Raw genomic sequence first — 110,586 nt, forward strand, 5'->3', positions numbered from 1 at the left:
TCGAGGTCGTAAAAAGCGGTTCTTGGTCTTCGGTCTTATCATAAAAGATAACAAACCGCTGGCGAGTCGTAAAGGGGACGAATGTGGAAGCTGGAAAGTGGAACCCAGTTGGAAGCCGAGCCACTTGGGATCCACAAACAATGTCCGTGTGAATGGAAGGAAACTGGTTGTTGCTGCTGCCGGCGTCGCTGTTGCTGCTGCTGCTGTGTTGCTGGTGTTGCTGGTGTGTCTGTTGCTGTTGCCAGTGTGTATGCTTCCCAGCTGAATGCCTGGCCTGGCCTATTGAATGTGCATCAAAATTTATGTGGCCTTTTTTAGTCGTTTGCGTTGAGTCAGCGGAAGCGAACGTCGTCGTCGGAGCAGCAAGAGCAGCAACATCGCACCTACAGCGGCAACATTCGTCGTGTGTTGCTAGTTTCGGTTGAGAATTGCAAATACAAAGAGACAGGTTGCCAGGCGGATTAAAAGTGGCAGCCGTAATTTCGTAACAGTTAAAAAGTGTGTGTGCATAACTTAAGCCATTGCGCAAGAAGTGTTGACAAAAAAAATAATCAAACAACATTTTTGTGTGCCCCAAAAAATACGTAAATTAATTGATTTATGCCTGTGACCTTTTCAAGTGAATTGTGCACACCTGTTGCTTTCAAAACGCACACAAGGAACAAAAGCTGGATGTACGTTTTATTTATAAGGTAATTAAATAATTATGCAATCATCTCAATCTAAGCGCCCGAGTTTGATGTTGGGAATTAATCAACTCGTGGGCAGGCATAAATATGCAAATTAAATTGAGGAAGCCGGAGATTGTTACAGTTTGTTGGTCAGTCAGCTGAACAGGAGAACATGTTCTGCGGTTGTCTCTTTCCTTTTGGCCAAGCGTGAGAATATTCACTGGGCATTAATTAGTCAGGGAAATCAACATAAAACCATCGGTTGTGGGACTTCTTTGTGAGTGGCTTGCATGTGATTGCGGGCCAACTAATTGCTGGCGATCGTAAAGGAAATAAACACGCTATTTTTCGCGACTGTGGGTGAGTGTCTGTTAAAGTCTAAGAACTTTAAGAGCCCGTAGAACATAGAACCAGGTGTGTGCCTTAAAATACTCGTGAACGGCATAAATCACACCCCTGCTCGTTTTGTGCGCTGCATCCTGGCCATGTTTGCACAGCGTGCTATTAAATACAGACCCACTCCATAGACTCATTAAGGTTTTAATTTACAAGTTTAACTCGAGATTTAAACACCGAGATTTATATGCGTGCCGCGCGAGGCAATAATCAACGGCAACAACTCGCAATCACGTACGGCAACAAGCGAACCCACCAGCAACATCGCAAGAGCAACAGCAACACAGGCAATGTCCACCTACGCAAATTGCTTAAACAAACCCTCAATGAGGAGGCCCGTGTCGGAATTGTGTCGGTCGGTAATCGAATATGCAACTCATGGGGGAAAACTTTACCTTTAAGACAAAACATGACAACAGCAACAACCAGCTGCAGCAGCAACACAAACAACAGGCAACAAAGATGAAGATTTGCGCAAACAAACAGACATTAAAATCATTTAGTCGGCAAAGGAGGATGTTCGCTCTGAAGAAATATAAACCTGGATGGGAAGGAAATTCCTTCAACGAATTTTTAAATACCCTTTTGGAAAAATCTTTGTATCTAAAGTCTGATAAGCTGAATGGAAAAATCTTAGAACCTTACCAAATTCTGGATTTTTAATAATTAATTTAAATATTTACAGTGTTTTAAGAAATGGTTAAAATATTCTGATTTTGTTTTTAATATTTAAAAATTCAAAAACTTTAATTCCGAAATACTTTTAAAACCTTTTCTGAAATGACTTTACCCCAAGTAAGGGTAGCAAATAAACCAAAATTACAACGTTGATTAAGCTCGCCCCAAATGGGCTTTATCTGGAGAGCCTGACCTACACAACAGCAACATTGCAACATCGGCAGGAGCAGCAGCAGCAGCAACTGCAGCACGCACCTGCAACCTGCAACAGCCGCCAATCATTCGAGGATGCGGATGCAGCGACGACAGCAACTCTCGTCTTGACTAGAGCAACACGTGCATGTGATTTGGAAGACAAAAACCGTTCTAATTTCTCAACTGTCAGCTGAGAGAGGTCTCCACTTGTCCCCCGGCAACTAGCAACTAGCAACGAGCAACTTGCAACCCCAACTCGTTAGCCTGGCTGTTGCCATAGCAATTATGCAGCTGGGCCTCACAAAAGAAGGTCGACATTGCTGTTGCTGTTGCTGTTCCGGCTCTTTGGCTCTGGCTCATGTCTTCATTTTGGACTTTTTGCAGCAGCAGCAGCAAGTACACATGTTGCTGGCGTGCTCGAGCAGCAAAAGCAGCAGCAGCAGCAACACTTTTTGTTTGTTTGTTTGTTTGCATTGGCCAGCACTTTTGGCCTTTAGCGCTGGGATGTTAACCCTAAACCTGGCTGCCTTTATTAAGCCACCGCGACCAAGTCACTTGCACTGCACCATCGCACTACCAACCACCAACAAAACAACTGCAATCTGGGCGCTTTTTTAATAGTTTTTAGCTGCAAACACGTTTTTACTCATGGGCCCTCTGGTGTTGACGTCGCTTTGGTTTTCCATCGTTTACCTCTGCTTTTCCCCCTCCGCACCTCTAATTTGCACCGCTTTAATTTTTCCTTTTTATTTGCAACACTTGTCGTTTAAATGCAGCAGGAGCAGCGGCAAAAGCAGCAGCAGCAAAGTGTGGCCAATAAATTAAGCGAAGCCAAAAAAAGAGACACACCGAGCAGAAATATCATCAAAAGCCCAGGCTGCTGGGGGAAATTATCTATGTGTGGCTGGCTGCCAGAGGTTCTCAGTCGAAAGACTCTTGGGTCCCAGTCCCAAGATCCAGCTCCCCGGACCTCAGACTCTCGGTTCCGTGCACAATCGCAACAAATGGCATTTTTATTGATATTTCGCTCGGTTCGCTTGGCAGCCGCATGTTGAAATATGCGCGCCACCTGTTGATTTTGTTTTTCGATTGCAGGAGGAGTAGGTGAACCCAAAGCTAAAGCCATACTCTCCTCTATATATATATATCCAGTATAGTATGGTTTAGTATACTGGAAGATCGGTGGCTGGCGGGGCTGCTCGTGATTTGCGCTGCAAATTAAAAGCGAGGGCGATGCATATAAATAGCAATTTGGACAGGCGAATTAAGGTAAACGACTGCAGCAACAACAAATCTCGCAAATACCAACGAAGGAGGTGGAAAAAAAAGAACTTGGCAAACCGAGTTGTCTTGTCACATAATGGAGTGGAATTATATCAGCGGCGTGACTTTAATTTTCAACAAATTAAACAGAGGTGGGCAGGAATGCCGAGCCAACAGCAGGCAATCAAGTAACTCAAACAGAAGAATAATTTAGGATGGGTGGTTAAGTAAAAAGGGGGTAAAAAGTACATAAATATTTAACTAAAGGTACCTCAAGAAATATTTTTAAAATATTTTTGTATTTATAAAAAACCGAAATACTTATTTTTAGTTATAATAAAGTATCTAACAATTACCATTTCCCACAAAATTCTCTTTAAACTAGTCTATAAAAAGGTCCAACTTATCCCTCAACGAAATGTAAATTATTTCCCCGAATCTCCCTTTAAAATTCAAGTGAACCATCAAAGTGCGACTGCAACCCTCGAAAACTGGAAACTTTTAACTAACGAAACGAAACTCGTAACTAAGTAAATTCCAAGTTTATCAGCTGCTGCTTGCCCACTCGAAAGTAACTTTATCAGACGGCCTGCATCCAATTAAAGGTTTTTCCGAGTATTTAGTGGATTGCATTTTCGTTTGCTCTAATAAGATAAGCCAAAGGAAATGCAACGCCAGTCCCAATAAACTCGTGGCTATTGACAGAGCGATGACGACAGGCAGAGATCTAGATAAAATCGTCTGATAAGCAGCAAATTTGACAGCCATAAAGCAAATAACAACCGACTGGCGGTGGAAAACAGGTAGAAGATATAGAGCGCAGTGGGAACTTAAATTACACTGCAACGAGGGGTGAGGGGAAGGGGCTATGAAAATTAATGAAACCAGTTTGGAGCATTTTTTATTGTTCGCCTGTCGTTTAATTAAAAGACAATCAAAGTCGGGACCGCAGCTGGGTAGCTGTAGCTCGGTAGCTTGGAACAAAGGCGAAATGGAAACGAAGCGAATATCCAGCGGATGCCAAGAGTTCATCAAAATCAGGAGCAACATCAAAACCGGCAAGATACCGAACTGAATGCATCGTGATCCCAGATTCCCAGCTCTCAGCTCCCCAATCCTCACTCTTCAGTTCCCCAAAAACCAAAGAAAAAAGGGGAAAAAACCAAGACAGAACCTGCTCCGGGATTCTTTATCGACATGTTTATGCGTTTCGTTTGCCCCCGAACGAGAAGTCCGACAAATGTATAAATATTTACACGAAATATTTACGATTAGGATAGCCTGCGATGGCCTGGCAGGGGGGTAACCGCAATATCGCCGCCTCTTAATGAAATGCTAACGATATTCATTGGAAAAATCACAAGCGTAACGAGCCCGGGAGGAAAAACGAAAACCGCAGATGCCAGCCAGATCCACAGTTTACAATTTCAGAAATTCAGAGCGTTTGTGCAACAAAGGAAAATTATGTAAATGCTGGGAAATTGTTTCGGCCTCAACCCGCCAATTTTCACCGAGCATTTTCGTCAAATCAATTTCAATTGCCTGCCCATTGTCCGTAGGCGTTTTCCATTAAGGGGCGTGGCCTGCCATGGCTTATAATAATAATTGAATAAATTGAAGCTGCAATTGAATCGAGGCCATGATGGCCAACCTGGATCCCGGGCAGGTGTAAGTTGGCCAAGTGGTTTCGGTTTCCGTAATGAAAATGCCACTTTGTTGCTGGCAGCAGCCTGCGGTTATTGCCAGGCTTTGGCTATAAATGTAAGCTGGCCCCGAAATGCAATTCAGTTCAGCTTTAAGCCAAAGACCAGGAGATCTCAAGTCCAGAGTCGTATATAATTAAAGCAAATGTGTTTTATGATTGGTCCCGAATCAGGGTTAAGTACCTGAGCTCATTTGCATGCCGTGCAATTCTGCAATACGGCAATCCTGCAATTATCCCATCGCCAGTCCACATAAGCGACCACACAGCGGATCTCGGCAGCTCATCACCGGCATCATCCCATTTCGAAACCCACTCCTCCCTTCCCTTATAGACCCTCATGGCCACCGCGGTAATAACTGTAACTCTCCATCAAAATAATGTAATTATCCAAATTGTTTTCCTTGAAATTTGTTTACATCATTTCTGTAGTTCCTGCGCGAGTGGGCAAAAAAAAGAGACCAAGGCAGCAAAAACGAGTGGGAAAAATTACTTATGCCCTACAGCGAAAGAGTTAATACTCTTTTTTCCTTATTAATTTAGTGGTCCTTAATTATTGCCTTCATGCTGTCAATTAAAAATGCTTATACATATTATGTCAATTTTTATTCACATTCAGCTTTCCTTTAAGTAAAGACGATGCAAAATAATTTTTTTTGGTTTTTTCTTGGATTGTTTTGTAATATAAAAGTCAATAAAAGTATATCATTGTAAACCATTAAATTTCAAACCGATGGCATATTTTAAATTATTCATTACCAACAAAATAAAAGAATGTTATTAAAAACTCTGCTCTAAATGTAATTTATAAATATAGATACAAAAGATCAAGTTTAAGGATGATTATAAAATAGATTCCAGAAATATTGTGTAAGCTAATGATGGTCTGATATCTTATTACTCCGACTATGCACTAACTCATCGATAGGGTATTTTTCAAAAATTTCAACTGCAGCATGCAAAGCAAAGCGGTTACCGTTAAGAGCCACTTGAAGAGGGGCTAGCACACACACTGCTGAACATAAGCCAACACACATTAGAAGCTGCAGAGGAGCAGAAGCTTCTGCAACAATTTCATTATAGCGCCAGCAGCAACATTATCATCATGCAACTCCAGCCCCAACACATCATCTGCATTCAGAGGGGAAGTCCCGGCCCCCACTTTGCATTCCCCATCACGTGTGGCATAATCTTCATTATCATTAAAGCGGAGCACAGGAAAGCACTGCTAAACTGTTTAACGTTTTCCTTTCCCCTTTTCACCCATTTTTTTATCCGAAGCTTCCGCTTTTGCTTTTTATCCCTTTTCTGGGCTAAGTACTTGGCAGGATCTGAATATATGTGCATATATGTTTGCCATAATCCGCTTGGGTAGTTGCATTTTAATTGCATTCCACGCTTTGCTTTATTCCGCTCGCCCGGAATAAAAAACTTTACTTTTTTTCCAGCTTGGGTTAAACACCTCAAGCTGTCGCTGAAAAGTGGCATTTCACGCTGCGTGGAAAATTGAGCCGGAAAAACTCTTAAGTTTCGAGTGCATCTGAAGTACTTGCCGCCGTTTCGAAGAGATCCAATCGATTGAGCTCTTAGAGCCAAGCATTTTCCCATCACTTTGCGGTTTAATTGCTTTGAACGATTTTCGGACGCCACTTCGGGGAATAGCATTTCCCATTTTCCATCTTCCTCGAAGACTTTTCAATTCAGAATTTCCCCCGGCCCCTCGAAGCGCCGCTAAATTGCCCGCTGTCAGCGTCGAGCGGCATGTCAACAACAATAATAATTGTAATAACCGACCCGGCGACGAGTATGAGCCATATATACATGGCCGACTATTAAGGCCATGTTCTGCTGGCAACAGGCTGACAGGCCAAGTTAGCAGAGGGTCGCGGATCGTAAGGTGGGCCAGGTGGGGCAGGTGAGGCAATCAAGGCACAAAACTTTGCTGCCAACGATTTACTTTGCGAATCGTCGTGTGGGGCGCCGTTTGGCCGTGGACTCGTCTCGGTTTAAACTGGATATTGTCCGCCAAGAATAGAGCCCCAAAGTGGGAAGAACATTTCGGGGGCGGGGAAGTGTGGGGGTGTTATATGTACGAATTGTAGGGTCATAAAAAGCGAGCTTGGTTGCCAGACTGACGGAATATTAAACAGGGAAATTCAGTGCTAAAGTGTTTTTAGCAAAGAAAAATAAGAACTGGTTGTTAAGAAAGGTCATGCAGATTTTTAAAATGGCTAAAAGCAAATAAAAGATAAATGTTTATAAATTTATTTTAAGTACGTACTATAGGGTCATAAAATGAGAGCCTGGTTGCCAGACTGACGGAATATTAAGTGCAACTTTTTAAGATGCTGAAAAGAAGATAATTCATTAAATTAATTTATTTTAAATACTAATTAAAATTGTTTTAAGAAAAGATAAATAATACTTCACTAATTCTGTTTCAAAGTAATATCCTCTCTCAACCCTAGTTTTACTCAATGTCAAATTTCCTTTCGCTCACGAATCACTGATCCTGAAATTTGCTTCCACTTAACCCACTTAGTGCGATCAATCCTGCGAAAGCAATGTGCGCAGCGAGAATGAAAAGATATAGTACCAGGCGCAATCGACCGAAAATTGCCCGACTTGATTAGCAATTCCAATTAGAAGTTTTCTCATTTCTGACAGGCTGAGCGACAGGCATGGCATTCGTCGCCCCCTTCTCTTCAGCCCCTCAGCCCCTGGCAATCCTGGCAGCCAATCATCATTATGATGTTCATCTGGCATGCACAATAAAAATAAACAGATCATAAATAATATATGAATTCAATTCATATCTAAAAGGATTTGCGGTTAAGACGCCGCCACGCACAAATATGGCAAGGAAAACGAGTTTTCCTTGGAGAATGAAGAGGGGTGGGATGGAGGCTTAGAGAATCCAGCCCAAGAGATCGCGTAGATGCAACCAAAAAAAAAAACAAAGAAGGAAGAAAAACAAGAAAAACACGTAGAGCGTTGAGGTGAACTCACTTTTTACCCCCTTGTAACGTCTGCCGGCAATTTCCCAATGCCGGTTGTAAAATTTCTGGCCGGGCTGCGAATGTTTCATGGCCAAGTTAACAGGCGCACAGAGTCGAGAGCAGAGTCAGTCGAGCGATCTAGCCGAGCTGAAAGAAGGCAAAAAATATATATATATGGTAGACCGGAATGAAAACCATCATTAAGCTGTGTTTGCGGCAACATGCAACATGCAACTAGCCAAGCAGCCAGCAGCAGCAACCACTGAAGTTCAAGTTCAAAGCCAGCCAACAACGAGTTATTGTTCCTCGACAAGATTCTTTCCACTTATTACACAAGTCATCAGTCGTCGTCGTCATTTTCATTCCCATCCCGGTGCCCGTCATCATCTGGGCTGTCATCTTTGACATTAGCCGGGATCTGGCCATATCCCTCTTATCCCCCAGTTCTCTTAACTCTTTTCGCCCCGTCTTAACGGTCCAAATTGCAGAAGGCGTTGCCGCATCATTATCAACTGATTGTGTGCACTGATCACCGGCTACCGTATCCTGTCTCCAGTCTCGGGACCCAATTTCATCTCACCGGAAAGCAAGGCGGCATTCCAAAAAAAACAAAAAAAAAAAAATTCAGAAAGGGGAAAGAAATCCAGGGAAGACCCCCTCTTGACGGCACTAATTGTTAATTAATGGAATGCAGGCGTGCCTTGAGCCTGCCCCTGGCATTTCGGTTTTTCGACTTGCCTGAAAATTATTGCCACACTTTGTCGGGGCTGCAAGTCATGTTTGGGGTACAGATAACATAATTCCCGACTATCTGAGTCAGGAAAGGGGATACATGGAGCTTAAAGACACAGGAAAAACAGTATAGAGAAATTACTGCTCATTACAAAAAAATATTATTTGTAGAAAAAACAGTTTATGCTCTACATAAATTTTGTGATATGTTATGGCGCCCAACGTGGGGCTTTTAATCCTTGCTAAATACTTTGATAATCACACATATTTTCAAATTTCCCTTTATGTGGTTTTCATATCAAGCTTAAAAGTAGTTCAGCAAATACCCAGAACAATTTAAAAAGTCATCTGTGTAAACCTTTTCCCCCTGGCCACCGATTGATAGGCACTCCGGGCAGAGAATAAAGATTCCCGAAATGCAGTCAAACATATTTCATTTTCACAGTCAACGAGGCAAAAGTTTTTCAATCTCCCCGGGAAAGGCATCACCTTTCCTCGGCCCACCTCAGGTTACATCGTCTGTGGCAAACTGTGTCATCAGACTGGCATAACTTTTATTGAACTGTCGCCTGGGGGGGAGTTACAACTATCTTTCAGTCTCCATATATATAGTATAGTTCAGGGTGTGCGGAGAAGTCAAAGGTTGGGAAGCCCAAAGGTGACAAGTGCCGAGTCAAATGCCGCAGACATTTGTATAAATTATTACAATCGCCCCATGGCGGCGTTCAAAGCATTTCTCGATATGCATTTATGATTGCATGTGACATTTGCATGACGGTGCCACGCCCACCTTTCGCCTGTCGCCTTTCACCCGCCCTCCGCATTTCACTTGTTGAACAGCTGACTTTGGCTTAAATCGGGATTTCGTTTCCTCTGGGGTCTCTTGAGTCGGAATTGGAATTGGAATGGAAGTCGGACTTTGAGCGGAGGATGGTTTTCTCCCGTGGCTTTTTGGTATTTGCACGACACAATCATTAAATAGCCATGGCCAAGTGCTGACAACCACAAGTACGGCAAAAACAAAAACAACAAATTACAAGCTCACATTGTCAGAGTTGCACTTTAGGCGACATAAATTTTATGTACGTCGCCATGACAAGGCAAACAAAAAAATACGGCAAAAAGGCGATCGCTTTGAGAAGCACTAAGTTCTAAATACCCTTAACACTACAAAATGTACAACAATTTGAAGTCTATTAAAACTGAGTATTTGTTATACCTTTTTCATTAATTTTATTACATTGTTAATACACGATTAAAATATTATTCTATTATTATAATGCTTAAATTGTGGTATTTTTATTTTCATTATATTTTCATTCCGTCATTTCTAGGTATTTGTTTATACAAATGATTTATTTTAAATTGTTTCAGATACTTTAACAACCAGGTATACAAATGTGGCTTAAAGATTGGGTTGAAAGTTTCAAAAACAAAATCGTTTACTGCTTTAAAATATTTATTTTAAAATTTTTAGCATAGTTGAAATGACTGTAGTGAGGGTATGATAAAGAAGACTGAATTCAGTCCAAGAGCAGCAGCAACAACAACATCGGCAGCCAGGAGGTGTCAATGTACAATTGCAGCAACAACAACAATGGCATTGGGAACAAGGAGCTGGCACAACAAAGAACCCATTGTTGTTGTTGTGCTTTTTGTTGCTGTTGGTGTTGCCGTTGATGTTGCTGTTGCACATGCCAAATGCGGACAGAGACACGACGCCAAGGAGCCCGCCGCACGGGCACAAAGCTCCTCATGCTTCTAAACACTCAGAAAAATGTAGAAATTTTTAAACAAAAAATTTATAAATATTATGACAGTAAAAGAGGTGCCAATCGTCTACTCAAAATATCCACTACTTAGTAAGAAATAAATAAAATCACATAAAGTAGGTATGTCGAATTTTAGGTCTTTTAAAGTATATTCAATTAATAATATTATTGTTGAAACAATGTCTTTAAAGAAATATCATTGCCAAGCTTCCACTAGCCCAGCTTAAATTTTCATTAGTGTGCCACTAGAAAGTGACATTATTATAAAAAGAAAAAAGAAATATTACTTCCAGTGCAGCTGAAAAGTCCTCATTTCCTTTAAGCGGCTACAAAGCATTTCTCACTGTTCTATTGACACACGCAACGCTCGTCTTGGAATGTTGCCGCCGTTGTCGCTATCGCAGCGGCTTGTGTAATTACGCGAGTCGCATTAGCACAACAAATCGACCCCACAGAGCTGCATTTAATTAGTGGCTCAGCGACTTGGACAACGACAACGAAGACGATGGCAAAATGGCAAACATGTCAGGCGAAATTGTTGGCATAATTCATAATTGAACTGCATTCGTGGCTGCCACACGCTCTCTCGCATCCCCAGCCGCATCCTTGGTATCTTTGCCAATTTGGAGGCCCAACTCCGCTGGCTTTGATGGCTACATAAATTTTGTGATAGGTTGTGGCGCCCAACGTGGGGCCGTGGTTAGTGTTTGTCGTGCCTGGTATGCAATGTGCCGCACCGCCCCTTGCCTTGGCTTTCTGCTCTTTAAACTACCGATTTTATACTCTGCCAGAAGGGGGTATCTACGAACGGAAGTTGGCAGATCACTGGAGGTAGAAATTAGGTCTGATTAATAGGATTAGCGTAGAGGAACAATTAAGAATAGTTATCAAATGGATAACTACCAATTAGTTTAATAGCGAGTCCTAATGGATTAATTTAATACGAATTCTGTAAAAAATATTAATGACTTACCTCAGGAAAGAGTTAACAAGAATTCTGATGCTACTAATGAAAATTTCTTCCTACACTATTCGATTGTTCGTGTAAAACTCTCAATTTCCTTTGACATTAATCTGTAAAAGAGTATATAAAACTTCAAATCCTGCTGCCAGATTTTCCAACACTTTGTGCTCGCTGCCATTGTTAAGAGTCTTTTAAATATTGTAGCCTCCTGTGCACTGGGCGCACCTACAACATTCGGGGTTGTATAAGCGGCAGTACCGTTATTTCTCGCTCTTTGGAGTTGTTAACCAAGTATTCCATTACCACAATTCACATGTCGGCCCAAAAGACCACCCAGGTTATTGTTTCCGCGACTGTATCTGTATCTGTATCTGCGACTGTGTTTTCGCCGGGTTCAAAGACTGTTGACATTCGTGGGTTATTGTTATTGCGATTTTTGCGGCAACCACATCCGTTTTAGTTGCATGTTGCCATTGCAATGCATTGCAGGCCATTGATTGACGTAAGCGCTTTAAAGACTTTGTCAAACGGGGTCCATAAAGAACCGACCATGCCGTTGACTCGGGAGTGCAATTTGCCATAGGGATTGGGTTCTGCACCGAAAAATATGAACAAGCCAAATGGGAAACTAAGGACCGAGGAGAACAAGCCCAAGCGGCAGACATGAGACACCAACACTTCATATGACAATCAAACTTTGTCTGTGGGAAGCCAACGGGGGAAAAAACTATTCCGAACGATTTAACAATGAATTCTGCAACAAAATCTCCATGAAAATAGATAGAGACGAAGGCAGACAGACGGACGGGAGGATGAGGTAATGGTGGGAAGTAGCATATAACCATAATATCAATTTCAATAAACTAACAAGCAAATGTGCGAGATGTGAGCGGAAGCGGACTAACACAGTCCGGAGTACATAGGAACTTATGGAGCGCACAGAGGATGTGGATGCGAAGGTTGTCATATGGCAGCAGACACACGGACAGGTGCCATAAAAGTAAATTTCAATTCCCAGCGAGCGAAGGAATAACAGACTGAAGCGAGGGATATTGAAAAGATTGGGGATATGAAAACAACTTGGCAATAAGAGATGCCAAAACTGCAACCAAAAGGTGTCCAAATGTTTGCCAGATGATTGCCAAGTGGATAAAAATCACTCTGGTGTCTTTTTAAAAGGAATCGAAGGGTCAACAATCAAACATGTAAAAAAGAAGAACTACGTTTATTCAATTTTTAATTTTTTAATGAAATCTCTTAAAAATATGAACAAATTATAATTTTACCTCTATAGATGTTCTTAGCAGCCGTTCAAATTTTTAAAGCATTTAATAGTTAACTATACCTTTATATAATTTTTTAAAAATAAAAGTATAGTTATACTTGTTTATTAAATTTTTCAAAAATATGTACAGTTATCAAGGAATTAAATGGATACCTTCTTATCCATTTGTGAATAAAACTTACGAAGAGTTTAACTTTAACTTTGGTAGCTATTTTTGAGAAAAGAACATAATAAACTTCCCCTGCAGTTGTTTTTTTCCGTAATGTTCTATGCAGTTCCAGTTTCGTTGAATGGATAAAAAGCCCTTTGCTTACCGCCAACAAACAGCAATAAAATCCAAACTTTTTGGTGAAATTTATTGAGCAAAACTTTAACTTGATTCGAGACAAAGCAAGAAGCACAGAACTAAGTCGGTGTCTTTGTCTTCTTCTCAACGAAGCAAGTAACTTCCCGGTTGAAAGACGCACAAGAGCGAGCTATGCAAAATGTTGTCACTCCGCAGTTTGCAGATATTTGTAGCTTATTATCCTTGTAGCTACAACATGTGGATGCGTTTGCTGTATGACAAGTCAAATTAACATGTGCGACACAATCCGCACTCTCTTTTCACCCAGAAAGGAATCCGAGTTGCAGTTCTTGTTGTCATTCGACACTTTGCAAAACTTTGCTCGGGGTGCCGGCAAGTGTCAGCACATTTGTGACTCCTCATCCTTGGCCAAATTAATGCCCGGCCAGCATAGCGTATACTTGTTAAATGCAGAGCAGCATCGCAGAGCATCCAAGAACATCTCAACAACTGTCGACATTTTCGCCTCCAGCAGTCAGCTTTTCTTACACCACCGCCCTGTGATTTTCCACCCTTTTTTGCAGCCCCTTCGATGTTGCAAGTTCCTTTGTTGCACCATCGTCATTGTTCATTGTTTAAAAGTGGGTAAAGTGGTGCAGCACAGGCTGGAGAATAATAAAAACTGATGCAGAACGAGACCTTCGGGGCAAAGTTAAGGCCTCCTTAGGTCTATTCTTCTTCCTTTCGTTCCGATTCAACCTTAACCCACATTCCGTTTCAATTATCAGGCACACCACTGGAAAGCCGAAGGCAGAAACCAGAAAAACCACTGCCGAAAAAGCTTTAAAAATTAATATGCTGAAAATCTTGAAACAATTTGCAAACTAATAGCAAAAGGCTTAAAATCGCATTAAAACTTTCAACCAAGAACTATCGGCACAGGCCACAGGCAACCAAACACGCATATATAGTTTTATATGCTCACAGATTCAATAAGCAGCAAGTTGTGGGCACAAAGTTTGCAGTCAGAAAGGCTTAAAGCCTTTCGAAAGTGGCAGCAGCTTAAAGCGAAAACTTTTTGCCCCAGGCGAAAAATATTGCACTGCAAGAATAAGTCAAGAAATCATCAAGGATGCCATTAGCATAGCGTCCAGAAGTGACCGAAGTTCTTGCCCTTAAGAGTGGATTCTTGGAAGAAGTTTGGTTGGTTTTTTTTTGAAGGGGTTGCTAAAACTTTTAACAAGCTCTTTACATTTTTCTTGCTCTATGCTGGAAAAATAAAAACGCCAAAATGGACTAATAGATCATTTCGTTTAAATCTCTATGTGGAGAGTTTTTTGTATCAAGAAGTTTAATAGACACAAATTCTAATTTTAATACACAACTATTGGTTTGGATATATTTTTTATATGCAATTTAATTATTTACATTTACAGATGCATTGAAAATTAAAGGACTTAGAAAATCATATAGAAAACAATTCCATTATTAATGACCATGCAGGATATACGCCTACGCCTGGAACCACAGCACAGTACAGCCACGTTTATATCCTCCTCATCTGCCTCATCGTCCTCATCCCAGACAGCTGAGACCACGCTGATTGAGACAGCTGTGAATTCGCCAGCCAGGTGAGCAAAACAAGAAAAACTCCCTTAATCTTCATCTCAAAGTTTCCCTCCCCGTAATCCTCGTGCTCATTTGTTAACCGCAGTGAAGCAGCTGCTGGAGCAGTGACAACGACATCGCCGCAGCATTACTTCCATCATCATCATCCGCCGACGCATCCGCATCCGCATCCGCAGCCCCAGCCCCACCAGCAGCAACATCCGCATAGCCACTCGCATCCGCATCCGCACCTCCAGCGTCGTCCGGTGGAGCAGTTGCATCTCCTGCACAGCCACCACGATGTCCAGGAGCTGTCTGGACAGGAGCATCCACATTCACATCCGCACTCCAGCTCCGGCTCCGGCTCCCACCCACATCCGCACTCGCATCCGCACCATCTGCGCTCGCCCAGCTCCGAGGAGGATAATTCGCCCACTGAAATGAATAATTGCCGTCGTTTGGTGGATAAACCGCCGCTGGTAAGTCCTGCGAGGGTTCACTGTAAGAAATACATTTTTTTTTTGCCAAGAATATATCAAGAGGAGTGATGAGTGCTGTAATAATAATTCCTACTTTAATTTCATTTAAATACAAATTTGCATCATTAAAGGGAAGAAATAAAACAAATGATAATATTATTTGGAATAGATATTTTTTAAATTACTTGCTTATGTTTATAACCTATAAACATTTTTAATTGAGGCTTAATTCGTAATCCCAGCTTCATCTATAGTGCATTTTCCGTAATTCCTTCTATCAAAAGCTCCTTTTCTCCTCCTCTCTGCTTACCAATTCCGCTGGTTAATATTAACTATTAGCCAAGGTATTGAGGAAAAAGGCGGACGAAGCGATGGCAGTCGAGGGAGCAATCATTTTTTGCTTTGTTGCCAGCTTCCTTTGTAGCCTATTTCTCATTGCTTGCAAATTACTTTGCACAGAGCATAAATCTGCTTACGCTGATGATTTGCCAGGAAACAAGAGGGGAAACGAAGGGAATTACCTATTGGAGGAGCATCGGCCTGGGATGCACTTAATGCCAAAGAAATGCCAAGCGACAGAAGAGGAAAACTTCAAATCGAGACAACATCAACAAAATTTAAGAACTCAGGGAATTGCAAAAAATGAGTGGAAATCCTTTGGTCGGAGATTAAGTGTAATTCGGTAAAGCACTCGATGTTGCTCCTAACTCAAGGTGGCTTTTGCCATTTTGTATTTTAAATTTTCTTAAGCTTACCTTAAAACACTTGGTTAAAATTGCGCTGCTTGAATCGAATTCAAAAGCAATTGCTACTGGAGTACGTACTCCACTGGGAAAGTGTTTTCGCCACTAAACCTGCAGCCGAAAAAGAGTTCATTAAATTAATTTGCGCAAATGCAAATTTTCGAGTAACGGCACTTTGGCACGCGCCACTAGCAAAGGTGCACTAACTGCACACAACTAAAATGGAGCAAAAATGGGAGTACACTGAGAAAAATGAAGTGAATATTGTGGAAACTGAAACTACCCTAAAGGATCTCAAAGTACTCAAAATAAGATTTCTTTATAAGATTTAATTCATAAAGAATTCAATTGAGTTGCTTAAGAAATTCGATAAGGGAAGATTGAATAAATCTCTAAATTTAACCTCTGAATTTATATACAAGTTAACTTATATAAAAGTTAATATTTATCTTCTTATTTCTTAACTATCTATATATTTTTTTAATGCTACCCAAAGCATAATAAAGATATTAAATTTCATACTCTAATTAAATCCGAAACATACATATAATTAAACTTCTAAACTTTGGCATTTAAATTAACTAAAACTTCATTGCAGTCTATTAACCCTAAGTGATTACAGTTAGCTTCACAAACTAATTACATTCTTCTGTTGGCAGCAACTCAAACCAAATCCCCATTACCATTTAGCATTTATATAACTTCTTGCTACTTAAACAATTTTATGGCAGCGCGTTAAATGCTTCCCCATTTTCCTATAGTGCAGTTTGAAGTTGGGGAATAGAAAATAGGAATCCTTGGGAACAATGCAGAATGCAGGATGGCTGGCAAATGGCAAATGGCAGGCGAATGCCGTTAACTTACTGACTTTATGACACATAAATCGCAGCAACAGCGCCAAATGCATCCGACAGCCAGTTGCCGGTTGTCACGTGTTTTTAGGCCTAGGGAATAGCGAGTGGAAATGGAAATGGAATCCTTGCCAAAAGGACAATGGTACAACTTTTCTTTGGCGCCGCACGAAAGTAGGCAACGTGCAAAAGTTTTCCACAGATAACAAGGCAAGGAAAATGCGAGAAAATCAAATGGCAGAAGGAGAACCTCTGCTGTGAATGCTGCTTAGACACGTCTATTGTGCCATTGTCTGGGAAAAATACCTTGGAAAATTCCACCACCCCTCCTCCTCCTTTGCTGCATTCTTTATAGTCGGGATTTGTCTGGCAGCTGGGAGTTCGAGTCCTTCGGGCTGCATTGCATAATGCGTGGGTGGTTCCCCAGTTCGAGTTCCCTTCCGATGCCATTAGCATAATGGGGGCATTAGGTTGGCACGCTGCTCTGATTGCATACTTAACGACAGCCAAGTGCCAAATGCCGCCAATGCGCCAATTTAATTAGCTGCAATCGAATCTGTAGGCAGCCTGAATCGATCGAAGAAATCCTCAATTCAACTCGAATGCCGGCCAAGTAAATCGCCTTTCATCTCCATAAAATCAACATAATTATCGCAAATTACGAGGAAATAAGCAAGTCCAATTTACGTTTAGGCTGCTAATTACGCAACGCAATGGGAAAAGATTTAAAGCGGCAAGGAGCGGAAGACCCAAAGGCAGTATCAGCGAACGTCAGAAACTTTCAGCCATTCAGGCTCCAACTCATTTCAAAGTAATTTGCCGCAAAAGCCAGCGGCTGGCGGGTGGGCGTAGTGCGGCCAAAAGGGGGCGTGGCAAGCACTGTTTAACATTTTATTGGTAACCAAAAATTTTACACATCAATCTCGGTTGCTTTTTTGGTTGAGGGTGGGATAAAAGTGGTAAAATACCAAGTGGGTGGCTGGGAGTCGGTACGTTGTTGTGGTTCTGGCCGTGAGAGCTAAAGTGTGTTTGATGTTTGTTGGATTTTAAGGGTGGGAGGGGATGTTGGGGGCGGGGCACAAATCCCTGAACGAATGCACACCTGCCCCCGATACTGGTCAGACAACAGAAGTCCCGAATTCGCCATTATAGCAATGCAAAAACTTTGCCAAATTGGCAGACAACATGCAACATGCAAAATGTACGACTAGCCGTTTCAGCACTGAAAGATAATTAATAGGGGTTGGTGGCCCCAATCTACTAAAATAAAATAAAAAAAACAAAAAAAAACCTCTAAAATGTATAATTCAATATTTTAACATTAGTATTTGAATGTTTTAGGGTATTGAGAAAATAGTTCTATATAAATAAATAAGCAATAAAAAATGCCATTAAAATCAATCAAAATTTGTTTTACCATCCCTTCTACCTTGAGATGTAGTTTGGCGAATTTTGGTATCTTACTTAATTTATATCATTATTTAAAATATTTATAAAATATTTCTCCCTGTGCAATGCAATCCGTTCGCAGGTGAAGCGCCTGACCATGGGCATCGGCCTGCTGCGGGGAACCGAGGACAGTCGTCCCCTGGTGCACAGCACCTGCGGCTCCTCCCTGACCTCCGGTTCCGGCTGCGGATCCACTCAGACCATCTCCGACGGCTATGTGAACGAGGCCATCTGCGAGCCGGACAAGTACGTGGCCAGCAAGTTCGGCGACTCCTGCCGCCAATCACTCTCCGCTCTGGAGAGTGCCACCCAGCGGTTGCAGGTGGAGCTGCCCGCCAGCAACAAGAAGTATCTGAGGGAGACTTGCAGCGGTAAGTGGTGGCATTAGTTGCACTTGAAGAAAATGGCATTTAAATTATTTAAATTATAAATCATATATCTTTGAATTTTCTAACTTCTTCATTTAATATTTCGTTTTTCAATCTCGTATTTTTTACAGCCAACTCCAGTCCGAAATTGTTTCCCGCCCACGGTTCCCTGCGCCTGGATAATCTCAGTCTATCAGAACAGCAGGAGCTGAAGGGGGCCGCCTGGTTCCAGGCTGGGATTCCACGCGAAATCTCGCTGGAGGTCTTATCCCGACAGAGTCCAGGTGCGTTTCTAGTGCGCCAGAGCAGCACAAAGCCGGGCTGTTTCGCCCTCTCCCTTCGAGTGCCGCCCCCTTCGCCACGGGTGGCACACTATCTGATCCTGAGGACGCAAAGGGGGTACAAGATTAAGGTGAGTAATAAAGTTCTATAAAAGAGGGAAACAAATTATTACATACATTTGGCAACTTTGCAAAACGATTAGAAAAATAATGGATCAATAAAAAAAAATTAAAAATGAGTTAGAAACCACAACACAAAACTAATTTTAAGGATTTCATATTCAATTTAATTAATTTAGGTTTATTTATTTTAAGTGGGAAAATAATAAATTTAACAATTAGTGTAAATTTTTAATGACTTAAAATATTTAAAGTAAATATGGCTGACAATATATTTTATATTTTCTACTTCGATTCAAATATTTTAAGATTAAATCATCCAATTAAATATGTTTTGTGTTAAATATTCCTTTTTTTAATTAAATTTAAATATTTTATAAGAATCGTTGATATTTCCCTTGTAATAAAAATATACTAGTCTATTTTATATTTAAGGAATTTTATTTAGTTATACCTTAAGCCACTGATAAAATATAAATCCATTTGGTCTTTCTAAAAAATTTCATATTTTGATTCCACTTCCAGGGTTTCACCAAGGAGTTCAGTTCTCTAAAAGCGCTCATCACGCACCACTCGGTGATGCCGGAGCTCCTGCCCGTGCCGCTGACCCTGCCACGCCCCCCGAACACCAGATCGCAGAGGTCACAGGCCGCCTATGGGGGCGGAAGCGGAGGAGGCGGCGGAAATGGAGGAGCGGACTTCGAGATGTACGGATCGCTAAACGACTTTCGCAAAATGATGGCCGATTTGAATGTGTGACCGCTGGGCGCACTTAATTAATTAAGTAATTATGTCACGTTGATTGAATTAAGCTGCCCGGCTTGTCGCATTGTCCGGGTCGAGACAGGATAACAATCTGTTTAATTTGCGTAATTGGCTGTGCTGACGACGGTTGGTTGACGTGGCTACCGATAAATAGGGTCCATGTCCATGTGTATTCTGCCCGGCGATGGCCCCACCTGTGTGTGCGTGTGTGTGTCTACCTGTCCGTCCGCCAGGTGCTACAAAAAGTGCACAAATTTTTATTAAAATTGATAATAAAATCAGAAATGTGGGCGGGGCAGGGGCGTCGGGCGCTGTGGTTGCGGATGGGCGTGTGCATACACAAATATATGGAATATACGCTCAAATCATTTTTGCGAAACTGATTAAAAAAGTGCAAAAACATGCAATATGTATACGCAAACAGACATCAAGTGATTATTATTTTTCGCGTTTTTATCATTTTTATTCGTTTTGTATGGTTTTCGCTGAGTGGCAGGTGCATCAGACAGACATTTGAATGGGGGGGCAGTCGGATAAAATGTTAATGTTTGGGCAGGGAAATCGGGCAAATGGGAGACAGCCTGGATTTGGAGTGCTGCCGCGGGGATGGGTACAATGGATTCTTTTTGCGGTGCATTTGATGCACTCTTAATGCAGACAACTAGCTAGATAGACTTATCATGAACTAAAAAAGTAATCAATTATATTGTAACTCTATGTATTTTGTGTAATAAAATGAATGGAAAATACTGTGTAAATGTTTTTCTTTACCTATTTTATTTAAAGTGTATTAATCAACTTTAAACCTTTCCACATAAATATATTTTTAGTGATTGCTTTAGATTTTAAACTCGGGCCATTTTCTACAAACCATGTTTGAATTTTGCGCCAAATTACCGGTTTTGCTATCGGTTCGAGTACCCGCTTCAGCGGTTTGAGTCCTTGGTGATCCATCAAATAAACTTAATTAGCTGATATGTTTATCTCTAGTCTTTTTGCTATAAGTTTAGTACGCCCAATACTCCTTGTAAAAATCAAAAAACTTACGATTTTCTAATAACGAATTTCTAGTGTAAACGGTTTGGAATTGAAGGGGTATCGTTATCGGCGGGGCTGTGCCAGTGTTGTCGATAATTTTGGTACATAAAAAAAGCTAGAGTAAAAGCGGAAAGATTAATGAACAAAACTAAGAAGGCTAAAAATGTATCATTCTTATTCCAAACATCTATACTTTTTACAAAATGAAATTCACCGAATCGACACTTTGCAATCAACAGTAACCAATTCAAACAGACATTAGTAAATGCCAAATCCCGCCGTCGACTTTTTCCCGCCACTTTAGCTATAAAAGAGCCAGATTCAGACAGAAAACGCCAAGTTCGCATCACTGAAGGCCAGCTGCCGCTACTTCCCGCGCATTTTCTTCGACCCAGGTAGGTCGAGATCCGTTTCGCTTGCATTCCGTGTTTTCACTCGCCGCAAAGCCTCCGTAGCAACACCATCCAGACAACGTGGAACCTCCCGCTGATCCCAAGACCGGCATTATTTCCATTGTGAGTGCAACAAAACCATCGACGGCATCTTTCGGCGTCCCTAACCTTATATATTATATATACACACATTTTTCGGCAGTTTCGGAGACAAAAATTGTGAAAATACAAGATAAGATGCCGCGCAGAAAGGCCCTGACGAACAACAATAATGCCGGTGAGTCGGAGCCGCCGAAGGCGAAGCGCGCCAGGATCGCCTTTCATCTGGAGCTGCCGCAGCGGAGGAGCGTGCTGGGCGACGTGCTGGTCTGCGGCAACGGGGATGTGGGCCAACTGGGCCTCGGCGAGGATATCCTGGAGCGCAAGCGCCTCAGCCCGGTGGCCGGAATCCCGGATGCCGTGGACATCTCCGCCGGCGGCATGCACAACCTGGTGCTGACCAAGACGGGCGAGATCTACTCCTTCGGCTGCAACGACGAGGGCGCCCTGGGTCGCGACACCAGCGAGGATGGCAGCGAAGCCAAGCCGGGACCCATCGATCTGCCCGGCAAGGCTCTGTGCATTTCGGCGGGCGACTCGCACTCCGCCTGTCTGCTGGAGGATGGACGCGTCTTCGCCTGGGGCTCGTTCAGGGATTCGCATGGCAACATGGGCCTCACCATCGACGGCAACAAGCGTACGCCCATCGATCTGATGGAGGGCACTGTCTGCTGCAGCATCGCCTCGGGCTCCGATCACCTGATCATCCTGACCACCGCCGGCAAGGTATTCACCGTGGGCTGCGCCGAGCAGGGACAACTGGGCCGGCTCTCGGAGCGTTCCATCTCCGGAGAGGGTAGGTCTTGCTCCGCACATAACCCACAGCCTACTCATTAAACTGTACAATCTTTTATAGGTCGTCGTGGCAAGCGCGACTTGCTGCGGCCCACGCAGCTCATCATCACGCGGGCCAAACCCTTCGAGGCCATCTGGGCCACCAACTACTGCACATTCATGCGCGAATCGCAGACGCAGGTCATCTGGGCCACGGGGCTGAACAACTTCAAGCAGCTGGCCCACGAGACGAAGGGCAAGGAGTTCGCAGTGACGCCGATCAGGACGGAGCTCAAGGATGTTAAAAACATCGTGGGCGGTCAGCATCACACTGTTGTCCTCACCAAGGACCTCAAGTGCTCGGTGGTCGGTCGTCCGGAGTACGGACGCCTCGGACTGGGCGATGTCAAGGATGTGGTGGAGAAGCCCACGCTGGTGAAGAAGCTAACCGACAAGATCGTGGAAGTGGGCTGCGGCGAAGTCTGTTCCTATGCCGTTAGCGAGGATGGCAAACTGTATTCCTGGGGCTCCGGCGTCAACAATCAACTGGGCGTTGGCGATGGCGACGATGAACTCGAACCGGTGGTGGTGGTCAGCAAAAATACCCAGAACAAGCACATGCTGCTCGCATCCGGCGGTGGCCAGCACGCCATCTTCTTGGTCCAGGCGGATAAGCAGGAGGAAAAGGAGAATGTACCGGCGAAGGCTTCCGGCAGCAAGAAGGACAAGACGCCGCCGCAGGAGGAGGAGGCCGAGAAATCCGTCCCAGTTAAGCAGGAGAAGGCGTCCGGTAGCAGCAAAAAGAACAAGACGCCGCCGCAGGAAGATGCCGACGAGGAGGAGGCCGAAGAGGAGCCCGCTCCGGCGGCTCCCACTGCCAAGAAGGCCAAGAAACCGGCTGCCAAGCGAGGCGGCAAAAAGACATAAGATTAAGGATGAACACTCTGACACTTTGTTTTTGGTCGCATTAAGTTACAAACCCGTACGCTTATTCGTAAGATTCGTAAGATAGATCGGATGTTTTGCCTATTATACGTTAAGATTTACGAACTGAATCCTGTTAAGTTCTTATTAATTTGATAAATAGATGCCCGCTTATATCTTACAAGTCTTAATCAAACCAACTATATATGTTTATTAATTACACTCGTTTGAAATACGAAATACGAAACCGTAGTAAATTTGTATTTGAACGCAAAAACTAATCGAGATTTATTTACAAACTAATCAACTTGAATCCGTTATAATCGGTTATTTGTTTATATAATTTACAAAGATATATCCTACTCACAGTGTTCTATAAATTCTTGGCTTGGGCGGGAGGAATGGGAGGGAGATGACCGACAAAAGGCTACAAAAGGTTGGGCAGTAAGCATGGGATACCATTTACTTGAAACTCGAACAATATCAAGAAACACGAAATTGTTACTCTTAGCATAGATTGTGTGTATTACTTATGTATATGTTTAGGGTGGCTCGATTTGTAGTGAGGGTATGTGAAGAAATTTGGGTATAATCTGAAGGTTTGCCTTTCACCCTCTTAAGCAGAAATATCCAGACTAATAGCATTTTTGAAGGATTTAATTTAAAATACCTGGCGAGGGTCGAAATACAAGAATAAATGGCAAACAAATCGAACCACCCTGGCTTATATAGGTGTGGGTTTTGGCTTGACTACGAGTAGTAACACGGCTGACGATTGCCTCTGCCTGAGTCGACGGTGGCTAGGGAGGTGGTGATGCTGGTGGTGGTGGTGGAGTTTCCGCCATAGTTGCTGCCCAGGTAGAAGCTCACGAACAGGATGCCGCACAGCAGCGATAGCGAAAGGACGACGCGCACCAGCTTCCTTGCGAAGGCGATCAGTCCAAGAAGATGGCCGCCGGCCGCAACGCCGCCCAGCTGCCGATCGTTGATGCTTTGGCAGCTGCGGCACAGCTGCAGATGCGTCTGGATCAGCGCCTCGAGGCACTCGCCCTCAAATTGGTCCATCGCATCGGCACAATCCAGACCCAAAGCCATCAAATCAAAGGCACACGAGCAGTTCTCCAGCTCGTGATCGTTATTATTGCTTTGGCTAGCGGCATCGTTCGGCTCCTGCCTGGTCAGATTACACGGTGAAAGTAAATATTATTTGCGCTTCGCACACGAATACGCCGTCGCCTTGGGACAGTTGGAGCCATGGTGTCCCAGCTGCTGGTACATCAGGAAGCCGAAGCCCGCGAAGAGCAGCAAAAGCAGCGCCAGCGTCACGTATTGCAGGTTCTGGGTGAAGGCCAGCTGGCGCTCCATCGCCGATTGCGGATCGTGTCCCTAATAGAAGAAGATATTACTATATATTTTCTGGATTTTATAGCCAGTAAGGAAACTCACAACAGCCGACTTCTTGCAGTCCACACTGGCCTTGCTGGCCTTGGCTGCGCAATCCGGTTGCGCCTTGGCCTTGTTCTCATCGAAGCGACAGACCAGCCGATGCTGCTCCACGTCCACCGCCGAGGGGGATTTGCTACGCCACAGCTCGGCCACATCGGAGCCACCGCACTCGCCGCCCGGCGCCATCATGGCCATCACCAGGAACTTGTCCTTGCTCTCGCCACTCAGCTGGTGCTCCGACTTGAGCCATATGTTGATGGAGGCCTCCTGGTTGGGCTGGATGATGCCGCACCGGGGTCGCACACGGAACTTCTCGGGCGATGTGGTTTGGATCTGCAAGGGATTGGTATGGTTTAGTCTGGATTGTAATCTAGATCTCTAGGGGATTAACCCACCTTATACGTCACAGCCGAGGTGGCCACCGACTTGAGGTTCAGCGTGGCCTCCGCATTCTTGGAATTAAAGTTGATAAACTCCTTGGGGTTTATACTCAACATGCCTGGTCAAGGAAAGCAATATAAGCGGGCCACCGCTCGGTTTTAATAGGGTAGATTTATTTTCAATTTTGGTGGGGACCAAAAAATTTTGTTCAAGTGGAATAACGAACTAAAATGAGACGACTTGGTGCTACGATTTGTGTATATTTTATGACATAATGAGCAGGGCAGATTGATAGGGGTAGTGGGGGAAGTTTAAAAATCACATTTTAACAGTTATTTTCGGATAAGTAAAGTAAAATTTTAGGACTTTTTTAAGTACATGATTTTTTTGGTAAGAAAAATTTACAATAACAGTTATTTTCGGTCCCTGGTTTTTAGGGGTTTCGTTTCTAGATAATATTTTTCTGGAGAAGGGATGATTTCTTACCCTCTGAAGGAGTGTGCATCTCGTTGATGTTGGACTCCTTGAGAACCACGGGAGCGGTATTGGCAAAGGTGACCTGTCGATTAAAGAGAACTCGTTCAAATGACAGTCTTTTTAGGTTGTAGTTATGGGTGGGATAGCTTGGCGCCGCCCCTTCTAATCGGGGGCTGATGCGAACGTGCTTTTGTGTGTCATTTTCACAAGGGCCGCCCCACTCTATTCTTGGCACCCTTGAGCTGGCATTATTGGCGAAGGTTCCACTTGTGGTGAAGGTCGCTGGGTGAATCGGTTTGATGTGGTTTTCCGTCTGGTGTGAATCTCTTATGCATCGGAATTACGAGTTTCATCTGGGCGTTTTTATCCGCCCTTATCGCTGTCCTCCGGCTGCAATCCCATCCAACTCACGTAATTAAAACGCCCGGGCTCAGACATCGGTCACATTCGCCAGTTTCCACACAGAGATTATAGCCTTTGACTTGAGATACAAAACATATAACCGAAAGCCGGATTTTTGGACCCTTTGAGATTAGTTCTGCAATTAATTTGCAGCCACCGAAAAAGAACAGCTGGCAACCCTGAAACTGTGGATTTCCCGGCTTCGCTTTAGGGAATTCCCAAAACGCGTTAGCCCAAACTGGTTTTGAATATTATTAAACGAATAAAACTTTATTTACTTAAACAATTTAACCTTGATTTTAAAACTAGCACTAACACGAAAAACTATTTATAAAACGTTTAACTTTACCGTTATTTTATGAAATTTACATTTTTTAAAACCTTAAACTTGCCCTTTAAAGTTTAAAGTTTAAACCGAACTTATTGGTTCCTTTTTGTGGAATCGGTTCACAGCTGAAACCTCCAACGGACAGAAATTTAAAACAATAAAGTCTCTTTGCTGTTTAAACTGAACAAACAACTGTTGTCATTTTAGCACAAAGACAAATATGCAAGGTGAAATAATCACCAAGTCAATTCGATCCGTTTCGGGTTTGTTGTGCTTTTGTTTGGGGCTCCATTCCACGTAACGCACACATGATCATGATGACAGACAGTCAACTTTTCAGTATAATTAACCGGATAAAGTCGGATTGGATAGTAAATACTTGGCATTTTCAGCGGTTTATAGGTGATTTATTGATTCTTAAAGGACTGACACAGTTTTTTCTTAGGCACAATTAAAAATGAGTATGAACACTTGAACACAAAACACGTACTACTACGCACACACACACATACCCTGGGCATTTTGTTCGAAGAATGAATATCAAATTGGTACAATAACAATGCAGCCTCAGCTTCCGCCCGCCGATTTCTCTTTTCTCCGTTGTCCCGCCGCTTATTTGTTAATAACAATTAAAGATGGCAAATGTCCATGACGATTAGCACAAGTTTGTAACATAAACGAACGTATAATGAGGTTGCTGTATGGGTTTTTTTGTGACTAGTTCGCGCAAATGTAGAAATACAAATGAAATGAAAAGCACACCGAGCGAGCTTTTGGTCGATCAACTTCTTCCAGCTGTTGTTGTTGACTGCCGCAAAATGAACTGGTTCATTTTCTGTAAATGAAAGTGCCGTTGCATTAGGTGATGACGTCGTGTGGGTGTGATAAGAGAGAGTGTGGTGTGGGTGTGTTGTCGAGTGGGTGTGGGTGAAATGCTCGAGTCGCCGGATAATATTCGCTCTGGGAAATCATTTACACCAGCGGTCGGCACACACATACGATGACATTTTGTGTTATATATGTGTGGGTAAATTGCACTGGGCAGCTCATTGATGTGTGTGTACAGACTGCTGTTTTACAGTGTCCGTGAGGGGCAGCGGATGAGCAGAGCAATTCCCTATGCTCACTTAATAGGACGCTGCCGACCGCTGATTTACACACATGTAATGTACGATACAGAAACACACACATAGAACATGTTATAATCCCGGCGACAATGTGTGTTCTACTTTTTTCGGGTCAACGCTTCGGGGCCTCGAGAACTGACCGCTAGCCACTGAACTGACCCAAGCCAGAAACAGAAACCGAAAGTTTAGCAATATGTCAAATAAAAGACTATAAATAGCGCTGTAATGTTCTACCCACGGACTGCTGCGGGTAAAACGAGCAACTACACTCAGAAAAATTCGCATTACATGCAGTATGAAAATATAAAAGGAAAATATGATTCAAAGATCTACAATATTAATAGGAAACATTTCTTACAAAAACATTGTTTTATAATTTTGCATTAAAAATAGAGTAATTTTAAAATACTGATAAAAAAAGTGATAAATACATTCATTAAATATTTTCAGTTTGATATTAATGTATTGTGGTTTAAGTACTGAAATATTATATTAAACAATTTATTTAAGAATTTTAATTTAAATAATTGAAAATAAAGTGAAAAGTAGAAAAATAAGTGTTACGAGTAAACGATTTCGACATAAAAATTAATAATTTACAAATGTGACTGGGACACATAATGGAGATGGACATTATTTTTTTTTTACTAAAAAACTTGGTTTTTTAAATTCTTCTAAAGCTTTCACATCTTTCAGTGCACTGGGACAGGACCCTCGCTTAGTGGTCAAGCTTAGTGGTCAGTTGGGGACAACTCACGCAGGACACGCAAACAGCGCACCCTAAATCAATACGTCCCAAGAATGTGAATCAATTATGGAGAGAGCGCTCGCGTGAGGTTTCGAAAAAAGCAATTAGGCGACCGAGGGACCGACTCCTTCCGGGTGCAGTCATGTTACAAGGAACACGCCCCTTCTCGAGATTTCCCCCGTTTTTTGTTGGTGGTGTCCTGGCAGTGGTATCTGTATATCTGTATATCTCCCTCCCGACCCAGTAACTCACCTTCTTGTCCCCGAACTGGTCATCATCGCCGGCATTGGCAGCCACTGGCTTGGATGTAACCTGTCTGGCCTCCGGCACGAAGCTAAATTCGTAGCCATCTTCGCCACCCCAGCTGGCCAGGCATTTGTCCTTGGTTACGTATTGGTTGATGTCCTTTTTCGATATCATTTTCAAAATCTCAACCGCTTTTGGTGGCAGCAGGGCCTTGATGACCTTAAAAGCAGCTAGGAAAAGGGATAAGGAAAAGGTCATGGTCACGGTTAATGTTTCAAGTTCAATATTAAATGTAATTTGGCAAAAATCAATAATAAAGAGATTATACTAATACTAGTCTTATAATAATAAGGTATTTCTTACCATTCAGCACCCAGGCCAGCTCGTACACTAGAATGTAGTTCAGGGCATTGGGATAGTACTGCTTGAAGGTCTCCACAATGCGCTTTACAAAGTCCAGATCCATTGTGGCCAGTCCCGTGCCCGCCATGTCGAAGACTATGGTCAATTGGGTCAGGTGCTTCTCCCTCTGGGTTCTCTCCACCCAGTACACTACGATGCGGATCAGTTCATCCAGATTCTTGGACTTGCTGTGCAGTTTAACGCGGAATATCAACAGGGGCTTTCCATCCACATCGCTGCTGTGCACAAAAACCGATCCTTCGTTTAAGTACTCCTGGTTCAACTGGCTTTCGTGGAGATCATTGGCCCCATATGACTGGCGCCAAGCACAGGTCTCCCATAACTTGTTGAAGGACGCCTCCATATCGAGATCATGCATTTCCAGGAACCTCTGTAGCCAGAGATGATCGTTGCGAATGCGATCAATATCGGTGGGATGGAAGGGTGCTGGCAACGGATCATGTAAGATAATAAAACGATTATTGGAAGTCTTATCTTTATTTTGTGTACATAATAAATACCATTCGGTTTAAGTTACAATATACTTTTTCCACGAACTTATCTCCTATCTCTGCGCTTTTAAAGAACCATTTACCGTGCAATTCTATTCCTAATCTCTGTTTACTTAAGAGGTGTCAGAATTTAAATTTTGAAAAGATAAGGATCGGTTTTGATAACAACATAGAGTACAAGTGTTGGCTCGGGTGATTTTACTGCTAGCATTTCAGAACTCAAAATAAAACCTTTAATTTATTTTTATTATATTCCGTTCGGTTTGGCCTAAACTTTGGCCCCACGTACTTAACCTTCTGCCACTGATAGCCAGCAGTACGGAAGTCCATATACTATATGCCATTTCTATATATAGCTCTTCAGGTAGCTATAGCTTAGGTCTCAAGTTCAAAGCTTTCCCTGAAGTGCACTTGAGTCAGCCTAATCGTTGGGCTAGGCTAGGCAGGGCTTTTTTATGTATTCGCACACTAATTGGAGAATTTGCACTACAAATAAGCCCAGTCGAATGAATCATATAAACAAACTATTAACAGAACACTGCTATATTTCAAGTAATTATCGAAAAAACCTGTCAATGAACGGGATTATACGAGTGACCATTAAACCGAAGCTCACATAATTTATTAGACTCTCCAGCTAACACGAACGTTGCACTTTGAATCCGTCGAGTGCTTGGGATTATCTCACCTGCCGGGGGTGATGAGGCATATTTGGTGTTGAATTTTTCCCGCAGCTCCTCGATTTGCTGGGGAGTCGTCTCCTTGACCTTGATGCCCATGCTGCCAGCTACTTTTCGCACTCGTTCTCGACCAGAATTGTGGGCAGACTAACCATGGAAGTAATATTCCAATCGAAAGGGGGTGCCTATCGCTGAGCTCCTAATCAGAAATCCACTTTCACTGCGATTAGATTTGTGACGGTGTACAACAGGTGGGTTGTGCGTTGAACAAGCGGGAATTAGCGAGCTAACCAAGTGCGTTCCACGAGCGAGTGCGGCTAACTGAATAATCGGCGCTAACGGTGTCGACAGCGGCTATTCACGATCGGGGGATATGGATCGTTGGCAGTCGGCAGGCGTGCGGATCGAATGTGGAGCACCTGGTTCTCCGCGGCACTATAATGGGCCTCCCAAAAGGGCAATCCACCCCACCACCCACCTGCTGCAATGGAACGTGATCGTGTGGGAGGCAAACCACCTGCATTACAATTACCCCCACTTGCGCTTGAGTGGAAGTACTGCTAGCACGAAAGCTTTCGAAGCTTTTCGCTGGAGTGCTCAAGCAAACAGCGGATTCCATTCCGGTCAATAAATATCGTATTTTTATATTTACACTATCGTACAAAGTTTAAGGCAAGTTTAGGCAAATTTATAAACGTATTCGTCGTTGCCGCCCCAGATCTTGAGGCTGTTGTCCTTGTCCACATACTGATCGAGGTCCTTCTTGGAGGTCACTTTCAGGATCTTCAGAGCTTCGGCGGGCAGGAAGGTCTTGACAATTTTAAAGGCAGCTAAAAATGGAAAATCAATAATTATGATATTGAACTAAAAACGGAGTTCAAGAACCTACCATTCAAGAGGAAGGGCAGCTCATGCACCAGTATATAGTTAGGAACATAGGGATATTTGGTCTCGAACACTCCGATAATGCTCTTGATAAAGTCCAGGTCCAAGTTGCTGAGACCGGTGCCAGTCATGTCCATGAAGAGGGTGATCTTATCCAGTTTGCTGTCGCGCTGCAGTCGCTCAATCCAGAAGACAAGGATTCGCAGGAGATCCTCCTGATTGCGGCTCTTCGAGTGCTTGTTGATGGTGAGGATCAGCAGGGGTTTGCCGTCCTTGTCCTTGTTGTGCACAAAGACGGAGCCATCGTTCAGGTACTCCTGGTTCAGGTTCGTCTCGTTGATGTCATATACCCCGAAGCTTTGACGCCAGGCGAGATTGTCCCACAACCTGATGATGCACTTCTCCACATCAAAGTCGTAGACCTGCAAAAGTTTGGTGATCCAAAGGTCACTGTCGGTAATGCGCTTCAGGTCTTCGGGATGGAAGGGCACTGTTTTTGGGAAAATATATTTATAAATTCGATTAGATGCGATTATTTTTATGGCACTAGCTTACCTGCTGGTGGCTCCTTCTCCAGTTTCTCAAGAATGCTACTCTTGACTTGGCCAATCTGCTCGGCGCTTGGCAGCTGATCTGAAGGCATGTTGCTACTTGGATTTGGTTCCACCAACTGAAGTATCCCCTGCAGGGGGCTTTAAAATTATATCAATTTCTTATCTACCGCTTAACTATTTGGAAAGGCTTTTCGAGTTCTATTTTTTGAGGGGGGAAGTACTGGGTATTCTTAATCTGGGAGCGGGATGTCTGACCCGGGAGCGGGCTAATCAACGACTGACAGCAAACACTGAACGTTTCGCTCGCCGAGAGCGTTTTTATTTGTTCTCCAATTGTGCTCTGCTTTCCAGACGACGATCATGTAAATGACTCGATGCGGGTGGGGGACTGGCGAAGGCAAACCCAACCACACTGCCGCCCGTTCTTTAATCAATATAGAAAAAAAGACAAAAACAAATTACCCGCGGACCAATCCGGGGGGCAAAGCGAAGGGAACGCAGTCAATTGCGATAAGCGGAATAAACTCGGGAACTGGTAATGTTTATGGTTCGTGCAGGCGACTCTTCGGGAATTCGGTTTTATAGCTTCTGCTGTGGTTTTCTCTGCGATATATGACGTCTCCACTGGCTTCCTACACGTTGTAAGTGTAGCTGTACTGGATGGGGGATGTGGGAAATTCTTTGTGGCTTGCCTCGATTCGATGTAGCAATACAAGTCTACTGAGCTCATTCATTTTCCTTCAACTGGCAGCCGATGATTGCGGTGGCCGTAATGGATATCTAACTTGAGATGCCATAATTACCGTAATTTATTTTATTTTCATAACAAGATTGATTTGTCAGCTATTTTTTCTATGCACAAATGTTAATCTTATCGACCTTTTGTACTAAAATAACTACGGCTTTAAAGCAGATAATTGAATTTATTACTGTCATCGTTATAAGCTTAAAATCTCGTATTGCTCTTTTTGATTGTATCAATGAATGAAAAATAGTAAGTTTGATTTGCTGATTCATAAATGTATTTGATTTTTTTTATAAGCAGATAATTTAATTTATTATTGTCATCGTTTCGTGATTATATGAATGAATGAAAAATAGTAATTCATAAAAGAAATTTTAATTTATTATAGTCACCGCTTCTTTTTTGTACTTTTTAGGATGTGGGTTATCTTTCAACTAGTTTATGCATGTGTGAATATAATTAATTTTAATTAGACAAAACATGTATTATTACGGGAAATACAATTTATGTTTGAATTGTAACTCCTATCGATAGTTACCTGTTAAGCCATAAGAACATCGGTTCATTTCACTGTTCAAGAGAACCAATTCAAAAAGTGATCCCCAGCAAGATCCCTGTTATAAGAGCCAAAAGTAAAATTATAAAATATCAATAAATATATTCAAGTAAAACAAGCCAATACTTGCTATATTGTTTAATTGTATAGAGAGCTTAAAGGTCTATTATTGAATTTTAGCTGATGCACAGCAGTTACCTATTTACTTTTTAATGGGCGTTGCTGATTTCTGTGAAACCGGCGTAGTAATTATTTTGTTAACCAGCTGCGGTAAGTTTGATTTTTAATTTTTTATATAATACCTAGTCAACTTAACAAGCCAGCTGTATTTTTGAAAACGCTAAAAATTGATTTTTAATTAGTGTGCCAATTTATGAATTGGATAATTTAATCAAATATAATCAATTTTTGAACTGAATATGTGTTGCGCGTTTGTTATTGTTGACATTGAAAACGGATGAGAGGCGTGGAAAGAGCAGACAATAACAAAACCGAAGCCATTTACATATCGAAAGCTCGATACCTCGGATCCCTCGAAACCCCCCCGCCATTTGGACCATCCGCCATCGACATCCAAGAACTTTCGCCTGGCGTTTCTGGCCCAGTTGTGATGTCTACGTGAAAACGTGCGTTTGCAGTGCGACCACGTCCTCGCCATTTATCCGGATGCGGATGCAGTGCAGCCAGTTGTGAGATCCCCCCGAAGTTCCCGAGATGAAGTTCGCAGAGCACCTCTCGGCACACATAACGCCCGAGTGGCGCAAGCAGTACATTAACTATGAGGTGAGTGCCGCAAAATGTCTTTCCACGGTGTGGAAAAATCTGTATCCGTGTAGATACACGGACGAGTGTGCTTTTCCCGCTGTCATTCTGCCAGCTGTGACGTCACGTGCCGCGTCAGCTGTTCTGGTCCAACTGTCAAATGGCGGAGCTTTCAACGCGCATGCGCCCTGTTGAACGGCAGTCTGTGTTTTGCTCTCCTTGGACGTAAACAAATCAGGAGAGGATGGGGATGGGGTGGGGTAGGGTGGAGAAGAAGAGAAGTAGACAAAGCAAAGGCAAAGATGAGTGGGGGATATATAGATACAGTGAGCGTTAAAAGTATAGGTCCTTTGTTTAAAGGGCTTATTTTATTCAGCCTTTGAGGAAATATTAACTCTGTCATTTACCGTTACTTTTCCAATTTCATATTTATTTATGCAATTTTAATAAAAGTTGTGCATTTTCTTATACGCAGTATTATTATAATTAACATTTACAAAATGTTCCCTTTTTGTTCCAAATTTGAGCAATATTAAATTGAAAAACCTTTAAAATAGTTCCGGTAACCACTTTCTATTACTAGAATGCTACTAATGTTAAAATTTTGTCCCTTTAAATTTTTTTTTAATAAAAGTCTTAACCTAATGATCTTATTTCTATAACGGTATAGAAAATATTGTCTAAACGTTATTAAAGTTACGTAAATATCGTATTTAAACCTTAAAATTCAAAGTCAAATCGAACTCGAAATATATTTTAAAATTTTTTTGATGGTATTTAATTAAACCTATGGTGATAGATCCTTAAAATAAATATATTATATGAATAAATTTTTCAGGAGATGAAAGCCATGCTGTATGCAGCCATCGAACAGTCGCCATCGGCAGAGCTCGTGGAGCGCGAGATGGTGACCCGGTACTTTGCCAAATTCGATGAGGAGTTCTTTCACTACTGCGACAAGGAGCTGGCCAAGATCAACACATTCTACTCGGAGAAGATGGCCGAGGCGACTCGCAAGTACGGCAGTCTGCGCAGCGAACTGACCGAGGCCCTGGAGATGGGTCATCCCAAGAAACTGCCGGCGTGGAAGAGGCGCACGCCGCTGGGCAAGAAGAATGTGCCGGCGCGCAAGATACAGGATCTCAAGTTGGCATTTAGTGAATTTTACCTGGGGCTCATACTGCTCCAGAACTATCAGAACCTCAACTTCACGGGTTTCCGCAAGATACTTAAGAAGCACGACAAGCTGCTGAGCGTGGACTATGGGGCCCGTTGGCGCACGGATCACGTGGAGGCGGCTCACTTTTACACCAACAAGGACATCGATCGTCTGATCCAGGAGACGGAGCAGGCTGTCACGCAGGACATCGAGGGCGGGGATCGGCAGAGGGCGATGAAGCGTCTGCGAGTGCCGCCTTTGGGGGAGCAACAGAGTCCGTGGACCACCTTCAAAGTGGGTCTCTTCTCGGGCGCCTTTGTCGTTCTCTTCATTACCGTTGTGATCGCCGCCATGTTCTATGGATTCGGGGAGAATTGGCGGGCCGGCATGAGGATGTTCCGAGCTCCATTCCTGATCATCGAATGTCTTTTCCTCTGGGGCGTCAATGTCTACGGCTGGCGATCGTCGGGAGTGAATCACGTCCTCATTTTCGAGTTGGATCCCCGAAATCACCTCTCCGAACAGAACATCATGGAGGTGGCCTCCGTTTTTGGAGTTATCTGGGCCGTCTGCGTGCTGAGCTATATATTCTGCGATCCATTGGGCATCCCACAGTATGCAGCTCCACTCTGCCTGTACACTTTAATGGCTGCCTTTCTACTTAATCCCACAAAGACGTTCCATCACGAGGCTCGTTACTGGGCCCTTAGAGTCCTTCTCCGAGTGATCATGGCTCCGTTCTGCTTTGTTAACTTTGCCGATTTCTGGCTGGCCGATCAGCTGAATAGTATGGTGCCAGCCTTTCTGGATATTCCCTTTCTGATTTGCTTTTTCGGTAGAAGTCCTACGTGGCACAAGGCTGGAAAGGGTGAGTGTTTATATCTATAATCCTATAATCATTACTTTAAGATCTTTTAAATTAATAAACTAACGTGGAAATTTAAAGATTTTTAAAGTTTAATAGTAACTAAACCTTCTGATGTTATTAAATTATTGTGAAAAAAAGCTTTTCTATTTAGACAACTCCCCAATTCTACGTAATTAACTTTTCGCATATCAAATGAACTTGCAAATGGGAAAAGTAAGAGGCAACAATACTCGACAGCATTTAAAATGTGAAATCAGTTCCGGGAATTGTCCTGCTGAGTGATTTAATTATGGAATACAAAATGCTTAAATTAACGTCACTTTTTCCCCGTTTATGCAACAGCTGCCAGCCACTGCGTGGAGTATGTGTCGCTGCTGCATCCCATTGTGGCCATTTTGCCCGCCTACTTCCGGTTCGCCCAGTGCATCCGCAGATACCGCGACACAAAGGAGTCATTTCCGCATCTGGTCAACGCAGCGAAGTATGCAACATCCTTCTTTGTGGTGATATTTGCCCACAAATATCACACGACCACGGGTAAGTGGATTCATTATGCGGGCGTGAGTTCATTAGGGCACAGCAACGGACCAACAGACCAGCGTCACCGCAAGCACAAATATGTACATATATATTATGCGTGTTGTTTACGGTCCAGTGCCAATTAGTGGTGTCTTCATGACCCGAAATTCATGAAGATTCTATTTGGCAGCAGGGCACGTTCACGCACCCACTCTATTGTCTTGAGATTTTCAGATACCTATCCGCTGTCCAAGGAGAATCCCTGGTTCTATTGCTGGATTACGGCGGCCATCTTCTCGTCCTGCTACGCCTACACATGGGACATCAAAATGGACTGGGGTTTGTTCGACTCGAAGGCCGGCGACAATCGATTCTTGCGTGAGGAAATCGTTTATTCATCGACGGTGAGTCCGGATGGTTGGAATGTTTTTGTGTTTTTTTTTTTGGGGGTAGAGTGCGTTGACTCCCCACAAATAATGGCCACGATAAATATTTGGGCAAACGGCACGTAAAACAATCTTTCAAAGCGTTCATTATCTCTGCTTTTTCGGTCCTCAGTGGTTCTACTACTTTGGCATAATTGAGGATTTAATACTGCGCTTCAGCTGGACCCTGTCCATGAGTCTAATTGAGGCTGGCTACATAGAAGGCGACGTAATGATGACTATTCTGAGTCCCCTGGAGGTTTTCCGTCGCTTTATTTGGAATTACTTTCGATTGGAGAACGAGCATCTCAACAACGTGGGCAAGTTCAGGGCGGTGAGAGATATTTCGGTGGCCCCAATGGATTGCTCAGATCAGGTGAGTTTTGATAGCAATCGTATGAGTTGGAAAATCATATTCACATTTACTTAAAAAATTAAATTAAAAATTAAATTTAATAATCACAGTGCTCAGGGTTTTAGGTCGAGAAGTTATTTTTATGCACACTAAAATAACTTAAAGATTCAAGGGTTTTATCCATATTTATAAACTAATTGAATTTAATAAATTAGGTCTTAATAAAATAACAATAAAATTATAGTATTAAGTTGTTGAAAATTTAAAAAATAAAGTCTGGAGTAAAAGAATCAAATTCGGAGAAAAAGGCTGATTCTTTTAAATTTTAAAAACAATTTTTTTAAGCCTAGGGAAATTATATAATTTATAACAAATATTTTTTCGTGAAGACAACTTTTCCAATTTAGGTATAAATGATAAAGTTTTTTGTGTGTTGCAATTCACTTAACCTCATCCTTGTTTCCTTCAATTTCAGACCACGATTCTACGCATGATGGATGAAACGGATGGCGTGTTGAATCGAAGGCGTGGAAAAGCCGCTGGCGGCAAATCCGCAAACAAGAAGAACAAACAGGAGCAGCGACTGCTCCTCCAAGGGGAATCCATCGAGGACCTCTGCTCGTAGTCGGGATGAGGATGGATCCCCATGGGAAATACGGTTACCCAATAAACATCTCTCTGTGTGCACAAATTTTAAGTTTATGCCAATAAAGCACTGCAGTTGCATTTTCGGACACTGAATAAATGGTCGCCCTTCAATGGATTTAGGCAGCTGTGAGCAAGTTCGAGTTCAAGGAACTTTAGTTTTCGGGGCCATTTGTTTACCATATGTGGGTGGTTGCGATTGATGATGAGCACAAGTTCAATTTTCGTGACAGTTGAACAATAAACTTTGGGCAAACTTCTGTTCTATTTGGGTGTGCCATTTGGGGTGCCTAAAAATACATTTGCAAATCCATGCTATCCGTTGGATTGTTGTGGTAGTCATAGCAAATTTACGTAAACGTTAGCAAACGTAATTATTGCTGACATAACAATTATTGCATGAGGCTATGGATATGTTTTGATGATGTGTCCGAAACCATAAAAATTGATGACCACCGATTAGCAGGAAACTGTCCCTTCACTTCAATGATTCAGTTTGTTTTCCTAGAATTTATTTATTTCCCTCTTTGCATAATAAATTTTCAAGAATTTTCACTGGTGGCTGCTGTTGACAAACAATTTTGATGTATTTCACCGTGGGTTACCGCAGGGAGTTGGAAAGGTTCGGTCCACAGCTGCTGTATATTGATTGATTGGTGCTTTTTTGTCAGGTTTTTCCCCCGCTTGGATTCACTGTAATTATTTAATAAAACTTTGAAGGGTATTTACTCCCTGCTGATTACATTCTTATCACAAAAAAAACCCTGGCTTAATTTCTAGTGATTTTCATGGTTTTAGCCGTTTGTATTTGACCGAACCACAAAGAATTCAATAAGCTTTTCTCCTCTGCCATTGTCAACCGCATTTTTGCGGTCTTTAGGGGACAAATAGCGATAATAAATGATTGTTGAGTTTAATATGTGCTCAATTTAATAACGTAAACGGAAAACTACCAAGTTTTTTGCCAAAAGAAAGTTACGCAAATTGTTTCGAAAACTTTTTGTATTTCTTGGCCGTCAGAAAGTTTTGTTAGAGCCTTTCGCAGTCCTAGGAAGTCTGCTTCCTCCGCTTCATACTTATAAATATTCTTGACAGTTTTTTTTGGTACTCATATAATTGATTTAATTTTGTAATTTAACAGTTGATAAAACTTGTGTTTCCGGAGATTTATTTGACAGGCGAATGCAAAATAGCTGTCAAATAGAACGAAAAGTAAAACATCTGGCAATCAAAAACTCAACTTGAACGTGATCAGCTTTGTGTTTTCACAAGGTAAATACGCATTTAGCCTTTTCTTGTCGTCCATTTCAGCAAATGCTGTGAGTGTGTGTGCCATGTGAAAGCGGATTATATCACGGCTTTCGGTCTTCGGTCTTCAACATCACACAGTTGCTTATTTGTGTGCGAAGCCAAAGTTCAATTCAAATTGCAGTTCTTTCAATTTTATATTTTTAGAATTTTTTTCCGCCTTGGGGAAACATTTTTATGTGATTCCGTTGCCGGGCAACTCCCGGTAGCAAAGGCATTGGCCATTAGGAACCATTTATGGCTTGCAGATAGGAATTTCCTTTTTAGACTGTCACATCGATGGGAATCTCTTACGGGCGAGTGCTTGTTTTTTTTGAAGTCCTGCGATAAGTGGACCCTTTTTGGGAGTGTTTTTATTAGCCCCCGGGATGCTTATCCTGCCCACATTTAGTGGCATGTAATTTTCCAGCCCTCGAGATGAACCCATTTGATAATCAGGGACTGCGGTATCTTATTTTTACCTTGCGGTTGTGGCGGTTGTAGCGATTGTAGCGGTCGTAGCTTTTAAGCAGATGAAAATGTGAAAAGCGCTTACGTTCTGGGAAATAATAAAAGTGGTTCATGTTTTCGTCTCTCCTTAAAGCCTTTTACTTTGGCGACAAGCAGCAGCGCTTACTTTCACATGTCAACGTGTGGTGGTGACACCTTTTTTCCCAATCCCCACCTACATTGTTGCTTTTTTTTTCGGTTCGGTTCGCTTCTTTTACTGCTGTCAAGGCAGATTTTCTTTGATTTGACAGGGGGACCAACATAGGCTCACCAAAACTGAGGGCAAACACACGTTGTGCACACAACAATGGCGACGGATAACCCACTGTTCGTATACGTATTATTGTGTTGACATTTTCGGCTTGGCCTTGCATTTTCCCATGTTGATTGCAATTGTTTTTGTTTAGCTTTAGCTTACTCGGGCCTTCGCATTGCGTATACGCCGTGTGTAACGTGTGCAATTGCTTTAAGCATCCGTGTTTGGTTTGTGTTTATCCTGCTGAAACATCTGCGCTCGGGGCTGATAAATGAATAAACATTCCGCAATAGATTGAAGTGACAATGGCTGAATGCAATGCAATTGGGATATGCAAATTTCCAAGGATTAAGTGATTGAAAGGCCCGAGTTCGCTGTGTGGCACGTGCAAAACTATAAAGCCAAAGCAAATTAAAGTTTATCCAAATATATTGATTTCCAGATGCCAATTTAAATTTCGCCAATGAATCGCACTTTGTTGCCAATCAAACCGAAGGTAAAATGGCCTCGTTTCGGAATATATATTTCTAATGATGAGCCAAAATAGAATGCTTTGATTGCTGACGCGTGCACAGAGATCTGCCTCATTAAAACAACACCTGTGGGGCAGTGCCACTCGAATTGCAGGTCATAAGCCCACGTGGCGTATACGCTATTTGACTCTGGGTTAGAGCAAACACAGAACGGTTGAACAGTTGAAGTGAGCTACATTTTTGCCATCATAATTTCATGGAAAATCTCTCTGTACCGAGAAGAGCCCTCATTTTAGCCGGAACATTGATTGAACAAATGTTTACATCGAAAGTTAATTAATTAATTTAAAGCATCTGACAATGGCCCATGACAGCCGGGAAGTGACAGGAAGTGGCCGGGAATTGCCATTCAATATGCTAATCGAATGCCGCACGAGCTTTAATTAACCATGAAAAGCATTTTCACGGCCTGCCTTTGGTTTTCCCGGGAAATGTGCGTGGCCTTTAATTACGGGTTGCCCAATTTAATGTATGGATAAACCCATTAAGGGTGGCGTAAATCTTATTTGCCAATACAATCCTGGACCAACTGAGTGGGATGTGCTGAGTAATTCGATGCGGAAGCGAAGCCAACGTCCTTCGGCCGCATTCGTTTGCCCACCATTGATTGATGGTCGAACTGCTTGCTGGGGAAAAGGCTATTTATAATATGTTTATTATTTATCATGCATGCTAATGCCAAGATATATAAACACACATCCCTCTTTATTGGTCCTGCCTGTTTGCTTATGAAATTTGATTGAAACTAATGGACGCCGTCGCCGAATGGCGAGTGGCATCCGCAAATGTCACCCAAAGGACACGTAAAAGCCATTCAAATATGAAAGATAACTCAAGTCAAGGTTTCCAGGCATTTAATTCGGAGGAAAGCAGATAATAGGGATAAGGGACTTTTCGTTTCAGAGTTTCATAACCAGTTTTAAGTCCTTAAAGCGCATTGCAAAGCCCCAACTAAATAAGCTTATTTCTTATGCTCACGCGCCATGAAAATTCCATTTGAAGGCATATCAATTGTCAGCCCCGCTTAAGCTCAAGCACTTTGAGTCGATTTATCATTTATAGAAAATTTCCCTTCTAAGTCAGGAGTTTTCCCCCTCACTTCCCCTTAAAAGAGGTCATCTTGAGTCGGCTAAAATGTCAAGTGACACTCGCGCAGTCAGCCAAAAGTTTTGACAGCGAAATTCAAGTGCAAACACACCAGCCGACAAAATAAACAAAAGCGGAGCAACTAAAATTTAATATTGGGGCTATTCTAATGAAAGATCAACAAACAAGCAGTTAAAGTTTGTTTTTTCTGGGGTGAAGCTATTATTATTATACCAAAATTAGTTCACTCGGAAATAGTTTGAAAATAATTGTTTCTGTTCTGGTTGGCAAAAGTTTTTTATTAAATTTACTTAGCCTAACTAGCCTTTATCATTATTTAATTGATTCTGCACACTAGTTTTTTGCCTTGCCCTTTTTCAGCTATTTAGTCAATTAGTGCTAATTGAATTAAATGCGTAAAATACCTGGCTAATTGAGTTAAATTGTACGGCTCAGGATTTCTATATCTCAAAACTCTATTCATTGAGGTTTTCATATTCATGGCTGAAATATTAATCGCGTTATACCAGACATCGCTTGGCGGATTTATTTGCCCGCGAATTGTTGTCATGGCGACTATTTCAGCTGCGGTCTGTCTTATACCCCTTACGAAATTGGGTATATTGGGACTTTGTAACAAGTTTTACTTATATTTCCCCAAATCGAACTGGTTAAAGGAATTCGGAGAGGGTAGTACGTAGCCCAGCCAATGAATATTGTTATTTGCTTTTATTCATGTCATACAGAATGCGGGTGTATTGCCAATTAAAAATCTCGTAAAGTGTAAGAACAACACGAAATGCTTAAAGGCCAGGCAAATAAATTGAATTTCATACAATCTTAAAGGGAAATGTAAAAGGTAAACAGCTCCGCTCAAGAGCAGGAAAACAGTTCCCTTTTTTGTCGGCTCTGCAAATAAGAGGGGTCTTATTTGGGAAACGGAATCTCTTCACAAAAAAGACCTCAACCCTTTTGTATGCTAATACAGTGAGCAGACTGAAAAAGGTCAGATGTTTGCCTTTGTTTCGAGGAGCGCGGTTTTTGCTTTGAGGCAGCGCCCGCGTTAAAAAGAGGCTCAATTAAAAATGGCTTAGTGTTTCTGGAAAGCAGAGCAGCCTCCAGAGGGCCTATCGCTTTCACATATGCGACATCTGCCTAATTTCCATCGAATCCCCTCCATATATTTTAACGCTGAGGTGTCACGTAAGCCCACAGCTTTCGGGGGGTCAGAAGATTGATGTCTGGGCCTTGTTCCACATAATTTACTTGCTCGATTTATTGCTGACAAACGGCTTCACGCTAATGCGAATGCTTTGCCGACTTATGTCCTAATTATTTTGGCCTCAATATGTGTCTGCTGAAATTCCCCTGAAATCCCTCAAAGTCGGAAGTTCGACTTCTGTTTGTCGGCTTTAAGTCCTCGATATTCGGAAAGCTGTTTATAGTTTACACTTGGCAGAGTTCTCTTATTGCAGCCAGTCATTTGTAAGTCCCCAAATGACCATTAAGCGCTGGTACTTATGGCCTGTCCCTGGGGATTTAAATTCTGGTACAGATATGACTTCTTGAGGATAACAAATTTGATGTTCCAATTAAAGTTCCTCTTGAATAGGCCTCAGGAATTTCGTTGCCAAATTGTTTTCATCATTTAATATTCATTAAGATGCTTACATCTTTTATGGCATCTCCCCGGAGCGTGAATTAACTTCATTTGAATGCTAATTTTCTAATTGAATGTATATGGACACGTATCCATGAGCGAGTATGAAGAGCTTTAAGCGAGCACACGCACATAAATCTACATAAATTTCCAACTGACTTTCATCTCGATCCTTTCCCTGCCCCGACCACGCTGCGTATACGCAATAAAGCGAGTGACAAACTGGCTGCCGTTCTCGTCAAGCGTCAAGTTGCCCAAAAAGTCTGTTTACTTTAGGGCCTTTTAAATATATAGCAGCCATGCCCACTTGTCATATGCTATAAATCAAGTGAGAGTCCAGAAAGTCTGCGAAAGGCAGGAAAAGTCCTTGGGCCCCAAAGTTGTCTCAAATCTGTCAATATTTTTCGTGAGTAAGAGGAGAAGTTATAAAGCTGCTTTAAAATTTAACATTTAATTTAATCCGAGGAGCTCAATCTTCTGAGCTTGACACACAGAAGTTTTAGATTACCATTGTGGTGGGGAAACTTGGCTCGATGCATGCTCCGAAAAGTTGGACATCCTTTGTTACACTTCCTGTTTCCTGTTGTTTCTGCGGCAAGGCAGCGGCGGTTGTCAAAACTTTGCATCTTTCCAGGGCTTTCACTTCCATCAAACATGCATGTGGCTATATATATACTCGATTATACACGAGTCCAAGTTCGATGGCCACCAATGGCAGCACGCCAGTCAAAGTGTCCAAAGTTGCGGGCGCTGAGAGCGACAGGAATTTCATTTGATTTCCCTTATGCTTTAATTGAATTTTCACTTAAGCAGTCAAGACGCTTGGCAAATATTGCCACTGCCCGCCGCACTCAAGCGCTAATGGAAAACTCATTATCCATGGAATCGAGAGTCAGGGAGTCGGGGGGTCGGGGAAAGGAGCCATCTTAGCAATTAGATAGAAAGCGTGCGCGTTTCAGCCTCGTGAAAGTGAGCTTATTGTCAATTGTGTGGGCGCTGCAAGGACCTGGTAGCTGCGAACCGGGATCTGGGATCTAGGATTGTGGTGCACAAAGTATATCCCTTAAGTGCCACATAATGGCAACTTTAAAGAGCCAACTGCTGGCTGTTGATAAAGCCGAAAGTAATTCCAGGGATTTGCAACGCGAGTGCTGCATTTGTTTCAGCCATTAATTCCTCGAATGCAACAAACCAGAGGTATAAGCTTACGAATATATATATATTTTGTTTTTGCCTAACAGAAATATGCTGTTTTAGAGTCTGTTGTTTTATTTTACAAATTCGCTTTAATCCACAAAACCCTATACAAGAGTAATTACACCTGCATTCCATGGCTTCTAAATCAATTTCATGCTGGGCGTGGAAATGCCTTTGTGAAAGGCAGAAAAAGGCTGCCAAGCGTAAAGATTGCAATTACATGACTGCAACAAAATATTTGCCAAAAATTTAGGTTTAATAAAAACACAAATTTAAAACGAAAACCATTTAAACTGTTAATCATTTATGTTTGCACAGGAATTTACTGGGAAATTTGATACATATATAAGTGATTTTATCCTGCATTCCTCCACTTAGAAATCCATTAAGTTGGTTTTTTCTAACTTTGTGGCCCTGACCAAAGTCCAGATATTTTTGGTTTGTGGGGGGGTTTCGAGGGGCATGTCATAGAAATGTGCGGAATCTCGCTGCCTGTGGCAATGTCAATATTTGGGCGACTTTTCACAAAAGTAATAACAGTTCTGCTGACTCTTTATGTGGGAGTTACCATAGCGTCCATGTGTACATACCTTTTGACCCTGTCTACTCATGTCCTGTTAAAAAAGAAAGAAAACAAACAAAAAGCTGAACAAAAATTTGGTTGCTTTTTAAAGTACTTTAAAAAGTTATAATACTTAAATGTGTTAATCTTAAAGTACTTTAAATAGCTAAAAATTTAAAAGCTGACTATAAATTTTACAAAAAATATCTGAATTTTTGGAAGATCTTGAAAAAAGTTTTTATAAACCACTTTCCTTCTTTATGATATCAATGTTTTATTAATATATAAATATTTTGTGGATTGAAATAATAAAGCTAAGGTAATAAATCAAGCCAAGAGATATTTAAAATCATATTTAAAATAAAATGATTGATTTTTTCCCAGTGTGACAGTAGCAGTTGCACATTACAGCCAGGAAGCTGGACAACAGTTTGCGGATTGTGTGGCTTCTCCAGCAGAGACTCGACTCTTTGTCATCGACGGCTGGCGGGCAGCAGGAGCAGCTCAGTCAGCTCAGTCCCTAAACCAATTCATCCGCTCGAAGGCAGCGGACCGGTGTCATGTGTCCCTGCAACTTCACCTGGGGGCTTAATTAACAGGGCCAATTTCGCCCGGTGATTAAGTGCCATTTAATGAAGCTTCTGTTTTGGCCCGATGACGTCTGTCGTCCGTCGTCCTTTGCAGGACCTGTGTCAGCCGAACGTAATGGATTGCAGTGGATGTAACTTTGTTTTGCCATCCGGAGGTTTTTTAATTAGGGCTTTAAAGCATAATTTGAATATTATTAGACGGCAACTAAAACCACTTAGCCCGCGTTAAATCTCTCTGACCCTTTACGGGTCTGTCAGCTATTTTTCCAAAAGCTAATTAAGTCTTAAAATCTCATTTTTTCCCTTGGCCTCTTGTTGTTTTAGGGTTATTCTGACCGCCGGCTCTCCGGCCGGCTGAAGCTTAAGCATTTGAATAATTATTTCAAAATGTCTGACAAGGGGTAAGGTCATCTGCTCCATTGACTGAGTAGTTTGGCCTGACAAAGCACTCGAGCTTAAACTGAGCTCACATCCTGTTGCCATTGTGAAGCTCTGGGATTTACTCAAGGGGTACAGGAAAACTTCAATAACTTAACCTTTTTGTGCCACTTTGGAGAGCTAGCGTTTTGACCTTACTCCTTTACTATTAGTTTCCTTTGATTTTGAATGTTCAACTAAATTTAAATAAATAAAAATCATTTCAATTTTTCATATACCAATTTTACGTCGGTTAATAATTCTTAAAACTCTCAGTACCATGTATAAAAATCGTTTTAAGAAATATTTTCATAAAATTCCCAAGATTTCGTTCGTATTATAGAAATTGTACTTTCCTTTATAGTTGGTATTGTTTGGATTCAGATTCAAGGACCTTTATCACTCTCTGAAATCTGGTTGCATCCCCTGTTTACATTCAGTTGCTTCATTTCCGAGAAGCAAATGTGTGAACTTAGCTTTAGGTGGAAAAAGGGTTATTGCCAAAGCCTGGTATGCTTCCTGAAAATCGTATTTCCTTTTATTCTGCCATCTCGGGTCAAACAATTTGTAAAAATATCTGAACTCTTGCTTAAATCTCAGCCGGGTATTGGGTACGGGATATTGGGGACACGAAACACGTAACGTTGGCTTAGTGATGAGATGCACTTGCATCACTGCAATGGGCTGGACTGGAATCCAAGGTTATAATTGGTATTCGGGCCAGTTGTTCTCCATTTGACTGCTCCGAAGGGTGGCCTAGTTGGAATGTTATTTTCATATTTAGATAATTCAAAATGGGAACTAGGGGAAGGGTGCATTTACCTGTTCGGGACTGCTGCTCCTCCTCCTCGGTGATGGTGGAGAAGTTGGTCAGCCGCTGCGAGGTTATCAGCGGACTGGCTGCACCGAGCATACGTCGCCGCTTCCCATTTCCGCTTCCGGTCTCCAGCTGCTGCAGCAAACTATTATGCTGCTGACGCGCTGGCTGCGAATGCTGCTGCGATTTGGCTAGCTTCTCGGCCGCTGTGAAGACCACAATAGGCTTGGGTTTGGAAAAGGAGGCACACGGTGTTCAAGGGGGGAGGGCAGGTAAGCATACTTGGGAGTGGCACAACACATTCACCGAATACCTACCGATGCCGCCGAGTTCGCCTGTTGCAGCTCCGCTCGCTGGGAGCGGAATGTCTGGTACTGCGAGATGACGCACAGCAGACAGTAGAGCTGAAAATGCAAGTGATGTGTATGGATAAGTAACTATCTATTCGACACTCTTAAACAATGGGTCTTTAAACATGATTCCTCGGACTAAAATCAAAAATAATAATACTAATCATAGTTTTCGATTTTTAACAAAACTTGAAACTGGCAAGATTAATATTTTAATAGAACATTTGGAAGAAATACATTTTCCAAATAAAATACAATAATAGATGTTTATGCTTCCAATATTTTGTTATTAAAATATTCTTAACTTATGCTTAAGCGAAAATAATAAATGTTTAAAGTCATTTGTAATTGGATGCTATAAACACAAAATTAGCATATAAATTTAAAAACCTGTTTTCATTTTAATAACCAATTTGACGTAAAATGGATCCTTTTAATAAAAATTTTAGTTATCTTAAAAATACTAGGCAAATCAAAACTGGAGGCCATGGTGTTAAACACAAAATTAGCATATAAATTACAAATGCAGTGGGAAGTTGCCAATAAACCCGTAGATATGATTGCTTTTTCAAGCGTTGGGAACTCACATTGAGGCACAGAAGGAAGAAGTCCATGGTGAAGATGAAACCGACAATCGGATCGAATTTGACGCGGCGGGAGAGGGACAGGTGCACCAGGTGGCAGACCTCGATGAGCAGGTCGCCCAGCATGAAGCAAATCCAGGGTATCAACAGATGGCGCTTGCTCTGCAAATTCAGCCGGAATGGAGGTGGTGCCGGTAATTGAGGTGGACAAAGGACGCCCCAACGCACTCACCTGCTGGAGACCCAATATCAACAGGACCGAGGACAGGACCATCAGTATCGAGCAAAAGAGTAACAAAACGTTGAATATCACAGTCACTGCAAAAGGCATAAATCACACGTAATTGAGTCGCATGCAGGGAACCCAAGGATGGGATGGCTAGAGTATCCTTCGGTACTACAGCATCCTTCGAGCGTCCTCACCTACAGTCACATCGCCCTTCTCCAGCAGGCTCTCGCCCATCGGCTGAGCCCGGTTCCCCAGCAGAAAGTCCTGCTCCTCGAACAGGTAGAACAAAAACATCAGCGTCGAGAAGCCAAAGTAAACCTGTGTGGGAAAAAATACAAGAAACATTTAAGGGGGTGCACAGAAATTACGGCACACATTTGTTATGCGGAGGAAAAGCCCCGAAAGTAGACCCCCGCCTTCCCCGAAAATCCCCTTCAAGTGACAATTGAGTGCCGTAATTGTTTAGGCAGCATGCAACTCGACTCGGTAATATGTTTGCTAAGGTATTTCCATCATTATAGCTGTGAATCATTCTAATTTAGGGCTTTTTGACAGCCTTTAATTAAGAAAACGTAATATAACAAGCTCTTTAATGGGACAGGGAATTATTGCGTGACATTAAGCTCGAAATTCATTGTGAAGAAAAAGTCGAAAATACTGAGTTTGGCTGAAAGTTAATTTTAACTCTGAAATAATAATAATTTATAAAATAAATATTGATTTTCCACTAAATAAATAAATAAGAATACATTTTTAAATTGTTTTGAAATGATAATTTTTTGATTTTTTAGTTTTCTATTTTGTCTCAAGGACACTTTTGATGGAAGTTGCCAAAGTCAAGTTCAAGGGTTATTACCACCTTACTGAATTAATTGTTAAGAGCAGCTTTTTAATCCCACATATTATATCTAGGTGCCCTTCTGGGTATTAAAAAAGTAAGTTTCGACTGCTTGTGCTTAAAAAGTTTCGAATGGCCAAAAAACTTTGCTCAACTGTTTGCCGTTTGGCTGAAAAAGTTCGAGGGAATTTTGATATATTTGCCTGGCTTCAGGCCACATCTTATCTTCGGGAATTATTCATATACCTCGTATAACCTACCAACGTGTAGATGGCGCAGGCAAAGCTGCCGCTACGCACATCCTTCCAAAAGCAACAAGACTCCAGGATGGCCATCTTTCAGTAGCTCACGCCTCCCAGATGAACATTCCAAGCACGCTGACACAAAAAGGATTTTATATATATATTTCTTGATTTTTTGGGGGAACGGCAGCCGCCACTTTCACTTGACTTTCTACACTTCCACCCGCGGGTATTCCACTTTATCTCTCGTTTCCCGCCAAACGGTTAATTTGCTTGCCTTAGTTGTTTTTCTTTAGCCAAGTTTTTATTTGGCACTCGGCGGATAAATATCTAGGATATTTTGTGGCTGGCTGCGGGACACTGACACATAATTCCGTACACGAGACGCGCAGATTTATGACACTGATTTATGTGGCATGACCGGGCATATTTATGTGGACCGAAGTGTGGGCTCCGAGGACGAGGGACTCCGACTCCGAGTAGAACCGCCGTCATTGAAAGTCGCACCGAGACTGGCTTAGCGCCTCATCGAAGGCAACCGCATTGGTTTCAATTTCGAAAGGTTCGCACACATTTTATGAATGAAAGTTCGAAAGTGGCTGTGGGGTTTGGAGTTGCGGGGGTTCCACGCATGCGCCATCTGGAGGAAAACAACAGCAACAGGCAGTTTAAGGATTCCTTGCATCCTGAAACCTGCGGCTGGCCGAATTTTCATGCAATTAGCCACAAACTGTGTTGGCTTTGCCAATACCACAAATTACTGCTGCGGATTAGTTCTCGATTGGATTTGCGTAAGCCTTTAATTAACGTGGAAAGTGCTCGGCGGGCGGCCTCTGAGACGAGACAAGCCAACAAACCAACCGCAGTGGCGGAATGATGGCGACGTGCAGTCGGAGGATGGAGTCCAATGACAATGCCCATTTCGTGCTCCAGTTGCTGCCACCGAATCGGAAATGAAGGCGAAAGTAGCCAAGGCACTGGGATGGAAAAGCATCGAGTCATCATGGTAAGAGAATAGCAGGAATTTAACAAGTCAGAGCTGATTAAATGGTCTAAAAAGGGATTAATGTTTGAGCCATGATGGTGATGATTTGCTATGGTTTTCGATTCTTAAATACTTTGAGAAGCTACAAAAAGCAAATGTGTCAATAAGTATTTAAGCTTACAGATCAAAGTATCTTTTTTTTAAGGTTTAATTATTTCTAAAATTATTAAGAAGTTAAATTAGATTTAAGTCCTTGATATATGTCTTATACAGCTTTACAATTTTTTTGCAAAATTGCAGAAAATTACTATATTGGCAAAAAAGAAAAAAATCAAGTGTTTCTCGAGATTAATGTCATTCCAGCTGCCTAATAATGAAAAGTAATGTCTTTATATATTTTTCAAAATTCTTAGCTTTTGTGCAATATTTTTTCTAAGTTTATTTTATTAGTAAACTGTACATTTAACAATTCAAATTTATAGTTTTTTATAACTCGCTCTTTTTACAGAAATTTCTTTAGTCAGGGAGCCAAGATTTATTAGTCATACTTCTGTTTTAATATGGCGAATGACGAAAATCGAAATGGTTCGTTTGAGGATAATGACAGGCGTAAGAGTGGACGAAAGGAGCAGGGAATACAGTCAGAGCCTAAAAAGAAGTAAGAAATAGTGATATAACCAAGAAACTGCAATACATTTCTGAATTCAAACAGAAAGTATTACGCGGAGCCTGAGAAGGTGGACACAGGAGTGCAAGTGAATGAATCGATTGATCAGTTTAAAGTAAGATATCTCGACGACGATGAAGAAAGTTCGCATATCTCGACGTGGGAAAGGCCAAGATCGGAAACTTCATTACCGCGAAGATCCTGGGAGACGGAGGACTATTTAGATTTCGATGACCTGCTGCCGTTGATCGGCCAATTCGGCCGATACCAGTGGACGCTGTTCCTGTTCATGATCCCCTTCTGCTTCATCACCGCCTTTGTGTATCTGGGCCAGATATTCATATCCCTAACTCCACACAAATACTACTGTTTGGTGCCCGAACTCGAGAACAATCCGAGTGTAGAGCAGCGCAAGCAGTTGTCCATTCCGCGGGAGAAGGATGGCTCCTACAGTCGCTGCCGGATGTACGACACCAACTACACAAGGATCCACTTTGCGGAGGATCAGAGCGTCTATATCAACACCTCGCTGCCCACGATTCCCTGCCAGAAGGGCTATGTCTTCGAGCAGGACGGCAGGTCCTTCGAATCGGCCACCATGGAGTTCGGCTGGCTGTGCGAGAACGACAAGTACTCCACCTACGCCCAGGTCATCTTCTTCCTCGGCTCGATTCTGGGCGGTCTGTGCTACGGACACTTTGCAGATCACTGTGGTCGGGTGGCCGCCTTGGTCAGCAGCTGCTTCCTCGCCCTGGTCGGCAGTCTGGCCACTTCGCTGTCCACGAACTTCTTCGCCTTTGCCATTTCGAGATTCATAGTTGGGGCCTCTTACGACACCTGCTTTACGATGGTGTATATTTTGGGTAAGGAAATAAAAATATTAATAAACTAAATTTGAAAAAATATATATTTCATACTTATTTTATTTCAATAATATTATTTATTTTAGCTAATTGTGAATAAACATTTATTTCAAGATAATAATCGCAAAAACAAACAATTTTTGAACTTAGGAAAATTTGCTGACTTTTTTTCTTTATTATTATGTTACTTTTTTCCCTAAAAAATTAAACAATTTCATTCAAAAATGTAAAATAAACTTATTTGTTGTTTTTTGTTGGTTATGTTACACACAAAAAAAAGTATGTCGTCAATATGTGCATGTAAATTTCTGTTTATGCAAAACCCATATCGTTTTTACATGAAAAACTCATTTCAATATGGTCGAATTTACCTGGCCCCATATCAAGTTAAAATTGATATTACATAATGTAAAATTGATCTACGTTTCATATCGATTTTTTTTTAGGTGTAGAACATTTTTGTTTTTTTGTTTTATAATAGGTTTTCTTTAATATACTTTTTTTATATTGATTAAAACCACCTCTGTAATTTGCAGTTCTCGAGTATGTGGGTCCCAAGTACCGCACCCTGGTGGCCAACTTGTCGCTGGCCCTGTTCTATTGCCCATTCACGATGCTGATGCCCTGGATAGCCCTTGCGGCAGGAAACTGGAGGAGGTTCTCCGCATTGGCATCCCTGCCCATTATTCTCTCAATGCTTTCCTTCTTTGTGCTGCCCGAATCTGCACGGTAGGTAATTCCTTTAGCAAAAAAATTATCCCATTTATCCAGGAATTTTTCTCTTTTCTTATCAGCTGGCTGGTGTCGGTTGGTGAAATCGACAATGCGATGGAGATATTGAGACGGATGATCTTTGTGAATAAGAAGTTTGTGTCGCACCAAGTATTAGCCATTTTCGAGACGAGCTGCACTCAGTTCTACAAGGAGGAGCTCTACGGGCGCGACTTTACAGTGTGTTCGATATTCAAGCGGAGGCGAATGGCGCGCTATATGATCCTGCTGATCCTGATTTGGATGGCCATGTCCCTGGTCTACGACGGACATGTGCGGGCGGCTAGTGTCCTGGATACTGAGGATATCTTTGTGTTCTTCACCATCGCCTGTGCCACTGAGTTGCCGGGCAATATCCTGGTCATTCTCACCTTGGATCGCTGTGGACGTCGCTGGTGCTCCTTTGCCTACACCTCGTTAAGTGGAGTCTTCAGCTTGGTGGGCGCGTGGTTGAAGAGTCCCATGCATATGAGGATATCAGCGCTGGCCGGGAGATTCTTCGCCAACATGTGCTATAACATCGGGCTGCAGTGGGCAGCTGAGATCCTGCCCACGGTGGTGAGGGCTCAAGGGGTGGCCTTTATCCACACAATGGGCTTTGTCGCGATGCTGATGTCCCCGCCGGTGGTTTACCTCGCCCAAGTGTCCTTCTCCCTAATGCTAATCGTTTTGGGAGCCCTGGGAATTTTCGGCGGACTTTTGGCCCTCTTTTTGCCCGAAACTCTAAACCACGATCTTCCGCAAACCCTCAGCGATGGAGCGGAATTCGGAAAGAAGCAGAGGATATGGCATATGCCCTGCTGTGGCCCCGGATCAAGGAAATCCCATCCCCGGCACACGTGGCACCAGGGCTCCAGCTTGAGGACCTTGTCGAAGGAGGAGTTCCGCTCCAGCCGGATGTATCGCAAGTCGAAATATGCGCCCCAGGATCCTAGTCCATCGCCCAGCGATTATAAGGACATCGAGGAGAGGGAAATTCATACGCATAAATACGGAAACAGATGAGAATATAAGGTCTGATTTCTAAGAAACTTGCTAAGCGGGAGTTTTCTTGAGAACATTTTTAAAGTTAACAAATAATATATGTACATTGTACAACTTTTACATCTCACTAAGTAACAAATGAAAATACTTTTTCTACTTAAACACAACTTTTCTTAGGGGAAGCTTCTATTTCCGGGAACATTCGTTCTGTGGAACCTTGTTAATTAATTAACAGTGTGCCAACTTTCGTGCCGAATGCTTTAGTTACGGGGTAAATTCTGGGAACATTTACTTCTGGGCAAGAAATTTACTCATTCGCTTTTGGCAGTTGTACCAGGAAGACCTTTTTCCAATGCTCGGCAGGATTGCTTTTTTCGTGAGTGTGGTATATGTGGTTCTTAATACATTGTTACTACGCTGGGCTGCTGAGGAGCTAGCATTAATATTTTTTGACGACGAGGAGCACTTTAATGAAACGTTGGCCGAACTACTGAAGCCTCGATATGTGGGCAGTCCTGGACATTCCGAGGTTCGTGACTTTATCGAGAAGGAACTGGAGCGTATGGGCTTCTCTATTCTGCGGAATGACTTCTACGAGGGAGCTAATTTCACCAATTTGGCAGGCTTTTGGAATATGGAGGCAGAGCAATTTATGTTGCTAACCTGTCACTATGACAGCAAAGAGCCAAAGGATTGGGACAAGGATGATTTCCTCTCGGCCACCGAAGGCGCTGTTTCTTGTGCCATTCTTTTAAATATTGCAAAAACTTTAGGTTTCTTTTTAACAGAGCAGCTGAACAAAAAAAGTGGCATGGGTTTGGTTGTAGGTAGATATGAGAACGCGTTTAAACTTCACAATTAAGGAAAAGTTTTTCAAAGCTTATCTTCTTCGATGGCCATAATTCTTTGACGGATAACGATGATGAAAATGGACTCATTGGTTCAAGGCGCTTTATGGAAGATGATATTATACCTGTGGAGAACATGGTAAGTATATAAGGGAAATGGGAAATTTCATAAAAATATTGTAATTACTAGTAATGGTTTTTTACAGGCTGTTGTGCTAACCCTTGGCTATATTGGTGCTCCGAATCAAACTTACTTGAACTACTTTGAAGCTACCGAGGATCTACACAATCTGGTTGCTGATATAGAACTTGAGCTTCGAGAATCTGGACAACTGACCGACTGCCATTTGTTGTTCCAGAAGAAGAAACAATATGAAAATGATCTGCTTGACGATCATATTATATTTCATGAAATGGGTATTATACTTATTTTTCATTATTTTAAAGATATTAATATTTAAATAATGCCCAGGTGTGCCAGTAATGCATGTGGCTCCACAAGAATTGCGAAAGGTCCTTTATAAGGCAGCTGATACTGCAGACAGCTTACACTATCCTACCATTCGTAATACGATAAAAATAATTCGCAGATTCGTGCATGATTTTTTGGAACAATGGGACTCCTACACGGCTATTAAGGATAATTTTGTTTCTTATCCTGATTTAGATTATAATTAAACCATGGTATTTATTTTTAAAAAATGTTTTTGCTTTAGTTTTTATAAAACTTTGTTTCAAAAAATAAGGTAGGGGTTATAAAAACAGATTTTTCTTTTAAAGTCCTTTGTAAATCTTTTTATTTTTATAAGCCTAGGTAGGTGCAAAATATAAAAACTTTTAAAAAATGAATGTTAACTTAAACAAATTCAAATTAAATTAAATTAAATCTTTTAAGTTAAGTAATTTTGTTGACTTGTTTCTAGGGTTAAGACTAGCTTAATCACTACTAGTCATTAGGGCATTGCAATTAAGTTAATTATTATTATCAGATCGCTGCGATAACAGCGCACTTTTCCCCAACAACCGTTGGCTTGAAAGCTGTTCTGTGCGAGATCTCTCGCAACATGAAACCGACTCTTTGAAAAACTCTCTCGAAACCAAGGCCCAAAGCTTTCGAAATGATATTGCCCGCCAAAGAGACAACGGAAAACGAAAACAAAAGCCACCAGCATCGTAATCACAACAAAAACTACGGTAATCATCGATTTTTCAGGCGTCGATCGCGCTTTAGTGCGTCGCCAAGCTCCGAAGCGTAAAGATGGGGATCGGTTCCGTGATTTTTTCCGCCGCCGGCCTGCTGCTCCTCCTCTTCCCGCCCTCCCAGCAACAAGCTCCATCGGGGAACGTAAGTCCCACCCGCTTAAAAACAATCAAGACCATTGTGACTCACTTGGGAAATCACAGCAGATGAAGTGTCCAAGAATAAAACCCATCTATATTTTTTGAACCAAACATTTCAGATTGGATCCCAGTGGCGCGACGATGAGGGGCATTTCAATCGCACCCTGGACTCCATTTTGGTGCCACGCGTCGTCGGCAGTCGGGGACATCAGCAGGTGGGTGATAAAGTTTGGAACACAAATAATTTGGTAATATAAAATTAACATCACGCACAGGTGCGCGAGTATCTGGTACAATCGCTGAACGGCCTTGGCTTTCAAACGGAAGTGGATGAGTTCAAGCAGCGCGTTCCAGTTCTCGGCGAGCTTACGTTCGCCAATGTTGTGGGCACCATTAATCCGCAGGCCCAGAACTTCCTGGCTCTGGCCTGTCACTACGACAGCAAGTACTTCCCCAACGATCCGGGATTTGTGGGGGCCACCGATTCGGCGGTGCCCTGTGCAATTCTCCTCAACACCGCCAAGACCTTGAGCGGCTATCTGCAGAAAGAGTTTCGCAATCGCAACGACGTGGGACTTATGGTAAGTTGTTTTCATTATAAGAGACCTTGGTTGTCTAACAATTTTCCATGAGAAAACTAGTTATTTGTTTGGTATTTCCCTAAGAGAATATTGATACAAATTCTGAAGTTATAATAAAGTTCTTTCAATTCTCCAGCTCATTTTCTTCGATGGCGAGGAGGCCTTCAAGGAATGGACCGATGCCGATTCCGTCTATGGCTCAAAGCATCTGGCCTCGAAGTTGGCCAAAACACGCAGTGGCTCTCAGAGTGCCAGCCAAGTTCAACTGGGCCCACGCAATATAGATCGAATTGTGAGTCAATGACCTTTGTACGAATTATCAGCTCGCTAAAACTTAATCAATAACAGGAAGTGCTGGTGCTGCTGGATCTTATTGGGGCGCGGAATCCCAAGTTCTCTAGTTTCTATGAAAATACCCACGGACTGCACTCCAGTCTGGTGCAGATCGAGAAATCCCTGCGCTCTGCTGGTCAGCTGGAGGGCAACAACAATATGTTTTTAAGTCGTGCTAGCGGCGGTCTGGTCGATGACGATCATCGCCCGTTCTTGGATGAGAGTATGTTTGATCAGCTTTGGTTATATCCGTAATTACCAAGTGTTTTTCAGATGTTCCTGTGCTCCACTTGGTGGCCACTCCCTTTCCGGACGTTTGGCACACTCCGCGCGACAATGCCGCCAATCTGCACTGGCCATCCATTCGCAATTTCAACCGTGTTTTCCGTAATTTCGTTTACGAGTACTTGAAACGCCACACGTCACCAGTGGATTTACGTTACTACTGAGAATAGTTTTCGGTTTGTCTTATGTCTAAGATTTTTATTAAGCATAAGTGTAAAGTGTGTTTGTTTTCTGTTAATTAAAAAGGTCCTAAGGCTTGCGAAATCCCTTTTCTAGCGACGCTTGCGACCGGCCTGAGCCTTCTTGCCCGGAGCCCTTTGGCCGTGATTGCCCTTGGACTTCTTGCCCACCGCCTTGCGACTGCCCTTGCCCTTGGGCTTCTTGTTGCCCTTTTTCACCGGCTCATTTTCAGCCTCTGCCTCGCGTCTGTTGGGGAAAATAAAGGTATTACATGCACTGGATTTAAGATTAAACAGGGGCTTTACTCACGCCAGGCGGTTGTCTCGCTTCTCCATCGATATCGCCTTGCTGACGTCCAGCTTGGGCTTCTTGTTCAGCACGCTCTTGATGAGATCCAGGTTGGCCTCCTTCTCGGGCGTTTGTGTGATATGCGACTGCTTGCGCTTGCCGCCCGGAATCAGCTCCTTGATGCCCAGACCGCGTGCCTCCTTCTCCTTGGGCAGTTTGTTTTGGAATTTCCCCACCGAGGCTGTCGAAGATTTGGCCACAGTGACGGCAGTTAGCAGCTGGCTGGAGGAGGCAGCCTCGGGTCCCAGGTAACCGCTGCGCGGCATGTCCAGCTTCCTGGCACGCACAATGTTCTTCATGCGCTGGATCTCGTTCTTGGCCACCTTCTCGTTGCGCAGGTCGATCTTCTTCTGGAACATGTCCGTGTTGGGATCGGCATTCTGCGGCACCTCCAGCACCCAATCCTTGGCCTTCTCGGCCTCGGCGCGCTTGAAGCCATATGTGGGCACCCATTTCTATAAAAGAGATTTCAGGAATCAGACGGGATACTAGGATATTAAGGGTTAAGAAAGCTAAAACTTGCATCCATGGTCTCGTCGTAGGTCTTCTTCTCCTTCTTCTTCTTGCTGATGCCCTTCTCCTTGGCGAACTTCTCCCATTTGGTCATGGGCCGCGGACCAGGAGGTTTCCGCAGGCGAGGCAGTACAGTGGTGGGTTCCGGCAGCTTGGCCACAATGCTCTCGTCCACTCGCTCGGTGGGCAGCTCCCAGATGGCATTAACCAGCAGCTGGGCATTGTCGCGCGTCAGTGCGGTCAGGTACTCCTCCCTGTTGTCCCTGAAATTGATCGGAGTAAGTGAGAAATTGGTGATCCTCGCCAGATCCTCTTCGCTTACCTCAGTTCCCGGTCATCGAAGTCGTTGGGATCTGTGATCAGCAGGGTGCCGACGTCCAGGCGACATTCCAGATGCTTCTCTACTGTGATCGGCTTGTATTTGTCCAATTCCTTTTGGTGTTTCGCTAGAACTTCCTTGACAACATCCATTTTGTGGGAATAAACAGCAAGGCAAAATTCAATTTCAACTTTTACACGTGCTGCCTGGTGTGGCAGAATACCCTAAAATATACCAAACGAGAAAAGTGAACGCCTAGCGCAGACTCGAACCTTGGCTTCACAGTTATCGGACAATCGGCGGTAGATTTGAAAAATCGTGTAACTATCACTGATCAGCTTTTATTATTTGCTTCCTACAACTTAACGTCCAGCGCTTTTCCGCCTCCTCCAGCGTGTGTGGCAGCACAGTGTTCCTGGTCTCTGGGAGGACTACTATAACTACAGCTCCGATCAACGAAAGGAAGGCGATTATAAACATCGGCAGAGAGTGGTAAAAGTGGTGGGTGTAGATCACAATGGGGGATATCAGCGCACCAACCTGACCCATCACATTAATGACAGCCAATCCCTGGCCGCGTAGCACAGTAGGCAGGATTTCAGAGGCCCACTGTTGACCCACATTGTAGACGATACAGACGAAAAATCTGGCGCAGAGTGCCGCTATCGTTACGTTCCATTGTCCTTTCAGTAGACCAGCAAAGAGGCTACACGAAGCACAGAGGAGCATCGAGGCGATCATTGTGGGCTTGCGTCCAACTCGATCGAGCAGCAGAATTGGAACAATTCCAGCCGGCAATTCAACGAGCGAGGCGACGGTAAAGGTAATAAAGACATCGGTGTCTAATAAATCGACCACCCGCACATGAGCATCGTAAACCAAAGCGGCAATCATCCAGGTTATAATCAATATAATCATGACCACAGCCCTGCGAAGGGTCTTGAAAAGATCCAGGCAGGTGTATTGTTTGTTTGATTGCTCGTCGAGGAATTTCAGTTCAAAGCATTGCTGCATATCTGACCATTGCTCCTCGGAAATGGTTTTTCCATTGGTCTTAGCCGCCTCTTTTAGGACCTGTATTGCCCTCTTGATTTTCCCCACCGATACAAGCCAACTGGGATGAAAATACAAAGTTATATAGTATTCAGATACTTAATTATTAACTAACCTCGGTGACTCTGGCAGAAGCCAGCTCATCAGTATCATTAGTACCACAGGCAGTGTAATGGCCATGGTATAGTATCTCCAATTCCCACAAGCATAGGCCACCCAGGGAAGAGTACAGGCGCCCAAGGTGAAGAAAATCGTAAGGGGTAAGTTCCCAACCAGAGTACGATATTTGATACCAACGTTCTCCAGAGCTGTTTTAGAATAAAATTAAAATTTAAAATATTTCAACGAATTAAAAATTAAAATTGTTACAGTATATATTTTAAATTTATGTATAAAAATGTTCCAGAATTACCTAGAATAAAAAGAGCAATAAAGCAGGTGTTCAATGCCAGTCCCGCCACAAATCTACTGACAGCAAAGCAGTAAAAATCCTTGCACAACGCACTAATGCAACCGCCGACCATGGCGCAGATATTGGACAGGAACAAGGCCACCAAGCGACCCCAGTGATCGGTGACGTATCCGAAGAGAAGACATCCCACAATGGAGCCCATGAAGAAGGTGATTACGCTGTAGGTGCTGAGCTCCTTACTATCGCACACCCAATTGTACTCGATGGCTATGGACTCGTAGGGAATCGCCTCACGGTCGTAAATCCAACCGTTGTTGCATGGTATCTTCGTTCTAGTCACATTATCCGACTTATCTGATTCGAAGGGCACATCGTACATGAAACATGTCTCAAACTGGTCATCATTCTTTATGGGTATTCCCCTCTTTAGTTGCTCCTTCATGGGCAGATTCTCCAGTTCGGGAATCCTGCACCAGTGATGTTTGGGCATCAGAATCATGAATATCTGGCCAAAGTAGTTGAATGAAAGTATTAAGGCGGCGGGCATCATGCAAACTAGCAGTCGCTTCTGAAAGGCTCCAAACTCTCCGATAATCGGCAGGAAGTCCTCGTACTTTTCACAATCTCTGGGCGGCATTTTTATATTGAAGGCGGTAAATAACTTTTAAAACAAAGGTGAGTTTTCCGCCAATATATATCGATAGTTTCCAATAACTTCTTTATTGTCGTGAGGTATTTTTCCAGCCCTGCCTGTCCGGTCACACTAATCACTCAAAATATCGAATACTCGATAAACCCCGACAAGTGCCACCTCTAATTTGCGCGCGAATTCCTTTTAATAAATAATGGATGCAGATTTGCTGCCGCTGAGAAAGCGAATAACAAACACCTTCAAGCTATGTGGCTTCCTGATCCGCTCCGAGAACAGTTCCTACCTGGCGGAGCAGCTGCTGCCTTTCGAGGCCGCCGAACGGGACAAATGGCTGACGGTGATCACCGAGAATCTGCAGAGCCAGAAGCTCCTGACGCCGCATGTGGAGCGGGCTGCGCTGGAGAAGGCCATCAATGAGCTGAACCGCGTGGGCCTGGACGAAGGGGAGACGGTGTTCGCCCTAATCGACGCCTTCACTGTGCCCCGCTTTCGGTACAACCAGCGGGTCAAGAAGTTCGAACTGGACACGCAGCCTCGCCAGCTGCTCACAGCTCCCCGCATGAAATCGGACTACATGCAGCAGCGTTATGCCATGTTGCTGCAAAAGACCCTGCGCCACGACCTCTTTGCCCCTGCCGTCATCCAGGATGGCGTGGGCGCCGACGCCCAGGCCAAAAAATTCAAGCTCCAGTTCGCCGAGAACCTGCTGGCCACCTCATCGATCAAGGAGGCCGTCGTTCTGGGTCTGCTCACCCAGCTGAAGGAGGGCAAGTTCTATGTGGAGGATCCCACCGGCTGTGTGCAGTTGGATCTCACGGGCGCCCGTTTCCATGCCGGCTTCTTCTGCGAGGGCTGCTTTGTGCTGGCGGAGGGCAACTACAAGGATGGGGTACTCAAGGGTAGGTAAACGGAATATATAGAAATCGAATTATATAGAATTATAATGTATATCCCCCAGTTGATGGCCTGGGCTTTCCGCCCGCGGAACCTGCCACCAGCAGTCGCGCCTTCTTCGGCACCGCCAACTCCTGGGGCGGTGAGTCCGGCAAGCTGCTGAAGTATTCACCTAGACTCCAGGAACTGGAGCGCACCAACACGGAAACGACCATCGTTTTCCTTTCCGATGTCCGTTTGGATCTTCCTATTGTGATGGACAAGCTGCGCCAGCTGTTTGTGGGCTACGATTCCTGCCCGCCGCAGGCCATTGTGCTAATGGGTCCCTTTACGGCCAGCACAAGGAATCATCACGAGCTAAGGCATCATTTGGATGCATTGGGTGGCCTGGCCGCCGGCTGCGAGCAGCTGAAGAAGCAAACGGATCTGATACTCGTACCCTCGTCGGAAGATCCCACGGCACCGAATATCCTGCCGCGTGCTCCCATTCCCGAATGCCTGGCAGCGGGACTGCTGAAGGCCTGGCCGCGCACCCAGTTGGCCACGAATCCCTGCCGCCTGCAGTACTGCACACAGCAGATAGTCGTTTGCCGGCTGGATTTGATGGCCAAGTTTTGCCGGAATACCTTGCATTTTCCGGAGGATACTTCCCAGATTGAGCAGCATTTCGCCAGGACGATTGTGTGCCAGGGTCACTTGGTTCCCATCCATCCGATTGCCATGCCCGTGCACTGGGACTACGATCCCGCCCTGTGGCTGTATCCTCTGCCAGATCTGATTGTTATGGGAGACTCCTGTCAGAGTTTTAGCAGCAATCAACACGGATGCACTGTCCTTAATACCGGTTCCTTTGTCAAGTCCAAGTTCGCCTTTAAAGTGTACATACCCGCCACGCGAACGATTGAGGACTCGGAGATTCCCGACGATGTGGAGTAGTTAAGATAGCTATAGTTAACAAGAACGTAAGTTTAATAATTAATTTAATTTAAATGGTTGCCTGTTCTACTTATTTGGGAAGGAAATATGTTTTATATCTAATCGTTTTATATGAAATGTCGGAGGATACCTAAAAACTCATGAACTCTTAAACTCTTCTACTTGTTCGCAGGACTGTTGTTCCTTTAAATCTATTCTTTTTCAGGTTTGAACTTAAATCTTATGAAAACTTACAGCAAAACTTTAAAAACTAAACTATTTAAAAATGTGGTGGCTTAAAGATTTGGTAAAGGTTATTGAAACATTGAAAAATTTAATTTTTTTATAATTTAATTTATTTTTATATTTTTTTATACCCTTGCAGAGGGTATTATGATTTCAGTCAGAAGTTTGCAACGCAGTGAAGGAGACGTTTCCGACCCCATAAAGTATATATATTCTTGATCAGCATCACAAGACGAGTCGATCTAGCCATGTCCGTCTGTCCGTCTGTCCGTCCGTCTGTCCGTCTGTCCGTCTGTCCGTCTGTCTGTTTCTACGCAAACTAGTCTCTCAGTTTTTGAGCTATCAGGATGAAACTTTCCCAAAAGTCTTCTTTCTATTGCAGGTAGTATATATGTCGGAGCCGACCGGATCGGACAACTATATCTTATAGCTCCCATAGGAACAATCGGAAAAAAAAAAACTTTAAAAAATTCTAGCTTCGGTGTTTTTTGAAATATTACCTTCTACTTTTGGGGATGTTATTTTTTAAATATATCTGAATTTCGAATAAATTATTTAAAAAATCGGACTACTATATCATATAGCTGCCATAGGAACGATCGGAAAATTAATGGAAAAGTAATAGGAAATAAATTCTAGCTTCTTTGGATTTTATTGTATTATCTTCTACTCTAGGATATGACACTTTTTAAATATTTCCGAATTTCAATTTTAATTTAATCAAAATCGGACGACTATATCATATAGCTGCCATAGGAACGATCGGAAAATTAATGGAAAAGTAATAGGAAATAAATTCTAGCTTCTTTGGTTTTTATTGTATTATCTTCTACTCTAGGATATGACTCTTTTTAAATATTTTCGAATTTCAATTTTAATTTGATCAAAATCGGACGACTATATCATATAGCTGCCATAGGAACGATCGGAAAATTAATGAGAAATATTAGAAAATTGAACATTTTTGCGATTTGTTAATTAATAGGAATGATCTGCAAGGGTATATAAGCTTCGGCTGGCCGAAGCTAGCTTCCTTTCTTGTTTATAAATAATTTATGTATATTTTCTGGTAGGAAAACCCCCATCAATTGGAAGCCTACCGAATACTTTTGAAAATCCCAGCTACTTAACGACTTGAACATAAACATGTTTCGGGGACTTAGCATCCTCCGGCTTCACATGTTGCTTGGCCAGCCTGCTCCTCCCGGATTCTCATTCTCGCCGCCTGTGCGTGTGTGCCTGTTCCCTTGTGATAAGCGGCCCAGCCTCATCATCATCACCGCCGTCGTCGTCGTCAGTCATCATATGCGCACAGCATGTGTTCCACAATCGTCTCCTGGCTTCTCGGCTGACGCGCCTCGCAATCTGCTTTCTACGGCGACCGGGGGTTGTCTATTACTTTTCATGACTTAAAGCCGATTTGGAAAAATATTGTTACTCCGAACGATGCTGCTGCCCACTTGGAGAGAGAGAGAGGGTCGTGGAAATTCAATTTCCCAGGCTGGCGCGCTCTGCTCCTCGGCAGCTGAAACGGCAATTTTGATAATGCGTTTGACCTGAGGACATCGCTGGCCCCCATTTGCTATTTGCTGTCACATGACCAGTTGCCGAATCGTTTTTTAAGACATCATTAGCCGGGTCATTCGCAGAAGGGGGAGGTTTTTTCCCTTGCCTCGCAGGCTTTTCTTTTTCTCTCCTATTGATTTATGATTTATGAGTGCAACTGTGTGCCGCACGTCCCCGGGATCAATTTCCAAAATGTGTCCGCCATGAGTGTCAATTCGATTTGGGGGGCGTGGTCGGCCCAAAGTGCTAACTATATCTTTTTGCACCGTCCCCCTTGCAAACTTGAACATTTATATTTCCCCTGTTTTTTTGGTATATTTTTTATGCTGCCCTCCAGCTCTTCTAAGCAAAATATTTCCTCTGTGACAACAATCTTGCTTCTGCTTCATTTAACTGGTACACTGGCAACTTTTGAAATTTAAATATTGTTTTGCGGTTCCTCTGCAGCGCCAAGGCAATAACATAAAAAAACATTTTATCTGTTATGGTCATCGGTTTTTATGGTGTCCTCCCCGCAAAGTTGACACCATTTAATTTGGGGCTGAAGCTTAGCCCATCCTCGCAGACTCGGGACTCGATTAAAGCAATCGCTGATGCGGAATTCTGGAATCTGTGTCTTGGCCATCAATCACTCGACCAGCTGCGCCCCAAGTGGGCCGAGAGTCCAATCAAGGATCAAAGCAACTGGCCCTTGTAACCCACCTTTGGGTTATCCTTTCCCTCACACACACACATGGCAATCAAACGGCGATGCACTCATGTGCATGTCCTGCGGTTATTTGACAATTGTTAACCCATCTTTTGGCTTTGTTAGTCTGATTCCTCGGCGTGGCCAAGTGGCCATATGCCAGGCGTCCCTGGCAAATCCATCCAGTAATCCCCGCCTCGGTGGTGTGATTTTGATTTGGATAAACATCCTTGACTGGGGTGGCTTTAATCGTTCGCTGTCGATACCCTTTCGGGGGTATGAAAATATTCTTATTTCCAAAAAGAATTTATTTTGTAGTTTTTCAAGTCTAAAATTTTTACACTGTATTTCTATATAAAAAGGATTTTTCTATGTTTAAAAAAATTAGTTAACAGAATAAAGAATGGTGATAAACTATTGCCTCTTTTAAAATGTGAAGTCAATCCCAAATATCTTATTCTAAAAAAAAGTATTATATATTAAATATAATACTGCATTCATAAACTTAAATAAGGGTATAAAAAAAGTATTCTTTCTTATGTTATATGAATTTATAATACCATTTTAAAAACCCCTTCTAGGATATGAATACAGCAATATTTTTGGCGCATATGGTCAAAGGTTTCGCCCGGCGCTTTGAAACCACAACGTCAACTGGAAAATCAAAAGCTCGCCTTTGTTTATGAACGCATTCTTTTGTTCGCAGCCATTGATACTTGGAGGGTTTATTAACTTTTTACGGACTCGACAATGAGCTGTGCATCCTTATAGCTGCTGTCGGCATTCAAATTTTGATAGGGTTATCATCAACATTGTTTAGCAGAGTACCAGAGGCCACTAAACCGCTGGCGGAAGTGCACTTGAGGAGGGAGTAAATAAATCCGCTCCATAAACTCCACTGTGAATATGATGAGGACAACAATGTATCAACTTAAGCCCCGGACGAGCGGCGGTCTGGATTCCGGACGTGTGCCGACATTTACGCCTCAATTATCAGCCGCATAGCAAACACTTGGGGGTCACCACTTGCCATCATATAGAGGCGATAATTTGCTGCCCATAAGCTGCTCCCACACACACATGCTTGGACCACCCAGCGTGTCCAGCCATTCCATTCAATTCCAAGACCGAAAACCCAATCCCAAACCATCCAATTCAATCCAATCCCGGAGCAGCAAGTGACACGTGCCGCCCATTAATTTACGCGTTGGCTTTATCTGCGATTTGCTTGCGCATTCTCAGTCCGGGGATAACTCTCCTGACTTCAGAGGTCCTGCCACGTGCCAGAGTTGGCAAATCAAATGTTTTTATTATTTAAAGCGACAAACGGCGACGCCGTTTTATTGTCTTCCTTAAGCCGATAACAACAACTGTGTGTGAGAGTCGGTGGCAGGACAAATTACAAGGCAGCCGCATCCTGACCGCCATTGTCCTCTCGGAATGGATAACGAATTGCACCTTGGGGACACCGCTGGCTGTCGGTTGCTTCTTTTGTGTCTTAATGAAAGCAACTGGCATGTGATAAATTTTAATTGATTTCATTTACGTTTGTGTGGTTCTTGGCCCGGTCTCCTTGGCTCCCTGAATCCCTGGCTACCGATAAGGATCCGCGGCTAAGCGCGGCTCATTAGCCAAGGATAATGCATCTAGATAACACCGAGATGTTTGACATAATTGAATTTGGCTTCTTAAGCTCTTCTGCTAATGATCCTAATGATGTTTTTTCCGTCTAATGCCACTCAGTTGGCGGGGTTTAGCTTATAAACTATTGGCCATTGGGGATTTTAAAATTGTAATTTATTTTATTATTTTAATACATTTCTGAAAATTAGAATCATTTCCATAATAATATATTTTCCACAGTGGTCCGAATGGGAAAACTGTCCAAAATGTATTATTACCTTTAAATGATTAATTAAATTAATCATTGTTTAAGACCCGATTTCGTCCGCATGCTTAACTCCAAGTAGGCTTTTAATCCCAGGATTCCTTTTTAATATTTTAATCCTACTTTAAATGTAACACTCGGACGAAAAATAGGTGTTTAAGTTTGAGAGAGTAATATTGTTTTATTTTACTTACTTAGCGGTATTTATTTAAACTTAAAAGTTAATTCCAAACTACATTTGCAGAAGCTTTTCTAGAAATTTAAGGTTGCTTTTTGGAAAAGGTATTTTATTAGAAATAAAATTGTGTTCCCTTTCTAATCGCTTACTTTTCTTTTGCTGAGAACTATTTTCGGTTATACCTTTCAAATTGATTGCATTTAAATTAAAACTCAGCATAAATCACCTGAGTGGGCAGGACTCTCCAGTCGACTCGGCCTGAACTCACTGGCCGTTGGGCGTTAAGACAAAAGCCCCAATTCTGCAGCCGTGTCAGCACAATGGCACAGGCGACATAAGCCGATTTCAGGGATATCTCTGCCCGGCTCCAGTTCCCATTTCCCAGCCCCTCAAAAAATGGTTCGAAAATTATCATCAACGCACAAGTGGCTTGTACTTGTCACACACAGCAAGGCGATGGAGAAAACCAAACCCATTTCCCTCCCCCTGCGAACATGGCAAAATATTTTCATTGTGTTTCAGCAGATTTTCCGCACGAGAAGGGGGTTGGAAAAATGGGTAGCTGAAACTCGAAATGCGATTACCTGCGCTTGCCTATTTGTAGCTTGTTGTTCGGTCCTCCACTCCGAAAATGGGAATACGGAATGGGAACTGTCCGTCCTGCCCTGAATGCTAATCGACTTTTGATTGTGTGTTTTAATGCCGGCAGGATGAGGAGGTTCGCACACAAAAAGGTTCAAATGGTCGGGCCATAAATAGGAATTTATGTGAGATTGTTTTTTTGAACGGACGGACCACCGAGATTTATAGATTTGGGGGTGGCATATGAATATATGTCCGTGTGTTGATTGAATTTGCCCACGGTTGGTTGGGATTTTTGGGATTGGTTCGGTTTGGGATGCGACCGGCACAGGTGACATATTCCTGCCGGCCGAATGACAAGTGTTAACGCCTGTTTTGTTTATTATTTTTCCCTCGTCCCCGGGATTTCCTATTGTAATTGCTAAAAAACTTAAGCTGCGTAAAATCCCAAGTTTCAATTTAACGCTCTCATGCTTTCTTGTTGGGATTTCCTGGACATGTGAGTTTTGACAACAAGTGCAGCTTGCACTGGCAGCTCTATCTTATCTATGGTTTTTTTTTATCTTGTTGGTTGATTGAAAAAGCATCCGCCATCCGCTGGCGCTCCCATTTGACACTAAGCAGATGCGGTTGGGAATGCTCTGATGCTCTGGGCTCATATTCTCTCTTTCGATTTTCGAGCTCGACAGGATTTCAGAGCAGAGAATTTAGGACATGCGCCTGGGCGTCCAAGGGGCGTGTTTCGGCCAAGCGCCAATGGAAAATGCCAAAATGGAGTCGCCCCAGAGTCGTTGAAGCGGGACAGGAAATTGATTGGGGGTCTGAAGAGTCCGGAGAATGGGTGGCCTGGCCTGCACATGACTGCACATATGTGCCGGCTGCGATTGCTGGCCAAGATTGCGAGTGGAAAAGGGAGCGACTGCCAAAAAAAAAAATGGCGACGTCCCGACGCTATCGCTTGCAGGCAACATACGTGTGTACTCGCAACAACATGTGTGATGTGTGCCCCGCCGTATGGAAGCCCCTCTTCCTGCGGTCTCCTCGCTGCCCTCCAGGCTCCGCCACCCATATGTAAGTTTCTACATACAATGCGGCGTAAATAAACAGACTGCCACCACAAAGGCAACTTCCTTGTTCCTTCTTCTTTGGCTCTAAGCATTTCGGTTTTATTATCATTGGAGTTTGGGTTTCTGGATTTTGGGTTATGGCAAAACGCCGGAAGTGAATGGCCCATCAAGCTGATGGACCTGCCTATCAATAGTTGCCTGGCGGCCAAACTAAACCGCTTCCTTTGACTCTCAGCTTGATTTATGTTGTGTTGTCCAGATGATTGATGGGTTTCCTCCTAGCTGGGCTCTCACTTTTTTGTCCACAAGTGGGACTTTGTCCTGCAAGTTGTTTGCTTGACAGCTTACAAATTTGACACTGCTATGGTTTGATTTTGGGTAAAGTTTGTCAGCAGTTTTCAATTTGCAAAATTAAAAAAATTTGAGAAAATTACAGTTTTTTGTAAATATTAAAAAGGTATTTATTAGGAAATAAAATAAAATTCATTTAACATTTTTTAACATTTATGATTGTATTTTATTCATATTTTTAAATTTATATATAAATATATATAATATATAAAGGGGTAGTTTTGGCTTAAAAATGAATTTCTTTAAAGATTTAATCATAGTCTTTTTAATTATAAATAATTTTTTCTACTTAAATTGAATGTACCATTTCTTGGTTAACCAGTTTCTTTCTTTCTTTGTCCTGGAACAATAAGCACGTTTTGGTAATTATTCAAACTGATTACAAGCCAGGACTCGTAAAACTTTATGCTCAAGTCTTATCTACTTTCTGGCTTTTCCTGGCGTTTTTTATCTGTGCCGAGATTTAAACTCATTTTCCGTGACTTCTCCGCGAGTAAGTTTATCAATTAGGGAGTTCGAGGTGGAACCACGTACTTCCACCGAAAAAACCCAGACTGCACAGCGGCCCCCCAAAAAGTGCTGGCCCAGTCAAGCATAAATGATTTCAACAATATTTCACTTAAAAGATTCAAATCGCGCGAGAAGCGGGAAAGAGACAACAATGAGTGTAAAGCATAACAAGGGAAAATATAAATACGCATACGACAAGTGCGACAAAAGGGGGAAAATGGGGAGGAGGAAAAGTGTGCTGGGATGGGAAACGCACGCGACAGAAGGAAACGGATACGCTCGAAGAGGTCGCAAACAGATTCAAAATTTCCAACCACATATGACAATGCTCCACACAGAGCCAGCCGCCCCTCCGTGCTCCCCTATGAATCCATGGCATTTTCAGGATCCTCTCGTGGAATCGCCGGCAAAAAATTCAAATTTACTCCAAGTAGTGGGTCAGAAGGGCGTGGAGTGGCCAACTAACTGTCGCGCTTCTTTTTTTGCCCGCTTTTCCATGCTTTCAGCGGAAGTTCCGAAACCGCGATATGGTGAAGGGCTAAAAAAAGGGAGAGACGGGGCTATATTGTCGTCCTTATGCCAAGGGTCGTCAAGCGCGAACATTTGCATAATCAAATAATAAAAATTTGCATAATTTTATTTTTTATGATACGCATGCCATACGCATCCTTTTGGCCCTTATGAAAGGGAAGAAAAATAAAAGTTTTCAGTTTCAATTTGTGTTTTGTCTGGGGAAAGACATTATAGCCACCGTTATCTGGCCAACTCGCTCTCTCTCTCGATTCCAGTTCCATAAACACAAAAATGGGTGTCAATATTTATTGGCGAACCTGTTTCTTATCTCTGCCAGCGACGCGCTATTCAAAATTTGCAACTTTTAACTATTAAAAAGAAAACTTTTTCTCTTTGGCTTTATCGAAAAATGTTGTCATCGTAAATAATTTAAATCGACAAATAATAGTAGCCCATTAAGTGTCTGAAAAGGAATGCAATCAATTACTTTATTGCCTGTGATTTTAAATAAGTTTCGATTTTAAAGCAAAATGAAAATATTAATATCCTAAAATATTAAATTTATTTCATCGTGAAGTTAGTATCGTAGTAGTTAGTAATTATTCAAATCACCTTTGTTTATGTACTACCTTTAACCAAGATAACTTTACCCACCCTAATTTAATTTAGCTATTTTAAAAATACTACTTTTATATTTTCAAAACCGTTACCTTTTTTTAAGAGTCATATATATCCATCCATCCATCTGTAAATCCATAAATTGAACCATAACTTCCACTCTAGTTGGCCAAGAACTTTTGGCTTACTTGGCGTATACTCGATTTGCATGTTGTTGCTTTGCTGTTGGATTTTTTGCGACTTACCTTGTGTTGCTAAAGTCGCAGGCAAAATATTTAGCATGTCAAATGACATATTTGCGGGTTGCCATTCCTTTTTTTGGTTTGTTCAGGGGGAAGAACGACCGCGATTTGGCCAAGGTTTTAGAAGTATCTTACTTGGTTTCTCCCACCAGTTTTTGCTCTCATTCTCTCGCTTTTACCTGGCATATGTGTGCCACAGTGTCGCCCTGTATCGCTGCCATTTTTGCCGTTTCGTGCTTCATTTATCACTTGGCGGCGGGATTTCCATATACTCAGCATATTCGCGATGATATATGGCTGGCAGAGTGCTTAACCCAGCCAGAGATCGCGGCGAACGTTTATCCCCGGGCAGTGTGTCACTTTTGCTCGATGACAGGCAACCAACCAACCCCACGGCGCCATTCGCCCCTTCCACACATGGTGTAATTTAGATAAGTGGCCATTCTTCATTTTAATGCTCATAATTTCATAATGTGTACACCCATATGTATCTCCCAGTCCTCCCGAAAATATTCCAAATTAAAATCGTGCATTAAGAGCTGGGAGCAAACAACATGGTCAGCGTCGTGCGTTGGCTATGCCATTTATTTTATTTGGCGAGAATTCTTGTTTTTGCTAGTCCAACGCCACCTTGCCATGAATGGCGATCCCCTTTTCGGGGCTCCAACTCACATGAATATGGAACAGGCTGAGTGGAGAGCCCGCGAATGTTGAATATGTGTTTTTTCCACGTTGTTTTTCTGATTTACGAGCCATAAAAGTTAACTTAATTAAATGGTTTTTGGCGTTCGCTGAATATTTATGGGGCCAGGATTTCAATGTGTCGCCGAAAGTTATGGGAAACGTTTTGCGGATATAGTTATCTTCTAGAAAATGAAAGCTTAAATTCGACTCTTAAACATCGAAATAGATTAATAATTTAGTTTAAGTATAAATAATTTTATTTGTATATCTTTTCAATAGCAGCTTTACCTAAATTATTAAGTTCATATGCGACTAATACTTTCTGCATTAATATTCCTTTTGAAGACCTTGAATGTGGATGGTCTATTGCTTAATTTATCGGTGCTCGAGCTGAATTTCTGTGACATTTTCATCCCTTACCAGCAAACATATATATATTTTATTGAAACAAACAAGTGTCGAAATAATGCATGGACAACTTATTGCGTACTTCCAGTCACTTAAACTTCACTGCGTTTCAAATGCCTTTCATGCTTCAGTTAACCAATGACAAAATTACAAAAACTAAAGAGGAATGAGGGAACAACTCTCGAGTGATGGAGAACAACACCTAAAGTCAGCTTAAATGGCGACCGCAGAAACATTTACTCGTAAATCAATTAGCACCCACAACAAGTACCCAAAAAAGCAGCCAACCCTAAGGGGGATCTCCTGTTGCCTTGCGGCTTTTTCGCAAAATTAACTACCTGCTAAGTTAATTGAGCAAACAACGCTCGCAGGACTCGCAGGATCCGCTGCCATAAAAGTTGTGCATCGGTCCAACTAAAAAGTCAGTGGCTGCGCTGCGGCTTACAACTATTAATTATGCGGGCCAAAGTTATGACAGCAGAAAACAGCCGCAGAACTCGAACGGCGAATGGCGAACGGCGAAACTAAAAACTGCCAACTGCCAGCGAGCAAAGGGAAGCGCACATCATAAATTACGGCCAGGACACGGTCATGGAGGATGCAAGGATGTGCCTGCTCCTGCTCCTGCTCTTCAGCCTTCCAGCTCCTGGATATATATGTATGTGCGGTAAGCCGCCGCCTGTCTTTTGGCCATGGCAAACAGCTTCCATGCATCCAAAAAATATTCGAAAATTTCAATGGAACTGGAGGAGGAGGAGTAGCAGAAGCAGAGCTGGAACCTCCTGGCACAAAGGTATCCTGCCACGGCACAAAATGGCCACCGCAAAGCGCACAAAAAGTGTCATGGCGCATGAAAAACTTCCTGCAACGGGAGTGGCTTGGCCAAAAGGCCTTCAGCCTGTCCTGTCCTCTCCTGTCCGTGGCCAAAACAATGGCTGAGCTCCTCCGCAGTTTCGGCAAATGAAAGTCGCATTGTCAGGCTCAATGTTTCCGGCCAGCTCATGGATGTCCTCGGCCCGAGTTTCAGCCTCATCCTCATCCTCAGCCAGCCATCCTGCAACCACTGTGTCTGCGAGTCTGAGTCTCCGTCGTTCCCTGGATGTGGATGTGGTTGTGGCCTGAAACAAAGCGCATCCGTTTGGCGAAAATTGAAATGACAAAGTTCAAAGTTTAAGCGGCTTGGCTGTCAGTTTTTCAGGGGCTCTTATAGTGCCGCGTTCGGTGCAGTGAAAATATTTCCAGATTGACTCAATTTGTTTGATTTTCAAATGTTGTCTATACAGAAAACTATTTAAATTATAATATTCCTTATTTTTTAGAATACTTAATTAAATTTAATGAATTTTATATTTTGCAGGATTAAATTCGAATGAATAAATGAAACCAATCTAATTTTGAGAAAATTAACAGAATATTTACGTAATTCCGTTAGATGTTAATTCCTTTAAAAGACTATTGATAAATAATAAAAAATAAATAAATACATGTTTAATTTACTAAAGCGATCTTTTAATAAAGAGATCTTGATAAATTTTATTAAGTATCTACAGTTAAGTGCGAGGATATTAGAAATTATAAATATTAATTAATTCACTAAAATATAAATAAATTAAATATTAATAATATCTTTATTTTTCTCCGTGTGCCCGGGAAATAAGTGCCCCGAACCACAGGGCTAATCAGCAGGCAAACACTCAAACCACATTGATTGCAGTGGCTGCGGTGGAAATTAAAAACGACCGGGAGCAAGTGGAAATTAAATTGCCTGCAGTTAAAAAACACTTTGGCCAGCCACCAGTCACCAGTAACAACAATGTAATAAAAGTCATCTCCTGACACGCCCACTCCTCCGCCGGCGATGTTCGCAATCCCCCAAACAACAACTCCACCAAGGCATTTGCATACTTTTAAGCGCAGATGAGCAGAAATCACTCATACGCACGGGGAGCCATTAAGGGGGGATGACTGTGATGAGGATGATGGGGCGGAGCCAAAGCCCTGGGCTCAGGCTTACTCCAGCTGTCGGATTTTCTTGCTCCTGCTATTATGACGGTATTTGCATTGTGTTTAAACGTATTTGAACACGATTTTGAGTCAAGGGGATTGGATGGGAATGAGAATGAGGTGGGTTATTGGTGGGAGGATTGGAGTGAACCACCGCTCATACCAAATGAGCAGGCAATTTATTTACGGTCAAATTGCGAGGTTAGGCAAGGCAAACAAAGCGGCGCAGGTCGCTGCGCAATGGGATCCCCGGATCCGGATTGTTTCGTGCTTCCCATGGTGGGCGTAAAAATGTGATAAATATGAAATGTGATTATGGCTCGGCAGCTATTATGTAGCACCCAGCCAGGATGATGATGAGGCTTATTATGAAGTTGCCTTCGCCTTGGTCTTAACTCTGCGGTTGCCTTGGGCGTCGTTTTGAGTGAGTGGCTGCCATGAGACTGTCTGTCCTGCCAGTCCTTCCATCCGGGATGTGTATGTGGTGGCCTCTTGTAAATGAAATGAGGAAATGTGATTTTGACGATGTGTTCGCTTTACGGCAATGGCAGCTCGTGTGGGTGGCTCTTGTTTGCTTGTTTCGAGGGCGCCGGAAGTTGTAATTGTTTTTTAAAGGAAACCCGAATTGCTCATTGGGGAAATGCACGAAATAAATCAACGCGATTGACTATAAACGGGATATCTGGGTATGGGCTATGAAATATAACTAAATGTGAATTGTCTCAGACTTTTCTTTATTTTTGTAGGTATTGAAATTTTATATTTTATTTCTAGAAATCGAAATATATCAATCAATACTTCTTTATAAATAATTTCTATTTTTCGCAGACCTTCTCCGCCATTTAATTCTAGAAATCGAAATATATATCAAATCAATACCTCTATATAAATAATTTATATTTTTCGCAGACTTACTCTGCCATCTAATTTAATTTCTCAAACTTGATATAAAGCACTTTTCAACTCCCATATAGACCTTTCACATTATATGTACTTTCTCATATCTTCCCTTTATCTCTTTACCTTTATGCTTCCCACCAATTTGGTTACATTAAATTTCCCACTCCAACCATGTGAAAGAAGCCAGGGAAAATGTCTTTATCAAGTGGCAAGCAGCGAACACAAAGCCATAAAATGCTAATCCCATCATGGGAACAATGAGCAGAGCGGATCGGAGCAGAACGTTAGCCGTTTAGCGATGCCATCGATTGATACATCAGTCGATAAGGCAGCCAGACATCCTGTGAGAATCCTGGATGGCTGCTTGGCTGCTTGGCTTCTGTGGCACGGGGCTAACAGGATTTGGCCACGCTAAATCAACGCAATTCGCTGTGGCTCATTTGAGTGCAGCAACGAGCCAAGGAAAACGCAGGGGGAGCACGGCCACCACCCAAGGAATTCGTTGCGCTTTGTAGGAATTTGCCATGCTACAAATTCGAGGCTCATGGGAACTGAACTGAAATTCAGGAGGGTTGGCTGGCAAGTGTGGAAATATTGATATTCGAATTACATTTTTGCCAAAAACTGCACGAGCACTCCATGATGATGGGCTATTCCTCGTTGGAAGCTCGTCGTATTCGTCGCGCCGTCTGGGCGAATGACTGCCTTTTGGGCATCAGGACAACCCTGAAGCATCCTTTCATCTTGTTACCATTTCGGTTCCCAGCTCATTAGCGTCGGCGTCGCAGTTTTTGTGTCCGCATCTAATTGCTGCATGCAGCCAAAATGAATCCCAGGGAATCGCAACTGCAGGATTCAGCTTCACTGCGCTAACAAGTTGAACATATTCTCCACTCTACTTACATGGCGTATGTTACTCCTTCTGAAAAGCATGTGCCCGCGGATTCTCGGTGGTTTTTCTAAGCCTGGGAACCTATGTTTTTGCTCTACTTCAAAAAACCAAATGACTCGGCCAGCAAAGACTTTCGAGAACTCCATATGGTGTGAAGTCATTCTACAAAGATTTTTGTAGTTTCTTGTTAGGTATTCTGTGAAAAGCTAGCTTTTTGGTTTTTATTTCCGTTATTTGAAGACTAAAACATTACCATTTTCAAAAGGATAAAAATGTAAAGTTACACCGCTTGGAACGTGTTAAAATTAATCCCATCCAAGCTCAAAAAGAACGATATTTTGTTTGTGCTCTATTTATGAAGTCTCAGTCATTATATTATTTATGGTGTACCTATAACTATATTTTCAATTTCTGGATGTAGATATTAAAAATGTTTTTGTAGTCATTTGTAAGTAAGGTTTCATATTCGGTTGAGGTTTGGAGGTCTTTGTTGTTTATACTGATCAACAATCTATTTTAAGGGATTTATGCCCTTAAAAAAAAGAGTAGGGGAACTTTCATATTTGTTCATAAAAATGGTTTCTACTAAAAATGTCTTTATCTTTACAAAATAGTTTTTCAACTATTCTGAAAAATATACAGAAAGGCCCCAATCCCGAACTTCAACCAAATGGTTAAAGTTCTTTAACCCAAATCAAATAATACATGAAAATAATTGGATTGGCATAACAATTAGATTTTTATTGAAACATTCAGCCACACATTGAATGCTAACATATTAGCAGATCTGCAACTTAATTATAATATCTTACAATGATCGAACTCGAGATCCTTTGGGGTCCCGCAATAAGATAGAGAATTAATAGACATACAGGGAGATCCAGATATTTAAGATACGAATTGCACTACATTTAAGGCTAAGGGGAAATTAAATCGGAGCGTGAGGGAAACTAAAATTAATATCACAATCGAAAACGGGCAACGAATGGGTGGTGGTGGTGGGGGTTTTGTGGAGAAGATCTGGGGCCTTAAAAATATCCGAAGAAATGCTTCGATCATTTGGACATGCCTCCCATTCGGCGACCTGGCGGAGTGCCGCCGACCACGTTGATGATCTCGTTATCTCCGCCGGCGGAGGACGAGGATGAGTCCTCCATTTGCGGCTGGTGATCACTGGCCTTGTCCTGGTGGGCGGTCATGTGTCGCGTCAAATGGTGTCGCTCCCTGAAAGTCTCCTGGCAGACGGGACATCGGAGCTTCTCCTCGCGCTTGCGGCGATTCGGATCGCAGGCCACCTCGCTTTTGTGATGCGATCGCATGTGATAGACCAGATCGCTGGTCATCCGGAAGCTAATGTTGCACTTGGCGCACACATTCTGGGCGGTCAGTGTGAAGGTGGAGGCCAAAGTGGGTGGAATCAGCGTGGAGAGAATGGCAGCTGCAGCGGGATTCTGCAGAGGCTGCGATACTGCAAAGGGATGGGGTGGCGGAGCAAATCCCGGATAGCCATGCAGAAACTCCGCCGGTGGTCCGCCAGGTGGTGAACTACCTGGCATGGGTCCTCCGCCTCCGCCATTGGGATTTCCCGGTCCTGGAGGACGAGTGTAGAGCAGCTGCTGCTTGAGTCGCTGCTGTGCCTGCAGAGCCTGCATGGGATTCACGGCCTGAAAGGCTCCGTTGAACTGATACTCCGGCCGAAAGTTGTGGTACACAATGGGATTCGACGGCAGGGGATTCTGGCTGGGATGCTGCTGGCCACCGCTATTGGTTCTTGGCGGCGGCGTCACCAGCGGCGGACTCATCGAGTGGCAGCTCAGCTGATCGGGACTGAGGGGAGGAGCTCCCACATCCACGGGTGACTCCAGACGGGAAGTGGAGGTCGACGGTGAGGATGAGGCGGTGGACAGCGACGAGGAGGCCACCTTGGTGAAAGCACTCCGCATGGGCGGTGGTGGTGAGGAGGTGGAGGGAGCCTCTGGGGAATCCACCAGCGGTATAATCACACTGGGATCATCATAGACCCGCGGCGAACGGATGCTGATCTGTGGATATCGCTGGCGAGCCTCCAGCAGACTTATGTACTCCAGGGCGGCCGGCGATGGAGGTTGCGAGGAAGCTCCTCGAGGCGACAAATCTGTGGGATAGTGGCTCATCTGCTGCTGTTGCTGCTGCTGGTGGTGATGATGCTGCAGTGCCTCCTGGAGGCGGGCCTGCTTCTCTGCCTGCTTCTGCTTGATCCGCTCATCGGGCATCATTAGGAAGGCCACATCGAAGGCTCGTTTCAGAGTGGTCTTTCCACCAGCCGGCGATGTGGGTGTCTCATTATTGTTATTGTGATTGGTGGTCTGATTTTGCTGCGGCGACTGTTGCGGCGATGTGGAGATCCGCAGCTCGGCGTGCTGGGGCGGCGTGGAGCGACGCTGGCCAGGATTCGCATGCGACGGCAGGCTATCCATGAGCAGATTCATTTTAATCACTTCAGTACACTTTTTCGACTTTCACTGGGGTTTTGTGTTGAGCTTGGCTTTGCTGCTAGTTCCTTGCGATTCGAAATTCCAGTTTCGACTGCTGGCCGCCCGCAATCTGTTCCTCTTTAAGTAGCCGCGTGCCACCCACCACCACCACCACCTCGTCCAGTTGGAATTCTCGTATTCTCATATTGTCCCATTCAAATGGGAAAAACGCAACTCTCCGCACTCGCGGCACTTGGCCCATCTGTCCTGATTCTGCTCGCAGTTCAGAGTCTGTTCAGATTCAGGTCCTGCAGAGAGCGGTAGTCACCACCCTTATGTTCCTGCACTCGCTCTCTCTTTCTCCAGCGCTCTTCCCTCTCTTTCTCCGGCCCACTCTGTCTGCCGCTCGGCGGTCCATCTGCTTTGCCAGTTGGCAAACATATTCTGTGGTTTTATTGTGCGGGCCTTGTTCAGGACGAGTCCTGGTTGGCTGGCATCCCCGGCCAGGTTGGCTTACTCGAAAAACTTACAGTGTTCTATGTGATAAAGTGACAGTGGGATGTGTCTTCAATTCATTCCAGGTGATTTTAAGTTCCAGTAAAATTCAAAAGCTTTAAAAATGTTTATTTATAAACTGTTAAATTAAAAAAAAAAAATTTTAATAAAATAAAATAAATTTATTAATTAGCAACACATTTTTTTTTAATCTAACCTGCTAAATGTTTAAGTAAAAGTAATAACTTGCATAGATGCTTTGTTCTTAAATTAAATATTGTAAAAATGGGCAAACATTTTCTTCACAAATTGTAAGAACAACTTTTATGGCACTTCGATTTATTCGGTTTCAGTAGGGTTAAATTGTAAGTCTCTAAGTGGATGTCTTCCTCATTAAGATGACTTCTTTATGATATTCTAATATTTTTAATATTTTACCCAAAGGATTGTATGGTAAATAATATTTTTATATGCTTAGTATTCCTGCCCTTTTCCACTGTGCACAGTCTCTGTGCAGGATAACTTTTCGAAAAGAGGCGGCGCTTGGTCCTGGCGCTCTCTTTCTCTCTCGCTGGCTCTCTTGTTGCCTCTCCACCCCAGAAATATGGCAGGACCTGCCCTCTCTTTCTAGCTCTATCCCTGTCTCTGCTGGAGTTGATATCCTTGTTGCAAGTGTTTCCGAACAGGTTGTTTTTGTCGATTTTTTAGCAGCGCCAGCGAGATTGTGTGAATATGTGGCCATGTTTTGTGTTGCTGTATTTGTTGCATTTGTTGCTGCTGGGTTGGATTTTGAGTATATGCTGCGCGTAGCTTTTACATATTGCCAACCACACACACACACAATCAAACACACATACACATTATAGCGAAATGGGGTTCCCCCGTTTTGTAGGCGACTGTTGAGCGCCGAAAGATTTCAACGGACTGTAATATTTATTTGTCAGTTGTGTTGGGCTCTATGTGGAAAAAGTTCCAACTGCCCAGTAAATATACACATGCAACAATAGCAAATTGTGCAATGTTTTCCGTTCGTTTTCCGTCTCGTTCTGGTCCCCCCAGATCCTTTTTTTCCCGGCTAGACCCTAGATCCTGGCAGACCGGACGTGAGGATGTGGCCATTGCCAGGACAAAATATGTGTCTGTTATGGTCAGTCGTGAACAAGGCTTGCAGCTACCACACACACTCCACACTCCACGAAATATATATATTTTATTTAAATTTCACTTCTTTTGTTGCAATTTGCCTGCCTGTTTGTCTGCTGCAGCGGCAATTTAATGTTTGCATATTTTCAGGTGCTAATTGTTCCACTTGCCATATGAGTTGCATTTTTAATTAATATTTATGGCCACCAGCAAGCGAGTGTGTGTGGGTGCGAGTGTGTATCTGTGAGCCTGTGGAGCCTATAATTCGCATGGCCGCCATGTTGGCTGTCGACCAAATTAATATTAAACACATGATTGCCTTCGAACATGGCCGTTTCATTAAAAATATTGTTTAGTTTGTATTTAATTAATTGCCGATCGAACATTCTGAACTACACCCGTAAACTGATGTGATTAAAAATTGATAAATTACACTGTGCAGCATTTTTACTGTTTTTTAAATTTACCTCGACGGATGCTATATTTTTGGATTCGTTACGAATTCCCAAGTTAAACTGCGTTTTCCAAAAAGTTCCCCGACGCAAGGAGTCTAAGCAAAAGGACCTCAAAGTTCGAAAAATGGTGAAATTGTCCAACTTTGCGGAGCTCTCAGAGGCAAATGGATGCATGGTTTGATTCAATGTTAAAGTTTTTTAAAAGATACACCCTTTATCTTTCAAACCCCATACTTAAAATAATTTTAGGATTTTTTTTATGGCAGAAATAAATTCCAGGAAACATAGTCAAAAAACTTAAAAACATACAACTGCGGTCAAAATAGTAGTAGTGTTGCCGCCTTGTGTTTTTAAAAGTTTGATGTTGTAACTTTTTTTTATCCAATTAGTCTAATAGTAAAATTATAATCAATACAATATTACCAGGAAGAGATCAATTACAACAACAAACTTTTAAAAACACAAGGCGGCAACACTACTACTATTTTGACCGCAGTTGTATGTTTTTAAGTTTTTTGACTATGTTTTCTGGAATTTATTTCTGCCATAAAAAAAATCCTAAAATTATTTTAAGTATGGGGTTTGAAAGATAAAAGGTGTATGTTTTAAAAAACTTTAACATCGAATCAAACCATGTATCCATTTGCCTCTGAGAGCTCCGCAAAGTTGGACAATTTCACCATTTTTCGAACTTTGAGGTCCTTTTGCTAAGAATCCTTGCGTCGGGGAACTTTTTGGAAAACGCAGTTTAACTTGGGAATTCGTAACGAATCCAAAAATATAGCATCCATCGAGGTAAATTTTTGATGCTGCATAGTGTTATCGCTGTTCCTTTCAAGATTTATTAATGTAGCATATTAAAAAAAATATCTAATTTGATTTTTTACATTATTCAAATGATAGTTGAACCACGTATAAATTTATAACATAATAAGATATAATAGGTTAACCTAAGATATAATAATAAATAATAATAAAATTTCTAAAGCCCAATAATAATGTTTTAAATATTGAAAAACTCAAAACTACAACATTTAATGATAAGAATCTCAAGTTAATTAAAATCGCAATGCAACCAAAAATCGTATCTTATTGGGAACCAATGGTCTCAATATATTTCCTATTGTCAAATCTCACCAGCAATTACCCCCATTTCGATTGGACTTCCTCCACATATGTGACACGTGTCCACAATAGAAGTCAAGTGAAAATCCAAAACACTTCTTGGCCCATTGACGTAAATATTTTCTACAGAAATTAACGCAAATCTCCGATATACAAATCGAGCACAAAATTTCCACTAAACCCAAAGGCTTATCTCCCCCTGCTGATCTCCCTCTATTGCCAACTAAAAGATTTTGGCTTGTCATTGAGGTCGGGGGTTGGAATTTTAGGTGGGTTGGTTGTTTGGTTTTGCGACTGTCGATACATCAAACTGCCAAGTGACAAAGTGATTCCCCTTGTTGTCAGGCTGAGACAAAGCGCAAAAAGGCGTGAAATTGCCTTTGTGTGATTAAGTCAAGCCCGGGGAAAGTGGAGTGAAATGGAAGGAAGCGAGGAAATGTCCCAGGATGCGAATTAAAAACTAAGATTACAATCTTCCGACTAGAGCTTAGACTCAGGCTACGTGCTCCTTATGCCTTGGCCCCGGCATCCTCGGCGGGTTTCAATTATCCCTGGTAAGATAGCAAAATGTAAATGCTAATTGCTTCAACTTTAGCGTAGAGCTGGCTACGTTTATTCCGGAGACAGCAGACACCTTTTCCGTGGAGATTGCGGCCTTGGTTGATGTTAATGTGCCGCCTGTCCCCTGAAATCTCTGTGCTTTGTGTGGAAGTCCTGGAGGAAACAGCTTTTTGCTGCCTGGAACTCTAAGCTAACTTTGCAGAGAAAAAATTAAATTCTATATTTATTTAGAGCTGAACTATAATTTATAATCATCTAGCCTTGAGTACCAGTAAATTGTAAAATTATATTCAAATTATAGTTTTATTTTATTTAGTTTAAAATTTTTTATACAATCCAATTGAACACAATATTTTTCTCAGTAAGATTGTTGTGCTGGTTAAGTTTCTCTGAAGTTTTGGAACACAGATTTAGATTGCATCCTGCAAGAGTCCTGAGTCCTGCACTTGCCACCCCTCATAGCCCACCGAATTTCCCTGGAGTACGGAGTAAACTAAAACCCGAGTCCTGTTCTGGATCCAATCAAGTGCTTTTCGCGCATTAAATAAAAATTCGAATTGGATTTCACGTGATCAGGGCGAGAACCTAATTGTATGAGGGTTGGAGGACTCTGCACTTGGAGGGCTGGAATTCTGAACTTTGAATCTGGAACTGGAGTATTTTGGAGGGTGGTTGCCAGCTCGCATCCACCGCCCCTGTTGCTGTTTGTTTAAATACCGTGAATAACATGTGGTTTTTTCGAAGCATATGGCAAGGACTTTGTCACTATTAAGGAGCCGTCTGGCCCGCGGCTCGTCCTTCAGTTCGCCAAATCCTCCAATTAGACTGTCATTCATTTAAACGGATTAAAAATGCGCGAACGAGGGTCGCACTTTTGGCTCTAACAAGGCCCGAGGGCCAATGCTTTAGATGGTGGTGGTGGTGGATCTTGTGGTTGCCTCCGGTTTAGTCTTAGTCGGATTAGAGCCCTTGTTTTGGTTAACAAATCGGCTGATGACGATGTCGATTCCGATTCCGATTCGATTCCAGCCCTGTTTGCTGTGCTTTGCTGTCCAATCAGTTCGAGACGCACATTCGCTCGCAATCAAGCCAGAAAAACAGAAAACATTTTCTGCTGTCATATGCAAAACGCCGACTGCACCTGAGTGGGTGGTGGTGGGTGGTGTTGCTGGGTCTTTATCTAAAATGCTTACGCTTGAGAAGCTTTCAATCGAATGCGGCATAAATATTTATGTGCCTCGATGTGGCAATATTTTCCGCAGCTCAAACACACAATTCGAACTCGTAAAACACAAACAGAACTCGCAACAGTTGCCAAGTGTTGGACTCGGTTGCTGGATAACCATAATGTCAAGAGCTCTTCAAGTGGACGAGAAGAGGCAGCAGAGAACCGGAACAGGAACATCCACTTGGGGTTCTTAAACTTAGCAGGGTGTTTGTGAGGGCATAACGGAATTTTTGTTAACTAAAACGAAAGAAAATATTTTATATTTAATATTTTAAATTAATAAGTAACAGATATCTGGAAAAAAAACTTTAAACTGCATATTTTAATAATATACTAATGATTTAATTTTTATTAAGACAAGTTTAAATTTCAATACTAATATTTATTAAATATAAATATTTTTTTGAGTTTTTTCCCCAAAGGGAATTCAACCTTCGGTCCTGAAAATTCCACAGGCACTTGTAAAACATATTCATAAGGAAAACATGCAACATTTGGCGGCTTCCTCGGTTTGAGTCGGATGTGCAGCGTATGCTCAGTGAAGCTGCACAAATGGAGCGACCACCAAGTCACCACCGGAGGACACCGTCATTACCACCAGTTGCCACCACCCCAGAAATATATCCACTGCGGGATGGGCTGACCCGCATTTAAAGTTGCCCAATACGTTTTCTGGTGCCATAAATTGCGACCCTGCCCAAGGAACCTGTTTCACTGGCCGTCTGTCCAACTGACAGGGCGGAATCGGCTTGCGAAATCAGATCTAATCAGCTCGGAATGCACAGTGCACAGTGGGTCGAATAGAGCAGAGTTCCAATTGCGGGGAGTGGAGTCCCACTGTGAGAGCCGGTCGAAAATGATGAAAACTACCCTTTAATGAAGGGGACGCGCTAGTTATAACCCGGGCAACGAAATCACACTCGCGCTGAGCAAACATCTGTGCGATTTCGATTTCGACAATGGTAACAAGGACTCTCCGAGGTCCTTTGCCCAGCCCCCGCTCGGCATTTAAAAAGTGTTTAGTTTATGGTCCATTGATGGCTTTGTTAACTCGCCGAACACTGGCATTCCCTTCGCAACTCCCTGCACTCCCTGCAACCCGGAATAGCAACCACTCCTCATGAATCTGAAATTTTCGGTTCAATCGCAACCCCGTCCGAACGATGACACCTTACGTTTTTCGACATTTACGATCTGTCCGGGGCGTTTGTCGTCGGGGTTTCTGTTCTGTTCTGTTCTCCGTCTGCCTTTAATTATGCTGAAAACCACAAAATGCTGTTAGTGCAGCATTTTTCGATTCCAATTTGGTAAAAATGCTGACATATGCGCGGGTAGATGCGCTGCGCCGCGGGATTCTCGAGTTCCCGGTTTCCAGTTCCCCCGAGTGCCCTTCGCTCTTTGACTCTCTGATTGGAACTGGTCCATGGTCGGGTGATAAACATCGCCAACTGGTGCCGCATGGGCCGACAGACTGACAAGTGAGTCGTCGATCTAATGTGGCATTAGCATATGCTGGTCCCTCTGGGCATATATACCCACCCATCCGTGCTTCGATCAGTTGCGGTTGCTGCTAAAATTCCCAATTGACTTCGCTTTAGATTGATCTACGCTCTGGATTTTACTCGGATTTTAGTTGGCAAGCCATTAATTTGATAGGCATCTTCAAAGCACTTCATTTAGATCAGCTGAAGGCTTGGTTTATCTTTGATTCATTATTCTAAGCTTAAATTGTAACCCTTGAAAAATTCGAAATAATGAGATATAGATTTAGTTATATGAGTAGAACTTTTTTGAAATTATTTATGAGTTTCTAAAATTATGGGTTCTAATGTTTAAGAAATTAGAATCTATTAGTTTAAGGGCCGGTTTCTCGAGTGCCGGCTAACATTTCTCGAACAGATAATGTCCCTGCTAAGGCATTTTGGCTTTCTCGAGCATAAATGTGAGAGCTAACTTTGACAGGGACTCGGAGTCCCTGTTAAGCGTTTTCGACTCGATAGAATGACAGCTGATTTCCCAAAGCCAACTATGAAGAAAAAACGAAATCACAGTTGACTTTTCCTTTGAATTATACCCAAACAGCTTATGAAATAATCGAAGCATGCCATTTTTTGCACGTTACAGTGCGTTAACAGCACTCTGTAATTGTTTCTCGTTCAGATAAATTAAAGCAGTCGAGAAAGCGGATTTGCTTTTACGAACAGTTTATCTGGTCTTTAAGTTTTTCGAACAGATAGCTATCAGGGACTTTGACAGGGACTCGAGAAAGCGGCCCTAAAGCACACAAAATTTAGCATTCTCTCTCCAAAATGTACCATGCTTTTTCCATATTTTCTTTAAAGGTTAAACCATTTAATATTGTACTTTAATGCTTTTTCCTTCGCTCCAATAAACAATCTATAATTTTTGCGCCTTGAGTGCTCATCGAATTTTCATAACATTAGTTTTCTCTGCTGCCAATTTGGCTGCATTATCATATGTAATGACGTCGTTTCTTTGATTTCGTTTGCCTGCGCTTCGAGTTCAAACACCTTGAACAAATATTTTACTTGCCTCAGCTTTTTGGGGGCTCCAGAATCCCACAAAACCCACCTTCATTTTGCTGTTGATTTTCAAAATCGAATCTTGAATTAATCATGCGGAATAAATTTACTCTAGGTTTACTCTCAAAATGTGCCTTAAACGAGAAATAATTGTGAAAGAAAAAAGAAGAAGTAATAATAATGGTATCCATTTCTGCATTTCTCCGCGGGCTAATTGAATTAAAATTGCGATTCCATTTTAGGCCATTGCTTCATGCGTATAAATAATATTCTATTCCATTCGAATCGAATAACCAAAATCGAATGCGAAAACAGCGAAATTTATGACAGGCAGGCAAGATTTACGCTTGTGGCTTCAATTTCTGCCGGAGAGTTCAATAACTTTTCGGGGTGGATTAGAGCATAATTCCATTGTCATGGTAATTTATGAGCTTAGTTTCCATTGTTGTCACTGTTTTCGAGCCGATATTGTTGTTGTCGCTGCTCTTCCAGCTTTGCAGATATTTGCAACATTAGCGCGGAATTATGGCATCCATTACGAAGGATTCTCGCATATGTGCCTGGGTCCTATAAAAGCATTCGAATATTCCTCATATGTCGAAATGTTGATGCTGCAAATGGACCACGGCAATTACATTAAGCGTTTGCCAAATCTTCTTTTGAAAGTCCTTTAAAACTGGGTCACACTTTTCAATCGGGTGCTAAGTGGTTGATTCGTTTTTGGTAGCGAATCGTTGGTGTCAGTTTAGTGGTTTACTTATTACATATGCGCATATTTTAATGGACTAGGCTTTTTCCTGGGGGTTGGTTTGAAGAAGTTGGCGTTGATTTAATGAACGAATGAATGTTTGAGGAATGAGAAGAAATATGGTATGATTTACTTTTATTGAGCTTTACCATAAATGGAATATGTAGTTGATTTCATCATTTAATTATTATATTATAACTATTAAATGACGCACACTGGGGCGCCTAGAACAAAAAGCCTGCCAAAATGTTTTTTTTTTTTTTAAGATTTCCCAAAATGTTGCAATGCAACTTCAAAAACAATTGAATTCTCTATACACATCAAAAGGAAAGAGTGATCTGTGTTAAATGGTTCTCCCACTACAGATTTATAAAGTGGATTTTTCGAAATATAATTTTAGCCAATAAGAAAAAAAGGTATTTTTACACATCTTTGAAATTTTTCTGAAAGCGCCCAAGGGCCTAAGTCGTATATGTAACGATTGAAATTTTAAGAGCAACCAATTCTTAAAATATTAAAAAAAAAATAAAAATTTTAGATACATAATTACTATTTTTTTTTAATTTTTTAAAAGTGGTCCAAAAAAAAAGGGATTTTTTGGATATCCTTGGACGTAAAGTAGTGTTACACCCTAGATCCCCGTTTAATTCTTTTTTTAAAAAAAAGTTTAGATATTTAACTACATATTCTGAAAAAATTAGCCTGCCCTTTTGTGCCTCTTCTGAGAAAACCGCAGTTTAAGTTAGCAAGAAATGTTCATAATTTGAAATATCGTCAGCCCTGGTTCATTCGCGCGCCCTAACATCATGAAGATATTTTACTTATGTGAAGGTATTGATGAAGATAATGATAAATTAATAAACAAATTTGGGTTTAAAATTTTAAATTATGTTATTTTACTAAAAATACATATATGAAGTAAATACCGGTTTCTACCAGTTTTTTTTTGAAAATATGCTATATTTCCTTGATTGATTCTATGACATCTATAAGATATCATTGACCAATTAAAAAAAAGGTAAGCATAGAGCTAAAATGATAAATATTGACTTAATCCCAATTTATATGAACCAATATTGAAATAGAACCGAGACATTCCCCTTTGTAATAAGCGTTTATATGGCAGCTATAAGATATAGTTGACCGATTTGAATAATTTTTTTTTTCAAAAATCAAGTTAAATTAAAAAAAAATATTGGGAAACTTAGAACCCTATAAGTAATTTATTTATATTTTTTTTCTTAAAAAAACAATTTATTTTTTCTTAAAAAATTTCTACAACAAAAAAATTTCACTAAAAAAATTCACCTTATGATGTTTTTTTACATATTTAATTGCCTTCAACAATGCCCCATCAAAAGATATTCGATATAGGGCTCCGCTGATTTAAGGCAGACTTTTGGCTTTTTCGCCCCAATGTGTGACGGTTAATATTAATTATTGTTAAAATTCTGTAAAAAATAAGCTTTGGCAGCTGATCTATTGGCTTTCCTATCCCCACATCCAATGATTTGATCCACAATTAGAGCCCCTCCGTTCAGCTGTTTGTATTTGGCAGTGATATGTTTCCTCACATAATCCACCACATCCTGGGCCTCCAGTTGGGTTCCTGGTTTCTTGACCACCGAGGCAGCTGCCTCATCTCCATTCACTGGGTCCCATATCCCAAAGACACATGCCTCCACAACATTTGGCATTTCGGCAATGACACTCTCTATCTCGCTGGGATAATACATGATGTTCTGGTACTTCAGCATATCCTTTAGGCGATCGATAACAAATAGAAATCCGTCTTCGTCCATGTAGCCTAGGTCTCCGGTGTGAATCCAGTTTTCGGGGTCCAGAATTTTTTTAGTTTCCTCGACGTCCTTATAGTAGCCAGCCCATTTTTGGCCGCTATTTAAGCAGATTTCACCAACTTCATTAGGTCCTTGAGCCGCGCCTTGTTCGTTGATTATCTTGACTTTAATTCCGTTAGCAGGACGCCCCACCGAATTGGGTTTTCCGTCGAAGTTTAAGTTAACGCTTGCAGCGCAGTTTAACTCAGTTACACCGTAACAAAAGTGTAAGCAATCGCGGTCAACACGGCTACGCACTTTATGCTGAACATCCAGGGAACAGTTTGAACCTCCATAAAAGAAGTACTTCAGAGATGATAGGTCTGCCGATTCAAAATCCGGACTGTTGGCAAAGCTGGCTATATATGAGGAATTTAAAAGCAATGCATTGATCTCATATATCTCAATTATGCTGCACAACAGCTTAGGATCGAAGTCGCGGTCTGCAATAATGCTAGTTGTACTGAACACTCCAGAAACAATGGTCATCATTAGACCCGACAACCAGTCCAAGGTGCTCGTTGTATACTGAACCATCGAGCTGTCTATGGGACTGCAAAGGATACGAATTTTAATGGTAATCAACTGAAAATATTTAAGCTTACATGTTCACAATGAGCTGATGACTGTTGCTGATGGTGACTGCCTTGGGAACTCCCGACGTTCCGGAAGAACTAAGAATGGCCAGTGTCTGGTCATTACCATGTTCTAAACGGATGGGCTGGAAGTTCTCCTCCACTGGAGTGCTCAAAATATCCTGGATTCGTAGGGATCCCTTCGGATGATTCCGCATAGTAACTATCCTTACTCGGAGGTTTCTAGTGGCTGCTCGAACCTTTTCGAACTCATCTCCATCGCAGAATATCAGCCGGGGCATAGTCAGCCCGAACAGTTGCTCGATAGTCGACTCTTCATAGGCGTTGTGAAGGGCGTGGAAGGGGGTTCCGTTGAAGAAACAGGCATAAGCTACAGCCGCCAGGTGAGTGGTTTGCCTGCCCATGACTCCCACGATGTCCTCTTGTCCCAGGCCCATTTTCCGCATATAACTTGCCACTCGCTTGGCATTCATGTGAAGCTCTTCCCGGGTCAGCACACTGTCCTCCGTTACGGAGATCTGAAAGGTTAGTGGCAAATATATCAGTCTTACTTCTAAAGAACCTAAAACGAACCTGAGCGATGAGATTCGGGTGGCGTTCCATTTCCTGAAAGATTATCTCTCCGATGGACAGGTCGGGTGAAAATAAACTTTGCCTTTCGCCACCAGTCCAGATCTTCAGGTTATCATCGTAAATGCTTTCAGCCTTGTATGACTTTTCACTTGCTTTTTCATTACCCATTATGGCAAACACGGGACAATTTGCCAGATTTATAGCAAGTGTTTGTTTAATCGCAAGATCAGCTGTTATGAACAGTTTGCAATCGAATCACTTTTTCTGACCGTTCCGGACGATTGGAGAATTGCATCTAAGCTCAAATCAAAATTGCACTGGTAAATAAGTGCAGCTTAATCTTCTTCTATATTGACGTAAGAAAAAAAGAGATAACCGTCAAAGCTCAAATAAAGAGTAGTTACATAGTATTTAAAATAAGTGTATTGTACTTGTAATCAGGTGTACATACAAACTAAAGCTTATCTTATCTCTTCGAGGGTCATATTTGAAATGTATTTACTCAGTTTTATACTCATGGTGAGGTGAGTTCAGTAACAATTTTGCAGCACATTCCAACTCTATAAAGTATATAAATTCAGTCGACCTAGTTATGTCTCTCTTGTTGATATTTATGATCATATTCTCTTTTAATACGGAAGATATACATATATAACATTTTTGTAATTTTTAAAATTTCTAATAAAATTTTATAAAAATCTGGAAAAAGGATCGGAAAATAAAAGTCAATATTTATATTGAAATTTATTAGCTTTTAATACCTATACTTAAGTCAATCAAAATTAATTAGAAATGTTCAAGAAATTTATTATCAGATTTATTAGGCAAATAAAAGTACACACGAGAACACGGCCCTTTAAATTATTTTTTAAATTTAACATACATAAATAAAATCACAAATATTTCCATTTAAATGTTAGACTAAGTGAAACATACAACATATAACATCTAACACTTGTTCATAATTTGTAAAAAGTTAGCTTTTGTGGCTGCTCGGCTTGCTTTTCTATTAGCACTCTGAACAATTCGATCGACAATTAGAGCCCCTCCGTTCAGCTGTTTGTATTTGGCAGTGATATGTTTCCTCACGTAATCCACCACATCCTGGGCCTCCAGTTGGGTTCCCGGTTTCTTGACCACCGAGGCAGCTGCCTTATCTCCATTCACTGGGTCCCATATCCCAAAGACACATGCCTCCACAACATTCGGCATTTCGGCAATGACATTCTCTATCTCGCTGGGATAATACATGATTGTGCGATACTTCAGCATGTCCTTTAGGCGATCAATAACAAAAAGATAACCGTCGTCGTCCATGTAGCCGAGATCTCCAGTGTGAAACCAGTTCTGAGTGTCCTGCATATTTCTGGTTTCCTCTGGATTCTTATAGTAGCCAGACCATTTTTGACCGTTATTGAAGCAGATTTCACCAATGTTGTTAGGTCCTTGGGCCTCACCCTGTTCGTTGATAATTTTTACCTTAATGCCCTTAACCGGTCGGCCTACAGAATTGGGTTTCTCTTCGAAGTTGAAGTTCATGCATCCCGGGCTGTTTAACTCGGTTAGCGTATAACTAAAGTTAATGCATTCGGGGCTAAGACGGCTGCTCACTCTTTTCTGAGCTTCCAGTGAACAATTTGATCCACCATAAAATAAGTACTTTACGGAAGAAAGATCAGCTGTTTCGAATTCCGGGCAGTTAGCTAGCATGGCCAATTGTGAAGAACTTATGAACACCAATGAGATTCTATACTCTCTTATTAAACCACACAAGGAGCCAGGATCAAAGTCACTGTCTGAAATAATGCTCGGTGTGCCAAAGACGCCAGAATTGATGGTCATCGAGATTCCCGAAGCCCAATCCAATGTGTTTGGGTTATAGTTAACTAGGGAAGTATCCACGGCGCTGGAATGGAGTTAAATATTATGGGTAAACCTGATTTTGTTAAGTTTACTTACAGAAAGCTCGCAATAATCTGGTGACTATTGCTAATAGTAACTGCCTTTGGAAGGCCCGATGACCCAGAGGAACTAAGAATGGCCAGAGTTTGATCAGTACCCTCTTTCAAACGGACTGGCTGAAAGTTCTCCCCCACGGTAGTCCCCAAAATATCCTCAATCCGTAGTGATCCCTTCGGATGATTCCGCATAGTAACTATCTTCACTTGCAGGCTTTCAGTGGCTGCCCGAACCTTTGCAAACTCATCTCCATCGCAAAAGATTAGACGAGGTCGAGTCATTCCAAATAGTCTCTCGATTGCCGACTGTTCGTACTCAGTGTGCAGGGCATGATATGGGGTTCCATTGAAGAAACAGGCGTAAGCCAGAGCCGTCAAGTGGGTGGTGAGTCTGCCAATGATTCCCACAAATTCTCCTTGCTTCAGGCCCAAGTTTCGCATATATGTAGCCACTCGCTTCGCATTCTCGCGTAGTTCTCCCCAAGTCAACACTGTGTCCTCCGTTACGGAGATCTAAATGTTTTTCACAAAATAAATTGATTACGACTTTCGCTTAATTCACGACAAACCTGAGCTATGAGTTTTGAATGACGCTCCATTTGCCGGAAGATAATCTCTCCGATGGACAAGTCGGGGGAAAATAAACTCCGCTTTTCGCCACCACTCCAGATTTTGAGCTTATCATCATAGGTGTTTTTTGTTTTGAACGGCGATTCGCCTGCTCGAAAATCTCCCATGTTTTATAAAATCTAAAAAATTAATTTCGTTGCTTGTGCTTTCTTTATCAATTGCAGTTTCGTATAGGTTAAGTCCTCCTACAGTTGCTTTGAGAAAATAAGAGGAAAGAGCATACACGAGAAAGAGGAAAGCTTAAAAACTCGTTTTAAAAGCTCCAAATGAGGTCTTACTATGTTAATTAGTGCTGACTTGATCTTTCTTTAATCATTGTTTAGAACAAGAAAATGTAAATAAAATAACAATTTATATGTATACATATATATACCCAAGTATAAAATACAAAATACAATTAATATGGAAAAATCTTCAATTTGTTTGAATACATTTTATATTTAAATATAACATTTATAACAACTGTATTTTATAAATAAAATTTAAACTTGAATTGTACTTAATATTCATGGGAAACTACAGAGCTCAGGTTATATTATCGTTTATCCAGTCAATATGGTGAGACAGATCGCAGTACTGGTGACGATTACATGTGTGGTCGACTTTGAATTCCCCGCTAGATGCAATTCCCCGGAGTAGCCATCGATCGCCCTGATGGACCATCAGTCCTCCGCCGAAACATGGACCAGATCCTTCGCTATTTACCGAGCACAGGCTTTCCTCCTTCACTAAGTCGCTTAGACTCGGATTTGCGCGGATACAGTCCGTGGCATTGAAGATCTCCACCTCTATTACCCAAGGATACTGCTTTTCAGAGCTATCCCTATGTATTTTCCATCCCGCAAGGACTCCCGCAGTGCTCACTGTACGGCTCGCCTCCGCCGACCACAAGCAAATCGGTGCTATAATGTTGTTGAACCTACAAAATTTTTTTTTACAAAGTAAATATAATATATTGCAAAAGCAATATTCTTCTGTGGTACTTACGTGACTGGCCGTTCCATGGTGATCAGCGCGATATCCACTTTGGAATTAAGAATGGTTGTGACTTCCGGATGGGAATGCAGTCGCTTTACGTTACGCAGCTCGGTCCCTACTTCTGGGAAATTATTCAGATCATGTAGACCTAATCCGATGACCACGCTGTTCTCCTGCTTCTGGTAAACACAGTGGGCGGCGCTTATAACCACACTGGCGGAGATCAGAGTTCCCACGCACTTGAATAAAAGAGCGCCTGATTCCTTGTCATAGATGGCAGAAAGCCAGGGATATCGTCCCAGGGGGAATTTCTTGCCCTGCACAAAATGCGGAGCTATGTTGCCCTGTCTGCCGCAAACTATTGGTGATGAACGGGAACTGTCCAGTGATTCATTTTTGAGAAACTCATAGGACCGAGTGTAGTAGGTTACGTATAGAACGTCTGAGTAAGGGTTCAAACGGTATTAGGTATTTAATTTACGCTCATTCCAGATCTAAAAACTCACATTCGTCGCTCGAGCAGAGCGGCTGATCGTTGTAAGAGAGTAGCCCCAACTTGGGCAATCCATGGGTCGGACTGTGTTTGAGGGCTATCCGAAACTTATAGGGCCCGGTGCTCAATTGAGTTCCTTTCTCATCCGGATACGGTTTCAGCTGACCCACGGAGGTGTCCTGCGGATGACGAGGAGAAAGAGTGATCGGTGATCAGAGCCAATTCATTGCGACTTTCGCTGGCCAGCTCATACATACATCTTGATCACCCATCTGAGAGAAAACCAAGTCGATGCGATTGTGACCCTGCTTCAAAGTGGGCAGCGTGATCTCGCCTTGAAGACCGAGAGAACTGTTCACATATTGGAAGTATTTAGTACACGACTTCTCCGGTGGAATCTGTCCCATCGCCAAGGAGATTAGCGACGCCACGATGGCCAGCTCCATTTCCATACTTCCTGAATACTCTGAATCTTCCGAGCGTGACAAGCACCAGTTTGCAACTAAATCTAGTTGCGAGTACCGAGTATTGCTTTTTAAATCGGAAAAACTGGAAATTCCACATTTGCCGTAGCTTTAGCACTTGTAACTAAAGCTAGGAAATTCTGATGGCTTATTTAAGGGAAGAGAGATATAGAAATATGCACTCTACGAGTAACGGGTATAGCTACTGAATGCCTAAAACGATAAATTAATTGCTAGGTGAAATGATAATGAAAAAAAATGTTGAATCATTTTTAATACATTTTATATTTAACTAAAATGTTTTGGATTGAGGTCGAATGTTCAACGGATTTTATTCGCACATTTTCATTGTTCCAATAAATGCCTTTTTAAATGTTCCGTTTAATATATGTACCCAATAGGATCGCCAATACAAAGCTTAGGTTATATTTTCTTTTATCCAGTTAATATGCTGGGCCACATCGCAGTACTCTACGTATTGGTTGGAGTTGCATGAGCCGTTAGGTGCTGTTATCCAGGAAGATGCAATTCCCCGGAGTAGCCATCGATCGTCTTGTAGGACCATCAGTCCTCCGCCAGAATCGCCGTAACATGGGCCCTGCGATGCATCGCGTTTTGCTGCGCACAGCCTGGGATCTCTCCATACGATTTCATCACGAACACAGTCCTTGGGACTCAGTATCTCCACCTCCACAACCCAAGGATACTGCGACTCGGAACTGTTCTTCTTTGTTTCCCATCCCGCAATGATGCCAGCCTTGCTATACTTACCGACCGAGTTCGCAGCCCACAGGCAAATCGGTGCTATAATTTCGTTGAACCTAAAATATAACGTTTTTTTTGACAAAGTAAAATTACACAATATCCGAAATTTTTTGTCAAGGACCAACACTCTTCTACCTACGTGACTGGCCGATCCATGATGATCAGCGCGATATCCACATCGGGAATGAAGTAGTTTTCGAATTCCGGATGGGAGATCAATCGCTTTGCATTTCGCCTATTGGCCCCAATCTCCAAGTAATTACTTAGATCATGTACACCTAATCCGATGAGCACGCTGCTCTCCGACATCTTGTACACACAGTGGGCGGAACTGATGACGACACTGGCGGAGATCAGGGATCCCCCGCACTTGTAGCTTCCACTGACTGGAGCTGAATCCTTGTGAAAGATGGCAGAAAGCCAGGGATACCGACCTAGTGGGAACTTCTTTCCGCCTATAACAAACGGAGCTATGCTGCCCTGCCTTCCGCAAACACTTGATGACGAAGGTGGACGGTCCAGCGATTCATTTTTGGAAAACTCATAGAAGCGTGTGTAGTAGCTGACATATAGAGCGTCTGAATGAGGGGTTTTAAAAATGTATCTTAATTCCAATTAAAAACTCACATTCGCCGCAGAGCAGCTGATCATTGTAGGCCAGTTGCGACAGCCTAGGCTTCCTATTGCTCAGACTCTGTTTGAGGGCGATTCGGAACTTATAGGGTCCGGTGCTCCATAGAATTTCCCTTTCATCCGGGTACGGTTTCAGCTGACCCACGGATGTGTCCTGTGAAACACAAGAGGAAAAGTGATCAGTTTGTTTATCATTATCGCGCAGATCGCTGTCCAGCTCACACATACATCTTGATCACACATCTGGGAGAAAACCAAGTCGATGCGATTGTGACCCGGCTTCAAAGTGGGCAGCGTTATTTCGCCATAAATTTCCTCAGCAGTATTGTTTACATATTGAAAGTAGTTAGAGCACGAGCTCTCCGGCCGAATCTGTCCCATCGCCAAGGAGAGTAGCGATACAACTACGACCAACTCCAGACCCATATTTTTCTGAATATTCTCTACCTTCCGAATGCAACCAGCAACTGCCGGCAAATAAACCTAACTGCGGGAACAGAGAGTTGTTTCGCAACGCGTCGGGTTTTTGAGTCAGTGATCAGGAAAACTGGTAATTCCACATTTGCCGTAGCTTTAGCACCTATACCTTAAGTCATACTTTTACCTAGACTGGGAAATTCTGCTGCTTCCCATAAATATAGTAAGTAATTCAATGTTAGAATTTTATTGATAAATGCAACTTGGAACTTGTTTACACTATTACTGAAATTCTACGGGCTTTTATATCGGCTATCGCTTTAATCTTTTTATAACACCTAGCTTAGCTAGTTAGCTTAATATTTAAATTAATTGAGTTTTGAGGTGATCTCCTATTAGTGCCTCCTTCTCCCCTATAACAGATGATAATGTTACATTGTTTAGAAAAGGCTGTGAAAATTTAATTGAATTAAAAAGCGATTTTTAATTAAGTACAAATTAATTTATGGCTTGGCATTTTTTCTCTGTTAAAATTATGAGCTCAACGAATATTATCGTTTATCCATTTAATATACTTGGACAAATCGCAGAACAGTACATACTCGCTAAGGTCACAGTTTAATCCAGAGCGTTTTGAAAGCAATACAATGCCCCGGAGTAGCCATCGCTCGTCCTTCAAGACCATCAGTCCTACGCCAGACTCGCCGACACATCCAAGCTGTGCTCCATTCCTAGTTTCCACGCAAAGAGTTTGCTCCGGCAGCGTAAGGCCTTTAAAATTCCTGGCACAGACCTCGGGACTGGCTATCTCCACCTCCACAACCCAGGGGTAGTCCTTATTGGACACAGTCTCCGTGGATTCCCAGCCAGCAACGATGCCATGTGTGCTCTGCATACGGCTTGCCTCCTCCGTCCACAAGCAAATTGGAGATATATTTTTGGTGAACCTAGGAAACACATATAGAAAGATTTTTGACAGTATAAAACAAGACAGTGCCTGGACCATAAAATACCCGTCACAGTTTTAATACTTTTTGGTTGTGTAAAACTGATCAATTATCAATTTAAAACAAATTCAAAATAAGCGCTATAAAGATTATAGCGTTGTAATCGAAGGTTCATATTTACATACATGACTGGCCGCTCCATTGTGATCAGTGCGATATCAGCTTCGTTAAAACCATTGTTTTTGACTCCCGGATGGAAAAGCAATCGCTTCACATTTCGAGTCTCAGCTCCATCCTCTCCGTATTTATCCAGAACATGAATACCCAGTCCGATAACCACGCTCTTCTTCGTTATGTTGTGCACACAGTGGCCGGCACTGATGACAACACTGGCCGAGATCAGGGTTGCCACGCACTGAAAGCTTAGAGTACCGGATTCCTTTATAAAGATGGCAGAAAGCCAGGGATACCGACCCGGGGGAAAACTCCTGCCTTGAGAAATATACGGGCCCATGTTGCCCCGTTTGCCGCAAACTTTTGGTGATACAGGAATACGTTCCAGCGATCCATTTTTGAAAAACTCATAGGAACGAGTATGGTAGCTGACATATAGAACGTCTGAAAGGTTAAGATAATTATAATAATGGATTGCAATTGCAATTAAATACTCACATTCGCCGCAGAGCAGCTGATTATTGTGGGCGAGCTGCGACAATTTGGGCTTTCCATTGGCCACGCTCGGACTAAGAAAAATCCGGAACTTATAGGGTCCCGTTCTCCATTGAATTTCTTTTTCATCCGGATACGGTTTCAGTTGACCCACAAAAAAGTCCTGCGGAAATGGAAGGAGAGGCAGTGATCAGCGTCAATGAATTGCGAAAATTGGTGGTCAGCACCTACATCTTGATCACCCATCTGGGAGAAAACCAAGTCGATGCGATTGTGACCCTGCTTCAAAGTGGGCAACGTGATCTCACCCTGGAATTCCTCAGCAGTATTGTTTACATATTGAAAGTATTTAGAGCACGAGTTCTCCGGCCGAATCTGTCCCATCGCCAAGGAGAGTAGCGATACTCCGACGACCAACTTCAGACCCATATTTTTCTGAATTTTCTCTACCTTCCGAATGCAACCAGCAACTGGCGGCAAATAAACCTAACTGCGGGAATAGAGAGTTGTTTCGCAACGCGTCGGGTTTTTGAGTCAGTGATCGGGAAAACTGGAAATTCCACATTTGCCGTAGCTTTAGCTCTTATATCTTAGGTCATACTTAGTCTAGGAAACTCTGCTTCTTTCCATAATGGATACGAACCAAGCGTAAATCGATCTAGTTGCGACCCTTCGCCAAAGTGGGCAGCGTGGTCTCGCCTTGGACTTCATCGGCACTACCGTTTACATACTGGAAGTACTTAGGACACGAGCTCTCCGGCAGAGTCTGACCCATTGCCAAGGAGATTAGCGATACAATGACAACATTCGCACCCATATCTTTTTAGAATTCTCGATCGGTTAATTGAAATTGATGGCCGGCCCTACGGGCTTTCGAGCAGCCAACTTGAAATTCCACATCTCCTAAAATACTAAAAATTATTCTTTTATATAAGCCAGAAAATTCTTTATAATATGTTATAATAAGTTCCTAAATTTGCTTGTATTTTTTATTCAAGTTCAAAGTATGTTATGGTATGGAATTTTTTTCTCGGTAAATACACTCATAGCTAATTAGGTGCTATCCACTAATATTATCGTTTATCCAGTTAATATACTTGGACAAATCGCAGTACGGTACATACTCGTTAAAGTCACACTCTAGGCGTTTCACTAGCACTATGCCCCGGAGTAGCCATCGATCTCCCTGCAAGACCATCAGTCCTACACCGTGGTCGCCGACACATGCCCCACTGCGGTGTCCCGCGCACAAAGTTCTATTCGAAAGCGAAAGCGCCGTAAAAGCCAAGGCACAGACTTCGGGACTGGCTATATCCACCTGCACAACCCAGGGATTATCATATTTGGAGCTAGTTAATTCCCAACCCGCAACGATGCCATGGGTGCTTTCCATTCTGCTCGCCTCCTCCGTCCACAGGCAAATTGGCGATATTTTTTGGTTAAACCTAAGAAAACACAGACAATGTTTTAACAGTGCAAAAATATCACAATTGTGATTTTATTCTTTTAGACGTTTCTTATTGAGTGAAAGGGTATATTCATTTTGTTAGAAAGTATGAAGCGCTAAAATAAGTTACTTAAATGCTTATTAAAAAAAAAACAAGAGAGAACGCTATAGTCGAGTGCCCCGACTATCAGATACCCGTTACTCAGCTAAAGGGAGTCCGAATGAGATGGAGATAAAAACTTTGATCCGCCGTAACTTTTTAACGAATGGTCCGATTTAAAAAATGAACTCCTAGAATCTGCATTCAAAATGTCAATCTTCTAGCTTTTATAGTTTCCGAGATTTCAGCGTTCATACGGACAGACAGACAGACGGACATGGCTATATCGACTCGGCTGGTGACCCTGATCAAGAATATATATACTTTATAGGGTCGGAAATGCTTCCTTCTAGCTGTTACATACTTTTGCACGAATACAATATACCCGTTTACTCTACGAGTAACGGGTATAAAAATAACACGAAATTTAATATTATGTAGTATGTAATTACATGGGAATGATAAGCTTCAGCTGGCTGAAATTGGCTTCCTCCTTTTGTTTTTTTCATAGTTTTAGTATTATATGGTTTATAATACTTTACTTTAGAGTGGAATATGAGTAACTACGAGAAACTACTTATGGAGTAACTACTAAACTGGCGTCTATTTATTATTAATGCATTATAGGCAGAATCAATTTTAAGTTACAACACTGATTTATACATACGTCACTGGCCGCTCCATGGTGATCAGCACGATATCCGCTTCGTTAAAAGAATCGTTCTTAACATCCGGATGCAAGAGCAATCGCTTCACGCTTCGAGTCTCGGATCCATCATTTCCGAAGCTATCCAGATTATGAAGACCGAGTCCGATGAACACGTCGAACTCCGTCTTCAGATGCACACAGTGTGCGGCACTGATGACAATACTGGCGGAGATCAGGGTTGCCACGCACTCGAAGCTTAGAGTATTTTCTTCCTTTAGAAAGATGGCCGATAGCCAGGGATATCGACCCAGTGGGAAATTCTTGCCCCCTATAACAAACGGAGCTATGCTGCCCTGCCTTCCGCAAACATTTGGTGACAAAGGGGAACGGTCCAGCGATCCATTTTTGAAAAACTCATAGAAGCGAGTCTGGTAGCTGGCATAAAGAACGTCTATAAGAAGGTTTAGGTAATTTTAAGAGTGTATCTTAATTCCAAATAAAAGCTCACATTCGCCGCAGAGCAACTGATCATTGTAGACGAGTTGCGACAACTTGGGTTTTTCATTGGCCACGCTCGGACTAATAGTAATCCGGAACTTATAGGGTCCGGTTCTCCATTGAATTTCTTTTTCATCTGGATACGGTTTCAGCTGACCCACGAAAAAGTCCTGCGGGAATGAGGGAAGAGGGAGTGATCAGTGTCAATAAATTGCAAAAATCATACATACATCTTGATCACCCGTCTGAGAGAAAAGCAAATCGATGCGATTGTGACCCTGTTTCAAAGTGGGCAGCGTGATCTCTCCCTGAATTTCCTCGGCAGTAACGTTTACATATCGGAAATATTTAGAACACGAGCTCTCCGGCCGAATCTGTCCCATCGCCAACGAGATTAGCGATAAAATGACAACTAACTCCAGATTCATATCTTTATGAATTTTTCGATCGGTTAAAGCAATTGATTCCGCAAGTGACAAGCAACAACGAGCAAATAACACTGATTGCATGTATCGGATTGCGTGTAGTGTTCATAGTTTAAATAGAATCTCAACGAGTTTTTCAGTCACTTGGCGTCGGTTTTAGTGAGAAGTTCTCACTGAGAACTGGAAGTTCTCCCTCTATTGCTCTCCATTAAAAGTCTGACAGACTTTTTATTGTAATTGTGCAAAGATCTGAGATTCGAGATCCGATCAAGTGTTCTCGAATTTTATAAAAATTGGTTGCAATTTGATGCGAACAAATCAAAAAATAAGAAGATTCTTTTTCTGAGTGTTCGTTTTCTATAATAATTATTATTGATTATAATCAATTTTAATATTTTTGTTTACTTATGCAGTGATTAATTGCCAAGGCTGTTTTTGGGTCCCGCTGATAATCCGATTGCTGGAAATCATCCCATAACAAAACACTCAAAAAGATATCGGAAGGTATTTCCGCAAATGGTCAGCTGGGCACACCCAGAGAAATGTGGGACTATTTTTTAGGTAACGTATGACCTAAAAAATTTAAATAGACTAAAATTTCAGATTTAGGTAATGGGTTACCTAAAAATATTAGCATGTGGACTATGTTCCTACTTTTTAGGTAAAGCTAAAGAGATTTTTATAGGCCATCGTAACCTTCAAATTGGTCCATAAGACCTAAAATTTAGGAATAATTTAAAGTCGATTATCACTCACAACTTAATACAAATATTGGTCCCTAATATTAATAAACAAATTATTCGGTTTTTTAAGTTTAATGTTAAAAAATTTATTAGACTTTTCTTAAAGCTAGTGATGGAAAAGTTTCAATATATAAAATCAATACCTACGTGGACTATTTTCCTACTTTTAAGGTAATAGTGCCCTATTCTAAAAATAGAATTCGCCTGAGCCCCTTGAAGCAGGCTTTGGTTTTGCCGCATGGCCTTCAAGTAGTTCCGTAGACCAGAGGCTAGCCTATTGGACTCTCGCGCAGAAGACCCGGGATCGATTCCCACCGAGGACAAAATAAAGTGATTGTTTTTTCAGAAAGATAAAATATTTGCTTTTCCGAATAATACAATATAAGCAATTAAAATAATCAAATATGTTACTATCAATAGTAAAAATCCTAGCTTTTTTTTAAATACCTAATATTTAGGTAATTCTGACCTAAAAATCTAGTCCACTAGCCATTTTTTTAGGTAACCATTACCAGAAATAAATTCAAGACTGCGTACAAAATATAGTCCACATGGACAACATTTTAGGTAATGCATGGCCTTGGCGCGTTTTTCTGGCCATATTTCCTAAAATTTTAGGTAATTAGGCCCCTTTTTAGTCCATTTTGTTTTCTGGGTGCAGCTTGGTGGAATACCCACCACCCACTACCCACAAGATTATGATAATAGGCATCACTGAAAGAGAGGATTATGGTCTTGGAAAACAAGTGGATTAAGGGGTTGACAATTGGGGGAATGTCCTTTGTGGAATTTGGCTTTTGCGTTTTGCATTTGTTTTTACGATTATGAGCGACATGGATGGATCGGCATCAGAATCATTCCGTTCTGCCTTCTATTCCACTGTCCCCCTCAACCAACAGGGGACTAATAAGTAAAATGTGTTTTTCAAACATTGATTCTGGTCAGTAGTGCGTGGTGAGTGGGTGCAGACATGAAACACCCCCTTTTCGAGTCGACAACATTTGTCATACGGCCAAGACAGCCTCAACAGTTGTTGGCGATTATCATTTTGACAGTTGCTTCTCGCTTCGCTTTTGTTTCAGTTCCCTTGGCTGCGTTTTGAGCCTTGATTTATGCATTTTTAAGCGGTTCACTTATTGTTTCTGCGCACAAATATGGCCGTGTATCTCGGTATCTGCAAGATACACAGCCCTTTCCGCGTAATTTGTTGATTTATTGCGAGGCATCTTCATTAAGCACTGGCTTCCGCTTTTTTCGGCCAAAACCACCTTCAAACCACCTTCTCGTAGCGCCCATAATTCGCTTTCATTATCATTATCCTGCCGGCATTGTCCTTCGTCTCGTTTGTCATGCTCGGTGCGTCTGCTTAAGTTTTCGCACGCTCCAACGCCTCGGCATCCTTGGCTTCCTTGGCGCAGCCTTCTACTCGTCGTTGTAGCTGTGGAAATTGAATTGAAAACGTGCTGAAGCGTTAAATGCTCTTGTGTCAACTGTTCCCAATCCCCGCGTCCCCCTGTCCCACCCGAAGTGTCCTTCTGTCCATCACTTTTCGTCCTGTGTGTGGCGACATATGAGAATTGGTAACCTCAGCACAAGCTGCTTCCCTCCGCTCCTCTCTGTCCCCCAGAAAGTTCCCGGCCAAGTGGCACGAGCAAGCGTCGCATAATTAATTCGAAATTGCATCCGTAAAGGATTTTCAAGTTTCGGTGGTCGAAACTAACCTGAAAGAGCTTTGGGGATTTACTGAAAATCTGTTTTCCTATATGTTGGGTATTTACAATTTAGTTTTGGATCCTAACGAAAAAGTTAAGTACATTTTTTCAGTGCGGGTAAAGGGTCAGTTAATGAACCGGAGAATTTAAAAACTAGATAAATTTACCCTTTAAGTAAGTTGGATTTCTGGAATGGGCCGCAAGGAGAAACAATTAAATGATATCCATAATACCTATTTTCTTTCTTTTAAGTTGATATTAATCACAAATGGCGGAATTAAACAGAAAAGGAGGAATTTAAACTGTCAAAATAATCGATAAGATGTATCGATTTATCGAACCGTTGGCGTACATTTACATTTGCTTTACATTTCGAAATATTTTACATTACATTATACATTGTAATGACCCAAAAGTTCCAAGTATGACCGCATTGGGCGTTTTGGCGCCATATACATGTCAACTTAGAATAAATGGGCGACATCTAGCGATTGTAGACTGAACTTGTCGATTTATGGGAGAGGGAGAATGAGGTATTTATATACCACCAAAAATACCTATTGTGTTAGTTAATTTTGTTAATTTTTATGATATTTAAGATAACTATTATTATATCTTATTATTATTATTAGCTAACGAGAGAGATTGGTGCTACCAGACCAGGAAGAAGAAATGGCGCCTTAATTAAAAAATTTACATTATTTAGCTATAATATAGCCATATAATAAGAAATAAGGGCTTAGATAGTTTCATCTCATAAATAACTTAAAGAAATATCGACTACACTAGTGATCTTGCTCAAGAATATATAAGTGTGCTTTATAACGCTACCTTTTATCTGATTCTGCACAACAAATACCATACAATAGTTAATACCTTCGTTTCTGATCGTTAAATTTAAAAACTATATCTTAGATTGGTATGGAAGTACCATTCCGAATCTTTTATCTTAATCCTTCTATACAACCAAATGTGGAAGAAGCCACTAGAAAGTCAAGTTCTGCCATAGCCCAATGTAAAATATAATAATGAATATGATATAATGATCTTAAGTTTAAAAAAGCCTGACAAGCCCCCAAATTAATATGAAAAATCTTTTGAACTCATCACCAAAAAATTAAATATTTTCGGATTTGCGCCAGCTGCAAGGAACTACACCAACCTGTCTTTATGGCGGTTTCTGTGTTTATGTTGCTGGCGGGAAGCGCGAAATGTCGCCAAAGGAAGGTCCTCGGACGGTCACGGGACTGGGACAAGGCGACAGGAAAGAAATAGACAAAATGCAAACTTTAGTAGTTTTTGGCGCCGCGGTTCCTGTAAGTCGGCTACAAATGCGCAGACAATCGCACAAACGCAACCCTTTCCTTTATCCTTTATCCTTTCTGCTCCTGATGATGATGATGATTATGTTGTATCCTTGCTGTTGGGAGACAGTTTCAGTGATTTTTCCCTGCACTTTGGCTATGCTGGCATTTTTATGTGGCCGGAGAGAATGGATGGCAGGGGTAAATGGAAGTGTCTTGGCAAAATATTTGCATCCGCCTCAATGGACAAATTTGCGTATTTATGAAAAGAACAGATTGAAAATGTGCCCCGGCCATCTTCTTGTTCTCTCCATGTCAGCAATTCGAATTTAAATAGAATTTTCAGTGCAGTTCAGGACGCAATTAAAGCGGTCAGTTGTTCCTTTTTTATGAGCTGCCCTGTAAATATGCAGTAAATACACTTGGCTCGCAGCCAGAAAGGCGACAATGTCCTTTGGCTACTGGCCACTGGTCACTGCGCCATGACCACCGCTCTTCACTCTTCGAATGGGCATTACAAACGCCTGTCAACGGTTCGAAAAAATAGATTGCATTGTCTGCCAAGCGAAGGATGCCGCAAGATGTCCTTTTGGAGAGGTGCGTGGGTTCACTCCTTTCATCTCTTCTTTCTAGTAAGTAAGTCTTTTAAGTTCAGTGACTTGGAAAATGCGCAGCCACACGTCGGCCTCGAATAGTTAAATATGGTCTCATATGCAAGTTACTTCATCGGAATGCATGAGAAATTGATTCAGTAAATATTGCAGCTCAGTCAAGTGGATAAATAACTGAGAATATATAGGAAGCCCAGCCAAAATCTATTTAAGTCCCTTAATTCACTTTTGTGATTTAAAATGAAAGGTCATGTGAACAATTAAGCATTCATTATGATTTTTGTTGTCTAACAAGTAAAAGTAAGAAATTTTAAAATAGTTTTAACTATTGGTTTATATATTTAATACCCAATTATAATTTAAAATAGGTATAATTATTTTCATCCGAAAACTACAGTACTTAGTCTATGGGCAAACTTATGTGGAATTTTTATGAAGCAGACATTAACTTAAAAGTTGTCAAAATACCATAAAAATTAATATTTTCTCTTTTAAAAATATTATTATTGTTCAAAGCTTACCAGAATATTACCGAATAAAGCGTAAGCCCTCTTCTTGATATTTGGATAAATCACTCTCCTTAAATATTTAGACAAATAATCTCACTCTCCATATTTGTATTAAGCCCATCACCGCTTGTATCCCTTTAACCCGGCCAAAAAGTAATGCCCACTACACCTTTTATCTGTGAAGGCATCGCGCTCCTGCTGCTGCTGCCTCCTCCCCATCAAGTGGGCGTGCCTTGGGCGGGCCATAAACAACCTCTCACGGTTTCTGCTCCTCGGTTCCCAACAATCCGCGGCTAATCGCCAGGCTACTACCACTTGAAGAAGCTGCCGCCGAAGTTGGCTGGCTGGCTGGCTGGCTGATGATGATGATGGCCGAGAACAAAGTCAGAGGTTAAGCACGTGCGCATCACTGTGGGCATAGGGCATTTGGTATCCTGGTTTGAGCCAGGTTCCTCGGTTCCTTGGTAACTTTGGCTACGTTACCGCCTCCTCTCTCGCTGCTTTATGGGCAGCTCCTCTCGTTCGTTTTGGCCCCGCTTTGGGCCAATTATAACTATAACCTTGGCCTGCTGCCGCCATATCTCACATTTTTTAGTACGTGGCCGGGTCGGCAAATGATGAAGATGATCATTTCTTTTGCTCTGCAGCCTCTTGCCCTTACCAGAGTCTCTTCTTTTAGCCAGACTCGGTCTCGGGTTGGGGCCAACGAAAAAGAGTTGGCCTGGCGCTTGGCAAAATTTATAAACGCGCACAGCGAACACCTCGCCACACGTTGGGGCGTCTCTACTTCGATGTCGGCCCTCCTCTGACCCGCCAAACACTCCTCCTCCTCCTGTTGGCCTGACTTCTTGGCCAACTCAACGACCTGGTAATTTATGATTAATGCCGGGCAGCCGCTGTCGTCGAAGATGTTGCTGCTGCCGCTGCCTCTGATATTGTTGTTGTTGTTATTGCTTTTTGGGGCAAAAATCGGAGCGTACCATTTTTGGCAACCCTCCTGTTGTGTCTTATTACGATTGGCATCCCAGAAAGGTACTTGTGTCCATGTCAGCACTGAGAAAAACAGAGTAAAAATGTACTGGGACTAAAAATAAAAATCTAAAAAAAAAATGTTTAAATTGAGCTGCAACTAAAATAATAACAATAGCTATCACCTTAAAATTATTTTATTTTTATTTTAAATTTTTATTCAAATTGGAAATGCTAAGAATTCTTTTTAACTTACAAGTGTTTTTCAAAGAGAAGAAACTAATAAAGATTTTACACATACTCCACAATTTTTTAGATGTAAAATATTCTTCTAAATTTCAGTAACTTTTGTAAAAATGCTAGACTTAAAAAATTTTTTTTTGTAAATTCTCTTATAACTGCTTTCAAGAAATTATAGTTTCCAGTATATTTGTGGGCGGCAGGAGCAGCTACCCAGAGGTGAACTCATGTCAACGCTTCGCTGAGTTCGCCGGGCATTTCACTCGTATTTCTTTATTTTTTTTTTAAACAATTTTTTTTGTTTTGTGTGGAATGGGCTGGGATGGGATTTGGATGGAGATGGGGTGGATAAAATGCACTTCCTGCTGGCGGCCAAGTCGGTGCCGAGGAGCTTAATTAAAGAGCGGCGGCGCTCATTTGACTGGGCCCGAGAGGCTTCCTGGAAATCAAAGAAACAAACTCGCTAAATATTTCAGTTAACGCTTTGGTGGTCTTGGCCTATAATTTGCTGCTGTTGCTGCTTCTGCTGCTGTTGCTGCTGGTATAGAAATCATCACATCTGATGCCGACGCTGACGGGTTTTGTATAAACAAGTCGAAGTCAGCTCTCAATCATAAATGAATCATGCGCAAATTATATGGCCAAGACTGGCTCCGATCTGATCTGGAGTTTTCAGTGTGAGTTTGAGTCTGGACATGGAGATGGAGCCTGGAGAGATGGCAGGACACGCAGCTTTTGCTGGCGCTGCTTAATAAACAATCATCAGCAACAACAACATTCGAAGTGAGATCAAGATGAAGATGAGGATGAAGATGAGAGGTAGGTTAACAACGCCAACGCCAAACCGTCGGCCATGTGATAATGATGATTTCACAACCAATTAAGCGTTGAAAGCCAAACACCGCCAGCAGAAATTTGAGGTTAATCCTTTAGCTGCTGCAATTTTCGGGGCCAGCGAAACGTGAGCAACACCAAAGGCACACCAGCAACACCAGCAACATCTATACAACACAACACAACACAACACCGATGAAGATCTGAGATGGCGATGGAGATGGCGTTGATGTTGATGCAGGCGGCTTCAATCAGCAGAAACTGCGGCGTCTGTCGGCTTGTTAAGTGGAGTGTTGGAGTTTGTCGGGTCGGCAAACGCCACGGGAAATTATGGTGGCCAAACTTCCCAGACCGCAACTAATTTAACCAAAGTGCGAATTGGAGGAGTCGTCTTCGTCTCCATCGTCGTCGCAATCGGAATCGCAGTGAGTTTCTGCTGCACAGTCGCATTCGTATTCGGATTCGCATTCGCAGTTGGAGTCGGAGTTGAGCTGAAGTTGAGCCGAAAGCGAAGCGAAATGGCCAGACAAACCGAAAACAGACCGCAACAAAGCAGCCGCGACTTTGAGGATGTGGGACCTGGGATCCGAGACCTAAAACCTGGTACGATTTACCCTTGTTAGGAGGCCCGGGCCCTGAGAATTATGAGCGTCTGCTGCCAAGCTGCGAATTTGTGAAGCGTGATGAGCGCATGGCTCTGGGATTGCGATCCCAGCTGGATGTGCCAGGCTTTACTGTATGTGCAACACGCGATCCTCAGCTTGCAGCACTTGAAATTAACTCATAAAATATACATTATCATAGCTGAAACCGCGACTCTTGCTGTGACTGCCGCAGTGCGGACTGTTTCATGTTGTGTCTGCCCGCAGTCTGGCTATAAGTCTGCAGATCTGGATGGGATCGGATCGACTGGGTATGGTATCTACTAGCTAGAAGCTAGTAGCTGGGAGCATGTCGTGTTCTAGTCTGCCTTTTTGGCGCTTTCGTGTGGCACCTGTCGCTGCCGCCGCTGATTGGCCCCGGCCAGCAGCGATCATCATCAGCTGGTGGTACTGGAACTACCTGCTGCCTACTGCCTCTACTTGCCAATTGCCTTAACAGATTTGTGTGCAATTAGCCAGGCAGTCGCCATGGGAGCATCGGCTGACCACGGGGGACAAAAGGGAGGAATGCCGAGGAACGGGGCACTTGGAACCTAAAACTTGCAACCCGGCAAATGACATGCCGGCCGGCCAAGTGCAGTCGAGCATAATGGCAAATAAAGATCGGGCGGACCGATAGTTCAGCTAGGCGGTGTCCATAAACTTGCAACTGATTTTGACGCCCCAAAAGAGGGATCGCAGTGGAGTACGGGGCAACCTGAAATGGAGAGTGAGTCTACATAAGCAGGAGGAGTGGGAAGTAACACACCTACGAATTTGATTAAGTTGTACTCGTTGAAAGCTTAATTTCCAATTCAAAGATTTCATAAAATAGCCAAAGAGTTTGATTTAAAAAGTTTACAAATTTATTATATGTATAAAACACGTTTTTTAAGAAATTTGTTTTAAAATAACAGAATATTGTTAAAATTTTGTAGCATACTTCTGCGAAATTAGTTTTCAAATAATTTCAATTACTTAAACTTAATATTATTAGAAATTTCTTTGCAATATATATTTTTTTTAAATTTAAAAAGAATTCAGTTTATAAATATGAATCTTAAAATTTGTTCAAGTTACTAAAAATTTTGTTTTCACTTTTACCAATATTTACCAATCAAAATATTTCCCTTTTATTTGGGGACTGTGGGAACCTTTACAAATTTGCCTGGCACCGCCATCCCTTTTGTTTTCCTCCCCCGACGCCGCGTCGTCCTTTTCGCTCACGTCTACGTGTAGCGCACTTATGCACAATTATGGCTTTATTGTCTAAACTTGGGCACATCTATTTAAAGCCATGCTCGCCGGCAGCAGCCAACTGCGATCGGATCCATAGAGCGTTGCATTTTCGGTTTGGCCTTTAATGCGCCGCCATCGCCGCCTGCGCAGCTCCTGGCCATTCCGGTCCTCCTCCTGCTCCTTCTCCACCTTCTCTACCTTATCCTTGCAATTCGTCCGTCTGTGTTGGCTTCATTGTTTTCTTGGCGGCCCTTCGTCATCGTCAGTAGCTACGCTTTGTACACTGTGCAAAAATAGTACGGAAATTCGCCACCATTTTGCATTTTTTAATCCTATATACATTTAAAGGACTTAAGTTATAAATCACTAATATATGTTTATATGTTGGTCATTTCTTTAAAAGTTTTGCAATGAAAATTAAGTTTGGATATATAAATCTTACTCATTTATTTAAGTCATAAAAACAAAATACTAAAAACAATTCTTTAAAATTCTAAATAAAATTACAAAAGTTATACTATAGCGCAGTTTTAAGGATTTGGTAATAGTTTATTTCAGGTTTGAATTAGTTGTGAATTTTTCTTAGTGTCCTCTGTTTCCCAAGGCATCATCGTCTGTGACTGTTTCGGTTTCTGTTTCTGCAAATGCTCCCAAGTCGCAACTTTCAGCTCCCAGTGCCAACTTGCAAGCAAAAGCAGCGGCTCCGACTCCCGGACGAATTAACTTGTTTTGGTATAAACGGCGGCTATTTTGTAAGTTCATAAAGGATAAATTGCCAATTTTGGGATTTGAACTGGCCAACGTTTTGCGTGTCTGTCCCTGCCGCGTCTCTCCCCCATTGCCATTACCATTCCCATAGCCGAAGCCCATCCCAATGCCCAATACCCAATACCCATACCCCATACCCATATCCATCCCATCATTGGGCCTGCCCCATTCGTCGGTGCTATATTGAGTTTTCAATCTTTTGTTGACTTGATGTGGCCACCGATCGACTGGCAGTCGGAGTTCGAGTATTCGAGTACGAGTATCAGTCCGTGTTTGCGTGGAGTCTTCAGGGAAAACTGGCAGCCAACCTTGAGTTGCTTATTTAAGGCAGTTCGTCAATTTCAGCCGTCTCAGCCCGAGCTTTAGCCCGGGCTGAGAGACAATGGCCGGGCCGAAAGCCAAGCAAAACGCTAGCCACTGTGGCGGGGCAGTCTGTCCGGGACTGTGGCGGCGCAAAATGAAACAAAACCAATTAAAAATGTTTCGTTGCACCCAAAAACGAAGATTCGCTGGCCGCTGGCAGGGAGTTTGGGGGTGGGGAAAGGTGCATGAGGGAGAACTTTCAGCACTGAGAAAAATGCAGCTTCTTTGGGTACTAAATAAAAAAAATAAAGGAGTTCAAATGGAATAAAAATGGTTAAATTCAAGATTTTCAATATTGCCCTTGTAACACTCTTTATCTATATTATTTTTACATATCTTGAGTAAAAGTAGCCTTTTAAAAGATTGCTTTAAAACTCGTTAAAATAACTCTCCCATTTCAACTATTAATGATTAAGAACTGAGATTTATCAAAGTTTAAATTAAATTAAAAGAATATCATTAAATATAAATACTTCCGATTTTATCTTATAGGTGTATCTATGCCCCCTATATCATCCACAAATATGTAAATATGTAATGAATATTTAATAAATATTTCAAAAATAAACATAAGAGAGATTTTATTAAATTAAAGAATATTTACGATTTTATTTTATAGATGTTCTTTGCCAAGGGCTTATTTCTTGTTAACAAATCTAGGTATTTCCTGTAAGAACTCTTCTTTACGCTTCTTTTTAAAGTCTCTTTAATTTCTTCAGATTTTCATTGGATTTTCTTTGGTAATCTTAATCATTTAAAACAGGGTTTTTCTCTCAGTGCCTGGCTTTGGTTGTGACTGTGACTGCGCTGGTGGCACTGCCAGAGGAGTATCTGTTTCTGTGGCCACTGAGCGCCACTGGGTGAGTTCTACTTGGAGTTGCTCCTGCTGTTGATTGTCTTGCAGATATGCAAGTTCAGGCCTCGAGAGGTAAGTAAGGGTAGAGTGGGGCGAGGAAGGGGGTGGCTCAACGCCGGCGCACTACCTACACGGTGGCAGGCTAACAAAAAGCGACAACAACTACATTTTTTGGTCTCAGCCTGCTGGCTCACACACACACAGCGAGTAAGAGACATTCTTCTGGGTCTCAGGTCTTCATTTTTAATGAAATTCTTAACAAGGCGCACAAAATGCAGCGCCGTCGACGTCGACCGCACCGCGTTGTCCAACTAACTAACCAAATCGCAGTCGTCGCAGCAAGTTAAGTGAAGTGACCGCCCGCCTGCCCCTTTTTGGGGCACAAAGGATGGAGGATGGTTGGTCTGGGAGATGGGAAGCTGAGAAGCTGGGAGCTGGAAGCTAAGAAACTGAAAACTGGGAGCTTGGGGA

General features: G+C 42.3%; 21 protein-coding genes across 29 annotated transcripts; 7 read left to right on the plus strand and 14 right to left on the minus strand.

Moving 5' to 3' along the window:
- Nucleotides 1–254: 254 nt before the first annotated feature.
- Nucleotides 255–19,699, plus strand: Egfrap (EGFR adaptor protein). Of its 2 annotated transcripts, none has more exons than XM_044395849.2 (6): nt 255–692; nt 14,380–14,574; nt 14,658–15,030; nt 18,156–18,444; nt 18,573–18,853; nt 19,368–19,699. In XM_044395849.2, exons 2-6 carry the CDS (start codon nt 14,435–14,437, stop codon nt 19,599–19,601), a joined length of 1,317 nt encoding a protein of 438 aa, XP_044251784.1. In that variant the 5' UTR covers nt 255–692; nt 14,380–14,434; the 3' UTR covers nt 19,602–19,699. The 2 variants fall into 2 exon arrangements, with proteins under 2 accessions (XP_044251784.1, XP_070071939.1); XM_070215838.1 differs by lacking the exon at nt 255–692 and adding an exon at nt 3,136–3,355.
- Nucleotides 19,700–20,857: 1,158 nt separating this feature from the next.
- Rcc1 (Regulator of chromosome condensation 1) lies at nt 20,858–23,115 on the plus strand. Of its 2 annotated transcripts, XM_070215969.1 has the most exons (4): nt 20,858–21,040; nt 21,092–21,160; nt 21,240–21,932; nt 21,993–23,115. In XM_070215969.1, the coding sequence occupies exons 3-4, from the start codon at nt 21,275–21,277 to the stop codon at nt 22,835–22,837; spliced, it is 1,503 nt and encodes a 500-aa protein (XP_070072070.1). In that variant the 5' UTR covers nt 20,858–21,040; nt 21,092–21,160; nt 21,240–21,274; the 3' UTR covers nt 22,838–23,115. The 2 variants fall into 2 exon arrangements, with proteins under 2 accessions (XP_070072070.1, XP_017012422.2); XM_017156933.3 differs by having other exon boundaries at nt 20,858–21,160.
- A 156-nt stretch (nt 23,116–23,271) lies between these two features.
- LOC138913211 (uncharacterized) lies at nt 23,272–23,929 on the minus strand. The gene has a single exon (XM_070215970.1). The coding sequence runs from the start codon at nt 23,927–23,929 to the stop codon at nt 23,585–23,587; it is 345 nt and encodes a 114-aa protein (XP_070072071.1). The 3' UTR covers nt 23,272–23,584.
- Nucleotides 23,272–30,070, minus strand: LOC108067751 (motile sperm domain-containing protein 2). 4 transcript variants are annotated; one of them, XM_017156934.3, is made up of 7 exons: nt 29,592–29,899; nt 28,353–28,838; nt 27,996–28,219; nt 25,148–25,220; nt 24,676–24,779; nt 24,281–24,613; nt 23,272–24,220 (listed from the first exon to the last, which is right to left on the minus strand). In XM_017156934.3, exons 1-7 carry the CDS (start codon nt 29,680–29,682, stop codon nt 24,038–24,040), a joined length of 1,494 nt encoding a protein of 497 aa, XP_017012423.2. In that variant the 5' UTR covers nt 29,683–29,899; the 3' UTR covers nt 23,272–24,037. The 4 variants fall into 4 exon arrangements, with proteins under 4 accessions (XP_017012423.2, XP_017012427.1, XP_017012426.2 ...); XM_017156938.3 differs by lacking the exons at nt 27,996–28,219; nt 28,353–28,838; nt 29,592–29,899 and adding an exon at nt 26,381–26,599; XM_017156937.3 differs by lacking the exons at nt 27,996–28,219; nt 28,353–28,838; nt 29,592–29,899 and adding an exon at nt 25,550–25,620.
- A 131-nt stretch (nt 30,071–30,201) lies between these two features.
- LOC108067690 (motile sperm domain-containing protein 2) lies at nt 30,202–31,702 on the minus strand. The gene is made up of 3 exons (XM_017156831.3): nt 31,024–31,702; nt 30,473–30,958; nt 30,202–30,413 (listed from the first exon to the last, which is right to left on the minus strand). The coding sequence occupies exons 1-3, from the start codon at nt 31,109–31,111 to the stop codon at nt 30,262–30,264; spliced, it is 726 nt and encodes a 241-aa protein (XP_017012320.2). The 5' UTR covers nt 31,112–31,702; the 3' UTR covers nt 30,202–30,261.
- Nucleotides 31,703–32,496: 794 nt separating this feature from the next.
- Nucleotides 32,497–37,123, plus strand: PXo (P[[i]]-sensitive XPR1 orthologue). Of its 2 annotated transcripts, XM_070215469.1 has the most exons (7): nt 32,497–32,593; nt 32,821–33,106; nt 33,924–35,112; nt 35,455–35,649; nt 35,866–36,035; nt 36,190–36,432; nt 36,887–37,123. In XM_070215469.1, exons 2-7 carry the CDS (start codon nt 33,038–33,040, stop codon nt 37,034–37,036), a joined length of 2,016 nt encoding a protein of 671 aa, XP_070071570.1. In that variant the 5' UTR covers nt 32,497–32,593; nt 32,821–33,037; the 3' UTR covers nt 37,037–37,123. The 2 variants fall into 2 exon arrangements, with proteins under 2 accessions (XP_070071570.1, XP_017012461.1); XM_017156972.3 differs by lacking the exon at nt 32,497–32,593 and having other exon boundaries at nt 32,730–33,106.
- An 8,545-nt stretch (nt 37,124–45,668) lies between these two features.
- Nucleotides 45,669–49,314, minus strand: LOC108067702 (uncharacterized). The gene is made up of 7 exons (XM_017156842.3): nt 48,233–49,314; nt 47,329–47,452; nt 47,138–47,223; nt 46,909–47,067; nt 46,289–46,375; nt 45,977–46,196; nt 45,669–45,910 (listed from the first exon to the last, which is right to left on the minus strand). Exons 1-7 carry the CDS (start codon nt 48,305–48,307, stop codon nt 45,804–45,806), a joined length of 858 nt encoding a protein of 285 aa, XP_017012331.1. The 5' UTR covers nt 48,308–49,314; the 3' UTR covers nt 45,669–45,803.
- A 276-nt stretch (nt 49,315–49,590) lies between these two features.
- LOC108067693 (beta-alanine transporter) lies at nt 49,591–52,514 on the plus strand. Its single transcript, XM_017156834.3, has 4 exons — nt 49,591–49,857; nt 49,912–50,729; nt 51,266–51,458; nt 51,524–52,514. The coding sequence occupies exons 1-4, from the start codon at nt 49,760–49,762 to the stop codon at nt 52,503–52,505; spliced, it is 2,091 nt and encodes a 696-aa protein (XP_017012323.2). The 5' UTR covers nt 49,591–49,759; the 3' UTR covers nt 52,506–52,514.
- A 301-nt stretch (nt 52,515–52,815) lies between these two features.
- Nucleotides 52,816–54,025, plus strand: LOC108067709 (glutaminyl-peptide cyclotransferase). Its single transcript, XM_017156862.3, has 4 exons — nt 52,816–53,307; nt 53,364–53,471; nt 53,539–53,749; nt 53,805–54,025. The coding sequence occupies exons 1-4, from the start codon at nt 52,837–52,839 to the stop codon at nt 54,008–54,010; spliced, it is 996 nt and encodes a 331-aa protein (XP_017012351.2). The 5' UTR covers nt 52,816–52,836; the 3' UTR covers nt 54,011–54,025.
- Nucleotides 54,026–54,530: 505 nt separating this feature from the next.
- Nucleotides 54,531–56,136, plus strand: QC (Glutaminyl cyclase). The gene is made up of 6 exons (XM_017156977.3): nt 54,531–54,677; nt 54,793–54,888; nt 54,949–55,254; nt 55,391–55,546; nt 55,603–55,810; nt 55,861–56,136. The coding sequence occupies exons 1-6, from the start codon at nt 54,591–54,593 to the stop codon at nt 56,034–56,036; spliced, it is 1,029 nt and encodes a 342-aa protein (XP_017012466.2). The 5' UTR covers nt 54,531–54,590; the 3' UTR covers nt 56,037–56,136.
- Nucleotides 56,056–57,465, minus strand: LOC108067777 (ribosome biogenesis regulatory protein homolog). Its single transcript, XM_017156976.3, has 4 exons — nt 57,236–57,465; nt 56,924–57,176; nt 56,362–56,855; nt 56,056–56,298 (listed from the first exon to the last, which is right to left on the minus strand). Exons 1-4 carry the CDS (start codon nt 57,382–57,384, stop codon nt 56,145–56,147), a joined length of 1,050 nt encoding a protein of 349 aa, XP_017012465.1. The 5' UTR covers nt 57,385–57,465; the 3' UTR covers nt 56,056–56,144.
- Nucleotides 57,466–57,548: 83 nt separating this feature from the next.
- Nucleotides 57,549–59,334, minus strand: LOC108067663 (solute carrier family 22 member 7). The gene is made up of 3 exons (XM_017156801.3): nt 58,698–59,334; nt 58,401–58,593; nt 57,549–58,346 (listed from the first exon to the last, which is right to left on the minus strand). Exons 1-3 carry the CDS (start codon nt 59,332–59,334, stop codon nt 57,560–57,562), a joined length of 1,617 nt encoding a protein of 538 aa, XP_017012290.2. The 3' UTR covers nt 57,549–57,559.
- Nucleotides 59,335–59,357: 23 nt separating this feature from the next.
- PolE2 (DNA polymerase epsilon subunit 2) lies at nt 59,358–61,233 on the plus strand. 2 transcript variants are annotated; one of them, XM_070214374.1, is made up of 3 exons: nt 59,358–59,372; nt 59,442–60,248; nt 60,308–61,205. In XM_070214374.1, exons 2-3 carry the CDS (start codon nt 59,543–59,545, stop codon nt 61,177–61,179), a joined length of 1,578 nt encoding a protein of 525 aa, XP_070070475.1. In that variant the 5' UTR covers nt 59,358–59,372; nt 59,442–59,542; the 3' UTR covers nt 61,180–61,205. The 2 variants fall into 2 exon arrangements, with proteins under 2 accessions (XP_070070475.1, XP_017012306.2); XM_017156817.3 differs by lacking the exon at nt 59,358–59,372 and having other exon boundaries at nt 60,308–61,233.
- Nucleotides 61,234–75,372: 14,139 nt separating this feature from the next.
- Nucleotides 75,373–77,046, minus strand: LOC108067742 (uncharacterized). The gene has a single exon (XM_017156919.3). The coding sequence runs from the start codon at nt 76,961–76,963 to the stop codon at nt 75,551–75,553; it is 1,413 nt and encodes a 470-aa protein (XP_017012408.2). The 5' UTR covers nt 76,964–77,046; the 3' UTR covers nt 75,373–75,550.
- Nucleotides 77,047–86,558: 9,512 nt separating this feature from the next.
- Nucleotides 86,559–88,534, minus strand: LOC108067741 (luciferin 4-monooxygenase). Its single transcript, XM_017156918.3, has 3 exons — nt 88,254–88,534; nt 87,690–88,198; nt 86,559–87,637 (listed from the first exon to the last, which is right to left on the minus strand). The coding sequence occupies exons 1-3, from the start codon at nt 88,419–88,421 to the stop codon at nt 86,680–86,682; spliced, it is 1,635 nt and encodes a 544-aa protein (XP_017012407.2). The 5' UTR covers nt 88,422–88,534; the 3' UTR covers nt 86,559–86,679.
- A 501-nt stretch (nt 88,535–89,035) lies between these two features.
- Nucleotides 89,036–91,030, minus strand: LOC108067740 (luciferin 4-monooxygenase-like). Its single transcript, XM_017156917.3, has 3 exons — nt 90,781–91,030; nt 90,213–90,724; nt 89,036–90,159 (listed from the first exon to the last, which is right to left on the minus strand). The coding sequence occupies exons 1-3, from the start codon at nt 90,946–90,948 to the stop codon at nt 89,202–89,204; spliced, it is 1,638 nt and encodes a 545-aa protein (XP_017012406.2). The 5' UTR covers nt 90,949–91,030; the 3' UTR covers nt 89,036–89,201.
- A 229-nt stretch (nt 91,031–91,259) lies between these two features.
- LOC108067743 (serine protease gd-like) lies at nt 91,260–92,838 on the minus strand. Its single transcript, XM_070215255.1, has 4 exons — nt 92,570–92,838; nt 92,326–92,491; nt 91,829–92,261; nt 91,260–91,760 (listed from the first exon to the last, which is right to left on the minus strand). The coding sequence occupies exons 1-4, from the start codon at nt 92,762–92,764 to the stop codon at nt 91,367–91,369; spliced, it is 1,188 nt and encodes a 395-aa protein (XP_070071356.1). The 5' UTR covers nt 92,765–92,838; the 3' UTR covers nt 91,260–91,366.
- A 194-nt stretch (nt 92,839–93,032) lies between these two features.
- On the minus strand, nt 93,033–95,333 carry LOC108067744 (chymotrypsin-1-like). 2 transcript variants are annotated; one of them, XM_017156921.3, is made up of 5 exons: nt 95,194–95,333; nt 94,403–94,661; nt 94,169–94,328; nt 93,681–94,119; nt 93,033–93,597 (listed from the first exon to the last, which is right to left on the minus strand). In XM_017156921.3, exons 2-5 carry the CDS (start codon nt 94,598–94,600, stop codon nt 93,195–93,197), a joined length of 1,200 nt encoding a protein of 399 aa, XP_017012410.2. In that variant the 5' UTR covers nt 94,601–94,661; nt 95,194–95,333; the 3' UTR covers nt 93,033–93,194. The 2 variants fall into 2 exon arrangements, with proteins under 2 accessions (XP_017012410.2, XP_070071355.1); XM_070215254.1 differs by having other exon boundaries at nt 93,465–93,597; nt 93,677–94,119.
- LOC138912878 (haptoglobin-related protein-like) lies at nt 95,133–95,486 on the minus strand. Its single transcript, XM_070214477.1, has one exon. It carries the CDS (start codon nt 95,484–95,486, stop codon nt 95,133–95,135), a length of 354 nt encoding a protein of 117 aa, XP_070070578.1.
- Nucleotides 95,487–95,650: 164 nt separating this feature from the next.
- On the minus strand, nt 95,651–96,636 carry LOC123002340 (clotting factor B-like). The gene is made up of 3 exons (XM_017156924.3): nt 96,439–96,636; nt 96,211–96,370; nt 95,651–96,156 (listed from the first exon to the last, which is right to left on the minus strand). Exons 1-3 carry the CDS (start codon nt 96,634–96,636, stop codon nt 95,651–95,653), a joined length of 864 nt encoding a protein of 287 aa, XP_017012413.3.
- Nucleotides 96,637–97,182: 546 nt separating this feature from the next.
- On the minus strand, nt 97,183–99,386 carry LOC108067745 (chymotrypsin-like protease CTRL-1). Its single transcript, XM_017156925.3, has 4 exons — nt 99,132–99,386; nt 98,912–99,071; nt 98,422–98,854; nt 97,183–97,652 (listed from the first exon to the last, which is right to left on the minus strand). The coding sequence occupies exons 1-4, from the start codon at nt 99,327–99,329 to the stop codon at nt 97,268–97,270; spliced, it is 1,176 nt and encodes a 391-aa protein (XP_017012414.2). The 5' UTR covers nt 99,330–99,386; the 3' UTR covers nt 97,183–97,267.
- Between the last annotated feature and the right edge of the window lie 11,200 nt (nt 99,387–110,586).

This window comes from Drosophila takahashii, chromosome 3L, assembly GCF_030179915.1.
Source record: "Drosophila takahashii strain IR98-3 E-12201 chromosome 3L, DtakHiC1v2, whole genome shotgun sequence".
Classification (NCBI taxonomy): domain Eukaryota; kingdom Metazoa; phylum Arthropoda; class Insecta; order Diptera; family Drosophilidae; genus Drosophila; species Drosophila takahashii.

What these genes read in the sequence shown, in the direction of transcription:
- LOC108067751 (XM_017156934.3), bottom strand. Translation starts at nt 29,682, where the DNA reads ATGGGCATCAAGGTCAAGGAGACGACTCCCCAGCAAATCGAGGAGCTG. An exon ending in TGCCTCATCACCCCCGGCAG is followed by an intron (nt 28,839 to 29,591) that starts GTGAGATAATCC and finishes ATCCGTTGCCAG; the next exon opens with CACCCTTCCATCCCACCGAT. An exon ending in ACTGCAAGAAGTCGGCTGTT is followed by an intron (nt 24,221 to 24,280) that starts GTGAGTTTCCTT and finishes TTCTTCTATTAG; the next exon opens with GGACACGATCCGCAATCGGC.
- LOC108067693 (XM_017156834.3), top strand. Translation starts at nt 49,760, where the DNA reads ATGGCGAATGACGAAAATCGAAATGGTTCGTTTGAGGATAATGACAGG. An exon ending in CAGTCAGAGCCTAAAAAGAA is followed by an intron (nt 49,858 to 49,911) that starts GTAAGAAATAGT and finishes GAATTCAAACAG; the next exon opens with AAAGTATTACGCGGAGCCTG. An exon ending in TACGATGGTGTATATTTTGG is followed by an intron (nt 50,730 to 51,265) that starts GTAAGGAAATAA and finishes TGTAATTTGCAG; the next exon opens with TTCTCGAGTATGTGGGTCCC.
- LOC138912878 (XM_070214477.1), bottom strand. Translation starts at nt 95,486, where the DNA reads ATGCAGAGCACACATGGCATCGTTGCTGGCTGGGAATCCACGGAGACT.
- LOC108067745 (XM_017156925.3), bottom strand. Translation starts at nt 99,329, where the DNA reads ATGAATCTGGAGTTAGTTGTCATTTTATCGCTAATCTCGTTGGCGATG. An exon ending in TCAGTTGCTCTGCGGCGAAT is followed by an intron (nt 98,855 to 98,911) that starts GTGAGCTTTTAT and finishes ACCTTCTTATAG; the next exon opens with ACGTTCTTTATGCCAGCTAC. An exon ending in ACCATGGAGCGGCCAGTGAC is followed by an intron (nt 97,653 to 98,421) that starts GTATGTATAAAT and finishes GTGTTTTCTTAG; the next exon opens with GTTTAACCAAAAAATATCGC.
- LOC108067742 (XM_017156919.3), bottom strand. Translation starts at nt 76,963, where the DNA reads ATGAATCTGCTCATGGATAGCCTGCCGTCGCATGCGAATCCTGGCCAG.
- LOC123002340 (XM_017156924.3), bottom strand. Translation starts at nt 96,636, where the DNA reads ATGGGTCTGAAGTTGGTCGTCGGAGTATCGCTACTCTCCTTGGCGATG. An exon ending in CCCAGATGGGTGATCAAGAT is followed by an intron (nt 96,371 to 96,438) that starts GTAGGTGCTGAC and finishes CCATTTCCGCAG; the next exon opens with GACTTTTTTGTGGGTCAACT. An exon ending in TCAGCTGCTCTGCGGCGAAT is followed by an intron (nt 96,157 to 96,210) that starts GTGAGTATTTAA and finishes TTAACCTTTCAG; the next exon opens with ACGTTCTATATGTCAGCTAC.
- LOC108067702 (XM_017156842.3), bottom strand. Translation starts at nt 48,307, where the DNA reads ATGGCCATCCTGGAGTCTTGTTGCTTTTGGAAGGATGTGCGTAGCGGC. An exon ending in TGATATTGGGTCTCCAGCAG is followed by an intron (nt 47,068 to 47,137) that starts GTGAGTGCGTTG and finishes CTGAATTTGCAG; the next exon opens with AGCAAGCGCCATCTGTTGAT. An exon ending in AGGCGAACTCGGCGGCATCG is followed by an intron (nt 46,197 to 46,288) that starts GTAGGTATTCGG and finishes TCCAAACCCAAG; the next exon opens with CCTATTGTGGTCTTCACAGC.
- Egfrap (XM_044395849.2), top strand. Translation starts at nt 14,435, where the DNA reads ATGACCATGCAGGATATACGCCTACGCCTGGAACCACAGCACAGTACA. An exon ending in TGGTGGATAAACCGCCGCTG is followed by an intron (nt 15,031 to 18,155) that starts GTAAGTCCTGCG and finishes ATCCGTTCGCAG; the next exon opens with GTGAAGCGCCTGACCATGGG. An exon ending in TCTGAGGGAGACTTGCAGCG is followed by an intron (nt 18,445 to 18,572) that starts GTAAGTGGTGGC and finishes TATTTTTTACAG; the next exon opens with CCAACTCCAGTCCGAAATTG.
- LOC108067740 (XM_017156917.3), bottom strand. Translation starts at nt 90,948, where the DNA reads ATGGGAGATTTTCGAGCAGGCGAATCGCCGTTCAAAACAAAAAACACC. An exon ending in ATTCAAAACTCATAGCTCAG is followed by an intron (nt 90,725 to 90,780) that starts GTTTGTCGTGAA and finishes AAAAACATTTAG; the next exon opens with ATCTCCGTAACGGAGGACAC. An exon ending in CAGATTATTGCGAGCTTTCT is followed by an intron (nt 90,160 to 90,212) that starts GTAAGTAAACTT and finishes ACTCCATTCCAG; the next exon opens with CGCCGTGGATACTTCCCTAG.
- LOC138913211 (XM_070215970.1), bottom strand. Translation starts at nt 23,929, where the DNA reads ATGGCTTTGGGTCTGGATTGTGCCGATGCGATGGACCAATTTGAGGGC.
- LOC108067744 (XM_017156921.3), bottom strand. Translation starts at nt 94,600, where the DNA reads ATGGGTCTGGAGTTGGTCGTAGTTGTATCGCTACTCTCCTTGGCGATG. An exon ending in CCCAGATGTGTGATCAAGAT is followed by an intron (nt 94,329 to 94,402) that starts GTATGTGTGAGC and finishes TGTGTTTCACAG; the next exon opens with GACACATCCGTGGGTCAGCT. An exon ending in TCAGCTGCTCTGCGGCGAAT is followed by an intron (nt 94,120 to 94,168) that starts GTGAGTTTTTAA and finishes CCCCTCATTCAG; the next exon opens with ACGCTCTATATGTCAGCTAC.
- LOC108067777 (XM_017156976.3), bottom strand. Translation starts at nt 57,384, where the DNA reads ATGGATGTTGTCAAGGAAGTTCTAGCGAAACACCAAAAGGAATTGGAC. An exon ending in TTCGATGACCGGGAACTGAG is followed by an intron (nt 57,177 to 57,235) that starts GTAAGCGAAGAG and finishes GATCAATTTCAG; the next exon opens with GGACAACAGGGAGGAGTACC. An exon ending in CCTACGACGAGACCATGGAT is followed by an intron (nt 56,856 to 56,923) that starts GCAAGTTTTAGC and finishes TCTCTTTTATAG; the next exon opens with AAATGGGTGCCCACATATGG.
- Rcc1 (XM_017156933.3), top strand. Translation starts at nt 21,275, where the DNA reads ATGCCGCGCAGAAAGGCCCTGACGAACAACAATAATGCCGGTGAGTCG. An exon ending in GCGTTCCATCTCCGGAGAGG is followed by an intron (nt 21,933 to 21,992) that starts GTAGGTCTTGCT and finishes AATCTTTTATAG; the next exon opens with GTCGTCGTGGCAAGCGCGAC.
- LOC108067690 (XM_017156831.3), bottom strand. Translation starts at nt 31,111, where the DNA reads ATGCCTTCAGATCAGCTGCCAAGCGCCGAGCAGATTGGCCAAGTCAAG. An exon ending in GGAGAAGGAGCCACCAGCAG is followed by an intron (nt 30,959 to 31,023) that starts GTAAGCTAGTGC and finishes TCCCAAAAACAG; the next exon opens with TGCCCTTCCATCCCGAAGAC. An exon ending in GCTGCCCTTCCTCTTGAATG is followed by an intron (nt 30,414 to 30,472) that starts GTAGGTTCTTGA and finishes TTCCATTTTTAG; the next exon opens with CTGCCTTTAAAATTGTCAAG.
- QC (XM_017156977.3), top strand. Translation starts at nt 54,591, where the DNA reads ATGGGGATCGGTTCCGTGATTTTTTCCGCCGCCGGCCTGCTGCTCCTC. An exon ending in AACAAGCTCCATCGGGGAAC is followed by an intron (nt 54,678 to 54,792) that starts GTAAGTCCCACC and finishes CAAACATTTCAG; the next exon opens with ATTGGATCCCAGTGGCGCGA. An exon ending in TCGCCCGTTCTTGGATGAGA is followed by an intron (nt 55,811 to 55,860) that starts GTATGTTTGATC and finishes AGTGTTTTTCAG; the next exon opens with ATGTTCCTGTGCTCCACTTG.
- PolE2 (XM_070214374.1), top strand. Translation starts at nt 59,543, where the DNA reads ATGGATGCAGATTTGCTGCCGCTGAGAAAGCGAATAACAAACACCTTC. An exon ending in CAAGGATGGGGTACTCAAGG is followed by an intron (nt 60,249 to 60,307) that starts GTAGGTAAACGG and finishes TATATCCCCCAG; the next exon opens with TTGATGGCCTGGGCTTTCCG.
- LOC108067741 (XM_017156918.3), bottom strand. Translation starts at nt 88,421, where the DNA reads ATGGGTAATGAAAAAGCAAGTGAAAAGTCATACAAGGCTGAAAGCATT. An exon ending in ACCCGAATCTCATCGCTCAG is followed by an intron (nt 88,199 to 88,253) that starts GTTCGTTTTAGG and finishes CTAACCTTTCAG; the next exon opens with ATCTCCGTAACGGAGGACAG. An exon ending in CATCAGCTCATTGTGAACAT is followed by an intron (nt 87,638 to 87,689) that starts GTAAGCTTAAAT and finishes TATCCTTTGCAG; the next exon opens with TCCCATAGACAGCTCGATGG.
- PXo (XM_070215469.1), top strand. Translation starts at nt 33,038, where the DNA reads ATGAAGTTCGCAGAGCACCTCTCGGCACACATAACGCCCGAGTGGCGC. An exon ending in AGCAGTACATTAACTATGAG is followed by an intron (nt 33,107 to 33,923) that starts GTGAGTGCCGCA and finishes TAAATTTTTCAG; the next exon opens with GAGATGAAAGCCATGCTGTA. An exon ending in GTGGCACAAGGCTGGAAAGG is followed by an intron (nt 35,113 to 35,454) that starts GTGAGTGTTTAT and finishes TTTATGCAACAG; the next exon opens with CTGCCAGCCACTGCGTGGAG.
- LOC108067709 (XM_017156862.3), top strand. Translation starts at nt 52,837, where the DNA reads ATGCTCGGCAGGATTGCTTTTTTCGTGAGTGTGGTATATGTGGTTCTT. An exon ending in AAAGTGGCATGGGTTTGGTT is followed by an intron (nt 53,308 to 53,363) that starts GTAGGTAGATAT and finishes AGTTTTTCAAAG; the next exon opens with CTTATCTTCTTCGATGGCCA. An exon ending in TTATACCTGTGGAGAACATG is followed by an intron (nt 53,472 to 53,538) that starts GTAAGTATATAA and finishes GGTTTTTTACAG; the next exon opens with GCTGTTGTGCTAACCCTTGG.
- LOC108067663 (XM_017156801.3), bottom strand. Translation starts at nt 59,334, where the DNA reads ATGCCGCCCAGAGATTGTGAAAAGTACGAGGACTTCCTGCCGATTATC. An exon ending in TATTGCTCTTTTTATTCTAG is followed by an intron (nt 58,594 to 58,697) that starts GTAATTCTGGAA and finishes ATTCTAAAACAG; the next exon opens with CTCTGGAGAACGTTGGTATC. An exon ending in CTTCTGCCAGAGTCACCGAG is followed by an intron (nt 58,347 to 58,400) that starts GTTAGTTAATAA and finishes TTTTCATCCCAG; the next exon opens with TTGGCTTGTATCGGTGGGGA.
- LOC108067743 (XM_070215255.1), bottom strand. Translation starts at nt 92,764, where the DNA reads ATGGAAATGGAGCTGGCCATCGTGGCGTCGCTAATCTCCTTGGCGATG. An exon ending in GCTCTGCTCGAGCGACGAAT is followed by an intron (nt 92,262 to 92,325) that starts GTGAGTTTTTAG and finishes ACCCTTACTCAG; the next exon opens with ACGTTCTATACGTAACCTAC. An exon ending in ACCATGGAACGGCCAGTCAC is followed by an intron (nt 91,761 to 91,828) that starts GTAAGTACCACA and finishes AAAATTTTGTAG; the next exon opens with GTTCAACAACATTATAGCAC.